The sequence below is a fragment of the Oryzias latipes genome, chromosome 2 (assembly GCF_053564925.1).
Source record: "Oryzias latipes strain Hd-rR chromosome 2, Olatipes_Hd-rR_3.1".
Classification (NCBI taxonomy): domain Eukaryota; kingdom Metazoa; phylum Chordata; class Actinopteri; order Beloniformes; family Adrianichthyidae; genus Oryzias; species Oryzias latipes.
Genome location: NC_136238.1, coordinates 19,149,945 through 19,275,808, shown reverse-complemented (window position 1 = coordinate 19,275,808; position 125,864 = coordinate 19,149,945). Strand labels below are relative to the sequence as shown.

The 125,864-nt window shown below is 42.0% G+C and overlaps 2 protein-coding genes, 2 long non-coding RNA genes, 1 other non-coding gene and 1 pseudogene across 28 annotated transcripts; 3 read left to right on the top strand and 3 right to left on the bottom strand.

Moving 5' to 3' along the window:
* The first annotated feature begins 18,637 nt into the window (after nucleotides 1–18,637).
* Nucleotides 18,638–45,124, top strand: LOC101164461 (NLR family CARD domain-containing protein 3-like; annotated as a pseudogene). Its single transcript, XR_013649133.1, has 11 exons — nucleotides 18,638–18,724; nucleotides 31,695–31,805; nucleotides 31,879–32,007; nucleotides 34,055–34,171; nucleotides 37,049–37,127; nucleotides 37,244–37,472; nucleotides 38,160–39,949; nucleotides 40,047–40,220; nucleotides 41,481–41,633; nucleotides 41,764–41,810; nucleotides 41,933–45,124. The product of XR_013649133.1 is annotated as an NLR family CARD domain-containing protein 3-like (transcript).
* Nucleotides 45,125–48,765: 3,641 nt separating this feature from the next.
* LOC105355501 (uncharacterized) lies at nucleotides 48,766–51,797 on the bottom strand. Of its 3 annotated transcripts, XR_013649551.1 has the most exons (10): nucleotides 51,668–51,797; nucleotides 51,488–51,595; nucleotides 51,351–51,380; nucleotides 50,925–51,005; nucleotides 50,109–50,177; nucleotides 49,937–50,035; nucleotides 49,660–49,769; nucleotides 49,443–49,560; nucleotides 49,301–49,371; nucleotides 48,766–48,983 (listed from the first exon to the last, which is right to left on the bottom strand). It is a non-coding gene; the product is annotated as an uncharacterized LOC105355501 (long non-coding RNA). The 3 variants fall into 3 exon arrangements; XR_002874940.2 differs by lacking the exons at nucleotides 50,925–51,005; nucleotides 51,351–51,380; nucleotides 51,488–51,595; nucleotides 51,668–51,797 and adding an exon at nucleotides 50,331–50,463; XR_002874941.2 differs by lacking the exons at nucleotides 50,925–51,005; nucleotides 51,351–51,380; nucleotides 51,488–51,595; nucleotides 51,668–51,797 and adding an exon at nucleotides 50,278–50,410.
* A 1,066-nt stretch (nucleotides 51,798–52,863) lies between these two features.
* LOC144985737 (uncharacterized) lies at nucleotides 52,864–53,840 on the bottom strand. Of its 2 annotated transcripts, XR_013649578.1 has the most exons (4): nucleotides 53,644–53,840; nucleotides 53,472–53,555; nucleotides 53,215–53,277; nucleotides 52,864–52,989 (listed from the first exon to the last, which is right to left on the bottom strand). It is a non-coding gene; the product is annotated as an uncharacterized LOC144985737 (long non-coding RNA). The 2 variants fall into 2 exon arrangements; XR_013649572.1 differs by lacking the exon at nucleotides 52,864–52,989 and having other exon boundaries at nucleotides 53,137–53,277.
* A 1,514-nt stretch (nucleotides 53,841–55,354) lies between these two features.
* Nucleotides 55,355–61,237, top strand: clcn4 (chloride channel, voltage-sensitive 4). Its single transcript, XM_004066453.5, has 12 exons — nucleotides 55,355–55,563; nucleotides 55,822–55,979; nucleotides 56,053–56,152; nucleotides 56,243–56,430; nucleotides 56,520–56,642; nucleotides 57,015–57,221; nucleotides 57,283–57,363; nucleotides 57,436–57,981; nucleotides 58,051–58,237; nucleotides 58,308–58,706; nucleotides 59,811–60,027; nucleotides 60,110–61,237. The coding sequence occupies exons 1-12, from the start codon at nucleotides 55,548–55,550 to the stop codon at nucleotides 60,198–60,200; spliced, it is 2,313 nt and encodes a 770-aa protein (XP_004066501.1). The 5' UTR covers nucleotides 55,355–55,547; the 3' UTR covers nucleotides 60,201–61,237.
* Nucleotides 61,238–61,855: 618 nt separating this feature from the next.
* clasp1a (cytoplasmic linker associated protein 1a) lies at nucleotides 61,856–107,064 on the top strand. 20 transcript variants are annotated; one of them, XM_023964256.2, is made up of 42 exons: nucleotides 61,856–62,103; nucleotides 62,451–62,827; nucleotides 65,670–65,748; nucleotides 67,279–67,382; nucleotides 67,459–67,550; nucleotides 67,640–67,715; nucleotides 67,826–67,923; nucleotides 68,012–68,082; nucleotides 80,035–80,169; nucleotides 80,268–80,332; nucleotides 80,409–80,501; nucleotides 80,583–80,728; nucleotides 81,630–81,765; nucleotides 82,034–82,104; nucleotides 82,332–82,391; nucleotides 82,865–82,942; nucleotides 83,980–84,147; nucleotides 84,807–84,847; nucleotides 85,025–85,222; nucleotides 85,355–85,381; nucleotides 85,801–85,896; nucleotides 86,344–86,535; nucleotides 89,454–89,558; nucleotides 89,790–89,846; nucleotides 90,308–90,405; nucleotides 90,491–90,514; nucleotides 90,664–90,911; nucleotides 91,006–91,069; nucleotides 91,716–91,879; nucleotides 92,016–92,238; nucleotides 92,316–92,411; nucleotides 94,252–94,398; nucleotides 94,487–94,593; nucleotides 99,453–99,572; nucleotides 101,390–101,519; nucleotides 101,605–101,830; nucleotides 101,912–101,965; nucleotides 102,035–102,237; nucleotides 102,323–102,451; nucleotides 102,526–102,732; nucleotides 103,551–103,667; nucleotides 103,748–107,064. In XM_023964256.2, the coding sequence occupies exons 2-42, from the start codon at nucleotides 62,621–62,623 to the stop codon at nucleotides 103,829–103,831; spliced, it is 4,836 nt and encodes a 1,611-aa protein (XP_023820024.1). In that variant the 5' UTR covers nucleotides 61,856–62,103; nucleotides 62,451–62,620; the 3' UTR covers nucleotides 103,832–107,064. The 20 variants fall into 20 exon arrangements, with proteins under 20 accessions (XP_023820024.1, XP_078790020.1, XP_078790021.1 ...); XM_078933893.1 differs by having other exon boundaries at nucleotides 62,027–62,165; XM_078933894.1 differs by lacking the exon at nucleotides 85,355–85,381.
* Nucleotides 65,198–65,326, bottom strand: LOC111946592 (U4atac minor spliceosomal RNA). Its single transcript, XR_002872325.1, has one exon. It is a non-coding gene; the product is annotated as a U4atac minor spliceosomal RNA (small nuclear RNA).
* Nucleotides 107,065–125,864: the final 18,800 nt, after the last annotated feature.

The window sequence follows — 125,864 nt, the reverse complement described above, 5'->3', positions numbered from 1 at the left end:
TCGAAAGATGATCTGAGGGGGATTTTAAAGTCCTTCCATCAACAACAGCAATTGCAGTCATTCACTCACATGAGTTCAGAGCAGTGGCGCCTCCAGAAATTTTTCATGGGGGTGGCCGGTAGGGGGCCACATTAAATCTTGGGGTGGCACACAAAAACCATGAGCCAAATTTTTTTAATTCATTCTACTAAACGTAGTAAAACAACCTTTAGAAAACCAACAGAAAGTTAAATGCCTACTGATTTTTTTCTAGAACATTAACTTATAGTTGATACTACTGTAAATTCTAGTAGATATCATTAGGCCAGTGTTTTTCAACCATTTTTGAGCCACGGCACACTTTAACTTTGACAGAAATCCCGCGGCAAACCAGCAAAAAAAAATGTAAAAAATTTTAGAAAGAAAGGAAAAACTCATAGTCTGTATTGACCTACAGTCCCTCTGCAATCTCACATGCATTTTTGTGATAATTGTGGCAGAAAAAGCTGATGTAATAAAAGTTAAGTGAAAAGATTCAAAAACTGTTTGATGTGTGTTCGTTGTTGTTACAAGACGTTAAGAGGAGAGACTCATTGTGCACTGAGACGCTGTCACTTTAACCCAATGCATCATGGGAGATGTAAACAGCCGCCAAACGCAAAAAGACTCGCGTCTCTGAGCTTCATTGTTTTGTTCACTTTTCACGGTCTGATACCGGATTCTGTGGAAAGCTACACCGCTAAAGACGAGCTTTAGCTGGTACTTTTGTTGGAACTGAGCGGCTTTATGAGCAGAATCAGAACAAGGAAGTGAAGACTTTAACCACTTCTGATTGGTCAGACTGATGACATGTGATTAAGCCTCCTAGAATGATTGGTGGAGACAGTAAAAGGGGCGGGACCTTTCAGAAAACAGTTAAAACTGCAGCTAAATCGGGGTACCGCCATTCTTATCAAAATGTTTTTAATAGAATCAAATAAACACAAAGAAAAAAAGTATTTACGATCTTTCATATTCCTAATTTCAAAGTGTTTTATCAGGGCCTGTTTGGATGAACACAGAGCTGATATCCTGGAGATGAAAATGTTTTAGACCAGTTAATGACGGTAATTTCCCACGGCACACTGGTTGAAAAACACTGCATTAATTCTAACTTCACCAGTTGGTCCAGGAACAGGTGGAGGACTTTTTGCTGAGTTCTGCCTTGTTTCTCTGAGCAATGATGCTGACTGTCCCTCATCAGATGCCGTCTCATCTTTGTCTTCCTCATTCTCTTCTGTCATTCATGCTGCTCTGTCTCATCTTCCTCCTCCTCTTCCTCCTCCTCTGTTGCTGCCCTACCATCTCTTTCGCTCCTTCGGCTGTACTTTTCTTCTTAAAATAAGAATATATGTTGAATTTCTCTTCATTCTCTGAAAATTGACTTACACAAGCATCAACTATGACTATCAACTATAACTATTAGGAAACAGGACAAAAACCCATCAAAATGTTGTGGTAACACAACAACCAGTGCTTAAATAGTGCCATAAAAATGAGAGGCGCGTGTGACAGGGACATTCTCTTTTTTACATATCAATAAAAAGTAATGGCACGTCCACCACCGCTGATGATGTCGGCGTATTTGCACCAAGTATTTGCACAAAATACAGATCAGGTGACCTAAAGTACAGTAAAGAGATTGTTAAAAGACACCACTGAAAATATTTAACAGGCATGAAAAGAAATGTAGTGTTTTGGGACGTGTGATTGTGTGCGCGTGTGAGTGCGTGCGCGCGCATGTGTGTGTGCGTGTGTGCAGAAACTGGTGCTCGCGCGATGCAGGAAGAGAGGGGAGAGCGCGTGTCAGTGTGTGGAGCGCATACACACGCGGTCAGTCGCCGTTTTGGACTTAAGGAAACAGTAATACAGAAAGTTCACCTTTAGTAACTGATACTGGTTCTTTTGTCTAACCGGCCCGGAGGCTCTGGGGGTTCGAACGCGGAAGGGAACCCCACGTCTTATACATATTCTGCGTCCAGCGGCTCGTCTTTAGATGTCTGCGCACTCAAAGGCAGCAGGGAGGGGAGGAGGTGTCGGCCTGTTTAGGTGATCAGAGCGACTTGCCCGCTTGCTGGCTGTGCATTTGGGATGAAACGCACAACTGATGATACCACAGTGTATAGTGGCCAGTGGGGTGGGGTGGCCACTGGGGTGGCCAGGTGTCGGAGAGGGGTGGCCGTGGCCACCCCTGGCCACCCCCTGGTGGCGCCACTGGTTCAGAGTGAAATAGAGGAGACGGCTGCCATGTTGAATGCTGTAAATGTTGTCTGAAGATAACGTAATCAGCAGTATGAGCCTTTTTCTGTAGATCTAAAAGTGTCTCAAAATTGAGTTCCTTTACAGATGTTGCTATGATTTTATAAAAAGGGCTATTTTATCTCAGATTAGTATAAACAGAAAGTGAACATCATATTTGATTTGCGTAAACTATATAAAAACTAGGGTGAGGTATTATGGAGAATTGATGATGTAGAGCTGTATATATTAGTTTTTCCACTTTTTTCCAGTAAATTATGTGAATACTGTCTTTTATACTTGCTTGTTCAATATGTTTTTATGTTTGTTCATAAAGCTAAGTGTGCATGCATTTGTGGCAAAGCTATTTAATTCAGGGTCTTATCCATTTGACTTTTTGCCATGTGAACTTCTCCTGGAACTAAATTGTGTACACCATTCATGAGAAAGGTTGTAATCTATGGGTTTGCGAATTTTTGAATATTGAAATCTTTTCAATTTGGTCTCAATCCATCAATGAAAAGTCACATAGTTATACCAAATGTCTCAAAAGGATATCAAAATCAATCTTAATTTAGTTTCTGGATGTTATACAGTTAAGGAAATGTTAGAACTTTGTCTGATCGCTGAAATCAAAGGATGACTAGAAGCAACAGCACTTTTTAAATTTGATGGATGAATGTTGTATTTTGATTGGATATTCAAGAATAGTCACATTTTTTCTGCTTTGCCTCCCCCTGGAGTAATGTAGCGGAAAGTATTACAAAATTAATCAACAAAACATTCAGTGCAACACTGATGTTACACGTTAGAGGCCTGGTTTGTGTGCATAAATACTTGTATATATTTGACAGTACATGCAAAAATGTGTTGCACTACATTTATTAAGCAGCTTGTGTCTTTTTTCTTTATGTTAAATATCAGACAATCTTCAAAAGGTTGCAGGGTGTTTAATTTGCTCTAGAAGTGCTTTGATTTTGGTGCTCCTTTCAGCTTTTACAAAACTGCGTTAAATGTTTATTTTAAATCCTGCTTCTGATTCACAACGATTTGTAGCTTTAAGCTTAAATTATTACATATACGTCCTCCATCATGAGGAAATGCTACAAGAACATGGTACAAACACCCAAAAAACAACTTGTGGAGAGGGTCTTTAACAATGAGTTATATCGCTGGAGGTGGCACGCCCGCTTGGGAAGCCTGGCCGACGCTGGCGCCATCTTGGTGAGGTCGATGCCGCCCACATGACAATGCTTTCTATAGCCTTTTGTGGCATCTAAGTAGCTTTTATATAATTTATATATTTTCATATTTCTATATATTTATACATATAAATAAATATATAATGTATATATATATATATATATATATATATATATATATATATATATATATATATATATATATATATATATATATATATATATATATATATATATATATATATATCATTTGTTGCTGTTAAATAAGAGAAACAGTCAGCCTTATAAGCTCAAACTTTAATAAAAAATGCATTGTTGCAGGTCTTCTTATAAATAAATAAAAAAATTGCAAAGATTTCCAAGTTTTAGACCTCTTTGACATGTAATTTAAATCATTTAGAAAAGCCCAACAATAAGTCAATAATAATAATAATTAATAACAACATATAAATAAGTCAACAATAATAATGATGAATCAATAATAAATCAATAATAAGTCTTCTTCCTCTTTTGGCTTCTCCCATCAGGGGTCGCCACAGCGAACAAGTCGCATGGTAAACTTGGCAATGTTTTACACCGGATGCCCTTCCTGACGCAACCTTCTCAAAGCGGGCTTGGAACCGGCACAGAGGTAGAGAAGGGAACAGGGAGCAGCCCGTAGTCGAACCCTGGTTTCACGGACGGAAGGCGCCGCAAACCAGCACGAGCTAAACTGGCTCCCCAAATCAATAATAAGTCAATAATAATAATTAATAACAATATATAAATAAGTCAACAATAATAATGATGAATCAACAATAAATAACAATAATAAATCAATAATAAGTCAATGATAATACTAATTAATAACAATATATAAATAAGTAAATAATAATAATAATTAATTAATAGTAAGTCAATAATAATATTAAATGATAACATTAAATCAATAATAGGTGAATAATAGTAAATGATAATATTAAATCAATAATCATTTAACAATAAGTCCAAAAGTCAACAACAGATTTTCCCGTTTAAAAAAAACAAAAAACAGAGAAAAACAATAGATTTACTGATTCATATGAGTGATAAATTTGTGTAACACAGATGTTATGGTGTCGGGTTTCAAGAGAACAGTCTGGCCTTATCAAAATGTGTTTCCACAAAATGTTTTGAACATATCCAGACTGTATTGCTAGTTGGTAACCACAGTGATCCATCTGGGTTAGCTCTTTTTATTGCTAAGGCCCACTTTTTCCTTAATAATAATAATAATAATAATAATTTTTTTTTGTTAGGCGCCTTTCAAGGAACCCAAGGTCGCCGTACATAAAAGTGAAAATAAAAATAAAATAAAAGCAATCAAATGCACAATAAAATATACATATAAATAGGCCAGAAATAGGAAATTATCAGAGGGAATAGGCGAGTTGGAAAAGATGAGTTTTCAGTTTTTTGGCGAATTGTGAGATAGACCCGATGTTTCTGAGGTCCGGAGGCAGAGAGTTCCAGAGCCGGGGGGCAGAGCAGCTGAATGCTCTGCCCCCCATAGTGACAAGGCGAGCAGTGGGTACATCCAGATGAAGGGAGGAGGAGGATCTGAGGGTACGGGTGGGAATGGCCACATGAACAAGATCTGATAAATATGATGGAGCAAGGTTGTGGATGGATTTAAAAGTCAGAAGAAGTATTTTGTATGTAATCCGGTGTGTGATTGGTAGCCAGTGGAGCTGCTGCAGAACAGGCGTGATGTGTTGGGAGGAAGGTGTTTGAGAGACAATTCTGGCAGCCGAGTTCTGAACATACTGTAGTTCTCGTAGAGTTTTTTGTGGTAAACCAAAAAGAAGGGAGTTGCAATAATCCAGACGGGAAGTGACAAGACTGTGCACCAGAACGGCTGTGGAATGCGGACTGAGGGAAGGGCGAAGACGACGGATGCTGCGAAGGTGGAAATAGGCAGACCGGGTGATGCTATTGATGTGAGAAGTGAAGGAGAGGGTGCTGTCCAGGATGACACCCAGACTCTTGACCTGAGGGGAGGGGGAAATGGAGGAGGTTTCAAAGGGAATTGAGAAGTTCTGGATGCTGTTAATAACGGATTTGGTGCCGATCAGGAGAAGTTCAGTTTTATCGTTGTTTAGTTTTAAGAAATTAGTAGTGAATCCATTGGAAACCTGCAAGAAAAGTTCAGTCACTGGGTCAGAAATGTATAAATCTATATAACCTTGTCATCGTATACTGTATATAGGTTTAACTAAATAAAGTTTACATTTATGTCGCCACAAATTATACATACATCATGCAGCATGTTAATAATAGCCCTGCAGCATCATGCATGTCAACATGTGTATGATTAATGAAGCCCCTGCAGCATTAAAAGAAAAAATTATAGTTCTTACCTGTCAAATGTTTTGCCTTCCTCCTTCGTGGACTCTGATTTTGGCAGTTGAAATCTGTACAATGACCTGGCATTTTGCAAAAAATGTGTTCACATGCATGCACTGCAACAGTGACTTGACCCCACCAAGATGGTGGTGCTCTCCTCCCATGAGGAATCACGTGATGTCTCCTCTATGGAGTCCTATACTGTTCATAATTAAATAAATAAATATTTAATTAAATAAATAAATATGACCTCATGCAAATACACAAGAAACCAATAAATCTCTCATAAATATATAAAAAGATCATGAAATTGTGAAAGACCTGCACACCGATTTTAAATTAGCCATTATATTATTTGCTTTAAAAACTTGTTCATTATTTTAAAACTGCATTTTAAATATTCATTTTATTCATGTGGAATTTTATTATAACTCTACGCCTTTTTTCAGAACCTTGGATTTCAAAATCAATATTTTCCAAAGTAGTTTGTTTTTATGTCATGTTGCTGTTTTTCACAATGGCTGATTTATTTCATGAAGAGCTTCATGAAGAGCTTTTTCAGGAGAATGGGTCTGTCTGTCAATCAAACTAGACAAGGCGGAGACACTTTTGTGATTGGCTACTCCTTTACTCAGACATGAGCAGCAGCACCCTAACTACATCAATCGAAGATGCTTCACCAAACGTGACGGCGCAATGCACACTCCTCAACACTAGGGGGAGTATGCACCTCAACACATTCACAGTGTTACACGAAATTGGGCAGTTTTTGTTCTAAATTTGCGGATAAAAGTGGCTTTGGGCGAGTGTGCATAATTCAGCTGGTTTTGTGGTCGGTTCGGCAATTTTCATCTTCTCATTAACATCTAATAGTGTTCTAAATTAGGCTGGGTGGTTGTTGGAGTTCCTCAAAGCTTCTATGAACTGGAGTTCCATGAACGCAACATGCCCCGTGTGGGAGGAGCTAGCAGCTAATGTTTTTAGCCTGATAGCCACATGGAGCGGTTGCCTGTGCTTATCTCAGTAAAAATGCATGGATGCACAATGTACATGGAGTGTTAAGAGATCAGGTTTATTTATTTTGAATAGTTCCACATGATAACAATGTTTCCATGTTTGAGTTCATGAGATCATCCTAGAGAGTCTCTGCTTCAGCTCCTGCAGTCAAACTACGTCTTAAATTACGTGTAAATCAGAGCGCCCAGGCAGCGCGAGAGTGAGTGTAAGGGTCTGTTGCCCAGTCCCCTGGAAAAGTAATAATAAAAAAATGTTTCCTCCAAAGTACAGAGCCTGATTCTTGGGAGTAAACCCTGGCTGCAGAATTGCTAAATCAATCCCGGATCTCCGCTGCGTTTTCCGACCACGGTCAGAAACGTCATCGCAGGAAAGGTTCAACAAATTCCCGGGAGAAAAAATAAAAGCAGAAGACTTGGTTATAATCATTATCTCAATGAAAATAGAAAAATATCATAAGGTTCAGGAGGCACGAGCAGGCTTGTTCCGCTTTGCGCAGCTGCCCGGTCCGACTGTCGGTCCGACTGTCGGTCCGACTGTCGGACTGTCGGTCCGACTGTCGGTCCGCCAGCTCACCTCCTGCCAGCCGACATAAGGCACGATCTGAGCTCTGAGTGAATGGCGTAAGAATGAGGAGTGTTTCAACGCGGGACTTCGAGAGGTGGACAACCGGAGCTCCTCTGTGCTTTGGTCCACACAAACCCTCAACCTACAAAAACAGAGTCGTCCATGTTTGCATCTGCTGCAGCAGACAGATTGTTTGTCTCTATTTGATTCTCTAATGTCAGCAAAGCCGTGCAGATATCACTGAAACATGTCATCTCTCTGACTGGCACACCGCTGAGCGGGTATCGAGGAATAAGAGTCGATTTCCATGGATGAGCCAATGAGCGTTTAGATCCCGCCCACTTTCACTGATTGACAGATAGACCTATTCTCCTGAAAAAGCTCTTCATGAAATAAATAAGCCATGTGAAAAACAGCAACATGAAATAAAAACAAAGCTACTTTGGAAAATATTGATTTTGAAATCCAAGGTTCTTAAAAAAGACGTAAAATTATTATAATATTCCACATGAATAAAATGAATATTTTAAAATGCTGTTTTAAAATAATGAACAGGTTTTTAAAGCAAAATGAAATATATTGAATAATATAATGGCTAATTTAAAATCAGTGTGCTGGTTTTTCACAATTTCATGATCTTTTTATACATTTATAAGAGATTTATTGATTGATTGTGTATTTGCATGAGGTCATATTTATTTATTTAATTAAATATTTATTTATTTAATTATGAACAGTATAGGACTCCATACTCCTCTAGCGATATAACTCATTGGTTTTTAATTATGAATCCCAGGGAGGCATTTGAAGCAACTCGAAAATCCTAAATGCATTCTTTAAGCGCATATTTCTAAAAAAAAAAAAAAAAGCAATTATTATTATTATTATTATTATTATTATTATTATTATTATTATTATTATTATTATTTTCCCTATTACTATTTTATTTTTTGAAGAATGTGTCTGGGATTTCCGAGTTGCTCCGAATGCCTCTCTGAGATTTCCCCTCCGCCATTTACTTTCGATTTCAACTTCACGGTTTGCCGACCGTAAAAGCTCCGTAAAGGTAATTACAGCTCCCTTGCTTGTGTTTTTTTTTTTTTTGTTTGTTTTTAAGGTAGAATGATACCAAACGAAATTGGCCTGAAGTGAACATTTTACCGTTTTTAATTAACGAAGGAGTCGCTGTTTGTCTTTGGAATTCCGGACTCAGACAATTACAGCAGGCACGTATTATGCGCACATAATTCCTAAAATAGTTTTTAAAATGTATATTGAAACCGGTGTGACAGTTTAGCCAGAGTTGGCTCAAAAATTACACGAACTTATCCATTTTCTGAACCGGTTTTGGTTGTTGGAGCCTATCCAGCTGAGTGAAGGTCAAGGGGGATTGCGCGTCCGCAGGCCCACAAAACCACACCTAAGGGGTCATTTAGAGTCAACATGTCATCTAGAAAGCATACTGGCTGGATAACTGAAGTGGTTAAGTGCAGGACTGGAACATGTAAAATGGGGTTAGATTCCCATGGGCTGCAGTAATCGTCATCCAGCGTGGGCCATATCTGGGTCCCCCTGTGCCCGTCCCCAGCCTGGATAAAATACAGGGTTGTGTCAAAAACGGCATCTGGCGTAACAATCTCTTCCATACCACCTGTGCGAAGCAGTAAAAAGACAACTAACCTTGGAAGCATGTGTTTTGACTGTGGGAGGAAGCCGGAGAAAACCCCCACATGCAAACATTCAAACTCCCAGGTCCTAGTTGGGATTTTGAACCAGGACTTGACACTAATTGTATTTCTTTCTTGTCACCCCCAATCTCGACTTATTTTGGAAACTAAGCATATGAATGCTCATGTATTTGCTGATTCTTGAACAAACCAAGTCATGGTAAAACAAAGTGGGGGAAAAAAGACAAAAATGGCGGAGGCAAGGCACGAAACAAGTTAATATAACAATAATTTTGCAACACTTTGATACATTTTTGTCATTCCCTTGTGCATGTTTAAAATATGTTATAGTGACCTAGAATAATCCAAAAAGTATTTCTTAAAGATGGTAAACAATGGACATGTTTTTCCATTTCTGTATGAATGAAGTATTTGCAAAAAAAAGACAAGGTTGATCACTTCAGAAACTTATGAGTCCAAATTGTCCATAAAGTAGACAACATCAGTTAGGAATAGAAGGAACATTAAAACTTGAACTGATTCCCAATTGAGAATATCAGACCAGAAGACTTTTTTGTGCAATAAAAGAAGTTTCTATTTCACTTGAGCAAAAAGTACAAGCATTAAGGCCATATCACAGCCACTACTTCTATTTTGCACATTGTCGTTTTTTGGTCGGCTGAGAGTCATGAAGTTTATGTTTATTTAACGTAGTTGATATGAAATTTGGGAGATGCATACCCTAATTTGTGGTTTTCTACGACTCTTTCCACGTATGTCCAACGGACTTTTATCACGTTATTGTAATAATTGACGCACAAATGACTAATGATTTGCATATAAACAGCGAAATATTGTTGCACGATTCATGTATTTCCACGTATATTCCTTTTTTTATTTATTTATATTTTTTGACAGGGAATATCAACTTTTACATCATTGTTACATTGTTTCGAAGTTACACATTATTTAACATCATGTATATTTTCAGTCAGTAAATCAGAATGCGTGTTTTTGATCATTTTGTACTCTTCCCCTCTTTTTTATATGAACAAAAGAAAACAGAACAGCTGTCAATCACACTCCTACGGAAGCTCTGAGCTGCCACTGCGAAAAATATTTTTTGGAACAGCTTCTCGTAATAACGAGAAAGTATCTCGTTATAACGTGATACGTTTCTCGTAATAACGAGAAACTTATCTCGTTATTACGAGAAACCTATCACGTTATAACGACATACTTTCTCGTAATAACGACATAGTTGTTTACAGTAAAACGTCATCTTCTCGCGGGACATTTCATTCTCGTCTTGATGACCTGTGGGAAAAGATGGAGAATCAGCGGGAGCCTCTTTATTCCTTTTTAAGGGATAGAAATGTGTCAGAGGACAGAATTTCCACCATGAGGAATGACAAAGTAAGTTATACTTATGAAAAACATAGTTTACGTGAGTTTCATATCGATTTAATTTATTTTTTTGTTACTGAATGAGCCTGCCGTGTACTGCGTAGACCTGAGACCAAGACCTCGTTAACTTAAGTATTGTAGTAGCTGCAAGGAAGCTCCTTAGGCGGGCGGTTGTCAAACAGCTCTTTATTAATGTTTCTGTATCTCAGAACGGTTACAGCACGAACCAACAGGCACAGCGAGCTTCTTCTAACTCCAGCGACAACGTTCACCGAACGCACACGCACACACACCCACAGGTAGACCCCGCCCCCTCTCTCCCACCAGTCATCAGCCCACCGCTGATTGACACACACTGTGGTCTAGCATCTTGCAGAAAGAGGGGGGCGCCGGCCACCTGCAGCTCTGTCCAAACTCTGGGTCGTCACAGTATGTAATGTTTTAGAGTTGCAGGGTATAACTCTCTTCAGTATGAACGTGCTGTGTTAACGTCTTTTATTAACATAACTGGTAGCAATCGCTTTTAACAGAAGGCTTCGTGCTTCGTTCATATCCCATAATGCATTATTCTTATTGTCAATACATCTTTACCGTAACGGAGATGCATTCGAGTGCAGTAGGATAAACGTGTATCAAAATATTACAAAGTACACCTCGATTAATGCTGTTATCCTAAGCTAATCATAGCGTATACTTTTATCCTGCAGAAATGACGAGTTGAGCATGATTATTTACAATTTATTAGGTGTCAACATCAAGCAGTTAATGTAGAACTTTATGTGATAGCATTCATGAGCAAGTGAGTGAAAACTATTTTATTATTGGCTTCATCATGACATAAGAAGCCATGCCAACTAGTTATGTTTGATATTATGTGTAAAAACCACAACTGGAGCAAAAGCGCGTCCTGGTGGTGTGATGTAAAGCCCTGCGCGGGACTATTTTCTTCATCCCGCTCCCGCCCGCGTCCGCTGAATTTCTGACCAATCCCGCCCGCTCCCGCAACGTATGCGTTACACTCCCGCCCACACCCGCAATATTTATGTCCACTCCCGCCCGCACCCGCAAAACTCATAGAATTTAGTCCCGCACAGTAATAGAGATGCATTGATTTTGTATCGTCTCCCGTCCCGCAGGAAAAAAAACACGTATTTGTATTGATATTATTAAAGAGATTCATGTCCCTCCTCCAGCCTCATCTTTTCATGCATTCCTCTTTTGTGTAATTTGCAACTTAAATATTAAATATATTTTCACAAATCCCGTTCAGTTAAAAGTGTGCGTGTGTGCGCGCGCAGACAGACGGCCTGAAGCGCGCTCTTAGTAAGAGCCGGGGCGGGGCGCACCCCCAACAACAGGTTAGATGACAGAGGCCATTGGGCGTCTCTACCTGGTGCCTTCACGGAGCTTCAGTACATTAGACTCTAACAGCTGCTCAGCCTAACGTAGTCCGCTAATATATATTCATGAGATATTCATGGCAGCACTGATCCCGCGGTTTTTTTTTCTGCCGCCCGCAGCACAATTCAAACCGCCCAATCCCGCGAGATTTGGGTTGGGTCCCGCGGGACCCGGCGGGACCCAATCCCAATGCAGCCCTCTAGTGTGATGCACGTAGTGTAGCTCCAGATAGTCACAAACTGTCTTGATGCTTCTTGATGAATATGTTGCGTATACAATCCTACTGTTTTTTAAGGTACAGTAAACCACTGTTTAGTCCAGTTTAAAACAATTACTTTTACCATGATGGTAAGGAGTATTTTGAGGAGCTGATGAACGTGGAAAATGACAGGGAAAGAAGGGAGGAAGATGTGGTTGTTGTGGAGCAGGAAGTAGCAGAGATTGGAAAGGATGAGGTTAGGAAGGCTCTGAAAAGGATGAAGAGCGGAAAGGCCGTTGGTCCTGATGACGTTCCTGTGGAGGTATGGAAGTGCTTAGGAGAGGCAGCAGTGGAATTTCTAACAAGGTTGTTCAATAGGATTCTAGAGAGTGAGAAGATGCCTGAGGAATGGAGGAGAAGCGTTCTGGTTCCGATCTTTAAGAACAAGTGTGACACGCAGAACTGCAGCAACTATAGAGGAATAAAGTTGATGAGCCACACAATGAAGCTGTGGGAAAGAGTAGTGGAAGCCAGGCTTAGGAAGAAGGTGGAGATCTGTGAGCAGCAGTATGGTTTCATGCCCCGTAAGAGCACCACTGATGCCATTTTTGCTTTGAGAATGTTGATGGAAAAGTACAGAGATGGTCAGAAGGAGCTGCATTGTGTGTTCGTAGATTTAGAGAAGGCGTATGACAGGGTGCCGAGGGAGGAGCTGTGGTACTGTATGAGGTCGTCTGGAGTGGCAGAGAAGTATGTCAGAGTAGTTCAGGACATGTATGAGAGAAGTATGACGGTGGTGAGATGTGCTGTAGGTCAGACAGAGGAGTTCAAGGTGGAGGTGGGACTACACCAAGGATCAGCTTTGAGTCCTTTTTTGTTTGCTATGCTGATGGACAGGCTGACAGATGAGGTAAGACAGGAATCTCCCTGGACAATGATGTTTGCGGATGACATTGTAATTTGCAGTGAGAGTAGAGAGCAGGTGGAGGAACAGCTAGAGAGGTGGAGTTTTGCTCTGGAAAGAAGAGGCATGAAGGTCAGTCGTAGTAAGACAGAATACATGTGTCTGAACGAGAGGGATCAAGGTAGAAGCGTTAGGTTACAGGGGGCTGAGGTAAAGAAGGTGCAGGAGTTTAAGTACTTGGGGTCAACAGTTCAGTGTGATGGGGAGTGTGGAAAAGAGGTGAAGAGGCGAGTGCAGGCAGGTTGGAGGAAAGTGTCAGGAGTGTTGTGTGACAGAAGAGTGCCAGCAAGACTCAAAGGAAAGGTGTACAAGACAGTGGTGAGACCAGCTCTGCTCTATGGGTTAGAGACGGTAGCAGTGAGACAGAGACAAGAGGCTGAGATGGAGGTAGCGGAGATGAAGATGTTGAGGTTCTCCTTAGGAGTGACCAGGTTAGACAGGATAAGGAACGAGTACATCAGAGGGACGGCTCATGTTGCCTGTGTTAGCGACAAAGTCAGAGAAGCCAGACTGAGATGGTTTGGACATGTTCAGAGGAGGGATAGTGGATATATTGGTAGAAGGATGTTGGAGATGGAGCTGCCTGGCAGGAGGGCAAGAGGACGGCCAAAGAGGAGATACATGGATGTCTTAACAGATCGCTGGAGGTGGCACGCCCGCTTGGGAAGCCTGGCCGACGCTGGCGCCATCTTGGTGAGGTCGATGCCGCCCACATGACAATGCTTTCTATAGCCTTTTGTGGCATCTAAGTAGCTTTTATATAATTTATATATTTTCATATTTCTATATATTTATACATATAAATAAATATATAATGTATATATATATATATATATATATATATATATATATATATATATATATATATATATATATATATATATATATATATATATATATATATATATATATATATATATATCATTTGTTGCTGTTAAATAAGAGAAACAGTCAGCCTTATAAGCTCAAACTTTAATAAAAAATGCATTGTTGCAGGTCTTCTTATAAATAAATAAAAAAATTGCAAAGATTTCCAAGTTTTAGACCTCTTTGACATGTAATTTAAATCATTTAGAAAAGCCCAACAATAAGTCAATAATAATAATAATTAATAACAACATATAAATAAGTCAACAATAATAATGATGAATCAATAATAAATCAATAATAAGTCTTCTTCCTCTTTTGGCTTCTCCCATCAGGGGTCGCCACAGCGAACAAGTCGCATGGTAAACTTGGCAATGTTTTACACCGGATGCCCTTCCTGACGCAACCTTCTCAAAGCGGGCTTGGAACCGGCACAGAGGTAGAGAAGGGAACAGGGAGCAGCCCGTAGTCGAACCCTGGTTTCACGGACGGAAGGCGCCGCAAACCAGCACGAGCTAAACTGGCTCCCCAAATCAATAATAAGTCAATAATAATAATTAATAACAATATATAAATAAGTCAACAATAATAATGATGAATCAACAATAAATAACAATAATAAATCAATAATAAGTCAATGATAATACTAATTAATAACAATATATAAATAAGTAAATAATAATAATAATTAATTAATAGTAAGTCAATAATAATATTAAATGATAACATTAAATCAATAATAGGTGAATAATAGTAAATGATAATATTAAATCAATAATCATTTAACAATAAGTCCAAAAGTCAACAACAGATTTTCCCGTTTAAAAAAAACAAAAAACAGAGAAAAACAATAGATTTACTGATTCATATGAGTGATAAATTTGTGTAACACAGATGTTATGGTGTCGGGTTTCAAGAGAACAGTCTGGCCTTATCAAAATGTGTTTCCACAAAATGTTTTGAACATATCCAGACTGTATTGCTAGTTGGTAACCACAGTGATCCATCTGGGTTAGCTCTTTTTATTGCTAAGGCCCACTTTTTCCTTAATAATAATAATAATAATAATAATTTTTTTTTGTTAGGCGCCTTTCAAGGAACCCAAGGTCGCCGTACATAAAAGTGAAAATAAAAATAAAATAAAAGCAATCAAATGCACAATAAAATATACATATAAATAGGCCAGAAATAGGAAATTATCAGAGGGAATAGGCGAGTTGGAAAAGATGAGTTTTCAGTTTTTTGGCGAATTGTGAGATAGACCCGATGTTTCTGAGGTCCGGAGGCAGAGAGTTCCAGAGCCGGGGGGCAGAGCAGCTGAATGCTCTGCCCCCCATAGTGACAAGGCGAGCAGTGGGTACATCCAGATGAAGGGAGGAGGAGGATCTGAGGGTACGGGTGGGAATGGCCACATGAACAAGATCTGATAAATATGATGGAGCAAGGTTGTGGATGGATTTAAAAGTCAGAAGAAGTATTTTGTATGTAATCCGGTGTGTGATTGGTAGCCAGTGGAGCTGCTGCAGAACAGGCGTGATGTGTTGGGAGGAAGGTGTTTGAGAGACAATTCTGGCAGCCGAGTTCTGAACATACTGTAGTTCTCGTAGAGTTTTTTGTGGTAAACCAAAAAGAAGGGAGTTGCAATAATCCAGACGGGAAGTGACAAGACTGTGCACCAGAACGGCTGTGGAATGCGGACTGAGGGAAGGGCGAAGACGACGGATGCTGCGAAGGTGGAAATAGGCAGACCGGGTGATGCTATTGATGTGAGAAGTGAAGGAGAGGGTGCTGTCCAGGATGACACCCAGACTCTTGACCTGAGGGGAGGGGGAAATGGAGGAGGTTTCAAAGGGAATTGAGAAGTTCTGGATGCTGTTAATAACGGATTTGGTGCCGATCAGGAGAAGTTCAGTTTTATCGTTGTTTAGTTTTAAGAAATTAGTAGTGAATCCATTGGAAACCTGCAAGAAAAGTTCAGTCACTGGGTCAGAAATGTATAAATCTATATAACCTTGTCATCGTATACTGTATATAGGTTTAACTAAATAAAGTTTACATTTATGTCGCCACAAATTATACATACATCATGCAGCATGTTAATAATAGCCCTGCAGCATCATGCATGTCAACATGTGTATGATTAATGAAGCCCCTGCAGCATTAAAAGAAAAAATTATAGTTCTTACCTGTCAAATGTTTTGCCTTCCTCCTTCGTGGACTCTGATTTTGGCAGTTGAAATCTGTACAATGACCTGGCATTTTGCAAAAAATGTGTTCACATGCATGCACTGCAACAGTGACTTGACCCCACCAAGATGGTGGTGCTCTCCTCCCATGAGGAATCACGTGATGTCTCCTCTATGGAGTCCTATACTGTTCATAATTAAATAAATAAATATTTAATTAAATAAATAAATATGACCTCATGCAAATACACAAGAAACCAATAAATCTCTCATAAATATATAAAAAGATCATGAAATTGTGAAAGACCTGCACACCGATTTTAAATTAGCCATTATATTATTTGCTTTAAAAACTTGTTCATTATTTTAAAACTGCATTTTAAATATTCATTTTATTCATGTGGAATTTTATTATAACTCTACGCCTTTTTTCAGAACCTTGGATTTCAAAATCAATATTTTCCAAAGTAGTTTGTTTTTATGTCATGTTGCTGTTTTTCACAATGGCTGATTTATTTCATGAAGAGCTTCATGAAGAGCTTTTTCAGGAGAATGGGTCTGTCTGTCAATCAAACTAGACAAGGCGGAGACACTTTTGTGATTGGCTACTCCTTTACTCAGACATGAGCAGCAGCACCCTAACTACATCAATCGAAGATGCTTCACCAAACGTGACGGCGCAATGCACACTCCTCAACACTAGGGGGAGTATGCACCTCAACACATTCACAGTGTTACACGAAATTGGGCAGTTTTTGTTCTAAATTTGCGGATAAAAGTGGCTTTGGGCGAGTGTGCATAATTCAGCTGGTTTTGTGGTCGGTTCGGCAATTTTCATCTTCTCATTAACATCTAATAGTGTTCTAAATTAGGCTGGGTGGTTGTTGGAGTTCCTCAAAGCTTCTATGAACTGGAGTTCCATGAACGCAACATGCCCCGTGTGGGAGGAGCTAGCAGCTAATGTTTTTAGCCTGATAGCCACATGGAGCGGTTGCCTGTGCTTATCTCAGTAAAAATGCATGGATGCACAATGTACATGGAGTGTTAAGAGATCAGGTTTATTTATTTTGAATAGTTCCACATGATAACAATGTTTCCATGTTTGAGTTCATGAGATCATCCTAGAGAGTCTCTGCTTCAGCTCCTGCAGTCAAACTACGTCTTAAATTACGTGTAAATCAGAGCGCCCAGGCAGCGCGAGAGTGAGTGTAAGGGTCTGTTGCCCAGTCCCCTGGAAAAGTAATAATAAAAAAATGTTTCCTCCAAAGTACAGAGCCTGATTCTTGGGAGTAAACCCTGGCTGCAGAATTGCTAAATCAATCCCGGATCTCCGCTGCGTTTTCCGACCACGGTCAGAAACGTCATCGCAGGAAAGGTTCAACAAATTCCCGGGAGAAAAAATAAAAGCAGAAGACTTGGTTATAATCATTATCTCAATGAAAATAGAAAAATATCATAAGGTTCAGGAGGCACGAGCAGGCTTGTTCCGCTTTGCGCAGCTGCCCGGTCCGACTGTCGGTCCGACTGTCGGTCCGACTGTCGGACTGTCGGTCCGACTGTCGGTCCGCCAGCTCACCTCCTGCCAGCCGACATAAGGCACGATCTGAGCTCTGAGTGAATGGCGTAAGAATGAGGAGTGTTTCAACGCGGGACTTCGAGAGGTGGACAACCGGAGCTCCTCTGTGCTTTGGTCCACACAAACCCTCAACCTACAAAAACAGAGTCGTCCATGTTTGCATCTGCTGCAGCAGACAGATTGTTTGTCTCTATTTGATTCTCTAATGTCAGCAAAGCCGTGCAGATATCACTGAAACATGTCATCTCTCTGACTGGCACACCGCTGAGCGGGTATCGAGGAATAAGAGTCGATTTCCATGGATGAGCCAATGAGCGTTTAGATCCCGCCCACTTTCACTGATTGACAGATAGACCTATTCTCCTGAAAAAGCTCTTCATGAAATAAATAAGCCATGTGAAAAACAGCAACATGAAATAAAAACAAAGCTACTTTGGAAAATATTGATTTTGAAATCCAAGGTTCTTAAAAAAGACGTAAAATTATTATAATATTCCACATGAATAAAATGAATATTTTAAAATGCTGTTTTAAAATAATGAACAGGTTTTTAAAGCAAAATGAAATATATTGAATAATATAATGGCTAATTTAAAATCAGTGTGCTGGTTTTTCACAATTTCATGATCTTTTTATACATTTATAAGAGATTTATTGATTGATTGTGTATTTGCATGAGGTCATATTTATTTATTTAATTAAATATTTATTTATTTAATTATGAACAGTATAGGACTCCATACTCCTCTAGCGATATAACTCATTGGTTTTTAATTATGAATCCCAGGGAGGCATTTGAAGCAACTCGAAAATCCTAAATGCATTCTTTAAGCGCATATTTCTAAAAAAAAAAAAAAAAGCAATTATTATTATTATTATTATTATTATTATTATTATTATTATTATTATTATTATTTTCCCTATTACTATTTTATTTTTTGAAGAATGTGTCTGGGATTTCCGAGTTGCTCCGAATGCCTCTCTGAGATTTCCCCTCCGCCATTTACTTTCGATTTCAACTTCACGGTTTGCCGACCGTAAAAGCTCCGTAAAGGTAATTACAGCTCCCTTGCTTGTGTTTTTTTTTTTTTTGTTTGTTTTTAAGGTAGAATGATACCAAACGAAATTGGCCTGAAGTGAACATTTTACCGTTTTTAATTAACGAAGGAGTCGCTGTTTGTCTTTGGAATTCCGGACTCAGACAATTACAGCAGGCACGTATTATGCGCACATAATTCCTAAAATAGTTTTTAAAATGTATATTGAAACCGGTGTGACAGTTTAGCCAGAGTTGGCTCAAAAATTACACGAACTTATCCATTTTCTGAACCGGTTTTGGTTGTTGGAGCCTATCCAGCTGAGTGAAGGTCAAGGGGGATTGCGCGTCCGCAGGCCCACAAAACCACACCTAAGGGGTCATTTAGAGTCAACATGTCATCTAGAAAGCATACTGGCTGGATAACTGAAGTGGTTAAGTGCAGGACTGGAACATGTAAAATGGGGTTAGATTCCCATGGGCTGCAGTAATCGTCATCCAGCGTGGGCCATATCTGGGTCCCCCTGTGCCCGTCCCCAGCCTGGATAAAATACAGGGTTGTGTCAAAAACGGCATCTGGCGTAACAATCTCTTCCATACCACCTGTGCGAAGCAGTAAAAAGACAACTAACCTTGGAAGCATGTGTTTTGACTGTGGGAGGAAGCCGGAGAAAACCCCCACATGCAAACATTCAAACTCCCAGGTCCTAGTTGGGATTTTGAACCAGGACTTGACACTAATTGTATTTCTTTCTTGTCACCCCCAATCTCGACTTATTTTGGAAACTAAGCTAATGAATGCTCATGTATTTGCTGATTCTTGAACAAACCAAGTCATGGTAAAACAAAGTGGGGGAAAAAAGACAAAAATGGCGGAGGCAAGGCACGAAACAAGTTAATATAACAATAATTTTGCAACACTTTGATACATTTTTGTCATTCCCTTGTGCATGTTTAAAATATGTTATAGTGACCTAGAATAATCCAAAAAGTATTTCTTAAAGATGGTAAACAATGGACATGTTTTTCCATTTCTGTATGAATGAAGTATTTGCAAAAAAAAGACAAGGTTGATCACTTCAGAAACTTATGAGTCCAAATTGTCCATAAAGTAGACAACATCAGTTAGGAATAGAAGGAACATTAAAACTTGAACTGATTCCCAATTGAGAATATCAGACCAGAAGACTTTTTTGTGCAATAAAAGAAGTTTCTATTTCACTTGAGCAAAAAGTACAAGCATTAAGGCCATATCACAGCCACTACTTCTATTTTGCACATTGTCGTTTTTTGGTCGGCTGAGAGTCATGAAGTTTATGTTTATTTAACGTAGTTGATATGAAATTTGGGAGATGCATACCCTAATTTGTGGTTTTCTACGACTCTTTCCACGTATGTCCAACGGACTTTTATCACGTTATTGTAATAATTGACGCACAAATGACTAATGATTTGCATATAAACAGCGAAATATTGTTGCACGATTCATGTATTTCCACGTATATTCCTTTTTTTATTTATTTATATTTTTTGACAGGGAATATCAACTTTTACATCATTGTTACATTGTTTCGAAGTTACACATTATTTAACATCATGTATATTTTCAGTCAGTAAATCAGAATGCGTGTTTTTGATCATTTTGTACTCTTCCCCTCTTTTTTATATGAACAAAAGAAAACAGAACAGCTGTCAATCACACTCCTACGGAAGCTCTGAGCTGCCACTGCGAAAAATATTTTTTGGAACAGCTTCTCGTAATAACGAGAAAGTATCTCGTTATAACGTGATACGTTTCTCGTAATAACGAGAAACTTATCTCGTTATTACGAGAAACCTATCACGTTATAACGACATACTTTCTCGTAATAACGACATAGTTGTTTACAGTAAAACGTCATCTTCTCGCGGGACATTTCATTCTCGTCTTGATGACCTGTGGGAAAAGATGGAGAATCAGCGGGAGCCTCTTTATTCCTTTTTAAGGGATAGAAATGTGTCAGAGGACAGAATTTCCACCATGAGGAATGACAAAGTAAGTTATACTTATGAAAAACATAGTTTACGTGAGTTTCATATCGATTTAATTTATTTTTTTGTTACTGAATGAGCCTGCCGTGTACTGCGTAGACCTGAGACCAAGACCTCGTTAACTTAAGTATTGTAGTAGCTGCAAGGAAGCTCCTTAGGCGGGCGGTTGTCAAACAGCTCTTTATTAATGTTTCTGTATCTCAGAACGGTTACAGCACGAACCAACAGGCACAGCGAGCTTCTTCTAACTCCAGCGACAACGTTCACCGAACGCACACGCACACACACCCACAGGTAGACCCCGCCCCCTCTCTCCCACCAGTCATCAGCCCACCGCTGATTGACACACACTGTGGTCTAGCATCTTGCAGAAAGAGGGGGGCGCCGGCCACCTGCAGCTCTGTCCAAACTCTGGGTCGTCACAGTATGTAATGTTTTAGAGTTGCAGGGTATAACTCTCTTCAGTATGAACGTGCTGTGTTAACGTCTTTTATTAACATAACTGGTAGCAATCGCTTTTAACAGAAGGCTTCGTGCTTCGTTCATATCCCATAATGCATTATTCTTATTGTCAATACATCTTTACCGTAACGGAGATGCATTCGAGTGCAGTAGGATAAACGTGTATCAAAATATTACAAAGTACACCTCGATTAATGCTGTTATCCTAAGCTAATCATAGCGTATACTTTTATCCTGCAGAAATGACGAGTTGAGCATGATTATTTACAATTTATTAGGTGTCAACATCAAGCAGTTAATGTAGAACTTTATGTGATAGCATTCATGAGCAAGTGAGTGAAAACTATTTTATTATTGGCTTCATCATGACATAAGAAGCCATGCCAACTAGTTATGTTTGATATTATGTGTAAAAACCACAACTGGAGCAAAAGCGCGTCCTGGTGGTGTGATGTAAAGCCCTGCGCGGGACTATTTTCTTCATCCCGCTCCCGCCCGCGTCCGCTGAATTTCTGACCAATCCCGCCCGCTCCCGCAACGTATGCGTTACACTCCCGCCCACACCCGCAATATTTATGTCCACTCCCGCCCGCACCCGCAAAACTCATAGAATTTAGTCCCGCACAGTAATAGAGATGCATTGATTTTGTATCGTCTCCCGTCCCGCAGGAAAAAAAACACGTATTTGTATTGATATTATTAAAGAGATTCATGTCCCTCCTCCAGCCTCATCTTTTCATGCATTCCTCTTTTGTGTAATTTGCAACTTAAATATTAAATATATTTTCACAAATCCCGTTCAGTTAAAAGTGTGCGTGTGTGCGCGCGCAGACAGACGGCCTGAAGCGCGCTCTTAGTAAGAGCCGGGGCGGGGCGCACCCCCAACAACAGGTTAGATGACAGAGGCCATTGGGCGTCTCTACCTGGTGCCTTCACGGAGCTTCAGTACATTAGACTCTAACAGCTGCTCAGCCTAACGTAGTCCGCTAATATATATTCATGAGATATTCATGGCAGCACTGATCCCGCGGTTTTTTTTTCTGCCGCCCGCAGCACAATTCAAACCGCCCAATCCCGCGAGATTTGGGTTGGGTCCCGCGGGACCCGGCGGGACCCAATCCCAATGCAGCCCTCTAGTGTGATGCACGTAGTGTAGCTCCAGATAGTCACAAACTGTCTTGATGCTTCTTGATGAATATGTTGCGTATACAATCCTACTGTTTTTTAAGGTACAGTAAACCACTGTTTAGTCCAGTTTAAAACAATTACTTTTACCATGATGGTAAGGAGTATTTTGAGGAGCTGATGAACGTGGAAAATGACAGGGAAAGAAGGGAGGAAGATGTGGTTGTTGTGGAGCAGGAAGTAGCAGAGATTGGAAAGGATGAGGTTAGGAAGGCTCTGAAAAGGATGAAGAGCGGAAAGGCCGTTGGTCCTGATGACGTTCCTGTGGAGGTATGGAAGTGCTTAGGAGAGGCAGCAGTGGAATTTCTAACAAGGTTGTTCAATAGGATTCTAGAGAGTGAGAAGATGCCTGAGGAATGGAGGAGAAGCGTTCTGGTTCCGATCTTTAAGAACAAGTGTGACACGCAGAACTGCAGCAACTATAGAGGAATAAAGTTGATGAGCCACACAATGAAGCTGTGGGAAAGAGTAGTGGAAGCCAGGCTTAGGAAGAAGGTGGAGATCTGTGAGCAGCAGTATGGTTTCATGCCCCGTAAGAGCACCACTGATGCCATTTTTGCTTTGAGAATGTTGATGGAAAAGTACAGAGATGGTCAGAAGGAGCTGCATTGTGTGTTCGTAGATTTAGAGAAGGCGTATGACAGGGTGCCGAGGGAGGAGCTGTGGTACTGTATGAGGTCGTCTGGAGTGGCAGAGAAGTATGTCAGAGTAGTTCAGGACATGTATGAGAGAAGTATGACGGTGGTGAGATGTGCTGTAGGTCAGACAGAGGAGTTCAAGGTGGAGGTGGGACTACACCAAGGATCAGCTTTGAGTCCTTTTTTGTTTGCTATGCTGATGGACAGGCTGACAGATGAGGTAAGACAGGAATCTCCCTGGACAATGATGTTTGCGGATGACATTGTAATTTGCAGTGAGAGTAGAGAGCAGGTGGAGGAACAGCTAGAGAGGTGGAGTTTTGCTCTGGAAAGAAGAGGCATGAAGGTCAGTCGTAGTAAGACAGAATACATGTGTCTGAACGAGAGGGATCAAGGTAGAAGCGTTAGGTTACAGGGGGCTGAGGTAAAGAAGGTGCAGGAGTTTAAGTACTTGGGGTCAACAGTTCAGTGTGATGGGGAGTGTGGAAAAGAGGTGAAGAGGCGAGTGCAGGCAGGTTGGAGGAAAGTGTCAGGAGTGTTGTGTGACAGAAGAGTGCCAGCAAGACTCAAAGGAAAGGTGTACAAGACAGTGGTGAGACCAGCTCTGCTCTATGGGTTAGAGACGGTAGCAGTGAGACAGAGACAAGAGGCTGAGATGGAGGTAGCGGAGATGAAGATGTTGAGGTTCTCCTTAGGAGTGACCAGGTTAGACAGGATAAGGAACGAGTACATCAGAGGGACGGCTCATGTTGCCTGTGTTAGCGACAAAGTCAGAGAAGCCAGACTGAGATGGTTTGGACATGTTCAGAGGAGGGATAGTGGATATATTGGTAGAAGGATGTTGGAGATGGAGCTGCCTGGCAGGAGGGCAAGAGGACGGCCAAAGAGGAGATACATGGATGTCTTAACAGAGGACATGAAGTTGGCTAATGTTAGGGTAGAAGATGTCCATGATAGAGTGAGGTGGAAAAGGATGATTCGCTGTGGCGACCCCTGATGGGAAAAGCCGAAAGAGAAAGAAGACTTTTACCATGAATAACTAATAATAAATTTTTTCTGTAGATTGACATATCAGTTATTGGAAGCATGGATGATGACAGCTTGGCCACCTACGTTCCAATCTACGGTGACAGGATTGCCACACGAAGGTTTTGCTCTGAATATAAAAAGAAAGGTGAGAGAGATGCACAACGCCAGTCATTGCTTCAAAAACTAAAAAGAAAGATGGGATTTGACACACAACCAGAAGGCCCTGACCATGGAGAACATGATACAACTCAAACACATCCAAGGGCATATTTGAAGAACAACAAGCTGGCTGTGAGAAAGACCAGAAAGGTTGAGTTAGGATGGATACACGAAGGAAAGCAGCTACGCAAGAAAAATGGAGGTGGAACAAGGAGAATAGATTTGCCAAAGGAAGCAAAAAAGGCTGACATTTTAAGCATTGCAAAGGAACTATTTTTTCCAAATGGAAGATCTAAAAAGGGACAACTGGAGGATTTTACTTTTGATATTTTAGATTACCAAGAGGATGCAGTATTAGATGAAAACACCACAGTAGGAGAACTTTATTCCCTGCTAAAAATGGGAACGTTAAGATTTTATCTTTGCACAAGAGAACGGAAGGAATCAAGAATCCCAGAAATCAGTATTCCAGATGACCGCATGGACCACGATGAGCCAGAGGATGAAAACAGCTCCTCATATTCATCTAACTTCTCAGAGGTCGTGATAGGTCCTCACACTGGTGAACCTCTGGCATGGCAACTGGAAGACACTCTGCCCATTTCATCAAGTGATGAAGGGGAATCTGTGAGTCTTAATCTTACTTCAGCCACCCTGAACTTAAGTTCTGTGAACCAGTTTGTCTCAAACAACTCTGCACCAACGATAGCTACCTCCACTGAAGAGCCTGAACCTGCTCTTATGCTCCCACCATCTGCTGTGTCTATTTTGTCAAGTTATGAAGGAGACTCGGCAGTTCTTCTTATTCCTTCTTCTGCCCTTGAGCTGGCAAGTCAAAGCAATATCACAACCAGTGATGTGCCATCTACATCCAGTGTTACTGAGCAGCCTGCATCTACCTCTGTGTCCCACATACCTAGTATGACTTCATCAGATAATGAAGCACACAGTAATACTGAGCTGTCCGGATATGACACGATTAATGTTAACATTAAACTTCATAGGACAATGCTTATGGATGAACTGATAACACAGTTCAAAGATCCCAGCTTGCTCACCTGTCCTTTAAAATTTAGTTTTATCGATGAAATAGGAGCAGATGCAGATGGAGTTTCTAGAGATGTCTATTCTGCTTTCTGGACAGAGTTTTTAGACAGTGCTGCTGAAGGGCAAGACATGAGAGTTCCATTACTTTCCCCAAAGTGGCAGGAGGAAGAATGGAAATCTGTTGGACGGATCCTTGTAAAGGGGTTCCTAGACCATGGCTATTTCCCAAGCCGCCTTGCACCAGCTTTCACAGTGGCGCTGGTTTTTGGTGAGCACTTGGTGTCACCTGACTTGCTATTTGAGTCACTCCTCTTTTACATCAGTCCAGAAGAGAGAGATCTTGTGAACAAGGCTTTGCTGGAAGATCTTCTTGGTGAAGAGCATGAGGAACTGCTTGATTTATTAGATCGTGTGGGTGCTAAATTTATCCCAACAAGAGAAAACTTGAAAGCTGTGCTTTTAAATGTTGCACATAAGCTGATCATTCAACAGCCAAAATATGCTCTTGATAAAATGTCAGAAGTTGCAAGAACAACATTTGCACATGTCTTCAAGAGCCAACTAAAAATTCAAGAAATGTATGAAAACATGAAACCTACAGCAAGAAAGGTTCTGAAATTATTAGATGCTAATCCTACTACACAAGCTGAGAGCCAGAGTCTGAGGTACTTACAGCAGTACATCAGAGGACTGGATCAGGCAGGTCTCAGAAGGTTTCTGCGATTTACAACTGGCTCAGATGTGCTTTGTGTTACTAAAATCGAAGTTCTCTTCACACCCTTAGATGGAGTAGCACGGCGGCTAGTAGCACATACATGTGGTCCAGTTCTGGAGCTACCTTGGACATACTTGTCCTTCCCAGAGCTGCGTGTGGAGCTCGACAATATACTGAGCAGCAACAGCTGCTATGTTATGAACATTGCGTAATATTAAAAATAAGGTGCCTGTTGAAATCTTTTTTTTAATGTTGAAATGTTTCACAGAAATAACAGAAATGTGCACAAATAAATCTAAAGTGTTTTGGTAACGTTTTGGTTATTACTATGTAACATATTCCAAAAGAAGTTTTTTTTATTTGAAGTAAGAATAGAGACAATATCAGGAGAATTTACAAATGCGATGTACCACTGTAAAATTCATATTCAACAGTTTTTGTTATTGATGCCAATGGAAAAGAATCACTTATTGAGAAGGAAGACTGGTTAAAAGAATACTGTGAAAGACGAGCATTTGAGGTAACATTAACACTGTTCATAAAAAGATTTCCAAGTTAAGCAGGTTAAGCTTGAAGAATGCATCTACATATCTTTTTTTCTTTTTACAGGGCAGTATTATATGTTATATTCCTTTCTGGTTTGATGTGCATTAAGCACAATGATGTCCTGGTTCACAACAAAAGTATTTATTTTTGTACTCGTTTTTAATGTATGTGAAGTTTCTCATGTTCACTTTAGAGATTTGGTTTTTCAGATTTAAAACATATCTGCTCTACAGTTTTGCACTTTGATGGAGAGAACCTCCTCCCAATAGGACATTTTAGAGCACTTGTTAAATGAACATTTTGTTTACCATGTCAAAGCACATGTAGCAACATTTCTGAATGTTATGAGGAAAAGAACAAAATTGTTGGTTTGATCACCCAAATTGTTTATTTTGTGATGATTAAAACATTACACATTCAACATAATGAGTCCTTGATTTTTCAACTTTTTATCATAGCTGCATTTCCAGATTAGTTGTCAGTTTAAAACTGACCTCAGTCACCAGGTACAGAGAACTTTAAGGATAGTTGTTGTGTTAGACATAATGAAAAGTATATTTTATGTATTTACTGAGGTGGGGTGTGGTTTATAAATTGGACCAAATTTGAATAGGTTGTGTACTGTATTATAGATTTAACATTTTTAATGACATTTTCTAAATTGTTCTCCAACATGTACACTTAAATGTATATTATGTACAATTTACATATCTAAATATCTTACACATTTATGAGAAAACTGAGTAAACCTAGATCCATATCTTACTAACATTCCACTACTCTTATGTCATAGCATTTTTTCAGTCATACACAACAGCAAAAAGTTTCAAGTTCTGTAAACAAAATATATGAAGGTGCATGAAAGGACAATATGACACCAATTATGAGTACGCAGAAGTTGATTGTAAAGAAAGCAGGAAACTGTTGATTTGAACCAGTGTTACACGTCTGACAGGTTTGAACGTATGGAAGCTCTTAAAAATAGATACACTTCAATTGCTTCATTTGGTGTGGTCGGTGCATGAAGACAGTTTTCTGCCATCAGGAGGCAGGATAGTGAGAAGACGGTTTCATCACATGTGTCTGGTCCCCTCTGAAGACAATGTGCTTTGCAAGTTGCCACTGCTTGCTCGGAAACTTGCTTCAAATAATCTTGTCCACCAAAAAGCTGCGGGAGGGTATACATCATGCATGGTCGGCCACTTGGAGCAATCGCATTTCTGCTCTGACGAATGATGTGAGTGTTCCATAAATGAACAACATTTTGAAGCTCTTCCTGAAAGGGAAGCAAAAAAAAACATGTTTATACATTACATATTCCTTATTTAAAAGCATATCCTTATCATATATTATTTTCTCTCTCAAATACATGTACACACCTCAATGATCTTCAAACAGGTGAAAAGAATCAGCTGCTTGTCCAAGAAGTCCCCAGTGAAATCATCTGAATCCTTCAGTTTTTGAAAAACGTTAATCCAGTACTGTGCATGGTGTTTCCTTAAGAAAGCCCACCAGCTCTCTATTCGCTGATTGTGGGTGCTGGATCCTAAAATGAAGCAATTTCTGGCAAAGCTGTCATCATTATCAAGGCGTAAAATTCTTTGAATGTCTTCCATTGTACCGTTCTCTGTCCCCATGTCTGTACGGACTCTGGCTGCAGTACCACCTCTTTTCTCAACTTCTGAAATGAAATATCCAGCAATAATTTTAGGATTACTGTTTGTAGAGTATGCATGAAGCCAGATAACCATTCTGGAAAACCCATCCACAGCCCCATTCAGACAAATTCCATATGGTTTCAGTTTATCATAAGAGTCCACATGCCAAATAAAGTTTGGTCCAGGATTACAATACAGTCGACGACGGAGACGATTACGTTGTCTCAACTCAACACCTCTGGGATCCAGAATTTTGATTAACTGTCTCACTGTGTTCTGGGTGACAACAAATCCCTCCTGTATACATCTAAGATGTTGCAGTTTGTATCCATTAAATTGACCATAAGTCTGCAGTTGTCCAATAAGAAATAATGCAATGTCAAGAACGTCACTTTGGTTTTTTCTTCTGTGAAGTCTCAGTGTTGACAAGATTCTTCGAAGAGTCCGAAGGCTGATTATTATTCTATCAACAGCGCTGAGTGAAAGCAGTATTTCTCTATGGTTTAACCCCATTGAAAAGTACACTTTAATTAGAGAATGCAAATGTCCTCTATCTGCATCCATGAAGGAAGTCAGTCAGTAGGTTTTCTTAATCCTCTCAAAATCTTCAGGTAGTGTTTCTTCGTCCAGCCTCAGAGATGTCGATCTGTAAAAACAACAAAATTATTGGTGCTATGTTTTTTTCTTTTTAAATAACAGTTTAAATAAGTGATTTTACTGAACTTTTCTACACGTTAAGCTTCACACAAAGTTTGCCTTTGTTTTTGAAAGAAATGTCAGAAGTTCAAGTCTTCAAAATTTAAAGTTGCTTGAAAATAGGCACTGTGAATTTTAAGAGTTTAAATATTAATTCAAATAAGTATGCATTCCAAAACGTAAAATAGAACCTTGTTTTCTCTGCATCTTTTGACGGATTATTGATACAGCCATCATCCTGTTCCTCTCCAGCGCGTCAAAAAAGCGCACGTATACGTGCATCACACCACCAGGACGCGCTTTTGCTCCAGTTGTGGTTTTTACACATAATATCAAACATAACTAGTTGGCATGGCTTCTTATGTCATGATGAAGCCAATAATAAAATAGCATTCATGAGCAAGTGAGTGAAAACTATCAACATAAAGTTCTACATTAACTGCTTGATGTTGACACCTAATAAATTACACAAAAGAGGAATGCATGAAAAGATGAGGCTGGAGGAGGGACATGAATCTCTTTAATAATATCAATACAAATACGTGTTTTTTTTCCTGCGGGACGGGAGACGATACAAAATCAATGCATCTCTATTACTGTGCGGGACTAAATTCTATGAGTTTTGCGGGTGCGGGCGGGAGTGGACATAAATATTGCGGGTGTGGGCGGGAGTGTAACGCATACGTTGCGGGAGCGGGCGGGATTGGTCAGAAATTCAGCGGACGCGGGCGGGAGCGGGATGAAGAAAATAGTCCCGCGCAGGGCTTTACATCACACCACCAGGACGCGCTTTTGCTCCAGTTGTGGTTTTTACACATAATATCAAACATAACTAGTTGGCATGGCTTCTTATGTCATGATGAAGCCAATAATAAAATAGTTTTCACTCACTTGCTCATGAATGCTATCACATAAAGTTCTACATTAACTGCTTGATGTTGACACCTAATAAATTGTAAATAATCATGCTCAACTCGTCATTTCTGCAGGATAAAAGTATACGCTATGATTAGCTTAGGATAACAGCATTAATCGAGGTGTACTTTGTAATATTTTGATACACGTTTATCCTACTGCACTCGAATGCATCTCCGTTACGGTAAAGATGTATTGACAATAAGAATAATGCATTATGGGATATGAACGAAGCACGAAGCCTTCTGTTAAAAGCGATTGCTACCAGTTATGTTAATAAAAGACGTTAACACAGCACGTTCATACTGAAGAGAGTTATACCCTGCAACTCTAAAACATTACATACTGTGACGACCCAGAGTTTGGACAGAGCTGCAGGTGGCCGGCGCCCCCCTCTTTCTGCAAGATGCTAGACCACAGTGTGTGTCAATCAGCGGTGGGCTGATGACTGGTGGGAGAGAGGGGGCGGGGTCTACCTGTGGGTGTGTGTGCGTGTGCGTTCGGTGAACGTTGTCGCTGGAGTTAGAAGAAGCTCGCTGTGCCTGTTGGTTCGTGCTGTAACCGTTCTGAGATACAGAAACATTAATAAAGAGCTGTTTGACAACCGCCCGCCTAAGGAGCTTCCTTGCAGCTACTACAATACTTAAGTTAACGAGGTCTTGGTCTCAGGTCTACGCAGTACACGGCAGGCTCATTCAGTAACAAAAAAATAAATTAAATCGATATGAAACTCACGTAAACTATGTTTTTCATAAGTATAACTTACTTTGTCATTCCTCATGGTGGAAATTCTGTCCTCTGACACATTTCTATCCCTTAAAAGGAATAAAGAGGCTCCCGCTGATTCTCCATCTTTTCCCACAGGTCATCAAGACGAGAATGAAATGTCCCGCGAGAAGATGACGTTTTACTGTAAACAACTATGTCGTTATTACGAGAAAGTATGTCGTTATAACGTGATAGGTTTCTCGTAATAACGAGATACGTTTCTCGTTATTACGAGAAACGTATCACGTTATAACGAGATACTTTCTCGTTATTACGAGAAGCTGTTCCAAAAAATATTTTTCGCAGTGGCAGCTCAGAGCTTCCGTACACTCCTACCCAAAAAAAGACGAATCAATAAAATAAACCCACGTTATCTGTTATCTTGTAATAGAGAAGTATTTTATTGTTGAAATTAAAGTAGGTCTGGTCTGTGAAGTCCAATATATTTGACCCATTTTGTCCACCATCTCAAACCTTTATCTGTTTGCATCTTTATTGCAAAAGTCAGTCTATCCATAACATCAATGTCATGTATTGTTTTATACCAATCATCTACTGTTGGAGCATCTGGTTGTAACCACTTTCTTGTCAAGGCCTTCTTTCCTCCCACCAGCAATATTCTCATTAAATATTGGTCTGCTGCAGACCGCATGTGTTGTGTTACTGTTCCCAAGTATAGAGCCAAGGCATTAAAGGGAAAGGTTTCTTGAAATGTCGTCTCCAAAACATTTATGGATTTCTTGCCAAAAGGGTGTGAGTACAGGACAAACCCAGAATATATGGTAGTGGTTGGCTTCGGATGAGCCACATAACCTCCAACAGCTTGTTTCCACGTATATTCACGTATGACCAATTTTCATCCGTGCAACATGTGCAAAATGTTCGTAGTGGCTATGTGACATGGCCTTTATATAGAAACTTGAATCTTATGTGCAAAAAATCCCCTACAAGGTAAACTTTAGATACTATTTTAACGTGTTTCTTTCAGTTTGGTTGCAAGTGGGTATTTGATGTATAAAGAAAAAGATTGTTATTAATCTAGGTATTTCCTACGTCTCTGGAAAGTGTGGTCTGACTACATTGTATTGTGAAGGTTCAAGAACCGAAGTGCTCATAGATGACTCATGTTTCCTCTGCAGGTGAAGCTCAAACATTAGCTGCATGGATCAGGGAGTAAACGGAGAAGATGAAGCCTCCCACTCAGAAAGCCCACTGTGTGAGGTTGATAGGGGTCAGACCAGAGCTCAGAGGTGAGACCTCTAACCTCTAACTCTGCTTTGTGTCAGAACTCACTCGCTTCAACAACCCCTTCAATGTTCGCAGGAAAAGACGTGCACCTGGTCCCGAAACAGAACCTGCATACGGATCTGAACCCAGCTGTGTTTCTTTGAAGAGTGCCATGTCAAAGGATGTGATTATTAATCTGAAATCGGATTGTGTTGCTGCAGAAAGGTGAGCTACTTTTATAAATTGTTTGAGCATCAAATTAAGGCTTACCATGGATTTACACGGGTGCGTCTCCGTTGCGTTGGAGTGCGTCTCATGACCGTCAGTTAGTTTACATGGTCTCCACTGCATCTCAGGTCTGTCCCCCCTGGCACCCAGAGGAGGGGTTTGTCCTGCCACCCCTGTGTCGAGTCTCTGCACATCCAAAACATAAGCAGACTGACTCTCCTTCTTTACTGGGTCCTTGTAAAATGCAGGTTTTGTGTCATGAAATGATGTTATGTTTCTGTACTTCCAAAATTAAACTTGATTGTCGGGAAACTAGTGAGAAGTGATGTGTGTCACGTTAAAAGTTGTTTTAATGAGTCTGCATTCATCAGATCACGAGTGATGTGTCACATCGTTGTGGTCATGCCATTGTTTTAAGATAATTCTGTTAAGAAACTACAAGGTAGCTTTTAGGATGATATCACAGCAACGCCACGTAACGAGACACAGAAAAGCACGTGAGAAGCGTTTTCAGCTTCAACTGTTTTTTTTGCTTGATAACACGACAATCGTTGCTTTATAGTTGTCTGTGGCTCATAGGTTCCTTCATTCCTACTCTGTCCACGTCGGCTTCGGTGGCTGTTTCGGCTCAGGATTGTATTCAGACTGAGGAACCTCAGAGAAAAGCTGAAGCTCAGTCCGATTGGAATTGAACTGATACCACCTCCAAAGATGGGTCTAAGAGCAGTTCTAGGTCCCGAACCACGGATCTGCTTGGGTGCATTCAGACTAAAAATTTGTTCTGGATTATTGAATGGAAACAAACTCCGCTGGACTTAAAACGGACTAAACACCTTAAAATATTATCAGGTTTTATCATGAAAGTACAATGCAAACTTTTATTTTATAACCTGGACCTGTTTCTGGTTCTCCAGCTTTTTGACGTGACATTGACGCGTCTTTAGACTGGAAATAGAAATCCTTCGTAAAGCTTGTGGTGCAGAGATACAGATGTGAGACGCAGACATGACGGAGGCGATACGAACATTTGGAATGATTATTCAGGGCTCTACTTTATTTGTGTCAACGCAACTGCAATGCACCACAGACGGACCAGTGTAAATCAGCCTTCAGTTACATGTTGCCATACCATGGGTGCAGGTTTTTGGGTTGTCCAAAGGGGTCATAGAGAGGATCATCCGCATCTTAAAGGGGCTGCAGATGTGTCTTGCTGCTCCCTTGAGGCTTGTACAGCCACCTGAAGGGGCGTAATTAAAAATGGAATGTACCATTGTCGTGTGCATGATACACTTACCACATGCACGTACCATCGTGCGTGTGGTAAGTGTATCATGAAGTATTTGTAAGGCACTTATGACGTATGGATGATGCTGTCGTACGGCGCCTTAATGCCACACTCTTGCCATCAGTAAGGCGTGTGCACTGGCTCCCTACTGGCTGCGCAAATGCCACATGCATGGGGTGTGCAGGTGTATACGAAACAATAAGACAGCCGTAGGATGCCCACACAATCTACCTTTCGGTTGTCTAATCTCCTCATTGCTGACGGTCAGACTACGCGCATTTCAGCAGGATTTGGGGGGGTTAAAAAAGAAAAATGTGTACAATGCACCTGCATCTCACCTACTTGCCCCCTACTTTACCCTTGGATGTTGTATAAGTGTTTGCTACAACCTCTGACTCGCAGCATGCTTGGGGATAAAAAATGGAGATTTTCGCTCTATGGGCTCTTATTGATATTCCATGACGGCCACCTCCCTTTCCCATACAAGTTTGATGATTTTTTACCCGCAGACAGCCCGTATTCACCCTTAAGGGCAGTTGTGACTAATTATTTGGTTAGTATAACGAGTTTTTCATGTAAGCGGATCTCTGAACAGCTTTCATTAAATCAAATCTTTCATCGAAGGCTAAAATTACTACTAGAGATCACTTTAGAAATGCTTTGAGATTTCTATATATACATTCAAATTTTACTTCCATTTAGAATTATTTAAAAAGTAAGAATGTATTACAAGATACATTAATATTATTTTTCCAACAGAAACTATGGGAAACGCAGAATTCACTCTACATCTGGACCCAGCTGTATTTCCTTCAAGAGTGACAGGTCAAAGGATCCCATTAATGATTTTAAATCAGGTCAAATGGAAGCAGAAGGGTGAGTGCATGTAAATGTTTTACATCTGTCAAGTATAAGTGAGCTTATTTTTTATTCCAAAGTGTGTTTTACATAAGCACAGGTAGGAAATGTCACTCAGGTGTCTGGGGCTTCTGGACGGCAGAGGACATTTAAGCTGGGCTCACACATTAAATGCGATTCAAGCATCGAATTCACCTCTGCTAGGTCCTGCAGCATTTACCGGCTCCATTACTACATTATGGAAGATGTGGATGGTGTTGACAGAGTAGCTTGGGTTTGTTTATTTTGAAGAGTTTTACAGGCAGCTCTTAAGGCAAGTAAGCACATCTCCATGTCTGGGATGGAATCGTTCAGAGACTCTCCCAGTACGGTGAGCTTCACCATCCACTGCAGACATGACGGACACTTTTAGTGGTACTTCCTTCTCTCTGTAGCCCAGTTCGACAACTTGCTGTCCTGCAATAGTCTGCAAGAGGAGAAAATAAAAAAGATGAAAGGACATGACCTTTTTATTCTTGATTCGATACTCTGGATGTATCGATTCATTTATACAATGATTTGATTCGATATTTGTGATTGCCAAGTCGATTGACTTTCTATTTTGGTTTATTTTGAACCATTTGATTCGATCTGATTTACTGACCTAAAATGGATCCAGGACATCTTTAGCCAAAACTGCAACCAGTGTGACTCAGAGATAAATATCTGGGTACTGAACAGTGCAGGTGAAGTTTTCCAGATTCCATGTTTTACATACAGGATAATCAAATATAAATTAAATATGTGTACAAGCAAACAAGTACTGAATGGTAAATCCTTTCACATTTTAATTTCCTGAAGTTCAGCTTACTGTTGTTTTTCCACATCATAATAATCCCAAGGTAAAATCTTTAGAACATTCTACCCCACTGAGTGGTCACATGTCTTGCAAAAGTATTTATTATTTAAGTATTTCCAGACATTGGGCTGAAATGATGGTTGCTGCATCATTTGTGTTGTTTACTGTCATGCACTTGGTCGTTTTTATGTTATAGTAAAATAAACCATCCATGTCTCAATCCAAATGGTATTTTGTCATTTTGATTCGATTTTGAAACAACTTTTTAATGGTATAGGTTGATTCAATTCGATTTTGCAAAAACGGATTAATTGATTAATTGCTTCACCCCTACTCAATACAAATATAAAGACACTAAAGGGTGAGCACAAATGGCATTGTTGAGGTTTCATCCATGTTGGCTTTGGACTCCACTGACTTATCACATCAACACATCGTTACCAACCTGAGTTTCTGATTGGTTGATGCAACGCAAGTATTTGCCAATGACTTTTTAACGCTAGAAAATTTGCTGTGTGCATTAAAATTTTTATGGAGGTGCTTTAAACTCAATTGCGAATTGTGCCATGCTTATTGCTGAAATTGTTGAATTATGGTAAACAAGCTTTTTTAGTTTTAAAGACCCAGTACGATTGTGTTTTTAGTGTTTTGACATGTTGGGGCAGTTTTCTGATGATGGAGACCATATATAAAGAAATTAAGGTTAAAATTGTGTTTCCATTGTTTTATTTGAAATGGAGCTGACAAAAAAATGTGATGGAAAAAGCTTGTAGTTGTGATGTAGAACCTACAGCTGGTGGGACACAAGCTCCGCCCCATCCCGATGCATCCACTTGTAGACGACTAGGTCCATATGTTTTGCTCGTCTGAGCTGCAATCTGGCTCAAAACTGTACGTCTGGATAGCTCCAATGTTGCTTGCCATTTATGTTGCACCAGTAAGGTTAGTTTGGCAGTGTGAGGGGCCGTAAGCTAGCGGGAGAGCACGTAAACAGATGGGGGTTGGGGAGTGGGGGCAGGGTTGCACCTCTGAGTTGTGGGAGGGACAACTACATTTCAAATGAGCTCTTGCCGCTCTGCAAAAAATACGTCTTAGAAAACAACACAGATAATTTGATTTAGACTATGGGTTATGTCCAAATAACCAACCTAAGCCTTAACTACCAAAAAACGATATCGTGCAGCACTATGTAGTGCCCTGAATTTTAAAAGCAATCGGACACCATGATCACTACTTTTTTATTTTTAAACGGCGTATATGACATCAACAATTTCACAAATTAAAATGTAATTAATATGAGTGTTTTGCGATGATTATTTATGAGTCCACTGTCTTCTGAAGATAAAAAAGGTTGGTGTTTATTAAAACATACATTTAAATACAGTTTTTTGGCAGAAATTGTTTTGACGCAATGGATTGTGGTCTATATTCGGTGATCTAATGAGCATCGATGCACACTGTTTTTTCGCATACTTCTGGAAAATATCTAGGGCACTCGATTATTTAATTCGGACAGCACTGCAAATTGGCGAACGCACTAAATGGCAAGTAGTGAAGGAATTAGGACACAACCTATAAACGGCATTATCATAATTAAAAGACAACTGGGAACACTTTTATAATAGATCAAAATATGATTAGAGTGGGACTTTAAGGATATTCAGGTTAGAAAAGAAGCTGAGTTGTTATTGGAATTGGATTTTTGCTTTTCTTTAAAAAGCATGGTACTTTTCAAGCATGTCTTTTTATATATCAGGCCTGGCCAACCCAGGTCCACAAGAGCCACAACCCTGCCTGGTTTCAACTTCTCCTGACCAACTTGCTGATTAGCTGACTGATTCCACATCCTGATTGACTGAACACACCTGATTTAGGTAGTCAGCATCAAGCAGTCCTGGGAGAGATGGAAAACAGGCAGGGTTGAGGCTCTTGAGGGCCAGGCTTGGCCAGCTCTGTCATCCATGGTTGGCAGGTTGGTTATTAGGACAGTAGATAGGTTTCTTGGTTCACACAGCCACAAAAAATGTCAAAATTAGTTTTTTCACATTTCTTCTCAGGATGGACCAGCACTTCATAAAAGGTACCTGTGATCAATCTACCCTTCACCATCAAACCCAGATGGACTCCATATTTCAGGTATGTACATCCACAACTGTTTGTCCTTCTGTTCTGTTCACACTCATCTCCATGCTAGATAGATGCATTATTAGGCTTCTTGACTTGAGGCTCATTCATACAATATTCTGTTGCAGGCTCTGGAGAACAACATTGTCACTTTCGTGAAGAAAGAACTGACGAAGTTTAAGAAACTTCTGAGTAGAGATTCTTTGGAACGCATGCAGAGAGCAAAGGAGGATAAGGATGTATTAGGGGTAGACGATGAAGAGCAAGCCAAGATACTGAGAGAAATGTTTCTAGACATGACAATTCTCTTCCTAAAAGGAATAAATGAACAGGAAATGGCTGACCGTCTGCAAAGCAGTAAGAGTTTTTCTATAAAGACTTCATACAACAAAGAAACTGTAATGTTACCTACACACCATGCATGTGATAGGCGTTCAAGAACCTGTGTTCAGCGCCTTCTTGAGCGCTCTTTTAGCATCTGTTGTTCACACTGGACTGTTGCTACCTGATACTAGCGCATGTACTTACAGTTGGAAGAAGCTTAGTGCAAAATGTCAAAGCGGTAAAAAATCTTGCTCCAGGTTTTTGTTTCTCAGCTCTATTTCAATATATTCCGATATAGTATCATAAAACTCCAGCCGGGCTCAAACTGCAATTATGAATTTCTCCTTCGTGATCAATTTTCAGACAGTGGGCACTTCCGTGAAAAGAACGGTACCCATACGACACTACCAAATCCAAGTCCCTGATTGGTCAAAGTTTAACTTGTTTAACTTTTTAAACGCGTCTACAATCTTGTGTAGCGATGTATGAACGTGAGTTTTAAACGCAAAAGCCCGAAACAGGCATTAACGCGTGTTTACTTAGACTTTTCATTGGAAATGGTCACTTGAATGTGTGTTGCCGAGGGCGATGTGAACCTAGCATTATTCAAATTTGTATCGATGTAGATACTATAGAAACTGTAGATACTGCATTCAAATTTTTAATGATGTTTGCCAAAAAACTAATTCATAATGATTTATTGTTTGCCCTTTTCTAAAGATTTCCCCACCATATGCCAGCTTAAACTAAGAACCAGCCAAAAAAAGAAGTTCCAGTGTTTGTTTGAGGGAATTGCTAAAGCAGGAAACCCAACCCTTCTGAATGAGATCTACACAGAGCTCTTCATCGTAGAAGGGACGACTGGAGAAATCAATAATGAACATGAAGTCAGACAGATTGAAGCAGCATCCAGAAAAGCAGACAGAGCTGAAAAAAACCATCAAACAAGAAGAAATCTTCCGACCGCTTTCTGGGAGACAAGAACCAATCAGAACCGTGATGACTAAGGGAGTGGCTGGCATCGGGAAAACCGTCTTAACACAGAAGTTCACTCTGGACTGGGCTGAAGACAAAGCCAACCAGAACATCCACTTCATATTTCCATTCACTTTCAGAGAGCTGAATGGGGTGAAGGATAGAAAGTTCAGCTTGGTGAAACTTGTTCATCACTTCTTTCCTGAAACCAAAGGAATCTTCAGCTTTGAAGAGTTCCAGGTCATCTTCATCTTTGATGGTCTGGATGAGTGTCGACTTCCTCTGGACTTTAGAAACAGTGAGATAGTTACAGATGTTACACAATCTAGCTCAGTGGGTAATCTGCTGACAAACCTCATCAGGGGGAGACTTCTTCATTCTGCTTACCTCTGGATAACCACACGACCTGCAGCAGCCAATCAGATCCCTGCTGACTGTATTGATATGGTGACAGAGGTCAGGGGATTTGCTGATCCTCAGAAAGAAGTGTACTTCAGGAAGAGATTCAAAGACAGAAAGCAAGCTAGCACCATCATCTCACACATCAAGACATCTCGAAGCGTCCACATCATGTGCCACATCCCAGTCTTCTGCTGGATCACTGCTACAGTTCTGGAGGATCTGCTGAAGAGCAGAGAGGGAGGAGAGCTGCCTAAGACTTTGACTGAGATGTACATCCACTTTTTGGTGGTTCAGGCCAAAGTCAAGAAGGTCAAGTATGATGGAGGAACTGAGACGGATCCTCACTGGAGTCCAGAGAGCAGGAAGATGATGGAGGCTCTGGCGAAACTGGCTTTTGAGCAGCTGCAGAAAGGAAACCTGATCTTCTACGAATCTGACCTGACAGAGTGTGGTATCAATGTGACAGAGGCCTCAGTGTACTCAGGAGTGCTGACTCAGATCTTTATTGAGGAGAAAGGGCTGTACCAGGACAGGGTGTTCTGCTTCATCCATCTGAGCATTCAAGAATTCCTTGCTGCTCTTCATGTCCACATGACCTTCATCAACTCTGGAGTCAACCTCTTGGCAGAGGACCAAACCTTATCTCAGGCATCCTCACCAGACCTCAAATCTGCAGACATAGAGTTCTACCAGACCTGTGTGAACGCGGCTTTAAAGAGTCCAAATGGGCATCTGGACCTTTTTCTGCGCTTCCTCTTGGGTCTTTCCAAACTAACCAATCAGACCCTCCTACAAGGACTACTCGTCCCAACAGGAAACAACATAGAGACAGATGAGGAAACGATCCAGTACATAAAGATGAAGATCAGTGAGAATGCATCTGTGGAGAAAAACATCAACCTGTTCCACTGCCTGAATGAGCTCAATGATAATTCTCTGACAGAGGAGATTCAGCGTTTCCTTAACTCAGGCCGTCTCTCCATAAACACAATGTCCTCTCTTCAGTGGTCTGCTCTAGTTGTCATTTTACTATCAGAAAAAGATCTGGATGTGTTTGACCTGAAGAAATACTCTGGTTCAGAGGAGGTTCTCCTAAAGCTCCTTCCAGTAGTCAAAGCCTCCAACAAAGCTCTGTAAGAAAATTAAAAAATTAAACCTATCTAATAAAGACACTGCTTTTATGGTATCTGACACAAGAATAAAAAGTCTGTCCTTGTTCTTCTTTTACAGATTGAGTAACTGTAAACTTTCAGAGAGAAGCTGTGAAGCTTTGGCCGATATGCTTAGCTCTCAGTCCTGCAGTCTAAGAGAGCTGGACCTGAGTAACAACGATTTGGGCGACTTGGGACTGAAGCATCTTTGTTTTGGACTGGAGAACCCCAACTGTACTTTGGAAACTCTCAGGTCAGTTCTAAAGTGAAACTTGTGCATATTTGAAGGTGTGAGAAAACAATTTTATTTGTTGTTGATAATGTTTTTGGTGCTGAAAGCCAAAGCCTCTACAAATTGCTGTAGAGATTTGTTGCTTAGTGTAAAGTGTATACGCAGTTAATAGTAACCAACTGATTTTGATGTGGAGAAAAGCCACTTTGTGCCGATATGCAATACTTTACTAAAGTAAGGTGTTTATGCAGTTAAACATAAACTAACTGATTTTGACACAGCGAAAGGGGCTTGGTGACTTAACGCAATACTTAACTAAAGTAAAGTTGTTGTGTTGAATGGGGCTGGACCCAGAAGCAGGACAGAAACTGAAAGTGGATTAATAATTGTTTTTATTAAGTCCCAGTAATAGAGGAGGGTTCTGTCTTGAAAGAGTCGGGACTTGGATGAATGACGGAAAGGATGAGCTGCTGGTCTGGTGGAAGCTGTGAAGAGTGTAGAGTAGAGCCTTGGATTGGTGTCCTGTTGGATGAGTGATGGAGATTAAGCTGGTAGTTATTCCTTAAGGGGCAAAACATAGACTGGGTCAGCTAGCAGGTAAAGTCGTGGCACTTGGCATAGAACTTGGCATAAGGCTTGACTTGAGAACTTAGCATGACTCAGTTATTCTACCGCAGGAAGCAGACGGACTGACGTCGGCTAAAGGGTGAGGAATCCAGATAAAGGCTGCAGGCTGATGAGTTGATGGGTAGCAGATGCAAAGATAATTCCCCGGTAGGTGTGGGAGGAGACCAGGATCCTAACAAGTGTTTACGCAATTAACAAAACCAACTGAATTTGACAATGAGAAGAGCAGGTTTTTTGCTGATATGCAATACTTTACGTTAGGTTAAGTGTTTACACAAATAATGTAAACCAACTGATTTTAACACTGAAAAATCTGCTTTGTCACAATATGCAATACTTTACTAACGTAAAGTGTTTATGCAATTAACGTAACCCATTGTATTTTAATTAAGGGAAAAGGCGGTTTGTGCCAATATGTAATACTTTACTTATGTAAAGAGGTTACACAGTCAATATAAACCAACTGATGTTGAGACTGAGAAAAGCCGCTTTGTTCTGACAGCTTTTCCGCTTTTCTCTGCTACAGAGTTGCTACAAGAGTTTCCGTAGGTCAAATATTGAGTTTTTCCTTATTACCAGTGACAGCTTCTGAATTTAAGGGGTCCAACTTAAACTATTGTCCAAGAATTTTATACATTGTTTTTTTGTCTTCAGTCTGTCAGGATGTCTGATCACAGAACAAGGCTGTGGATTTTTGGAGTCAGCTCTAAACTCCAACTCCTCTCATCTACGAGAGTTGGACCTGAGCTACAACCATCCAGGAACAGAAGGGGTGGTACTCCTTACTCCTAAACTGGACACTCTCAGGTATGTTGTTGCTGGTTTTAGCACATTTTCAGAGACATTTTTAGTCAAGAACAATCTGAGAATGAAAGCCATGCAAAGTGACTATATGCTGAGAGAGACCAAGCTGTTCTGATCCATCTTCTTCTTTCAGAGTGGATCCTGCTGGAGAACAATGGCTGACGCCAGGTCTAAAGAAGTGTAAGCGAAGTGTAATCTTAACACAATGACAACAAAGCAGCTTACAGTGACGCATTTTTAAACTGAGTTCTTATCAAAGTGTCAAACAACTGCAGCTGGATCGTGTTTGTTCTCTTCATCAGATTCCTGCCGACTCTCCATTGACACAAACACAGTGAGCAGGAAGATCGAGCTGTCCGACAACAGCAACAGGATGACCCGTGTGGATGTGCTGCAGCCGTATCCCGACCACAACGACAGATTTGATCTGTTTCAGCTGCTCTGTAAAGATGTTCTGAGCGGCCGCTGTTACTGGGAGGTGGAGTGGAGTGGGAGGGTGGACGTTGCAGTGAGTTACCGAGGGATCAAAAGGAAAGGGGACAGCGACGACCGCTGGTTCGGATTCAACGATCAGTCCTGGAGTTTGTTTTGCTCCGATGATGATGGTTACTCCGTTTGGCACCGTAACGAAAAAGTTTCTGTCCCGTCCTCGTCCTCATCTTCTTCCTCTAACAAAGTAGCAGTGTATGTTGACTATCCTGCCGGGATTCTGTCCTTCTTTGAAGTCTCCTCTGACACACTGATCCACCTCCACACCTTTAACAACACTTTCACCGAACCTCTTTATCCAGGGTTCGGGTTTGAATTCAGGCTTGGGTCCTGGCTGTCTATTTGTCCAGTTTAACGTTAAACTCAATCTAATTCTCAATCTGTTTCGATCTGAAACAGGTCCCAAGATTCCTTTTGAGATTATTCCTCCTCTAATCAATTAAAATAAACATCATTAATTTCCAAGTTAGCATAAAAGGAGCCATCATTCCAATACCCAAATAGTGTTTTTCTCTGTTTCCTGTCCAAAATCTGACCTCAGTATTGGTGACGTGCTGCACTACAGCTCACAAATGAACACATTTTGTAGAGAAGAAACACGATATTGAAATCTGTATATTTTCACTTGTGGTGTGATCAGCTGGACATGGAGAACATGGTTATTTATTCTGAGAAGCAGCCAAGACTGAATAAGATCAACACTAAGACCACACTAGGAGCCAAATGTTGAATGAATGAGTTTATCACTATTCTTTCAGCTGTGTTCTTGCTCCACATTAGTCCATTGATCCCAACACAACTAAACAGAAAGAGAGAAGATGAAGGATGACCAGCAAACCTCATTCTGGACCATCTGAAGACCAGTAGTAGTTCAGAACAGTAGATGGCTAAGAGCAGGGGTGTCCACACTTTTTTGGCATGTGAGATACTTTTGAGACAACAATGGGACAATCTCTTAAAGATCTACATATGTATGTATACATATGTATATATAGATATAGATAGATATATAGATGTTGAAATATATACAGTACAGACCAAAAGTTTGGACACACCTTCCTATTCATTTGACTAATTTTACAATTTTACTGAAAGATGGCATCTGAATGCCATACTTTTCTAGCTCGCTCCTCATGTTACTGTAGATAGATAGATAGATAGATAGATAGATAGATAGATAGATAGATAGATAGATATACTTTAATAAACAGTATTATAAACTATTAGTGTAGAACATTGTTTATGTACTGATAATTTCAAAAACTACACACTAAGAGTACACAAATCTTTGTGAGGAGATATTTTAGTATTAACAGATGAGGTTTTTTATTACAAAAACGGAGAGCAGTGACTATCGTATTTCATGCAAAAGAATGAAATACGCATCAAAGCACGGCTGGCGTGGGCAGCGCTCGAGAAGTGCGTGCCAAAGGAAAACAACGCTGCCTTAGTGGGCTTGGATCCATCGGGCAGTCGAGGAGGCACGCGATCGGTACTCGGGTGCAGAGAAAAAAAAATGCACCACATCATTTTTTTTCCGTTATATTTACAATCTGATTTCAAAACAACTTTTATTTTAGAAAACTACTTCTCCCCACGAAATCTGACTCATTTATGACGCAATGTGTGAAAAATCTGTTACTTTCTTAAAACAGCTGTGCCGGCCGCTATGTTGAAATCCCTAAGCTAGTTACGTTAAAAATAAGACAAACTTGCCTGGAAAGTTTCTTTTCGCAGAACTTAAAAGACACAAAAATGCAGCAATTTGAAATCTAAACCAATGATAATAATCCACAACACAATAGTTTCTACATGTCTAACAAACCATAGGTCCTCTGGTACAGCCCTTTTAGTAATTTCTAAAGTTACAAGCAGCTCATACAGTGAGGCTTCTTTACATTATTCCCCAAGCTGACAAAGTTGACAAAAAACAAACGTGAGAAAGTTTCTTTTTGCAGAAACGCACCAATGAGAAAACAGAAGAAGAGCCTTTGATTTCACAATAAAAGACATCTGTATTTAACAGACAAAAACCAAGATTCTTTACTCCAAAACTGTATTTAGTAGTTCTTCTCACGTACCATAATATATTGCATAATATTCAGCAACCAGCTGTCTATTGTTACAAGGATTTTGCTAATAAAGTTGATCAAATGGCGGATTCGCTTTTATCATTATATCTAGAAATATACCAGTTTTAGTCACCATTTTTCTTTTTTTTTCCATCAGAACTTAAAAAGTCAGATGAAGCTGAAGTTGGCGTCTGATTTTTTTCTAGCTTCCACTTTGACAGTTATGAGAAAATCTATATCACATTTTAATGGATCCTACACCGAATCTGAAGGACAATTAAAGTTTAAAGCAGCTACAGATATTTTACAGAGGATGAAAATAAACTTTAACCTAGAAAGTTAAGAGGAACTGGAATCTAAAAAAATAATCAGACATCCACGTCAGCCTTGTACAAACCAAAACAAACAAATATATCGTCTGACATCAAACTGTTCAGTGGCCTAGAAAAGATAAGGGACCACTCATTTAGAGCGCCCAACTGCTATTACTATTAGTATTAGTTTTTAAGCATCTGCTTCAAAAGGAGATCTCACTGCTGCATCAAATCCACAAGGGCATTTTTATTTATATATCTAAATGTTTTATTTATGCGGATTATTATCTATTATTAGATTTATGATTAAGTCTTGTTGAAGTAAAACAAAAACCTGCACTTCGATTCAGCACTCATTTAAAGGTTAAATGGATCTTTGAAGCCTTTGGTTGTTGTATATTGGATGGTGTTGCAATATATTTCCACCTCAACCCAACATCAAAATGGAAAAGGATCAATTTCCTGATGATTAACTACATAAAAACCCAAATTCACAACTTTTGTATGTCCTCAGTTTGTTACCCTGATGTCTGATTAGATTTTTATCTTGCTCTGACTGAATGTTACTGACACAAAGGGGTGATGCAATGGACTTAAATAAAGGGTTTATTTAAATCAAGTGTCGTTTTATTTTTTGTCTCACCTGAAATGAAGCTTAATAAAACTGGATGAGCTCCTAACAAACCGAAGTGATCATCTCTGAGCGTAATTCCTTAATCGATGGTTTCAATTAATTGTTGAAGACCTTTTGAATTATGCTGAAGCTCCCTGCTCCACTTGAACAGAGCTCTCGGCAACGGGGAGGGGAATAGGGGGCGGGGTTGCTCTCCACCATCAGTCCCACCTGCAACTCGGAGGCGAATCCCTAATGAACTCTGCAGAAACTTCTGTCTTAGAAAAAAAACAGGTTTTTAAATTTTGGCTAAATCATAATTAAAAGGCCACTGGGAACGCTTTAACAACTGATCAAAAGATGATCGGAGTAAAACAGTTCCTCATTCTGCACAGGTGTGGTAGCTTAGGGCAACCTATAGGGGGAGACAAATATATATAGGTCAGGGGTCACCAACCTTTTTGAAACTGAGAGCGACTTCATGGGTACTGAGTCAAACAAAGGGCTACCAGTTTGATAGGCTCCCCTGAAATAAAAACAAATTTGCTCAGTTTGCCTTTAGTTAATATTGATAAATGATACTCATATATGTGAAAATATTCATCACTTTAATGATTTCTCACAATAATTATCAACAATGACAAACAAGGCAGGAAACATATCAATATGCAGCCCTTTATTAATTTCAGTAATGGCTTATTTCAGGTGATCCCTTACATCACTACATTTCATAGGAAAATTGTCCCATTTTCACTTTGTTGCACCAAGTTTAACAATAATGTAGCGTTAAAGAAAAATCAACATACCGTACATATTTTTTAAAAGAAGACACCCCCCCCCCCACCCCCCCCCCCCCCCGAATAGTACAAAAGTAAGGAATTGGGAGCAGTTTCCTGCTGTCGGTCTGCTTAAGAGCATTTTCATTGATTAGTTCTAAAAATTGAAGAATGTTTTGACCATCAGGGAGGATGACATAAAAGATCGCTCACTTGCGGTGTTACTAGGGTGTTTGTTTGTAATTGATGTGTCCTCATGCCTTTTGGAGGGCGTCTCAGCAGGTGAATGATTGATGTTAAAGGTGAAACAGGCAGCTGATTTCTGCACATTTAAGTTTTTAAGCCCTTTTACAGAATTACAATTAAGAGATAACCTGATGCTGTTTTGTGCTGGAAAGACTCGCAATCAAGCGTTAAATGTGAGTCCTGATACTGATGGAAACGGTGAACTATGCTTGAAAGCTACAATAATCAGCTTGTGTTATGAAGGTCACAATCCTCCTTTAGACTACTTTTTTAGCTTATCAGGATCTAGTTAAGTGTTATTTTGGTTAATCCTCTGATTAATCTGTAGATAGAAGTTATGTTGCATCTTCTGTAAAAATAATTTCCATGCGCTCTTACATTCATGTATATTACATCACAAATAGGACATTTTCACAAATTTTGGTCAAAATTCAACCTGTGAAACCTGTTATTGAACGACCACATAGAATGAAGCCTTTATTTCCTGTTGAATTAACAATAATGAACTATGAAAACCAAGTTGTAGAAAATTTCTATATCAAATCAAACTGGTCAAATAAGAAAATTTTCACATAAATATCAAGCTTCTGGAAACATTTAATTTCTATGTCCTAAAATCCTTCTTTTGATTGACATTCTGCATCAATGTGCCGTGGCATGGAAGTGTTCAGCTTGTGGCTCTTCATAGATGTAATGGAAGTCCAGGTTGCTTTGATATTTTTTTTAATGTGATCTTCATTGTTGGTTTGTGGGTGTGTGGCTTTAGAATAGACTGGGGTACAGGGTACTATAGGGTGAACCCAATAGTACCCTGGTTAGCAGCCCAGTGACCCTGTTTCCCTGTCTGAGCACAGTAACAACAAAGTCACTGGAAGCAGCTTTTGATTTTCTGCTTTGTATTTTCTGGTAACCATAATTTAAAAATAAAAAAAATATAAATGCTTGACTTAATTTAATCTGTGCATAAGGGTTCTAATTTTTAAATTCACTGGAAATCAACTTTCAAATGATTTTTTGGGGGGGATAAATCTATTCTTTCACATTAAAAACCTTTTCTGTGGCCCCAATTTCCTCTCTTGCAGCAACATGATAAAAATCCTATCCACTTTTAATCTTTTGCACATCAGTAGCCTCAGTTTGCAGAACTTTCTGCTTGACGGATTAGAGCTGTAATGTGTTGCATGATAGAAATGTCCAAAATCACATGTGTGGGACCCAAAATGCAAGAGACCAGAACTTTAAAATTAAGCAAAAGTGAACATTTCTACTGATTTCAGATTTTTTGGAAGTAGCTTAACATTGTGCAGCTTGTGATGATGGTGTCGCCGCTAGAAGCAGGTTGGGAATTACCATACCAAGGGGGGGTGTAAATCAGAAAATTATAATCAGAATATCCCAGGATTGTTTTAGACTTTGGAGACACAGAAGAACACCGTTTTCCCTTCTTAGGAACCAGGCAGTGGAGACATCTTTGCATTTTTAAAGACTGTTTTCTCTAAAGTTCTGAGCTGGTTTGGGCTGAGTTGAGTGTGAGAATTTTCCCTCTCATCACTGCTTTTGCTGTTTCCGAAAGAAGACATGGTGAGATCTGAGGAGTATTGTCGAATTGTAAAAAGGTTGCCCACTTTTTTTAGAGAATTGAATAAATTCTTGGTCTTTTAACACAGATTTATTAAACCTCCGGGATGTACCTGGGTGTGTGGATATTTCCCAAGAAATATTAACAGAAATTGGTGCATGATCACTGATTGGATGAATGCTGGAACTTTTAATATTTCATTAAAAGAGATTTACTGACCAATAGTCTAAACGAGAGTGAAGTGGTGATCTACAGAAAAAAAAAAAAAAAAAAAAGGGTTAACCCTTTAGTGTTTGGGTGACATGAGCGCCAAGCGTCGCAGAGACCCAGATCATTCATATACTGCTTTAGAATTCATGCCGACCACCATGAGTGATGCTGTGCCGAGTTTGTCAAGTTGTCTCATGTTCTCATGTCCCCTCCTATGAGAATCGTGGAGTCAGAGTGAACAGAGAGTGAGGTGAAGAATCTGAAAGGAGGAAGAGTTGTCAACATTCGGGCCATAGCCACTATAGCTATACAAAAGTCATTGCTCTGAACTGATATGATTTCCAAAAAATAAAATAGGCCTTCTGGGTCAGTTACTGTATCCTTATTAGAAATTTTAATGTTTTTAATACAGCAACTCCTTTGTTTGGAGTTGTAACTAGCAGAGTACATGAATGGAAATTTTGAGCAGCACAAGAGAGAATCAGCTGATTTACAGTAAAGCCATTTCTGCTTTTAGATCATTTGGATGATTTAACACTTTCAGCGTCTTTGGCCCAGCACCAGGTCCACGCACATTCCAGCTAACAATGTTAAGACTGACTGGGGGAGAACAAGACTAAATGACGCACAGAAAAGGGCTGTGCGCATGAACGTTTCCTGACTGAGCTGCATGCATCCTATGTGAACCTATGTGAGGTCTTTTCAGTTTATCGACGTGTGTGTGCGGGATCGCCTGTGCATGCCCGTTTGCGCACACACCTGTTCTGTGCATAAATACATATTTACCGGGGATGCGTAACCTTTAGACGATTTACATATGAAGAGGACAACAGGCATTTAAAAACCAGACATGCTTTTACTTTCAAACATCAAAATAACAGTTATTATCTTGTAAATGTGACTACACTGACAGGATGGGTTAAAGGGCGGACGTTTCCATGTCCTGTTCGCACAGACAGCATTTCCAATTCTTGGTCCTTGCGTCTTCGTACTCTGCTGCATCTATCGGCAAGCACTGGACATGGAACCACCTGCTGCATTCACCACATTGTATCTGCAAGTCAGAAACACAAATGCCTAACTTAGGGAATGGATATTGTTCAGACAGCACTGCACTATTGTGACATCAGAAGTGATTGCTGAAGACATGGTGCTGTGTGATGAATTTACTTAAGGTTTACAGCACAGTCACTCCCCACCAGGTTTCATAAATATTTGTTCAATGGCTTCAATACACTGATGACATAATTTGATAAAATGGAGAAAAACTAACGGACATCTCCTGAAGGCCATTAGGTGTTCAGATTTACGTGACCTTTTAATATTTTCACACACCATCCTTCTGAACTGCCTCCAATATTGAAAGCTTACCCAGTCAGTGTGAGAAGGTCCAGTACTTAAAGTTGTGCCGCACATAGCCCAGTCGTTAGTCTTATCAAAAACTGAAAGGCAAAAGGGACGTCAATTATCAGCGGGTGTGCAGTGGGCCAAGATAGAGAGGTTATGCATGCACCTAAAGCCTGAAGTAGTGCAAGAGCCAGTTTTTGTCCTTCCTGTGCCATCTCCATCACCGCTGCTTGGAACACATTATTTGGTGGGTCTGAGAATGTTTCCATTAGCGACCGTGCCATCTGAACAGAACAGTATATAATAGCAGCATAAGGACCCAAGTTTCACTGTGGAATAATACAGGTCAGGAACTTGTCCACAACACATTAGTCTTGCTCTACCATGATGGTAATTACACCACAACTGCTTCCATCCTGCTGAAATGGGTGTGTCATGGGGCCGCCCTTCCATTTTATGTCCACGCAATCAGGTCCTCATGTTAAGATACTCCCTGTAATACATTTAAAAATATAAAGTCTACAATATTTCACAAAAATGTATTGTCAAATAATTTACAAAAGAATTTCATAAGTTTACAGGCATACTGGTCTGACAAGTGGTGAAAGCATACTCATCGAAATCTATGTGGAAAGATTAGTGATGTTGATGCAGGATTACCGGAATTTCTTCACAGCATGATCAGACTCCGCCAGCTCTGTCGTAGATTGCACAGGATCAAGCAAGTAGACTACCTTCTGCTGCATTAATGCACTACAACTGAAATAATGTCATGAAAAAAATAAATGCTTTGTATAATATTTCATTTTTGTGCTAATATAAATTCACTCACCAGAAACTTCCAGTGTGTAATGTTATAGTTGACACGGGATACAATGGCTTTGTAGTTCTCAAAATGTATCTGTTTCAGATTGAAAAGAAAAAAAAAGGGAAATAAGCATTTATTTTACTCCACAATACCAATACATGCATATTGCTTTGGCCAAAAAGTCTGAACATACATGCAGCAGCTTCTTTCATTCACAACATCCCATTGAACTGAAATGCAATTTACTTTTGACAAGTTCTGCCTCCAGAACAATTCTCTTGTCATGCACAATCACTCCAGCCACTCCAGTGGTTCATGAGGCAGATTGTGTCTGATACATTAAGTTGACTGGCAGTAAGATGGAAGAGGCACTGGATCTAAACATGAATAGAGAAAACATGCCATTCAGCATTGGATTATATCAAGTTGATGCTCCCAGCTCACATTTATATACCCCTCAACCATTCTTTATCCTGTATGGCTATCCAATGCTCTACACTGGAACCACCGGTTTCTAAGGGCTCATAAGATCAGTATTGTGATCATCATGTGGCGAGTATCCAATGTCACTTCATGATTTGATTGGTACAAACTTCTCCTGTGAGCCACTGGTGAAGTACAAGGGAACAAAGTTCACTGTGGTTGATAATGAAGTGGTTCCCTCTAATCTTGGAGAGAATGACAGAGACAAACACTTATGTCTTTTGTCTCCTCCACAAGTAGTAAGAAAAGAGATTTTGGTAAACATGTAGATGATCTGACATTAAGTAAATTTTGCAATCACTTTCAGAATCAATGTAAGGCATGCATGGGCATGGGATTTACTGTGCATAATCTCACCTCGGACTCTGCCGTTGCACAGATGGTTGCGTGTCCTCTCCTGTGCGTCTCTTCAGATGTGGGTGCAGCTGTTGGCTGTTCCTGTTGTGGAGTGCATAAGTAGAGCAGTATTGCTTTTAGCAGCCACCATAAGCATTGTTATGTAACTCAATGGAACTGGTCTCACTTTCAGAGGTGTGAACCTCAAAGAACATCTCTACTTCGACATTGAAGCCACTTGCGTGAGACATTGGCTTTTATCATTTGTCGGTATAATGTATCACAATATTAAAACAGGTCTTTAATTGCAACGACTGAACATTGGTTACAAGTATACCACAATAATGACTATTCTATAAAGTTGTAAAGTAAACAATCTTTGTGTTGCAAGTTTTAAAAACAAATTGACAGACAGGATATAATGTGTGGTAAAAGATTGGTACAAACCGGTGCCTTCTTCTGTCTCAATGTACGGATCTAAAGGGGTCACAAACACAAATGCTATTGTTTGACGGAAGAACATTGACAAAAATAACTACAATATGTATTTTGGCCGTTCCAGTCCCAAGACAGTTACACAGCACCTCAGGTTCTGGCTTCTTGAATGGCAAAGTTGTTGGTAATTGTGAGATGTAGACACCTTTGCGCCCCTCTCTGCCTTTCTACTACTCTTCAACCTCCACTCTATGGGACTTAAGTTGCAATGAGTCAATATTGGGTTTTTGTACAGCCATGTAATGTGCTAATTCTGAGTCAAATCTTACTTTTTTCTGGATAGTTCTGTGTCTGCATATTCCAGGAGCAGGGTATCATGCATCTTTTGGAAACTGTTACAAAGTCGGGTCACAGTGTTCCGTTGGAATCTAATTTGCTTCAGGTCCCACTGGCTTTTCTCCATGATTCCTTGGGTTCCGTTTGCTACTGTGAAGTTCTACAATATATGGCTCTTGTTGGAATTACAAATTTTCTATGCAGCCAGTCAAAGCATTCCATGTTGATTCAAAGAAATGCTTCCAATTTGATTAAGATATTACCCGTTTCCAGGAACGGCTGACCTCTTTATAACGCTTACTGAGGTGTGTATGCTGGTCCGGTACCATGGCGCCCTAAATCTCCTAAAGATAATAAAAGCATGACATAGGATACGACAGGGGACAAATTATAATATATATAAAAATTATAAATAACATCAAATAGATACAAACCTAACAGAAATATGACCGATGCGGTTGTGTGGTCACATGTAATGCATGTGGCTACTGGCAGTGGGGATGAACCCTTGGATGGGTTTCTCACATCCAATGATGCCACTTGTTGCATCCAAGTAAACGATGTCCTCTTTGCATCTTCTGTAAAACACAGAGCCTTTTCTTGGACCACAACAAATTTCCTTTGGGGTGCAGCATCACTTTCTGCAGGACCTCAGCATCAGTTCCTTGCTGGTTGTCAATAATTGTTTGGAGACTTGTGACCTCATCAGAATGTGGTCTTTTTCCTTCTGCCTCTTGAGTCCATGCTGTATTTTTCAACACTTACTCACTGCATCATCCCTGCACCCCGATTGTACTACAGTTGTGGCAAAATGAGCATAGATTCCAAGTCCACGCTCCGGGGGTGCTTTGTCTGCAGACGTTTGCAGTATTCATTCGTGAATCAGTATGGACTGGCCTGCTTTTTGTCTCCAGGGTGTTGTGGGACACATGTGAACACCACTGCTGCTGCTGCTGCTTTCAAGCTGCTCTCAGTGACTGTCACAGCAGCCTTAACAGGGCAAGCCTCAAAATGACAATATGAGAACCAGGGAAAATGAGGTGCCTTTGTCTTTGAAAGTAGGGTTTTAACATAGTGGTGCAGTACGAAAGTGCAGTATGGATTTACCGATCTGAGACCTTTGGCTATAACATTGGTCCACTGTAGTCCACGGAAGCACCTGCCTGTCTGCATGCTTCTCAAATATTGCCAGTCACTTTTACTGATGTAAAAGAAACAAGGTTGTGGCGGCAAGGGGTATTGGAAGGTGTCCAGGTCACTAGTGCCGGGTGCAGAGAAGACAGAAATCCGAGGAGTTCCCATTCTGATCCAGACTCTAACAGGTGTCAGTTACCAAAATATTATTTTTTTTTTAAACTTATTAGTGGTAAACATATGACAGCATTAAATTGGAAGTTTGAAGTAGCAACAACTACAGTGCCAACATGCGCATCAAAATTTTTTGTTGTTTAAATGGTCAACAATTTCTAGCATAACTTTACAGATTGACATTTTTATGAAAGTGTCAAGTACTTGGAAACATTCAATTGTATGACATTACCTAATCAATACAGGGTGAGGATTTAGATTCAGAATTAAGGCCCTCACCCGGGTTCGGTCCCATCTGTGGAAGAATCACATCACTAGCTTTAAATTATTAGGTTAATCAGTGTTTCATATTGATGACATTGATATCCGATTTAGTGCTGTAAAGGTAAAGTTTGAATGGCCACGCATGCATTGGTAAGTCTACACTAGGTAGACATACCAATGGATAATAGCAAACCACAGTCATTTTCCCACACATTACTATTTTACCATGATGCGTGTGCCATCCCCTGAGGGCCTCTTCTCCGTTTCATTCTTGCTCCCCTCCAAGTCTTTTGTGACCATTGAAGGTTCCTGTAAACAAGTTGAAACATATTGATGCTGAATACAGGTTAATGTCCAACTATTATGAATATCAGACATTTTGATGTTCTACAATTACCTTTGCATAATTGATAGCAATTATATCCATTTTCTTCCTGTTCATACAGGTGTTGGGCACTTGCAACTCCTTGCAAACATTGTCCCAGAGCCCCAGCTTCAGTGCCAATACTGAAGTCAGTGACAGTGGCGCCAGGTTCTGTGAATTTAGAAATGGCTCCTGCAATTTCTTCCACGCTTTTAGACGTTTGCTGTGCCTTTTATGCAAAACAAAAAAAAAAAAAAAAAGTGTCAGTGTTACGTGCTTTGTTCACATAGCAAGCCACAACGTGATCTACATTGTGCACAATGTGACCAATAAAAGAAATAGCCAACTATGTTCTACTGCTCCAAAGGGTGAAATATTGATGTTATACAAACCCTTCCAAATGTGGAAAACGCACAAAACCTGCAAGCACAAAAAAAAAAAAAAAAAAAAAAAAAAAAAAAGGTACACTGGCAATTGGTGTGTCAATACCGACAAGCACATACATAAGGTTTTGACTGTAACTAGAGCCTCAAACCACACAAATAATCTTTGTAGGTCAAAGTCTCTTTGTAGAAAGACAAACACATCAGAACTTCTAATTCTTTTAAGCTGTACAGCAAATTGCACAACCTCTTTCTACATATATTTGGAACATAGATTTTAATACGGCAGATTCAGATTTCACAATGTCTATCAAGTTAATTATATTTGGCATAACTCAAATGTAAATAGTGATGGAGGCAAATAAGTGAAACCTCATAAAAATAACACTTACCCTTTTCTTCTCAAAATAAATTCAATAAAAAATCTAAGGTCCTGCAAACCAACAATCCAGGAATTTTGATATGCTCACACTAGTCTAGGCAATACCAAAGTGGGCAGTGGAGCTGAAAAACTGAGGTTATTTATGTATGAGGTCCTAATTGTCTGTCAAGCCACACCTTGTTGAATGACCAAGAGTTTTTGAATGAAGCTTGACGAGTAGTGATAAGTGGTTTGTTTCCAACTTACATTTCTCAAAGCAATTCAGACAAATATATTCGAGAGATAAATGGTAGAGAAAATATAAAGATAGAATATGTAAAGAAAATTAGAAAGGAAAGTGATCCTAAACTCCAAACGTGTGATATTAGTGAAAATAATTACCAAGAGAACTATAACTTTAATTTCTCCAATTTTCTCCAGTCATTTTTCTTCAAACTTGCCGTGATGTTAGTGAACATCATTACCAACAATAATCCAGTGAAAGTTTTGCTTCATCTTTGAAAATAGTGGCATTTTGGATGGTTCAAACTATAAAGGCAGGATGCTTAGGTGACCTATAACTTTAATTTCTCTAATTTTCTCCAGTCATGTTCCTTCAAACTTGCTGTGATGTTAGTGAACATCATTACCAACAATAATCCAGTGAAAGTTTTGTGTCATCTTAAAATGAAGCAACTTTAGAAAGATTTGACATGACAAGACCAGATGTGCCCTTTTACTAATTTACGTGGAGTATCTTCATTTCTGTTTGATTCAATTCCATGACATGCTCAACAACAAAGATCCATTAGATCTTAAAATAAACATCAAGAATTTACCGTTTTTGGTTAAATTCCAGGCTGAACTTGCAGAACATCGGTTTCTTTAAAGTATTATATGTTGTGTCTTCCTGAACGCTTCTCTTAGCTCTCACAAATCCGCACTTGGTGCTCCGTTTTTTCGTCATCCAAGTAAAAGGTTTTAACAATAGACGATCTCTGCTAGTTGAACGCAACAAACGAGAAGTTACGGTGGTATCGCGAGACCATCAGGCTGAGCTGCATTTTGTCAGCTGCATTGGGTCAGTTTCTTTCTAAATGTCTAAATCCTGTGTCCGATATTAACTGCTGTACATGAAGTCATAGTTTAACAGGAACTTCTACAATCTCCGGTGCTGAGGAAGGACCCAAAACATGGAGGCTGGTGAAGGTAAAAAAAAAAAAAGTGTTTATCAGTGTTCACATGCTAACGTTAGCTTCGGGAGCTAACGTAAATAAAGATGCTAGATGATCTCTCTGTTCTTAGATTGTAATTTATTTAGACATTTTTAGATCAGGGACAGGGTTTTTGTCTCACAATAATCACGCTGCGTGTCATCATCATAATCATTTTAAGGATTTTTGTTTCATTCTCAAATATTAAATTGGGAATTTTCCACCTGAGTGCAATGCCATTGTCGTCCGCCAGGCGGCAGCGCCACTACCACTCCCGCAGAGGAGATCAACGGAGCTTCAACCTTAATGGACTTCTTGGATGAACCTTTCCCTGACGTCAGCACGTACGAGGACTTCCACACCATTGACTGGTTGCGGGAGAAGTCCAGAGACACGGACCGGCACCGGAAGGTCCGGCATCTGCTGGTTAGGGTTTGTGATCTTGGTGTGTTCTGGCTCCTCATCACCATATTTTCTCCTCCAGATCACCAGTAAGAGCAAGGAGTCCCTCTGGGAGTTGATAAAGGGCCTGCTGGATGCCTGGTCAGGATGGGTGGTGATGCTGCTCATCGGTCTTCTCTCAGGTCAGTTCGATTAAGGTCAGATTGAATCGGTATCATCTGTGAGGTTTTACGCATGTACCAAAGATGGCGGCGTATTCCTGATCTCCGTAGGAACGCTGGCCGGCGTTATTGACCTGGCAGTGGACTGGATGACAGACCTGAAGGAGGGCGTCTGCCTCTCTGCTTTCTGGTACAGCCACGAGCAGTGCTGCTGGACCTCCAACGAGACCACCTTCGACGACCGCGACAAGTGTCCGCAGTGGCAGAAGTGGGCGGAGCTCATGACAGGCCATTCTGAGGTCAGAGCTTGTCATCCGGAAAAGAAGAGACTTGTAGGGTACTGAGGGTCAACATCTGATCGGTTAAGCTATTTTCTGTGGCGTTTCAGGGAGCCGGAGCGTACCTGTTGAACTACTTCCTGTACATCCTGTGGGCTCTGCTGTTCTCCTTCCTGGCTGTGTCGCTGGTTCGGGTTTTTGCCCCGTACGCCTGCGGTTCGGGGATCCCAGAGGTACGCACGGTTACTGTATCTGCGAACTGGACCGAGCTTGACGTCACCCGTAGAAAAGGGCTCACTTCCAGCTCCAAACAAATTCAGTCACCATTTTTTTTCGGTGATACGGATGCCGCCATGTAATCGTCAGTAAGTAGTGATTAGTCCGCATCCATGTAGGACATGGTTTCCATGGCAACCATTTTTGCTGATCATGTTTGAACTTGTTAGAAGGCCACAGCCCACCACTGACGGTCTGGGGCCTTCTATTTGGAACACGAGGGGGGAGGGGCCACTCATTCCAGTTCTCTTAACAGTTAATGTTTGGAACCAGGGTATAAATCAAAGGATGTGTGTGGACGAACAATTAGGTCTTTTTCTTTCTTTAAGATTAAAACGATTCTGAGTGGCTTCATTATTCGGGGCTACCTTGGAAAGTGGACCCTGCTGATCAAAACCGTCACCCTGGTTCTGGCGGTATCGTCGGGTCTCAGCCTGGGGAAGGAGGGCCCTCTGGTCCACGTGGCCTGTTGCTGTGGAAACCTCTTCTGCAGCCTCTTCTCCAAGTACAGCAAGAACGAGGGCAAACGCAGAGAGGTATGCCGATGGCGCCGCTCGTCCTGGCTGAACTCCACTTGACCCCGTCTCTCTCCTGCAGGTGTTGTCGGCGGCGGCCGCCGCTGGAGTTTCGGTGGCTTTTGGAGCGCCCATCGGAGGAGTTCTGTTCAGCTTGGAGGAGGTATCTTAGAAGTTGTGATTTATTGCAATTTTTGCCACTTGAGCGATTTTTAATCAAACTCCTCTCCTGCAGGTTAGCTATTATTTCCCTCTCAAGACGCTGTGGCGTTCCTTCTTTGCCGCTCTGGTCGCCGCCTTCACTCTGCGCTCCATCAACCCGTTCGGAAACAGCCGGCTGGTTCTGTTCTACGTGGAATACCACACTCCCTGGTACATGGCGGAGTTGGTGCCCTTCATCCTTCTGGGCGTCTTTGGCGGCCTCTGGGGAACCCTCTTCATCCGCGCCAACATTGCTTGGTGCCGCCGGCGAAAGACCACCCAGCTGGGGAAGTATCCCGTGCTGGAGGTGATCGCCGTGACGGGGATCACCGCCGTGTTGGCGTATCCCAACCCGTACACACGCCGCAGCACCAGCGAGCTGATCTCGGAGCTCTTCAACGACTGCGGGGCGCTGGAATCCTCGCAGCTCTGCGATTACATCAACAACCCCAACATGAGCCGGCCGGTGGACGACATCCCCGACCGGCCCGCCGGACCCGGCGTCTACAACGCCCTGTGGCAGCTCGCCCTCGCCCTCATCTTCAAGATCGTCATCACCATCTTCACCTTCGGCATGAAGGTCGGTGAGAGGAACCGGGTCTGGGTTGTGGTGATCGCTGGAGTCTAACGTTCTTCTGTCTGCTTTCAGATCCCGTCGGGTCTCTTCATCCCCAGCATGGCCGTTGGAGCCATCGCTGGGCGGATCGTGGGGATTGCCGTGGAGCAGATGGCGTACCACCACCACGACTGGATCATCTTCAAGAACTGGTGCCGCCCCGGCGCCGACTGCGTCACGCCAGGACTGTACGCCATGGTGGGAGCCGCCGCCTGCCTGGGTGAGCCAGAATCGAAACAAGGATTCTTCAGAGCAGGTCTTGTTGCTAAGCAGCTTTCTCGTCTCGCAAGGCGGCGTGACCAGGATGACCGTCTCGCTCGTCGTCATCATGTTCGAGCTCACCGGCGGCCTGGAGTACATCGTCCCTCTCATGGCCGCCGCCGTCACCAGTAAATGGGTCGCCGACGCCTTCGGAAAAGAGGGCATCTACGAGTCGCACATCCAACTCAACGGGTATCCTTACCTGGACGTGCGGGACGAGTTTACCCACCGCACCCTGGCCACAGATGTGATGCGGCCTCGCCGCAGCGACCCGCCTCTGGCCGTCCTAGCGCAGGACAGCACCACAGTGGAAGACGTGGAGACACTCATCAAAGACACGGACTACAACGGCTTCCCGGTGGTTGTGTCCAGAGAGTCGGAGAGACTCATAGGCTTTGTCCAGCGTCGGGACCTGATCCTCGCCATCAGTAAGTCTGCTAGACCGTACCATTATTGTTTGTCGCTGTTTTTCCTTCTTACTATGTTACTTTGCCCCGCCACATACTCAAAACTCACCAGGTGAAAACACATTTTGGGCATCGTGAGTGACTCCTCCCCCGCCAAAAAACAACAACCATGACATCACAGCGGGAGAAACCATCAAAAATGAATGGGGCCAAAACCTCTTATGGGGCGCAAAAGAAAGAAACCAAAACACACGGGTCAGGCAAATCCAAAGGAAGTTCTGAAATTATTATGGGATGGCCACAGGACTTCCGGCTTTTATGGCAAAGCGTTAAATTTGGCGATGTTTTCCCACAATATGTGACAAAAAATGTTTTGCAACCAGAACCCAAGTTTGGTTAAACTTTGACCTTGAGGAGAGGACGCCATCTTGAATTTATAGAATAAATTTCCTTTGGAAACCCTCTAGTAATTAAATCTCCCCCTAAAGATTTCGATCTATCGCCTTTTAGCATCATTGCGAAGCTACTTTCAAAAATATGTTGGAATTAGAAGTTCTACATTTTGAATGGCGTTCGTGTGGCGAGCTTGCTAAAATGGCATTCCCCCGTTGATCGCGCATTTTTAATCGGAATATTATGAAAACTTTGTATATGAATTGCTGGCTCAAGCTGAATAAAATAATAGAACATACAAAATGGCCCTGCGACAGACTGGCGACCTGTCCAGGGTGTCCCCTGCCTTCGCCCGAAAGTGGCTGGGATAGGCTCCGGCAGCCCCGTGACCCCATAAGGGAATAAACGGTAGAAGATGTATGAATGAACATACAAAATGAGGAATGTGGGTCTGGTTAACTATAAAAAGTCTGTTGCCAAGGAAATCCAAAAAATTACTTTAGCAGATTCTTCAGCAAATCGCAGAAACTTATTTTTCAAGCCCAGGTGACCAAAAAATAAAATGGTTGCTATGGAGATAAAACAAACAGAAAGCCGCCATTTTGCATTGCAATAATTGTTTTTAACATAAATTTGTCACCCGACTAAGGTGGTAGGGGTAGAAGGTTGAAATATTTTTCTTTTTTTCAAATCTGGGCCTGATTAAATGTTTGCATCCCCTTCATTTGCCAGAAAACGCACGCCAAAAGCAGGACGGCGTGGTGAGCAGCTCGGTGGTCTACTTCACGGAGGACGCGCCGCAGCTGCCGGCCAGCAACCCGCAGCCGCTGAAGCTGCGCCGCATCCTCAACCTCAGCCCCTTCACCGTCACCGACCACACCCCCATGGAGACGGTGGTGGACATCTTCCGCAAGCTGGGCCTCCGCCAGTGCCTGGTCACGAGAAGCGGGTGAGCACGGAGCTCGGTGTCAAAGATGGCCGACCGGCTGGCGTTGGTGCTGTTGCTAGAGGTGTTGTTTGTGTGTTTGCAGGCGGCTGCTGGGCATCATCACCAAGAAGGACGTCCTGCGACACATGGCTCAGATGATGAACCAGGATCCCGAGTCCATCATGTTCAACTAACCAGCTGTGTACAAACGCCACTGAAGCATCCCGCCCCCCTCCCCGTCCTCTGACAGGCAAGCCCCGCCCCTCACCTCCATGCGGACCGCAACAATAAAAGATCCCTATTCATTACAGCTGCGTTCATTTAAAAAATCAAAAGAAGGCAGCAAAAGCGGCGAGGTCTATGAGGTTGTACTGACGTTTGGGGTCCAGCTGGGGTCTGCAGGATTTAGCGTATAGCTTTGATGGGCAAGCGGGGGGGGGCTGTGCCAGAAGGTCATGACTTCATTAAAAAAATGGTTTTGTGTTTGTGACAGCCTCCACTCTGTTTATCAGAAAACAAACAGCTACAAGCTTACACCTTTCACAATAAAAGTTTGACGAAGGGCATATCACAGAAAAAATAAAAAGTCATGTTGAGAAATGTGTGGCATTTCAAAATAAGAGTGAAGACCAATGAAACTCTATAAAGTTAACGTTTTAATAAGCTTTTAGTTAAATGGTTTATTTAATTTTTTGGGGCTTTTATTTGCCTTTTATTGAAGCTTCCAATGTGACAGACTGAGCTTGTTTTATTTATTTCATTTCTTTTTGGAGTTTCTGTTGCACTTTGGGGTTGTTGCTGCAATGCTGCCATGTTTTTGTGAAGGCGATCCTTTTCCTCCGAGTTGAAACTGTTTGTGCTGCTCGTGTTTATTCTGAAGGAGACTTCAATGGACCGACTTTGACTCGACGCGCTCCTCCTTCCTGCTCCTGTTTCTGTACCGTAGGTTCTATTCTGTGTGGTTCGGTTTTGTTGTGAAGCTCAAACAAGACAGGAAACTGTTTTGTTGTCAATTGCCAACAGAATGTACTGAGAAGTTTTATTGTATTATGTAAATACTGCAAATGACCTGTGAAAAAATGTTTTATTTAATTCAGTTTAAAGCACTACCACTGGACTAGTTTTTGTTGTTGTTTTTTTTAACAGAAACATGGTTCACCCTGACCTCCTTTGCACTTTTCTTTTAGGTTTTGCAAACAAAAAGATGATCAAATAAATTCTTAAAGATTAATTTCTGTGTCTTTATTAAATGTTTTAATGAAGGTTGGAAATGCTTAACCTAGAGTAACAGTTATATGAAGTTTAAAAATAAATTTAGAATACTGTTTCTCTTTGAGGATTATGTAAGCACTTTGTTAAAGCTGAATAGCTATTTCCAAGAACAAATTATAATTATTTTTTTTAATTATATGCATTTTATTTATGTGTATTATCAATGCTGCATAGAATATACATAAAAAATATACAAAAAAAGATTTTAGTTGTATTTGTAGTAATAAAAATCCAAAAATCCTGTATTTTCTTTAGAAAATACAGGAAATTAAATTTAGGACCATATAGCAGAATTATATACAGTGAAGTATTTCACAATAAAGCAATTGCATTCAAAAGATCGGTCACTGTCATATGTGTAAATAATATACTTATCGAGTTTATATTGATTTTATAGAGACACTAAAATTACACTTGTTCAAAGTGAACTCAACCGTTTAGTTGGAAACCTTTTATCAATAAAGTTTCCGGTTTTGGAGCAAATCAAGCCATTGTCGCCTCCTGTAGTTATTCATTTCCGCCACCAGGTGCCGCTAATCGGCTGCCTTTATTCTTCAAACTGTACGGCGTCCGATGTGGGACAAAATTTGCATTAGGAAAATTTCCTACTTTTCATATGAATTGAATGAACTGGTTTTCAGTACTTTAGCACATTATTAGTGGAGAAATGTTTTATCACTAAGCCCTCACTGGGTGCTCGTCCAGGAAGGCAGACAGTGACACCGGAGCCGTAAAGTGAAGTCACAGCGGTGTGCGGACACCAGCCAGCATCGCCACGGCACTTGTGACTTTTTTTTTCTCCTAAGGAACGGGTCTGTCCATCCGGTGAGTGGATGTGTAACCGGTCACCGCGTTAATAAATGATTAGTTAACCCCAGTAGGAGCAGGTGAGTTAGCCTTGAAAGCCTGCAAATGAGCCCTATGTTTTTAGCTAGCTAACGGAGTTAGCAGCAGCAGCTGTCGTGGGTTTTTCAGACAGAGGCTGGCTAGCCTGGATGCTAACAGCAGCAGCAGCTAGCAGCTGTTGACATTCACCTGAATATTTGATTTTAGCTTCTTAAAGAAAAAGAAAACGTTTCATTCAGGGCTGTAGGTCTACAGGAAGAATCTGTGTGTCATCTCGTCCCGCCGCTCTGAGGTTTGCTAAGTCTGGTTCTTTTGTGTGGACACAGGAGGCAGACCTACAGGATGATGAAGAGCCGCCTAGTTTCGCCGCAGGATTTCTCACCTTCACCCGCCGCCTCCTAAACCTTCAAATCAGGCATTAGAAACAGAAACAGACTTGTCTTAGGAGGGGCTGACGTCACAGGAGAGGGAGCAGGCGAACTGATAACCAGGAGCCATGGAGGAGCAGGGGCCGGTGAGCATGGATCACCTTCTGGAGCAGGTGATGCACAAGGACCTGGGCAGGAGACTGCAGGTGGGCCAGGAGGTCACGGAGCTGCTGATGAGCGAGGAGAGGTGCCCGGACCTGGAGCAGGACCAGGCGGCGCTGGACCGGCTGGTGGATTCTGTGGCCAGCTCCTGGGTGAACTCCAGCAACTTCAAGGTGAGGAGATCCTTGGGAGTTCACAGCGGAAATCGGGCCTGCGAACGCAGAAGATTCGCTCCTGTTCTGCGTTTGCTGAAACATCTGGTTGCTGGTTGAGGTCGACTGAGGTCAACCAGGCTATCAGTGGATTTCAGAGCTTCTCTGTGGCTGACAGGCGGGTTTGCCCCCCTTTTAGTGACTGACTGATGTTGGATGCAACAGCATGAATCTAGTGCCCAAATATCACAAGAAAAAGCTAAAAAGACAAAAAACAAAATAAATAAGAGAAACTGAAGGCAATCTTACTGTTTATTTGGCTCAGCCGTTTTTTTATATCATTTATAGCAATCAGTCTGCAGCCGTCTGTTTCTGACCGATCAAAACCTTAGTAGGAACCGGATATTCCTGCTACATTCCTGCTTTTTGTTTTGCTTTCATTACATTGTTACTTTTGTAATACATATAAATTAAATACATTTTGGCATGAATAAAAACAGAAATATAAAATAAAAAAAGCATTTACTTAAAATGTGAAACTTTTTTTTTTTACTTTTGACAGCTCATGCAACTTCCTTTCAAAATAAAAGACATCCTGGATCATGGCAGCGCAGCTAACTAATGATATGTTCTCTTCTTACACCATAAATTTATAAACTTAATTAACTTAAGTGAAATGATCGGTCATTTAGTAACCCTTCTATACATTTACTTTCACTGTCACCTTTAATTCTGACAGTAAATGACAAAAACAGGAACTTTTATTTGCATAAAAGTGTCTTTTCTATTCATTTTCCACTCCAAAGTCTCCGTTTGCCACAGAAAGCAACATTTAAATTAGTTGAGTGAAAATAATTTGTGTACATATTGTATAATTTGTAACACACAGCATTGTATATTAGAAGTCTGATTCTGCAGCTTCCATTTGAACTGTGGTTTTGATTTGCTCCAATCTCATTGGCTGAGACGCAAAGATCAAAGAAAGGGCAGCGCAGACGAGAAATTTAGACAAAAAACGGACAAAAACCTTTATTAAGACATTTCTAAACAACAGATTTTGGTTTTCCCAGCATTCGTTTTGGTCAGCATGTGTTGCTGCTGATAAATATAACTGTGGATTGTGATCATGTGACTATTTGTGGTTAGGATTCAATTATTTATTGTATGTTCCACGGATTTTCCTTTTTGAATGATTCGGGGTTACCTCCGTGTTTGGCTGGCCGAGCAGCCGTGTTGGTCTGTCCAGCGTGTCGATGACCTGATGACGCTGACAGGAAGTGACCTCACCTGTGTGCCCTGCAGCGGCGGCTCTCGCTCACTCTGAAAACCGCTTAAGGAGCTGTGAGGGGAGTCTGGACGGCCCACATGTGAGCCGAGCCGGAGGAGTCGGGCCGACGGCTCCAGCTGTGCTCCCAGCTGTTGCAGAGGGTTGACTGGCTTTACTGTGTCCAGCTTGCTGAAGCTGAATGACCTCATGTGTCCTGCACAGCCAGCAAAACTGACTTGGGTTGGGTTCAGGAGGGCTCTCTGGTGAGGGATCTGAAGTGTCAGCGGTGATGGGAGCAGCTGCAGACCTCCATCAATGGCCTCCTCCAGTTCAAATCACTGATCTGCTCATGGATGAACAGAGCAGTGGCGCTTTCAGAGGCGGAGCCCTCCAGAACGGAGCGTTTTCCTGCCGCCACATCTGTCCATAATGAGGGCAAGCATTAAATTTACCAGCACCATTAGCCCAGTTTCCTTCCCCCCTGTGACAGATCCACTCACCGCAGAATGCGTTGCAGCATGTGTGTCAATGCAGCGGCTGCTAAACGGCTGATTCATTCGCCCCTCAGGACAGGAGCGGCCGTCCGTCCGTCCGTCTGAGCCGTTTAAGGATGTCATGTCAGCAGATCCTCTCTATTCTTTTCTCTGTTGTGTTGAAGCTACTTCTGCTGCTATTAACACACTTTTCTAAAGCTCTGCCCATTTCATGTTAAACCTGTTGTTGTTGCGATAGACACATTTGATTTGCAGCTCATCTGTTCGTTTTCATGAGCGGATGAGGTTAGTGCTCGGACTGTTTGGAGTTTTTTGCTTTTGTTGTAACAGAAGTCTTCACATTTGGAGACAGTAGGCTTCCATATCTCAACACCGCATGGCTCCATAATGGATCCTAGAATCGCATTTGTTGTAGTGAATTAGATGTAATTTCACAGTGATATCACTAGAGGGCGGTGGTATACAGCTTCTATTACATTTCAGTAACACGCTATAGTTCCAACAAATGGCAGTAGAGATGTACTACTGTCGGTGCTTTAAAGCAAGTCATATAAATGGCCACCAGAGGGAGCCGGATACTAGTGTTTTTTTATTAGTCATAGAAATGTGTTTGGTCCTCAATGTTTGAGGGTTTCCAAAAATTGCACCGTAACCTAAACATAAAGTTTAGGAGATGCGAATGTGTTGGTAATGGTGTCAGCAGGGAACTCTCGCTAGACGCTCATTGAGTTTCCCGTTTCACCCCAAGACTAGGATGGTTGACCGCTTCCGGGTTTGAAGGCTTCTAGTGAAATGTGAGCGTAGTGCTTAGTCATGGTTCAGGTTCATGTCAAGTTTTAAAATTACAAAGTCAAGAAATACAGTCTTTCCAGTTTATTAAAATATGTAAAGACGATCTCCTATACGCATTTAGCGCCTTTGCAGCAAGGGTTTCTGGTTTTGACTCGTTACCCATAATGCTTTGCAGCGGGGATTCAGATTCTCCGCTGCTGCGGGTTTATGGCGTCTCATCTGCTGTTTCTGCGTGTGCACACGCACGTGCCTCCGTGTGTTTTAGTTGTGAGTTCTTCAGCAGCCTCACAGATGGATTTGCGTTCGTCAGGTGGTTCTGCTGGGGATGGACATCCTTTCTGCTCTGGTCGGCAGACTGCAGGAGAGGTTCAGAACTCAGGTGGGAACAGGTGAGTTGTCCTCAAAAAATATTACTCCTTTTTTTTTTCTTTTACCTATTTTGTTTCTTTATCAAATATAATATTGATAGTATTATATAATAGAAAATAAACTAATTTCTTTAAAAATCATCAGATTAGTTTTATAGACTTTAACTTTTCACTGCAGCTTTTTCTTTAAACACAAAATCTGTTTCCTTGAAATATTAGATTTAGATTTTAGACAAATAGAAATAAAGTATTTTAATGTTACACAGAATATTTTATTAATTGAATTGAAAATTTACCCCAACTTTTATGTCAATTATTAATTGGATCATGAAAACCAGTTAGAAATACAACCAAATAGCCTCAAAGAACACAACCAAAACCGCAAAATGCAACTAAGGAACACACTTCCCCTAAATTTGAGCTGCTTTGTCAAAATCATTTAACTCACAATTTTTCATAATGTTCCATTTCCCGAACTAGAGGAGCTGGATTGACGTCTCAACTGGCAAATCACAGTAGATATCATAAATAATGAAGGTGCTGACTCCTCAGTTGGGCTTGCAAGCTGGTCAAGATGCACAAAAACCATCAACAAGTGCCTCAGCTGAGGCTAGCAGCAAAGAAGATGGGAAGCACTAAACAGCACTAAACCTGTGTAACAAAAGCCGCTGCCTTTTCAAGGCAATAACAGTTCTTTCATACAGTCATGGATCTGTTGTCATTGGCAACGAGTCTCAGCTGTAGGAGGCGGGCCAAGGGGCACTTATGTACACACTCCTGCACCAGGCCTGTAACAATCTAAATTTAGTTGGTTTAGGATTTTTACCTCTGATTTTCCACGCCTAGTGAATTTGAAGTCTTCGTTACAACCCCCCTAAGGGCTAGATATGCGCCGTCTGTGGGCAAGAAAAACCAGGCAAACCTGTGTGGAGCACGTAGGTCACCCGTGCAAGATATCAAGGTCAGGGGGTGCGTGGTGAACCCGTAGAGCGAAAATGTTCACACGCGTTTTTTTTATATGAGCATGCTTGGAGCAACAGGGTGTTGTAAACCCTTACACAACCCGTAAGGAGGGTAAGTTGGAGTGGAGTAGGCGGGGCCCAGGCACGTCATACGGATTTTTTTGACAAACCCCCAAATCCTGTGGGCTACTCAAGGAGCTTGTTAGTGTTGTTCACATGATGAGTGCGGCCTGCCTGCGTGCATTAAACATCAAAAGTGCGTGCAACATCCATTATGAATTCTTCGCGATACACTTATCACAGTACCGCACGACATTGGTACGTTTCCTTTTCCTGGCGTCCCATGAGGTGGTCCTTAAAGGCCGTGTCACACAGTTACTATGTACATCTTTCGCATTTTCTGCATATGAAATTTCGGTCTCTCGTGACACATGCGCGATATACGTAATTCGTTAGTGTTTGTTGCGTTCGTCAATGTCCGTCTAGGGTTTCATAACGAGTTTCCATGTGAATTTGCTTTTGAGCTGTTCAAAATTTTTGGTCGGTTGACCAAAGTTTATGCGTATTTTTTGCGTGCGCTTCACCTCAGCTCTGCCAAGCCTCATAGACCGACTGGGAGACTCCAAGGATCAGGTTCGAGAGCAAGACCAGGCTCTGCTGCTGAAGATCATGGACCAAGCGGCCAACCCGCAGGTACACAACATAACGGCAAAAAGCCCACAGCGACAGCAGGATAGCAGCTGAGGATTGTGCGTTTGTTTGTCTGCAGTACGTGTGGGAGAGGATGATAGGAGGTTTCAAGCACAAGAACAACCGAACCAGAGAAGGACTCTGCCTGTGCCTCATCTCTACTTTGAATGTGTACGTCTTTCTAAAACGACTCTCGGATACACACGTCCTTACATTTCTCACCGCAGACCAATGTTTTCTTCTGCTTTCCGTGGTCCCAGGTTTGGATCTCAGAGTCTGACTCTCAGTAAAATCGTCCCTCACATCTGTAACCTATTAGGAGACCCTACCAGTCAGGTAACACACACCTCTACCTCTGCTACAGCTTTGACTCTACCCAGCTGTGTCTTTTTGAATGTATGTAAACAAACGCCTGTGTAAAATTCTCACCGTGTGCTAACACGAAGGTGCGCGACGGAGCCATGAACTGCCTGGTGGAGATATACCGCCACGTCGGGGAGCGAGTGAGGATGGACCTGGGAAAAAAGGGCCTCCCACAGTCAAGGTGCGTTTTTTTAGACACAAAATGAAACTTAAAGCTGTTGTGAGTCTCTGTGGGTTTAAACGTGTGCTTTCGTTCCTCCTCTGTCCAGGCTGAACATGATCTTCAGTAAATTCGATGAAGTGCAGTGCTCGGGAAACATGGTTCTGTCACCTATGTCAGGTAAGAGCATGTTGTGTTGTCGCCAAGGGTCCATCAACACAGCCTTTTAAAGAAACGTCACGCCGTTTAACGCTATAGGGCTACAGGACCATGTGCTGTCCATGTAAGAACGAGCCATACAGGCTTTCTTGAACAGGCTTTTATCAAATGGTGATTTCACTTGACCATCGCTACCTGACACTAAGGCGTGTACTCACAGTTGGAAGAGTTTGGGTGTGAAATTGTGTGAAAGTGTGGTCTGGTAGATCTTGTTCCAGGCGTTTTTTCTCATAGCTCTATTCCGATATATAAAGAACTTGTTGTCATAGAATTTCATCCAGACACAAACTACAATTATCAATGTCTCCACCTTGATCAATTTTCAAACGCTTGGTACTTCTGTGTTCTGAAAAGGACGCTACCCAGCCATCACTACCAAATCCCAGTTCCTGACTGATCACAGTTGAACTGGTTTAACTTTTGACTCATGTTCAACAACTGCGCGTTTTGGACGTGGTGCCCAAAAATGGACTTGAAAACTATGCGTAGCTATGCACGAACGCAAGTGTTTTGAACGCGGAAGCCAGAAATATACATAGACTTTTTATTGGAAGTGGTCGCTTGAACGCTTGTTTCCGAGCCCGATGTGAGCTCCAATGTTTACGTTCTTTGGACTACTGTAACTCTTCCACCGTTTATGCAATTAACGTAATCCCAGTGGATTCTGAAGTGTAGAAAAGCAGCTTTGAGCGAATATACAACAGTTTGAGGCAGTGAAGTGTTTCAGCTGATTCCGTCACAGAGAAAAGTGGTTTTGCGGCGTTATACAATACGTAAAAGATAAACGCAGACAAAGTGTGATTTATCAGAGATCAAGACACGACGTGGAAGCCTGAACCATCGGACATGAAGTGTCTTAGTTTCTGATAATGCACACTTGGAAGGCCGTTATCCAACTTATACCATGGTCACTTCCAAAAGTTCAACTCTTATCGCTTGTTCTTGTCCATATGATGAAGCTAAAGTGGTCGTGATGATCATATACATATATGCTTTCCTTTGCCACTGCAGTCAAGATTGGTGCCGGTTTAGCCGGTTAAGCGTCCCGTGACAACCCGCTGCACCACCTAACAAATAGTCTGCTTTTTGTGAATATTTATGTCTTTTGTAAGTGACCATGGTATAAGCGGTTTCAGGCTTCCATGGCGTGCGTTAATTTCTAATAATGCAAACTTCGTCGGCCATTATCCCTTACTTAATCCACACCCAGAAGCCAATCAGAATGGAGTTTACCATGGTATACTTTCAGTTGATAATGTGTGGAAGTATTTGGTGAAAAGCTGCGTTTCTGTGCTCTGGAATGAACTGATTCACATTGATCCCGTGAACAGTGGAAGTGTTATGGTATGTAAAAGTGTGTGTGTGTTTTCTGGTGTTGCCGGTGACATCTCCAGTGTTAAAGAGTTATCAGCATAGACGCTTTAGGGAAATGATTTAAAAACAAATATTCACCATGGCAACTACATAGCCTTTTTAAATCAATATAAAAATGAGTAGACTTTATTTGAATCTATTTTTGCTTTTTTTTAGTCATTATTGTTTATTTTGGTAAAAGATTATTCAAAAATATTTAGCTAATAACCCAGTTGTTGTGTCCTGTCAAAGAAGAATTCAAACATACAGTGGGGTTAGGCCGCGAAAACCCAGAAGCATTTCAGTAGCGATCTGCCTGATCTGAAGTTTTGTGTGAATGGAGAACAATTCCCAAATGTTTTAGAAGAGCCAGTTAAAAGTCCGGAGAGCTGGTGTGATGCCAATCTTTAGGATAAAGAGCAGTTTGCTAACCTAGACTGCAGGTTGCTGTTGTACGAATGGCCTTTTTCAATGTTTCCTCTGACCGTTAACTGTCTGTGATGATCCCATACCAATGCTGGAGAAATTGGAGAGAACTATTAGTGTTTATATTTAAGAAATTATCCTAAATCAGGGATTCTGTTGGGACTGGCGAAGCTTCTGAAGTTCCTACAGGAAGGAAGAAGAGGCCAAAGGAGGCTGTGCTGCAGGTCAGGCAGAGCTTCGACATGGAGATGTTGTTGGACTGGTGCAGCCGTGACTTTGGTTTAAAGTCTTTGGTGCAAAGCGTCTTAAAGATTCACTCTGATTGTATTTGGATCTATTGTAAAATCATTCCCAGTGGTCTATAATTCCTGCTTATGCCGATTTTAGCCCAAAAGGAAAAAGAAAAACCTGTGTTTGTTTTTTAGGACATAGTTTGTTTTGAGCAAAAGGAGTTCATTAGAAATTCACCTCTGAGTTGTGCTGTTGGTGCAGAGCAACCCCACCCCCACTTCCCCTCGCTGTTGCTGAGAGTATTTTCTACGTCACAAACACGATCTTTTTCAAAAACAATTTCTTCATCTGCCTCTGATTCACAACATCTTAAATCCTTTCTAGCGTGTGCTGCTCTTTTTCTGCCCAACAGTGTTGAGTTTGTGTCATTTCTTCGTTCTCTGTTTGGCTTTCAGGTTTTTCTGAACAGAAATGAGAAAACCGGTGCGTCTTTTTGCTGTGATTGGGTTGAAAAGAAGGCCAACTGACTGGATTTGTTTGTTTCACCTGATTATTTAAACTCAACTTTATTTATTGAGCACCTTTTCTGCCGCACAACATCCCAAAGGGGCTTTAGATAAAAGAAATCGTCCATGAAATCCGTTAAAAATCCAAAACAAAGTGATCTGGGCACAACAGCAACAGACGAGCTAGTCAAACTTAATCAAAAGAGAAACTAGAAAGACGAGTTTTGAGATTTTTCTTAAAAACCTCCACAGTGGATGAGGCCCTCACGTCCTCAGGACGGCTGTGGGTTTTTGTCCTGATCCAGGGGACATCCAGTAGGCCTGTAAATGAGGAGACCGGAGGGCTCTGAGAGGCTCCTAAACTAGAAGTAGTTCTGATAAAGAAGGCTGGACCTGTGAAGACTTTTACGCACTAATAAAAGAATCCTGAGGAGGATATTTTTTGGATGAATTGTGGAATGTTTAGTGGACAACAACAAGGATTTTGCTCTTACATTTCAGTTTTCTGGGTTAGTTCCTGGTTCCAGTGGTGGAAGTTCAGGCTCCAAAAATCAAACATTTCCTGCCTTTACAGGAAGTGGCCTCTCTGTGCGTTTACGCCAGCTGAGGCTGGCAGTCATGTGGTGTAACTGTTGCTGGGCGAACTCCGAGGCACAACGAGTCGAGCTGACATGGATTTAAAATGGAAAAAAATGAGAGAGAAAAGATGAGAGCCAAATGAGGACAGAGTCCTGATTTCAGCACCCTCCGGGCTCTTATTTTGGAGGAGCAGTGTCAGCTGTCGTCCTCCCAGTCACAAGACCAGCTGGAGGGAGGAGAGGGGGGGGGGCAGGCTTGATGAGGGTTCGGCAGAGTTCTCGCCGCTGCAGAGCTGCAGAGACGGAGCGTCCTCGAAGGTAAACCTTTGACTGGAATGTTTGTGCGTGGGGTTTGATTAACGACTTGCTCAGATCGGGTTCCTCTGATGCATGAAGTCTGCTGCCTGTAGCTTGGAAAAAGTCTGGCTTAGTTTTCTAACTCTAAAAGTTTTTGTCCTTCAAGGAGAGTTAACGGTTTGAGGGTAACAAATGCAGAAGAGAAACTGAAGATGTGTTGTTGCACTGAGGGGTTGAGTTTGTTGTTCTGCTTGTGTCACTGTGTGACCTGTGATCATGTTTGAGGCTGCTGGGTAATCGCCTGAACGCGACCCTAAGTGAATGTGACTGAGCAGAAGCACAAAGCCTCCAGTCTGTAGAAAACGTTGTGTTTGGGTCGACATCGCGCACTGAGAATGTCCTCCGGGAGGCGCCGAAGGACGAGGTCCAGCACTGCTGTCGGCAGCCTCCTGAATAATGGAAGTCCTGCAGAGACGGCAGCCGGCAGATCCGATGCCCCACAAATCCTGTCACGTCAGGGGCCGACGCAAACAGGAAAGCGCCTTCAAACAGGAAGCTTGGGATCCCACCCAGAACCAAGAATAACGGATCTTCCAACCAGACAGACCAAAAAAAAACCCAAAAACAAGCACTTCTGTTGGACAGTTGGATTCTGAGGAGGCCACTCTCCTCTAATGTTGATGCTAGGAGAGACGCCAAGGTCCAGAGGCCCCGTCTGACCCAGCCGGTACTTTGAACATCATAGCAAACATGGTTTTATGTCTGCAAAAGCTCTGAAAGGAAGGAATAATGGCTAGATCAGGAATAAAGAAGGAATAATGAAGGAATAATGGCTAGATCAGGAATAAATAAGGAATAATGGGCAGATCAGGAATAAATAAGGAATAATGGGCAGATCAGGGGTCAGGGGTCTCACTTCACCTTTACCATTAAATATAAATGATTTTTTGTTTTTGTTTTAGCATGAATAAAACATAAACATAAAGAGGCATAGTTTTTCTCTCCCCTAAAAATAAAATACTTTATAACTTCTGACAGTTTCACATGACTTACTTTCAAAATAAAAGACTCCCTATGTCACACAGGATCATCTCAATGCAGAAGTTGTAGCAAGGTCGTGTGATGTCGGCAGCAATTATGAAAAAAATAAAAATTTTGGCTGCCTCTCTGCCAGAAATTTGTAAATCAATGGAACTATTTAACCGTATATTTTGAACCATCTGGTGTGCTTTTAATAATAATTCTGGTTGTGCTTATTGACCTCCAATTGATTTTTCGTGGTAGACTGTACACAAAAATGTGTCCAAATGGTTTTGTTTGACTTCGTTACACTACAGAGCCACACCGCTTGATGGATTTAAGCATGACTGTGGTCAGGACCCTTGCAGAGTTCTACGGACTGTCATTCAACTGTTAAACAAATAAAGTTTGAGTTAGTTTCCGTTTTTTCTGCTTTACTTTACATTTACTTTTTAAAAATTTTAAACATTTTTCTTTTTCTTTAGCCAGAATATCTAGATCAGTGGTTCTCAATTCAGCTGACATTCTTTTTACAAACTCCCCGTCACTTAAGGGCTTACTATGCCGGACCATTTCCAAAACCACAACGTAGCTAGCTTCTGTCACAGCTTCACTGGATTTAGCCCTTTTTGGAAACAGTATCTGCTGTGCAGCATAGCCTCATTGTAATTGTTGGAGCTTATTGTTGCGCTCTTTGCCGGTAAATTTGTTAAAGTAACATAGTGACGATTTATATTGAATTTTTTGAACATTGCAATTACCTGCTTAGTGCTTACTAATCAGGCACATGACTTTATCCGGTCCATGAGGTACGACGAAGTAAGCATTTGTTCACTTAGCTTGAAAGCGCCTGTTCTTCTCGCTAACACGCCAACGTTTTTCCTCAAAGGAACCTGCTCTGGCTCTCTTTTACTGAGGGCCACAAAAAATCTTTCCGCGGGCCGCCATTGGCCCCCGGGTCGCACTTTGAAAACCCCTGGTCTGAATGGAAGGGTAAAAGAGGCATGTGTGACCCTGGAGCCTCAGACCACCGAGTTAGATGTGCCTCCCTTTGGTTTTCTCATTAGGAACTTTAGATAAATCATTGATCATTGTTCTATCACTAAGGCCGCATTTACACTGCATGGTTCAAGTGACCCTATTCCGATTTTTTTCCTCGTGTGGCACAGATCGGATATGACCGATGAACGTGCAAGCAGGACAAAAGCGCATGGGTTCCGTTTTTCTCAGATCGGAGACGGGCCTCATTCATAAGTGGAAATAAGTCGGATAGGAATCGGATACGTGCATTTGCGTGTGCCATGTAAGCAGACAAATCGGATATTCCCCAGTAAATGCGAGTCGTACGTCAGTGACGTCAACTCAGGAGAGCACCAACTGAGATCACATGACTTATTAAGGTGCTTTTGTGCGCTGATTTTGCTGTTCGAGGACAGCTGGAGCCCCATCAGCGTGTTACCTTTCTGCCTCAGGCTTCAGACCGTAGTCGGAAACTGCTGTAATTTCCTGTCGGGTCCCAGTCGGGACGCAAACAGTAACTAATCAAGCAGGACACCTTTGCTATGGAACAGGCTAGAAGCCGTTTATTTCTTTGCTTGGATCAAACTGTTAGTCCAGCACAACCTCTGCAAACACTTCCTCATTCAAAACTCAGTGAGAGCACATAAGCCGGCCGAGCAGCCCTCCTCTTCACTCTCCCGCGCACCCCCTCAGGAACGCCTCCTTCCGTCGCTGCGTTGCCTCCATGACAACCGCAGTCACACAAAAGAAACACAACAAAAAGGGGAGGGTTTCACCGTGCTAAACGTTTGCCGTTTGGACCAACACGCATCTTCTAAATGTGCTTTTATCACTGTTATGATTATTATTAAGGGCCTGCTCGATCATAATTTTTTTAAATCTGTGCGGTCAGTGCTCAGGTCCGGGGAAGGCGGAAGTGCTGCTACGTAGTCCTCAGAACGTCCACGTTTGACAGTTTCAGCATTGTTTAGTGTAAATGCAAAAATCGGATACGGGTCACTTTTAAAAGATGATGTAAGCGGGTCGTCAAAAAAATCGGATGTAGTCAGAAAATCGGATTTGGGCATCAAGACCTGCAGTGGAAATGCGGCCAAACAGATACCATCTGAAGTATTCGCCTTGAACAAGATTGGAGCCAGAATGGATCTAGATTTGATTAGAAGTTTATCTAATTTCCTGGTTTAGATCATTCAGCCATAGCTGAATAATTATCATTTGACCATTTAAGACCTGAGATGTGATCTTGAAACTCGAACAGTGATGGAAACGACCAAAACAATCCGATTTTTAGATTTTTGACAAGACTCTATGATCTAAACCCAAAGCTCTGTCTGCTTTCTAAACCAGATCAAAATACAGATTTAAAATCAAGATGAGAACCTTCCTGCACGCCTCAGTCAAGAAAAGATCTAAATCAGTCTGAACAATTAACATCAACAAAGAGATCAAGTTAGAAGTTGTGAATGACACATTGGGGGTTCAAACATCGCTCTTTTACCTGCATGAGCCTCAAGAAAGAGCTGAAACCAAAATGACTCCCATTTGGACTTAAACTCACTGGAACACAAGCGAGTAGATCTTGACATTGAGGATCAAGACCAAAGCCCAGGAACGTTGTGGATTCTAAACTCCAGCAACACAAACTGGGTGATATTTTCTTCAGCTGCAGCTTTGAATTGACCTCGAGGGAAATGTTTGGATTCTACCACGAGACCATGAGGAACTGGGACCACCAATCGACAGGAAGACGAAGAGGAACTTGGACTGGATCCTCCTCTCTGCTTCTGGGTTCTCTTCTGGAGACTGATGGAAGTCTGAGATCGCCACTCCTGTGGCTATAAGGGGAGAAAGCAGAAGGCAAGAGGAGTGTCTGTTATTTTGAAGTCTCAGGTATTAACGTGGATCTGCAGAAAAACTAGGGGAAATGGTAACATTTATGAAGCTGTTCTTTAAAATAATTTTAAATTAAAACGTCTCTTGTTCCCGTGACACATTTCCCCTCAGATACCAATTTTTCTTGTCTGAGAACGGTCGGCCGTTTCTGCAGACTTTCAGAGACTTTGTGGCTCAACATGAGGTGTTAGACGCTGCGGTTCTTATCCGTGGGTCTGTGAAAAAGGTCAAATATTCACTTGTCATGTTTGATTTCAACCGGAGGATAATCCTGACAGGAACTTAGGCTTTTCAGTTTAGGCTTCACTGGTTCTGCTTTGATCCTCCGTCAGTAGCTGTTTCCATGGACGTCCAGACTTGTAAGAACTGATGGTTTGAGGAGGTGAAGATTGAAAAATTTTTTTTTTTTTTTGTGCTGAGCGTTTGTAATTTCCTGAATGATCTGCGGAAAATACCGATTTTGGTTCAGATCCTTCAGCGAAAAGGAACTGGTGTTTTTAATAAAGAGATTTTCCCCCCCAAAGATCTTCACATGCTTTAGTATTATACATAAAAAGAACTAGATATATTTTTACCTTTTTTCACTAAAAGTTTGGGTTTCAAATCACAATAGTTCTTAAAATTAACCAAAAATATATTAGAGTATTTCTCTGTCCATTGAAATTGTCAAAACTATATTTTGTTATCAGTTGTATAAAAACATGTAAATCAGTAATAAGATAAATCCTTTACATGAATATAATTGGTATTGTACTTTATTTATTAGTAATAATGATTTTATTATTGACTATTGTTTGTTTATTTATTTTATAATTAAACATTTTTGCATTTTTTTTCGATGGAAAAACAAAATTATGTGTTTTATTTATCTGTAGGACTTTTTTAAATAACAACATCTCTCATATTTCTTTTCAGACTAAATGTTTTAAGTTTAGCAATAAACAAACATTATCATATTTCAATAAAAAGAATCCTTGTCATTATAAAAATAATAGTAGTAAAAATTTACAAAAAAACTAAGGAGCATATTTTAGTGAGTGAAAGTCCTCCAGGGCGGATGGAGCAGCAGCTTCTTCCCCTCCTCCTCTTCCTCTCCTGAGTCATCATTGTAGCGCTCCGCTGTCGCTTAGGCTCCTCCCCCTTGGCTCTGCCTCCATGCAACGGTTTGTCCCCTAGTCCCTCACCTCTCCCCCTCATTGGGTGGCGGCCGCTCCTCCTCCCCCCCCCCCCCCTTCCCTCTCTCCTTCATCGCTCCTCTCCATCCAGAGGACGAGGCTGGTTGAAGCACATGCTGCCTCCTCACAGAGGGATGGGCCGGTCTAGGAGTCTTCCTCAGGAGGAAGGCGCGAGGTTATCGGAGGAGCCCCAGACCCGCTGACCGACCGTCCGTCTGCCGGCATGCTGAGAAAACTGGTCTGCAGGCGGATCTGCCCCTGTAAGCGGCTGCTCCTCTTCCTCTCCGTTCCAGCTGCATGGGTGCAGGATGTGATGCGAGCAGACAGGAAGGAGCGGCGGAGGACGGGAGTGTGCGTTTGTTTGTGCGCGACCGCGTGCGTGTTTGTGCGTCCGGCGTTGTCAGCTCAGTTTCCTGCGCTCGTTGTTGTCCAGAGTTTAGGATGTGGAGCAGCCTGATCGCCTCTGTCTGTTGTGTGTTTTTGTGTGTGTGTGTGTGTGTGTGTGTTAGCAAGCATAGGCTGGACTTGATGAGTTCATCTGATTGCATTGATTATCTGTATTCTTCCTCTGCTGTTAGTTTAAAAATGCATTTGGAGGCGAAACGTTCAGTAACATTGATGTTTATTTTCCTTATAAAAATACAGTTATGTCTGTTTCTGAATCACTAAACTGCTATTTCCTCCTGCATGACTTTTCGTTTTATTACATTTTTTTTAGATTATTTCAAAGATGTTATTGATTCTTGTTTTTTTGTTTTCCAAAGTTTTTTATTATAATGTTTTTTTGCAACTAAATGCGCTTTACAACATAAAATAGGGATGGAAAGAGAGAGTTTATAGGATAATGTGCAGGAATCTGTATTTCTAAATAACTCATCTGTGCTTTTAGATGTTAGCCTGTGTGAAGATGATCTTATTAGCTTTTATTTAGTTGGTTCTTAAAACGGCTTCTCCTTTAAGTTTAAAAAAAAAAGTTTAAATTATAAAATAGAAGTGAAAACAAAAGAAAAATAATAGTATGAAGTATGTGAATCCTGAGCTCACTGGTTTGGGTTTTGTTTCTTCCTTTGACTGTATAGAGAACTGGACTGAGTGGGTGTGATGTCATCCATGCCTGATTTGGCTGCAACCAAATGAAGTCCATTCAGTCGCTGTTTTTTTGGGATACAGACGTCGCTATGTTGGAGCCAGAAAACATCAGTGAGCAGTGATTGGTCTGAGTCGGTCTGACTTTCTAAGACAACTGCTCTGGCCAATCAGAAATGAGCTTGTTGAAAGCGTGCTCAGGACAACCCCTGTTTCGAATCTTCGACTTTCATTGAGGCGTTTGATTGGTCAGTTTATATAACTTGAATAATTTTCACCACAGTAAAAAAATGGAATTATCCAGAACATGTTAAGGCACTGCGGCAGACTGACGACCTGTCCAGGGTGTACCCTCCGTGCCTTCGCCCACAAGTGGCCGGGATAGGCTCCAGCAGCCCTGTGACCCCAAAAACCGGTTTAGAAAATGAATGAAAAATGTTATCCTGACCAATAGAATGACTGAGTAATAGCTGTTATGTCTCTATAGAAGTCTATGGGATTTTGGCTTCTCAACAGGTACTTCCTGTTTGCAACGCAGGGGGGGGGGGTCACTCAGTCCAGTTCTCATATACAGTCAATGGTTTGTTCATGTCTTACTCACAAAAACAGGCAAGCCTTATTTATCTTGCAACTTTTTCACAGGAAACAAACATTCTCCAGACATTTGAGTGGATGACAGATCCAAAACTCGGTGCACAAGAGGAAAATAAAGCAGTGAAACCAAAGATCAAGGGTAGAACACCCTCGTCTTCCTCCAAGCTATGGAGGGTAAAGAATATCAGCAGATCAGGGTTTCTCTGGAAAATGTTCTGAGGAGCTTCAGCTAACTCCAGCAGACAGAGGAAAGGAGGAGACGGCCTGTAGTTTCTATTATTTCATACAAGTTTTCTTTAATCAGACTTGCAAAGTTCTGTCTTCAGGTTTGAAGTGAAGATCGACTTTAACCTCAGATGCTTGACAAATATGGGAAATGTATTGAGTGAAACACACTTGGCTTCTGCTGCTCATTTCATAGGACTTTTGTGTTTACATCTAGGTTTTCTTTTTTTTTTTTACAGTAAAGCCTGCAATCTAATGGATCTTAATTGATACTGTGTGTGTGTGAACTTTAAATAATGAAAAAGGATTGATTGCTGAAGGACTCCATGGGTTGTTCTCTATGCAGAGGTGTTACACTGGAGCACAGCTCCTCTCTTTGGAGTCGCACACCAATCGTTGGGTTTGATTCCGCTTAGAATTGACTAAATATGTTTCAAATATTTGTACCACGCTGGATTTCTCTTAGTCTGCTGAGGCAGTCACAGATGGGAGGGACTCCAGATTGATCTGCCGCCGCTATTTGATTATGATTTTTTTTTTTTTTTTCAGTAAACTACAGTTTGAATGGAAATGAATTGTTCTGCTGCAAACCAAGAAGACATGTCAGTATTTTTGAAATCTAAATCAGAATTTTTATTGTATTTTTTTGGGGATCATTTGAGATTTATCACAGAAAGTCGTATTATTATTTTATTTATTTATCTAGCTTCTGTTTAAAGGGATTTTCTCCCTGCAGATCAATGACTGGACTCACCACCATGCTGTGATGAGTTGTCCACACATTAGTGGTCTGACAAAAGTCATTAAAGCAACATGGGAAGCTTCTATGAAGCAATAAATCAAAGTTTATCTTTATTTTGAAAATCCGACCACAGTGAAAACGCTGTAGTTTGTGTTCATCCCCCTTTTCAGACCATCATCACTTTTTTTTTTTTTTAACAAAATTAAATGTAAAATTGTGAAAAATGACATGAAATGATGCCTTTTCTGTTTTAATCTACTATAAATGTTGCTTCTTTTGTATGTTTTTAACCATCATTTTGTTCAATTGGGATTAAATTAAAGTCCAATTTATTAGAATTAATAAGGGATTTATTAAAAAAGCATTGCTGGACATTTTACTGAAAATGAATCTTTAAGGTAAAATGTCTTTCTTTTTTTAATAAATAAATAAAATCAATTTCTAAGAGGTTCCACAAACAAACACATAACCTACATTTTTTACACTTGTTGCTTTCATTTCAACATAGAAATTCCAGGTTTTTGTAGATCTTTGCCTCTGAAAGTGTTTGTCAGTAACAGTGACGTGTCGGTTCGTCACAGGAGGACGTCTGCGGCCTCTGTGGGTAAACACAGGCCCAGTTGTTTGTTTGTCATCCCAGAATCGTCCTCGTCAGCTTGTTGCGCCGCTGTCAGCTGAAGCTAAAGTTCACCGCCGCCTGCTGCCTTTCTCTGCGGGTGCGTTGTTGGTCACGTGACCCGAGGTTCCCGCTTCTCTCCCTGCCGCAGATAAGAACTTCGAGGACGATGACTCGGTGGACGGCGGCCGCTCGTCATCCTCGTCCAAGGCCACCTCACTGTCGGGGAGGAAGGTGGTGAGCATGGGCTCGTTCCGCCGGCCCGCCTCCGCCAACAAGTCTGCAGGTCAGACGTGCGACGTTCTTCCTCCTCCTCCTCCTCCTCCTCACACTGGAATGATTTCTGTGGCTTCATGACGCTTTTCCTTTTGTTCTACACTGCAGCGACTGCTGGGGCTGTGGATGAGGAGGACTTCATCCAGGCTTTTGAAGATGTTCCTTCAATACAGGTAGGAGTCTTTTTCTTCTGTTTATTTTTTTCCAGACATGGTGACGACACCGTTTAAAGCTGCTCTCCTCCATCAGATCTACTCCAACAGGGAGGTGGAGGAGGCCCTGACTAAGATCCGAGACGTGCTTTCCGATGACAAGCGGGACTGGGAGCTCAGAGTGGCAGCTGTACGTCATCCTCACCTTTCCTTCACCCCTCCTTTTCTTTTTTTTTTTTTTAAACCTCCTGCCACCTTCTCTTACAAACAGCTCAAAAAGTTGCGTTCGCTGCTCCTGGCTGGCGCCGCCGAGTTTGACGGCTTTTTGCAGCAGTTACGCCTGATGGAGGCGGCATTCAAGTTGTCGGCCAAGGACCTACGGTCTCAGGTGGTGAGGGAGGCCTGCATCACTCTGGGGTGAGTCAGTGAGGGGCAGAAAAACGAGGCCCATGTGTCGGTTTTACCAAAACTGTCTGAACTTTACAGAAAACTGGAGCTTTGTAAACCAGACGTTCAGACAAAAAAAACACTTGAATTTGTAAAAAAAAAAAAAAAAAGTTTATTAAATAAAAAACATGTTATTTTAAATTTCAGTTAAATTATTTAAAAAAAAAGTCATCTTTTGTTTTTGTTACAGGAAGTTAATTTGGCAAAAATTAATGGATAATTTTTACAAATTTCCAAATAAAATAAAACATTTCTTCCACATTTTTTTCTCTTACTGACCTAAAGATGAGTTTAAATGAAGTAGATTTTGTTGTCGCACACAATATTCATTTTACGGCACTAAAATGATGAAACTGCCCTTTTTAAAGCTTCAGTTTCTCTTGATGAAAAGTAAATAAGATAAAAATAACTAAAGAACTAAAGTGTTTATTGCACACATGTTATTTGTTTTCATCTAACAGTAGAATTAAGGTTCTCCTATGCTGACAATCGAGTGATCCTTTTTCCCACACAAGCTTGTGTTTGTGAATGCATCACAGCCTTATCTTAGAACTGTCTGAGTTTACATTTAATCTTTATAAAAACGGATCTATTTTACTATTGAACCGTTCATAGTTATTTACCAGCATTTTCTTTACCAATTCACAGAAGATTTGGCTTTTTATCCTATTAATTTTGATTTTTTTTTCTCCCAAACGATTTATCAGGCCAAAAATATAGATTTTTCTTTTTAGTTATATGTTGTATTCAATATTATTCTTATCTGCCTGTTTTTCAGACAAAGAAGGAGAAGAAGAGCTGATTTTTATTTCTGCTGTGGCCCTTTTGTTCTCCTTCTATTCTTCCTAACGGCTCAATTTCTGTCCTTCAGTTACTTTTCTTTAGTTCTCGGCGGACGCTTCGACCACGCAGCCGAGGCCGTCATGCCCACCCTCCTTAACCTGGTTCCCAACAGTGCCAAAGTCATGGCCACGTCAGGCGTGGCCGCAATCCGCCTCATCCTCAGAGTAAGCTCGATCGCGCTCTGTTGCTGTCTCAAGAGTCACTGAGCTGTGATAAGAGGATTTAAAGTTAAAAATAAGCTTCATGTTTGGAAAAAAAAAGGGGGTTTAAAGATGAAGACACGGAGATGCTTTTATTTTGAAAGAACAAAGAGTCTCTCATTGCAGAAGATGTTAAATATTTGTTGACGTGTTATCTAAAGGAGCTCAGCTCTTAGCCGAGTCGCTGATGACATAAAGTTCAGTTTGTGATGACGATGTTGTTTCTTTCCAGCACACGCACTTTCCCCGACTCATCCCCATCATCACCAGCAACTGTACTTCCAAAGCTGTGGCTGTCAGGAGGTGAGAGCATCACTCTGAGTCACTGACTTCAAATCAGTTCCATTTATTTTATTTTAATTTATTGGTTTTTCCTCCCTTATTTTGCTTACCCTATTACCTGCAATAAAATAAATAAACAGGATTGTCGCTGTTTGCATTTGTTTTATATTTTGCATTATTAGTTGGAGTCAAACTGCTTTTTTAAAACAGATTTTAAAGTAGATTTCTGTGTTTCGTGTTGCTTTCAGGCGCTGCTTCGAGTTCGTGGACCTGCTGCTGCACGAGTGGCAGGCGAGCAGCTTGGAGAGGTGAGGCTCTGTGGTCTGACGACGTTCTGGTTCTTCAGACAGGAGCAGCAGAGTCCCACGACGGCGCACGGATCTCTGATGATCTCTTCCTGCCACTGTGGGAGGAAACGTGACTCCGGGTCAAGTTCGTCCCCCCGGCGTTTCCATGGCGACAGCAGCCGGTCCAAAGGGCTCTTTGTGTTTCTGCATCGCTGATCCCTGCAGCCGCCGGGGAGAAACCTGAGCTCAACCCCCCCCCTGCCCTAGAGTCAGGGGAGCTGTCTGTCATTGATCAGTCGCTCAGAGTGTTGATCACCAAATCACAGCTGAAAGAAGACAAAAAACACGCATTTCTACTTCATTTCATAAAACTGAGGAAACCTCATCTGAGCGCGCTCTAAATGTTGAACCGGACCTTTTTCTGGTCCATTGTTGCTCCGAAGTTGTGTTTCTCCATCCGTCTTTCTCTCGGTCATCGACTCCTCTTCCCGCAGACACGTAGCCGTTCTCATGGAAACCATCAAGAAAGGGATTCATGATGCCGATGCAGAGGCCCGCTCTGTGGCCAGGAAGTAAGTCGCACCCAAACCCCCCTGGGTTTGGTTGAAACTGATCCCTACACAGCATCTCCACAGGAAGAGTGTTCTTGCTTTTCAGGATTCTAATTTATCCTTTATAAAATGTCAACATTTACAATAATCGTTTCATTGAACCAGTTCTGCTATTTATTTAAAAAAAAGAAAAGTTTTCGCAAAATACTATTAAATAAAAAAGAAAATGATTTAATTTTTAAACATTGTATTTCATGTAGATCAGTAATCAATTATGCTTTTTTCATTTGATCTAAAATCTAGTTCTGAAAGAACTTTTATTTTGGAAATCTACTGGAATTCAACTTATTTTTGACGCGTGTTAAGCTGATTGGTCTCTAGTCTAAAAATCCCCATCTAGCAACGTTTTTCTTTTAACTTAAAGAAAAAACAACAGAAAGCTCTTTTTCACAGGAAAGAGCCAGTGAGGAAGCAGAAGAAGAGACTTTGATTTCAAAATAAAAGACATCTGCATTTAACAGACAAAAGCCAGAAGTCTTTATTCCAAATCTGGATTTATTATGACAGTTCTTCTCAAAATATAATGCATAATATTCAGGTCGACTGGTCGTCCAAATGTTCTGCTAATAAAGTCAATCAAACGGTGGATTCACGTTTATGATTATATTTGGTAAATACCAGTTTTAGTCACCTTTTGTCTTTTTTTCCTTTATCCGTCGCACCTAAAAGTCAGACGAGGCTGAAGAAGGCATCTGAATTTTTTTTAGCTTCTACTTTAAAATTTACAGGTCATAAGAAAATCTATATCACATTTTAATGGTTTAATTACCCTCAAAGCTTAAGGGAAACTTTAGGCTTAAAGAAATTAAAAAATCGGACGCCAACTTCAGCCTCGTACAAACCGATCTGTGAAAATCACAAAGCCGGTCCGCTGCCTGAAAAAGGTGGGGGACCACCCATGGAGAATGTCAGCTAAAACAAGAGAGTCCATCCAAAAGTCGTCAGATGGGACCGTTTTAGTCCTGACAGCTGATTTGACTTCTTCTTTGTGGTTTCAGGTGTTACTGGGGTTTCCACGCCCACTTCAGCAGGGAGGCGGAGCAGCTGTTCCAGGCTCTGGAGTCGTCCTATCAGAAAGCTCTGCAGGCTCATCTGAGGAGCGGAGACAGTCTGATGTCTCTGCCCGCGTCTGACCGCTCCTCCTCCTCGTCTCAGGAGAGCCTCAAGTGAGACTCTTTGTGTCTAAACTAATCACCGTTGGCCTGGGTGGTTTTCTCTGAGTAGGATAGACAGTCATCTCCATCATAAATTGACAGACCCCCTCCGATCGCATTTTCATCTAAAGCGTTCCCACTGGTCTTTTATGTATGTTTATTCAGTTTATACACAAAATCATAAAACGTGTTTCACTTTCTAGGACGTAGTTTCTGCAGGGCGAAATTTGTTGTGGGTGGGACCATTGGCATGTAGAGGCCCCGCCCCCCGCCCTTCCTCTCCCCACTACTGAGAGCTTGGAGCAGGGCGTTTGTGGCCAGCCTGGCGTCTTTTCCTCGTCACTAGAACAATCTTTTTCTGCCGCCATCTTTTTCATCTGCTCCTCGTCAACAATGATTTCAATGGAGAAAATGAGCTTAATTTTCTTTAGATATATCCACCAGCATAAGAAAAATGCTACAGGAACCTGCCAACCTCCTGTTTTCTCTCCTGTAGGACAAGGGCTTTATAAATACAGTTGGATTTGATTTGATTAGTCTCCATTAACAGCTGAGTCGGGGTCTTTGTCTGCATGTGGGGAATCTAGATCAGTGATTTCTATCAACCAAACCACACAAACCGAAGCCGCTGAAGAAATAAAAACAAAACCATTTTTATTTTCTCCCCACAGTCGCCCCCTGTCTGTGAAGAACAGCGTTGGAAGCAGCAGATGTGAGCAGACTACCAATTTAACGTTACATACCGTAAACAGAAATTCATGAACGAGAGGAGTTGCCGTGGCAACGGGAAAGTAGAATACTTTCTGCCGGAAGCATCTGCAAACTGAAGAAGAAATTCCTCTGCGTGCCATGTAGTCAGAGAACTCCTGCGTTTCCTCCCGTCCCACAGCCAAAGCGGTCCCCTCCACCAGGAAGCCCGCCACGGCCTCGTCTCCAGGCTCGCTCCACCGCTCTCGCAGCGACGTCGACGTCAACGCCGCAGCCTCCGCCAACGCTCGCACCAGGATGAGCGCCGTCTCCTCGGCGGTGCCGTCCTCCCCCTTCAGCTCAGCCTCGGCGCTTCCTCCTGGATCGTACGCCTCTTTAGGTAAGACCGCCGGCGTTCACTGACAGAAAACACACAGCAACTGCGGCTTCCACAGACCACCCCCTCCCAAAAAAAAAAAAAACTATTCCCGTTGCTGATTGTGACCCCTGTTGTGTCTCCGCTGACGCCTAGACGCTTCGCGGTCTGTCCACGCAGACGGTAAGACAGCTGCTTCCACCCTGACTGTAGTGATGGTCCGTTTCTGTCCCCGCCCCGCATGGTTCACCGTTTCCTGTTGGCCTCCACAGCCGAGGAGCTGCCTGCGCCTCTGCGGGCAGCTGCTTTCAAACCCTCGAACAAACGAAGGGATCTAGATTTGTTTGTCCGTCATCACTCACATGATTCACACTCTTGAGCTCGTCTTGTGAAGCTGTCTTTGACGTTTTGGACTCTTCTGCATGTCTTTAGATCTGTCGGTCTCTGAATGTCGTGGAGTCTCAGGAAACTCTCAACCTGTGATTCATGATTGGAATGTTGTGATTTCATCCTTTTGTTTTTGGATTGTCGATGGCTCTCAGTTTAGGACCGGGGTCGGGCCTCACAGCAGTAACACTTTTCATCCTCCCGTTCTGCAAAAGGTCGGGTTCGAACGAGGAGGACGAGCTCCGGAAACAGCCCCTCCCTGACGGACAGCCGCGGGCGCAGCCGAGGGAAGGTCGTCTCTCAGTCTCAGCGTGAGTGATCCCAAAAATGACCTTTGTTTCATATAAGGAAGAAGTGATGCACGAGTTTGATTGATTTTCATTTGATTTATTTCTATTTCAAGCATTAATTGTTGGAAATACAATAAAAAAATAGCACAAATTTATCAAACTCATTACAGAAACTATGAAATGCATAGATAAAAAAAAAAACAGACAGACATTAACTTCAAACTAGGGCTTTCCTGCTGTGAGATGAGTGCTAACCACTACACCACCGTGCAACCCAACAGAAATTCCATTAACACAAAATCTTCGTTAAGTCTTTTTTTGTAAGCATGTTTTCTGCAATTAACAGGATCGGACACCAAAAAAGATTACACGATTCAATTATTTTGTATGATGTCATCTTCAAATGTGAGGCATGGCGGTGTGAGTTAACTAATGTGGGCTTACGGTCTATGTTTCACTGGGCTTCAGCTGGCAGCCGGTCTGGTTCTCCAGGGAGACTCCTCACCTCCACCTACGGCAGAATCCCCAGACCCACCATGGGCGCCCCCTCCCCTCAAACCCCCACCAGCATCAGCAGCAGCTACAGTGAGAAAAACCGTCCCAGAGGCCACCGAAGTCAGGGATGCAGCCGGGATAACAGCCCCACCAGATCGGGCGCCGGTGAGTGTTGAGCGGAGAATAGACAGTTGAAAATGTACAAGAGAGCACATTTTTGGGAATCCTAAAAGACCGTGAATTGTCAGGGAAACTCCACATAAGACGCGTAAAAGTCAAAAACTGCCAAAATTCTCTGAATAATAAATAAAGCGAAGCAGCTAGTGCTCCCCTACCTCACCTATTGTGCTGAAGTATGGAAGGGAGAATGCCAGAGAAGTCCGAAATTAACGAAATTAACTGTTCATTTCTGATAATGGACACCTCAAAGGAAATGATCTCGCTCAAACCATGGTCCCTTACAAAATAATGTGTATTCAATCAATTTTTCGGACCTTTTTCCTGTTATTTTTTTAGATTTAAATTATTTGATACATGGTGCGAAGCGTTGACATGGTAACAGCCTCGACTGCAGCGGCAAAGGAAAGCGATATGCAGTATATGCTGATCGTCACGATGGGTTCAATGAAGCATCAGATCAGACAGAAAGTTCACCGTGTACCGCTTGTTTTTGTCCAGATGATGAAGCAAAAGTTTGTTTTAAAGAAACTTCTCTCTCTTTCTCTTTTGCTGCATCTTCAAAATGACCAAAATTAACCAAACAGGTTAAAGTAAACTATAAAATCACTCCTTTTTTTTACTGTCTTGCTGTTGGGATAAACCGTGAAATAGCGATTCAGCGATATATCGCTTATGTCGATTTAAAATGCTGTCAGGACGATATTTCTTTAATTATTCCTGAGCGTCCGACTCGTGTTTTCCACCTAAACTCTCCACTGCTAGTTGGCAGCAGAGCACACTGAGGCTCTTTGAGCAGCTCTACACCACACAAAACAACAAGATTTGCGAGATCAGCTGGTATTAAATGCTAAATGTTCAGTGAACCTCGCAGTTTTTGTTGTCATAAGACACTACTTCGTTTTTGCTTGGTATGGATACCGAACCCAAACTCAGTACCATGCAAAAACGCGGATTGTGGGGGTTTGTAGTGGGCTCCAGATGAGAACAAGTGACAATTAAAATGTATCGCGATACATATCGTATCGTGAGACACATATTGTATGGCCAGACTCTTGGTAATACACAAACCAAATGCAAACCTGTTTTTCTTTTAATTTGTTTAAAATATGTTAATGATTGGAACACCAACTGGTGTTCACACTAGTGTGCCGTGGGAGATGGTCAGGTGTGCCGTGGGAAATTGCCCTCATTAACTGATCTAAAAACATTTCCCATCTCCAGGATATCAGCTCTTTGTTCATCCAAACAGGCCCTGATAAAACACTGAGAAATTAGGAATATGAAAGATCGTAAAATACTTTTTTCTTTGTGTTTATTTGATTCTATTAAAGACACTTTGATAAGAATCACGGTACTGTGATTTAGCTGAACCTAAAGCCGTTTTCCTGAAAAGTCCCGCCCCTTTATCTGTCTCCACTAATCATTCTTGGAGTCTTAATCACATGTCATTAGTCTGACCAATCAGAAGTGGTTGAAGTCTTCACTTCCTTGTTTCGATTTAGCTCATAAGTCTCTCAGTTCCAACAAAAATACCAGCTAAAGCTCGTCTTTAGCGGTGTAGCTTCCCACAGAATCCGGTATCAGACGTGGAACAAGTGAACAAAACAATGAAGCTCAGAGACGCGAGTCTGTCAGCGTTTGGCGAATTATTGCACTACATCTCCCATGATGCAATGGGTTAAAGTGACAGCTTCTCGGCGCACGAGTCTCTCCTCTTAACGTCTTGACACAACAACAAACACACATCAAACCGCTTTTGAATCTCCTAACTTAACTTTTATTACATCTTTTAGAAAAAGCAGCTGCTGCTTCCAGCTTTTTCTGCCACAATTATCACAAACATGCATGTGAGATTGCAGAGGGGCTGTAGATCAATACAGACTATGAGTTTCTCCTTTTTTTTTTTTTTTTTGAATGCTGGATGCAGGATTTTTGTCAAGGTTAAAGTGTGCCGTGGCTCAATAAAGGTTGAAAAACACTGATCTAGAACATTTAAGCTATGTCACCAGGATTTCTTTTTTAGGCGTGCATTAAATATCACTGTGGATGATCACTTTTTAATCCACACCCAGCAGCCAATCAGAATCAAATAAACATTTTTTTTTACATTCTAAATGATTAAAATAAATTAAATATCAAACAGCATAATTTCTTTTCACATCCTTCTATAATCTCCAAGTCTTCCAGTCTATAGCTCTGATGTGAACCACCAGGAAAGGTTTTTGTGTGTCTGCATTTGGGGTGAACAAATGGAATCATTTTGGAAATGAATTTAAAAAGCTATTTCAAAACACTACAAAAATAGAATTTTATCCTTGCTTTTTTTATGGTGAAAGTGTTGTCTTGTTGTAATTATAAGCATGGTATTCTAAGAGTATAAAAGATTAAGGTTTAAATAAGATTTTGCATTTTTCTTGTATTTTCTTTTGTTTGAATGTTGGAAAAATGTGTAAAATAATAAACGGAGGAGCTTAGCTGTTACCAGGTAAACAATATCTTTTTATAAAAACAAAGAAAAATGATTTGTAGGTCAAAAATAAAGTTAAGATTTGAGAAATTTGAAGAAAGGCAGTTTATTTTTTTAGATGAGTTGATTGTTTTTTCCTAAAACCAGGAAAACGGTTCCTTCAGGAGCGCATCCCGCAGACCTGTATCTAAATGCTGTCATTGTTACTGAGGGAGGTCATGTTTTCATGTGCATGCTGCTCACACTAAACCTGAGTCTTCCTCCTCCTCCTCATCGTCACTTTGAGCTCCAGTGAAACGACACTTTAACTTCTCTGCTCATTAACGTCTCTGCAGAGCTGCAGGTCTGTCTGTCTGTCTGTCTGTCTGTGTGCTGCCGGCTAAACTCTCCCCCTGCACTGCTGTCTGTCTGTCTGTCCCTCCGCTGGGCCGTCCAGCCCGGAGTCGCATCCCTCGCCCCAGCATGAGTCAGGGCTGCAGCCGCGAAACCAGTCGCGAGAGCAGCCGCGACACCAGCCCCGCCAGGGGTTTCTCCCCCCTGGGTGAGTACAGCTGATCCACCCCCCTCCTCTAAGGAAAGATGAGGTTTTCGGTTGGTTTGATGGTGGTGGAATGCTGGTGGTGGTGGTGGAGGGGGGTCAGATTGTTCTTCTGCATGCGACTGGTTTGTCTGTCTAACCCCCTCAGGAGGTTTTTGCAGCAACACTTCTATAGTTCTGATGTCAACTCTTGCGTCCCCCTCCCTCCCTCCCTTCCCCCCCGCCTTCCCGCAGTGAGCCGCCGCCACTCCCGCTCCACCAGCGCGCTGTCGTCCGCAGAGTGCTGCTCAGGTGAAAGCAGGAATCCACCTGCAGCTCTGGGTTGGGTTTTATACGTTCACGCCCTCATTTGCCCGCCTCCCGCTCCCCTTGAGAGGGTGGTGCACCTTTGCACCAGCAGGGGGCGACATCCCTCATCATCGTGCACTGCAAAGAACTATGTTATTTTATCATAAACACCTTTGAAGCTTTTTTTTTGCTCATTTATTGAGGTTTTCTTTTGTTAGGCCTTTTCTGTGGGTTTGCAGCTTTCACCCTTTGATTTACGGTTCTGCTTTGAACTGGACCTCTTTGTTCTGCTCTGCTGTTTGGGTTGGGTTCTGGTCACTAAAACAGCTCGACAAACCAGACTCAAATGGCTCAATTAAAGCTTCACCTCATGCGCTTCTTTTGGGGGGGGGGGGGGGGGGGGGGGCTTTCTTTGTTCTGACTCGACAGTTGTTTTTTTTACAGTTAGTTCTGTTCCCCCTCAGACCGGCTGTCCCATCAGGCTCGGATCTCCGCTTCCGTCAACGCAATGAGGATCCTCAACACAGGCACAGAGGTGGAGGCCGCCGTCGCAGATGCTCTGGTAGGTAACAGGGAGGAAGCGGTAGACGAGAAGGTTACTGTGCTTCAGCTCAGCAGTAATTTCCATGTCTGAACTTCACTTGCAGCTCCTAGGAGACTCCAGGAGTAAGGTACAGACACGTGTCGCTGCATGCAGACCGCGGTGTAATGTCAGAATCTGCAGTGTTTGTTCTGTGACATTAAAGGAAAAGGGAAAAGCATGCTCCATCGTCCTCCTGTTTCTCCACCCTCTGATACCTCCCGTTCTCACCTATCGCAGAGGCGCCCGGCGCGGCGACGCTTCGAGTCCCCCGGCATGTACTCGGACGACGACGCCAACAGCGACGCCTCCAGCGCCTGCTCGGAGCGCTCGTACAGCTCGCGCAACGGCGGGGTGACGCCGCACTACATGCGGCAGATGGAGGACGTGGCCGAGGTGCTGAACCACTGCGCCAGCGCCAACTGGTCCGAGAGGAAGGAGGGTCTGCTGGGGCTGCAGAACTTACTCAAAAGCCAGAGGATGCTCAGGTGGGGCTGGTCTTTTTGCCCATTTCTTTTCTTCTTTTTTTTTTTCCGTGAGCCATGCTGCGATCTTCTCTGAGACGCTTGCGTCTGTCTGCAGCCGCGTGGAACTGAAGCGGCTCTGTGAGATCTTCACCAGGATGTTTGCAGACCCTCACAGCAAGGTGAGGCCAACCGAGCTTCTGCATGACGCGGCCGACTCTTCTGACTTATGAACCAGCCCGATCTGCCACTCCTTAAAGACCCACAAATCATGCTTCTGGTGCTGAAACATGTTCTTGTGGCATTTCTCTGTGTGAAGTGTTTCTTTATGCAAACTGTTGTGAATCAGGAGCATGCAAAAAAAAAAAACAATGCTGTTTGAAAAAGATGGTATTTGTGATGTAGAACGTATGTTGGATGTAGCACAAGTTCCCTGCTCTGCTCCATTCTGATGCCTTATAGACCAGTAATGTTAGTTTGAGGCTGTGAGGGGGCTATAAGCTAGCAGGGGAGCGCGTAAACTGAGAGCTTTCATATACGGGGACGGGAATTGGGGTGGGGTTGCTCTACGGCAACATAACGACTGCCGCTCTGCAGAAACTATGTCCTAGAAAATAACTCAGACATCATCATAATTGAAAGACCCCTGGGAACGGCGGGGAATCGGCGCTAATTCTCATCTGAACTAACAGAGTGTTTCTTGTTGCATGCCTCCCGTTGCTGTGGACTCTAACAAACCTCAGAGAGTAAGTGTCTCCCTCACCTGCTCATGACCGGAGTGTCTGCCGCTCGTCTCACCGCTTCCCTTTGCGGCTCTCCGCGCTGCAGGTCTTCAGCATGTTCCTGGAGACCCTGGTGGACTTCGTCGTTCTGCACCGGGACGACCTGCAGGACTGGCTTTTTGTCCTGCTCACCCAGCTGTTGAAGAAGATGGGAGCCGACCTCCTGGGCTCTGTCCAGGCTAAAGTCCAGAAGGCGCTGGACGTCACCAGGTCAGCCAAAACCCTCAAAATGTGCAGGGATTAGTATTTAATGTTGTGGAGAGGGCTTCCCTTCTAAATGGGAGCTTAGGTTCCGCCCTGCTGTCAGAACTTTTCCCGGGACCTGTGGTTTTGCGTCTCCCTGCAGAGAGTCCTTCCCGTATGAGCAGCAGTTCAACATCCTGATGCGCTTCATCGTCGATCAGACTCAGACGCCCAACCTGAAGGTGAAGGTGGCCATCCTGCGCTACATCGAGGCCCTGGCCCGCCAGATGGACCCCGCCGACTTTGTCAACTCCAGCGAGACCCGCCTCGCCGTCTCCCGCATCATCACCTGGACCACCGAGCCCAAGAGCTCCGACGTGCGCAAGGTAGGGCCGCAGCCTCCCGTCGCCTTCTAGTCTTGATTCCATACCCCCGTTAAACTCTTCCTCCGCCTAAAACCCAGACCCTGCAAAGCTGGGCTGGTGAGGAGCCGTCAGGCCGAGCCGGCACTGTGGCCTCTCTGCCAGGGGAGGGCAACCTGGAGGAGAGGTGCAAGCAGGTACTCCCGTCCCGACAGCATGAGCCGCAAGAATGAACCGGAGTAGAGCGCAGCGAGAGCAGCTGAGCGTTCGTCTGTCCGCCTGCAGACTGATGTGTGGAAACTAACGGATCTCTAACATCCGCCTGATTCGGTGTTTCTGCTCCTGCTGATTAATCAGTTCAGTTTTCAGCTCTGGTTCTAATGCAGACTCTTCTCTTACAGCCTCTCCAGCATGATTCTGACAAAATCTGTGAAAAAGCAGCAAGCTGCATGTCCCCCCCCCCCCCCCCCCCCAAATCCTCATTGATCACTTTAACCTTTTAAATGTTCATTTTCTTTAGAATATATGTGTCTTTTCATCAAATTCTGAGTTTTGCTCTTTAGATTTAGCGAGATTGTAGTTCAGAAAAAGGCTTTTACAAAAAAACAAAAACAATCTGCTTTCTTTTAGATTTTCCAAAATGCATCAAAAAAAAGTTTCAATCTTTCTAGAACAAACTCTGTACCTAGAAAGGAAATAGAAAGTACGGTTTATATGTCATATAATTCTCTGGAGAAGCATTATATGAACAGGTTATGCATCCGCACTAATGCGAGGGGAAGGTTTGTACTTTCAAAGGTTTGACTATCATTAGTAACCCTCTCTTTTCTTTTTTAATCAGTGAACATTCAATGAAGTTAATTAAGGTAAACGAAAATATCTCTTTTCTTACTAATTTAAAGTAGCTACTTGCAGCGATCTGCAACCAAACCTGAACACATCAAGGTAGTAGACCGCTCGGTTAGCCTGTGGAGCAAAAATAATCATGCACATGTTTTTTTATGAGATGCTCTGGGCGACAGGTTGTAGCAGATGTGTCTTACAGATTTTTCATGTTTAAATCCGTGAGTGCAGGCTCCTTGCATGCAGCCTTACTGCCAGAAATAAGGTAATTATACAATCAGAGTGTTGTTTTTGCGGTTGCCTAAGGGCTGTAGCATACTAACCACATGCACACTCTGTGCGTGTTTCCATTAAGGAGCCAGTACCCGCACCATCTAATGACTGGAGTGTGACATAAGGGCTCCATATGACAGCACCGCCTGTATGTGCTAAGTGCGTGCTACATACGTTAGCCTTACGAATGTTTCCCAACACTCTTCCAACAATGGTACGTTCCATTTTCATGACGTCAATTGAAGTGGCCGTACGAGCTTCAAGGGAATTGCTCATCTCTGTGACGCTCCCCAAACCCACAGTGTTCACACAGGTCAACTCCTGTACTGGTGCATTTGACTAAAGCTTAACTGGAAAACTGGACTAGAGAAGTTCACAACCTCTTCTTTGTCACTTGCTATCCGTAGACTGGAAAACTCCTGCTTTACCTTGACGAGCCCGAGCTCGTGACAAATCAGTGAGAGTGACAAATCTTCCATCCCAAAGTCGTGATCACAGTATTTATATCTGAGTTTCCCAAATTCCAAAGTATCACAACTCTTATTGAGCTTCTCCGCAGTCTTATCCTACTACTCTGCTAACGGGTTTCCGTTGTTCGTCTTCATGGAATTCATTCACCTTTGAGTCAGAGCCCCCAGGACTGATTCAAACCCATATCATTTGTAAATTCGAGCTACTCTACTCGATTTTAGTCAATTTCGGAACAGTTTGTTTCTTTAATCAGAGTAACAAACTACATACTTAAGTTTTGTTGCATTTTGGAAAATACTGACTTTTCCTCTGATTTTGTGACATTAATCAATCGTCAGAATCATTTTATGAACTTTTCAGAGAGTCAGGCGACGTTCCTCACACTGAAGGTTCTTCATTTCCCGGCAGGAGGAGCTCCCTTTAATCCTGTGTGTGTGTGTTTGTGTGCAGGCGGCGCAGGTGGTGCTGATCGCGCTCTTCGAGCTCAACACTCCTGAGTTCACCATGCTACTCGGCGCTTTGCCCAAGACCTTTCAGGACGGCACCACCAAGCTGCTGCACAACCACCTGAGGAGCGCCAGCACTGCCGTCGCCATGGTAATCCCCACCCTCCTCAGTCAGACAAACGTTGCCGGATAGATGTGTTGGTTTCACACCGCCTTCTCGCTTGCCGTCTCCATTTTAGGCAGCTCCCAGTAACTCGGCCACGCGCACGCCTCCTCGCGCGCCGGGAAGCCGTGGCAGCCCGCTCACCTCGCCCACAAACTGCTCCCACGGGAGTCTCTCCTCCAGGTACACCCACCCCTCTGTCTGGCTTCATGGAAACTTTTGCATAGGTCCTGCATTGAGGATGTCTTATTGTTAATTATTTCCATTTTCTAAACCTTCTTCAAAAAACATGTTCGATATAAAACATCCAGGAACGAATCTTCGCCAGCTCAGGCATCATTTCGTAGTTACAGCAACAGACTTACCATTATTACTATACTACTACTTGATTTGATTTGATCTAATATGATTTTATTTCATTTAATATGGCCTGATTTAGTTAGTTTTGATTTGATCTGATGTCATCTTATTAGATTTTTTTTTGAATATTTGAATTTAAATGGCTTGATTTTTTTTTTTTTTTTTTTTAGTTTTTATTTTATTTGATTCTGGTCTTGTTTGATTTGATTTGATTGTGTATGGTCTGCCTTTTTTTGATTTGATATTTTGGTTTCTTTTAAGCATTAATTGTAGACAGAACAACAAGTACTCACATTTATAGAGATTTTTGCAGTGAAGCTTACGATACACACTTAGGTCACATTAGATTCTTTATATATAATCAGCTTAAGTCAAGTACAGTTGGATTTATTGGTTGAAAGGGAGTGTGTGGTGCATATTTGTTAGTATCTGGTTCTTAATGGATCAAGTGCATATTTATGTTAATAAACATGCACTAAGCTCACTCCCTACAATGAAAAAACAAGCTATATTTATCGTTTTAATAAAGTGACTGAAAAGTCTTTTCAACTGTTTTTACAATCTATTTTCATTCAAAGTTACATTTGTACGTCAGTTGTAGATTCAGTTCATAAACTACATGATTTTTCAGAAGCTCAGATCCACAAGAGCTGAATCAGAAATCAATCTCAAACACTGACTTTGAGTTAATTCCTTAATCTGAAATGGATCAGAACCTGTTCTGGGCCTCTGTGTCACTGAGCGTCTAGTGCAACACAAAAGCTTGGATGCTGCCTTTCATATGTGCCAATGAAGATGAAAAATGTTTGTCACGTTATGAGGAATACCTCTTCCATTTATCGCCTCAATGAACGCACTAACAGGTGGCAAACTAAACACACGTGAACAAACGCACTGCATGACACGTCTGCCTTCATGCTGGGTGAAAATAAACTGGTAAACCTGCATGAGGCATGCAGGTTGCCGGCAAAATATCAATCTCGCAGACCAGTCGGTGAGCCCGTTGAGTGAAATGCTTTTTTTTTCTGGCATGCTGTGGGCGGCAGGTCATCGCGATCACCTACACAACATGCGAGGTTAAGAAACATCACCCGCACGTCATATGAGCGAGCAACTGTCATTATCCTTACAAATGCCAAACTTCCCACTAGGGTTGTGCCGATGCCATCGTCCATCGTGATGGGTGACTGACATCCCGATGGAGAGACACCATCGGGATGCCACGCCCCCGCCACGCTGCGAGTGGACACCATAAGCCGCGGTTACATGTGAAAACTATCTTGACCGGATCAATGGTCGGATTAGAATCCAACCGTGTACATGGTTCCAGAAAAATGTTTTCAGAATATAACAAACGTTCACTAAGGTCACACTTTCGGTCGGAATAAATCATTCGCACATGCGCAGTAGGGTTTGAAAAACCGGAAGCGGATATCAGTTCCGCCAAGCGGCTATTTTTTTCTCAAACTTTATTGAATGTAACAATTCAATACAAAACAATGTTGCCGAGCGGCTTTATACATTGACATTTCAGCTTGGTAATATACAAGACGATCTTCTAAACGTGCTTTTAATAATGTTACGGTTATTATGAAGCCCCTGTTCGCCTGTTTTAATTTTAATCCGTGTGGTCAGTGCTTTTTCTGTTGAAGAATGGAGCCGGAAAGAAGCCAGAATTAGCAGTATGCTAACACGGGCTAACAACATTAGCTTTGGGTGGTGCTGCAATCTGCATCCTGGCTACACATAAACATGTGGGAATAACATCAGCCTTTATTTAGTCGGGACACGACTCGAAACACTAATCCACGTGATTGTTTGAACGATTTCTAAGGACTGAGCGGCCTTTCTGCTTTGAAGCTTACACCGCCCCAAAGCGCTGTGTGTGTGCTGACGGTCCGAGCTCTGCTCAGACACACACTTTTAGACCCGGTTCTGAGTTCGGTAGCCCGTTCCCCTAGAGCTGCGGAACGGATCGCAGTTCTAAATCTCCCACATACTACCGCTCATGTAACAAAGCACCCCCCTTCCCCTCAAACACAAAGCTGTAAATCCGCGCTCCGCCGGTCCACTTGACTAGTTAAGTGCGGGAGCAAACCATTTCTTTTCTAGTTTGTTTGTTACCTTTTTTGTTAAAGTCACTTCCCTCAGTTTCTACTGGATAATCGCGGACGAGTCATTAGTTGGGAAATAAAATAAATAAAGTAATAAAGTAAAACAACGAATAGCAAGTACCGTAATTTCCGGACTACAAGCCGCTACTTTTTTCCTGCGCTCACAGCCCTGCGGCTTATTCTGTGACGCGGCTAATTTATGGATTTGATTGGCGGCCGCCATGTACGTACATTCGGGCTCGGTGAATGGTTTTGTATGCCCATCCACCACCAAGCACAAGTCATTTTTTTTAACACACCTCTGAGCAGCCAAACAGCATGGAGGTCACTTCAGGTCTTAGACACTTCAGTCATGGTTCAACAAAAAGAAACACGCATGCCCGGCCGCATCCCAGAATCCTTTGGTGCCATTAGACCCAACGTGCACGTGATCGCCGCTACAATATGATAAAGCTTTCAAGTTAAAAGCAATCGTTAAAAGCAGCGTGAAAAAATCCCCCATCAGTAAATGGAAATGCCGGTCAGGTGCGTGACGGAGAGAACAGCGCATGCTCAGAAGTGTATTTACCTCTGAGTCATAGTGACTCGGATGGCTGCACGTAAATATGTGTGAATAACATCAGCCTTTATTTTGTCGGGACACGACTGGAAACACAAATCCATTTGGTCGTTTTTACGGTTTCTGACTGAGCGGAATTTTGCAATGAAAAGCTCACAGCCGCCGTGTGAGCTTTTCGGATAGGAAGGGGAGACAAGGAGCCCGCTTGGCGAGCGCGGAGCGCAGAGGCGTCCGGGGAGCAACAAGTGTTTGTTGTGAAAGGAAGCTTCTGACGAACGCGCCGCGCTGAGGCGCGTGTATCGCGCTGAGGCGCGTATCGCGCTGAGGCGCGCGCTATTTTACTGATGTTTTTTAACCAGCCCCGTTAGTACCATAATGCTGCCGCGACACAAGTGGAAGGAGAGCTGTTCCTTTTCACCCCTCCATGCACTGCTGCTCCTTGCTCATTCTTAAACACGAACAACAGTGTGGCGAGCCGGGCGTTGGCCCCGCCTTTAGCCCCTAAGACTCATGGGAAATGGGGGATCGCGGATGTAAATTTCCTCATCATAACTGAGGGATGTAATGTTGATTATATGGTTACTGTTAGTAATTTTATGTATGATATCTAGTTTGTCAATAAGTTAAAAAAAATAAAAAAAAATAAAATAAAAAAACCCATAACTGAGGAACTTGTGAACAGAATAGAGGTCCATGCTGTTTCAGATGTGGGTGTAATTAGATACATGAGCTTGAGACAAGGCCAGTACCTGCCCACAGTGTGGTAATGAGCCATGCACACTCTGGTGGTCAGGACGCGCTTTGTCGAGGCAGCGGCTTGTATACTGATGCGGCTTGTGTATGTACAAAAATATTTAAGCACGCTAAAATAGGTGGGTGCGGCTTGTAATCGGGTGCGCTTTATAACCTGGAATTTACGGTATATAAAACTGAAATATTGAAAATAGCCCCCCCCCGATGATGTCATCGTCCATCCCGATGGTTAACAGCAAAAATCGTCAACGGCCAATTTAAGGGACATCGCCCAACCCTACTTCCCACACACAACAATGGTACATTCCATTTTCTCGACGTCCCGTGAGGTGGCTGTATGAGCCTCAAGGGGAACCGCAAGACACACCTGCGCTCCATTTAAGATGCAGCCGACTCCCCACGGGTCCGGACAACTCAAAAACCGACATCACCCGTACGGGTCAACCTCCATACGGGTGCATGGGTTCGTACCAAGACTTAAACTCTCGAGTATAACCTAAAACAATGGTTCCTCTCTTCCAATAGTGGCCAGTCTCCAGTGACACCGGGTCTAACAGCTACTTGCTACTTTGGGCTCCGCTCTGTAATAGTGGCCACAGTCGTTCAGATGCCGGGTATCTGTGGCGTTTGTGTTATGAGCCGGTGCAACGATGGTCAAGAAACGCTCGTTCCATTTAGCGTTTAAACTTTGTGCGGTTGGCGGACGCCAGAGGACACTCTGGGGAGGAATCTGCATCACGTCTAGGTGGATCCTAAACGTTTCAGAGGATGGCGCAAGCAGATAGGAGATACTGAGAAGACGGCTGGCGAAACAAGCACACCGATTTCCTGCTGGAGGGGCAAAGAAAGCAAGCGGCAAATTAGAAGAACTGGTTTAAACGTGGATTATTGAGCAAAACCTAAAAGGTGCGCGTCTTCAGGAAAATGATCCTCATGGAAGATAATGGGATTTTCGATTCGGGGAAAAATTAAAACAATATTCTCATCGTTTTATTTAATCTGAAAAAGTTTATTTGGTGTTTTTCGCTGCATTTCTTGACCAAATTTCAGCTGACACTGACGTGCACGTTTGTGCACTCTCTTTGGTCTTCTGATGCAGAGTCCTGTTTACAGTCAGTTTACTCTCATCAGAGGATTTCGGGTTAATTTTGACCCGCCCCCTCCCCACTTAAAGACAGATTTCAGTCTGATGTATGCCTCCCATGTCTGGACTTCCTCTTCCTCCCTTCTCTTCTTCCTTTTCTTCCTCGCTGCAGTCGCATGTGGGCCTGGAGTGCAGACGGGCTCTCTACCTTTCCTCCCCCCTCCTCCTCTTTGCCCCCTCCCCCCGCTGCTGTCTCTTCCCTTAGGGTCGTGCGGCGAGCCTGCTCCCCCAGGTAACCCCCCTGCCCCCTCCCCCTAACATCCGGTGTCTTTCACTGTTTCCATCTGCTCACGCCCCCGCTTCCATGGGCTCCTGTCAGCTGCTCCGTGAGCTCATCCACACGCACGGGCCAAGCACAGAGAGCTGGACTTTGCTTCCTGGTCCCGGACAAACCCCCAAGAAGAGTTTGATCCTGAAGACGTAAATTTGGGGGGAAGAAAACGTCTAGCAGGCTCTGTGTTTGGTTCAACTCTGTGTTGCTTCATGTGTTGGAGTCAGATTTACTCAAACAACTTACAAAGCAAAAAGATGCAGTGACAAGAATGCTGCAAGAACCAGCAGATGATTCCCAAAACTTCCAGTTTCTTCATTTATATTTTGGTATTTTAGTAGTTTAAAGCAAATGTATATAAAAAAATGTATCAGCTATAATAATATAAAGCTGTTGTCTTTGCAGTGAAATCCTACAGTTTGTTTCTAATAAAAGTAGGAATCTTGTTATTGGGACCGTCTGACTTCCATCAGACCTCCAGAATATCCTGTTATGTCTATAATTCCTGTTCCCAGAGGGGAGGAATGCGGTAAAATATATTTAGTGTGGATATCACGCCTTCACTGAAGACACAGGAAGTGCCCATGCCTCCAGATCAGGGGTTCTCAATGTTTTTGTAGCAGAGGGCCACATTAGGAACTCAACATTAGACTGGGGGCCAATTTTGGTGAAGAAAATGGATAAAGAGAAAAAGTTGGTTTTAATAACTTTAATGACCAAGTGTCATTTGTACAGTTAACCAGGCCCTCCAGATGTTTTCCCAGTTGAGGTCTGAGGTTGCTGCCCACATCTTCTACTCGTCTAGTAATTGCGTCATTTGACAGACTTTCTTTTGCTCTGGACTAACAATGTCAGCTACTTTAAGCATACATTCTTTTTACAAACTCCCCGTCACTTAATGGCTTACTATACCGGACCATTTCCAAAACCACTACGTAGCTAGCTTCTGTCACAGCTTCACTGGATTTAGCCTCTAGAAATAGCCTTGTCTCCTCGCCCTCACAATGTTTTTCCTCAAAGGAACCTGCTCTGGCTCCCTTTTATTGAGGGCCACAAAAGTCTTCCAGCGGGCCGCCATTGGCCCCCGGCCCCACTTTGAGAACCCCTGCTCTAGCTAATTAGGGTTTCACACACTGAGGCAAAGGTAGGCCTTTATTACTAAACCATAATATCCTTAATTTTGATTGGTCAGTTTATAAGGTGAGTAACTTGCGATAAAAAATAATATTGAATAGCAAGATCATTTCAAGGTCAAAGAACAAGAATGACTGAGTAATAGCTATTATTGTCTCAGTAGAAGTCTTTCTTGGAGCCAGCAGGTACTTCCTGTTTGGAACACAAGAGGGAGGAGTCATTCAGTTCAGTTGTCTTATACAGTCAATGAACTCTATCTAGCTTTAAGCTGGTTGAGGACAGATTGGTAGCGGCAACTGCGGCAGCATAGCTAGCTGTAACCTAGTGAGGTGAGAACTGATTTGCCGACGGCAGTGATGGGACGATGTAAATAGGGGCTGGACCGTGAAGGCGTGACATCCCATTGTAAATGTGTTTTGCCGAGTGAATCGACCGAAAGGGAACGGCTCATTTTCTACCAAGACAAACTCTTCAAACTCCCCTGGCTAAATCCAGTGAAGCTGTGGTAAAGACCCTGTCACTCTGGCCCTGAAAGTGCCGATAACCCATCTTCATCTGTCCCTGTGCATCTACCCGTCCGTCACGATGCCATCGTCAGAGTTTTTCGGCTGCCTTAACTCCGTTCTCCCCTTTTGCTCCCGCAGCACAATGGAGTACGACAGTGAGAACCTGAACTCCGAGGAGATCTACAGCTCCCTGCGCGGCGTCACAGAGGCCATCCAGAACTTCAGCTTCCGCAGCCAGGAGGACCTGATGGAGCCGCTGCGCCGCGAGGTGGTGGTGGAGCTTTTCACAGCGCCTCAGTCTGCTTCACCCACCTCTTCTCAAATAACCTCTTTTGCCGTGGCTGACCCTTCAGGCCGGAGGCGCGGTGCCGTTTGACTCAGACCCTCGCTCCTGTGGAGAAGCAGTGGAAGGGGGGCGGACTGCTTTGGACAACAAAACGTCCCTGCTCAACACCCCCTCAGCTCGATCCTTTACGGGGCCTCGCTTCAGGGACTACAACCCCGGCAACTACACGGACGGCCCCGGCTCGCTGGACAAAGCCGCTCTGTACGAGGACGGCGGGGAGCCCCGGCGGGACGGTGGGGGTTCCTTCACTCGTAGGTTCCGCTCACTGTTAAGGTTTCTGCAAGGCTTTGACCTTTCTGCGTCCGTCTGTACAGCACGCCGACAGGAATGTGTGGAGAACAAGATCCTGAACCCCAAAAGCTTCCCTGGTAATGGTCACAGTCTGGGACGTCCGTTAGACCCCAGATCCGCGGTAACGTCTGTCTTTCCTCCTGCAGCCTGTCCCACAGAGCAGTTGGAACTGGTTGGACAGCTGTTGAAGGAGCTGTCCCAGGGTCAGGGGGGGGAGAAGGGCCCCGAAGAGAGACGGGGGACGCTGCTGGAGCTGCTGAAGGTGGCACGGGAGGACGCCCTGATGGTGTGGGACGAGCACTTCAAGACCATGCTGCTGCTGCTCCTAGAGACGCTGGGAGACAAAGATGTGAGGACTCCGCCTCCGTCTGAGGTCTGAACTCTTTGAAGTAGGTCGTTCTAACCTGCCCCCCCCCCCACCACCACCATTACAGCACACAATCCGGGCGCTGGCTCTACGAGTCCTGAAGGAGATCCTGAGGAACCAGCCGGCTCGCTTCAAAAACTACGCGGAGCTGACCATCATGAAGGCGCTGGAGGCTCACAAAGACTCGCACAAGGAGGTGATGAGCACCTCTCCGGGCTCCCATGCACATCTGGATTCTCGTCTCCATAGCTCACCCCGTTCGTCCTGCAGGTGGTACGGGCGGCCGAGGAGGCAGCTTCCACGCTGGCGGGCTCCATCCACCCAGAGCAGTGCATCAAGGTCCTCTGCCCCATCGTGCAGACGGCAGACTATCCCATCAACCTGGCTGCCATCAAGATGCAGACCAGAGCCATCGAGCGCATCAGCAAGGAGCCCCTGCACCAGCTGCTGCCGGACATCATCCCCGGCCTGCTGCAGGTGACCCGGTCCTCAAGCTGCGTTCACCCCGCCCTCGCCATAGCCCGTCCAAGTGATCACTTCCAATGCAAAGTCTATGGTTGTGTCCGAAATCCCACCATAACCCCTAACTACCAAAAAACTAGATAGTGCAGCACTATGTAGTGCCCTGAATCTTAAAAGCAATGCTCACTTCTTTTTTTTCTTCTTTTTTTTTACCAGCTAATATGACGTCATCGATTTCACAAAGTACAAATCAAATTAATATGAGTGTTTTTGCGACGATTATTTATGAGTCCACTGTCTTCTGAAGATAAAAACGTTGATGGTTTACTAAAAAAAAAAAATGTATTTAAATACAATTTTTGTTGTTTCCGACGCCATGCATTGTGGTCTATATTCGAGCATGAGCATGGATGCACTCTGGTTTTTCACAGAGACTTCTGGGAAATTTCTAGTGCACTCGATTTTGGAATGGTACATCCGTACAGCACTACAAAATGGCTAACGCAATGTAGTGCACTCTGTAGGGGTTAGGGCTGGAATTCAGAAACAACGTATTTAAACGCTAAACTCTTGCGTTCACTTAGATTTTTTTGGACTTTTTTTTAGGCTTTTCGTACAAAATGTTGTTAAACCAGGTTGAACCTCGACCAATCAGGGGCCGGATTGGGTATTGACGTATGACCAAATCTTGTTAAATAAAACTAAAGCCTGAGATTTACTTTATTTCCCATCAAGCCTCTTCCAACAGTACAGACAGTAGAAAAAGGAGCCCCTCCCTGCTTGTCCAGTGTGAACACCATGAGCTAAACGCACCTCTCCGTCTGCTGTCGCAGGGTTACGACAACACAGAGAGCAGCGTGAGGAAGGCCAGCGTCTTCTGCCTGGTGGCCATCTACTCCGTGATCGGAGAGGAGCTCAAGCCATACCTGGCTCAGCTGACCGGCAGCAAGGTCCCCCGCCCCGCTCTCGCTGCCACCTTTCCATGGTTGGAGTCCCCCTCCCCACTAACAGCTGTTCTCTCCTTCTGCAGATGAAGCTCCTCAACCTTTACATCAAGAGGGCGCAGACCTCCACCAGCAACAGCAGCAGCTCCTCCGACATCTCCTCCTACTGACCTCCAGCTTCCGGCCCGCAGACGCCTCGTCCCCGACCCAGATAAGGACAGAGTTTCTGTAGACCACCGTACTATACAGCACCCCATGCTTCAGCGGCTCCGCCTTCCTCACCTTCATCAAGCTGATTTTTAGAGTCATCGGCCTTAAAACTTCTGTCGGTGTGCGACGGAATCGAAAGTAGAATTAGAGGCCGCGTGCCTGACGATCCTCTCAACCTCTCCTCTTTCCAACGTGAGGACTTCTGCAGACTTAAGATGAAGAGGAGAAGAACCGCGCTTATCAGTATTTTCCTTTTTAGAACCGTTTCCAATTCTCTTTCCAGTACAAATGTCTGCTTTGACCTTACAGTGGAACGGCTGCCGCCACCCCGATCGATTGTCGAGGAACTCCCGATTTGAGGAGGATTCTGGGAGGAAGCAGCTCCCACAGGAGAAGATGAGATCAAACAAAACCAGAACGAAAAGCTTCACGTTCAGTTTCCAGCAGATCATTTGGCTGGCCAATGATTCCAAGCACTACAAATGTATTTTAAGAACAAATATGTATGTATTTTAGTTTAGGCCCAAGAAGCAGCAGAATGTTATTTTGGTAAGAAAACCTGTTCTCACGTGTGAAGAAAAGATTTCAGCATGTGTGACACTCATTCAGTTTCAGTCCAAAATGGAGCAGCAAAACATTTTTCATTCCAAAAGGCATCATTCCAGGCCAAAAAGGATGATCCATTTTTTAATATGACGGGGGGGGGGGGGAAACATGAAGACATGAATCCATTCCACATATGAACACTTAACTTAAAATGTCTTTTTTTTTTTTTTTTTTTTTTTTTTTAAGAGTTTAACCCCAAAACACTTCCTTTTTTTTCATCTGAGTTCTACATCCTAATATTCCTTTTCCGGTTTTTGTAAATAGTCCGAATATATTTAAAACTTTTGGAGGCTATTTTAAAACTTCTATTGAAGTTTAAATCGGAGTTTGAGCGAACCAATCAAATCGAAGAGGAAGGTTAGAGGGGGGCGTGTCTTTCTTAGCATCTTTTTGTTGTTGTTGAGGTTTTGGGAGCCAAACCTGCTTTTAATTTATTTCTAATGCTTTGTCAACTCCTTTAGGAAAAGAATGAAGGACTACGTTTATTTTTCTTTTTTGGGGTTCAGTTTGAGGAATCGAACCTCATAATCGGGATCCGTGTTTCTGAAAACAGTCGAACCGGCCGGTGTCACACAGCTGAAGGTCTTCGTCTATGCACGTTTTAGAGCTGGACTTTAACTGGTCGTAAGCTGGGGGGGGATCCTCATAACCACTTGAAGGACAGCAGAGGAGATCGGACCCACAGGTGGTCCGCTGTCGAGTCCAGCCTGCTGTGACGCTTCATCCCGTTTTCCTGAACGTCAATCAGCTGCAACAATCAGTTCGTTTTTCATCCACTGATGTCAATTTGTTTCAAAAGAAATCTCTGAATTGTTCATGAATGTACGCCACTTTGAGACTTTGACCTCCAAAATGTGAAGTAGTTCAAAAAAAACAACAACATTTCTCCGTAATGAACCACGACGACACGCGACTCCACCCATCCACCGGTTTCCTTCCAGGGTTTAGCAATAAACGGATTTTCCGCAAGAAACACTGAAACTTTTCCCTCGCTGTAGAAATGACGCTTCTTGTTTGTTTGTTTTTTAAGGCACACCTGTTCTGTTTTACGGAGATGTTACTGCTGCTTACTAGAATACTAACAGATGCACCCAAGAACTCCCGTCTTTGTACTGTATGAGAACAAATGGAGTCGGGATTGAAGAAACGTTGAAGGAGAAAAGGAAAAGAAAAAAACGAGAGAATGAACCAATGAAAAACAGCAGAATCTTAGATAACGTGTTAGATATCACAAATCAAGTTGAGTAGGCTTTATAATGCAGCAGTATCTACTCACAACAAGACATGTACGGTAAGCAAAAAAGTACAACATTTTGGAACTGATGGTGTAGGGACTGAAAAATGTTTGAAAAGAATGAAATAAAATAAGAGGATCTTTGCTAAAAAGTTGACAAAAGAAAATTAGATAGTATTACAAATCAAGTTTCTTTAAATTGTGGTGATAAAACATAACCCGTGACTGTGTAGGCTTCATAATGCAGCAGGAGATGCTGGCATCTACGCATGTCAAGAAAAGTACGGAAAGCAAAATAGTACAAAATTTTGACAAAAAATCCTAAACTTGTCAAAGTCGTACTTTTTTTCCTTTTTAAGCTTGGTCTTTTTCATTGGTTCCTCATGTGATTCCCTCTTTTCCTTTTGCCTTTTCCTGTTTCTTTGATGTCTTCTCTCCTGGTCACATGAACACAAAACGAACGATTAATGACTGAACTCAGAACTGTTAAAGTTGCTTGAACTTTCCTGGTGCTAAACTAAACTTTGCCTGTCTAGCACACAAAAAAAGTCCAAACCAACTGGAGGAAAATAAAGACAAAGATGAAGGACATATTTAGGAAAAATCCTCGTTTTTTTTAACGTTTTTTGTTTTTTGTTTTATTATTTCCTTAGAGACCAACGAACCAAAACTTTGACCAGAAACATGAAGATCATTCAACAAAAAGCAGCCGGCTGCTTGGTTAGAATTCTATTGAACATCTTCGTCTCAGTTTGAAGGTTTCATGTTTTTATGAAAAACTAATGAGCTCATTGTATTTAAGGGCACTGAAGGATGCCGTTTCGAACACTTCCGGGCCTTACCTGAACGCATCGTGGGGTCACGTGCACTGTAGCAGAACCTGTGGGGTTTTTTTTCTTTCTTTTATGGGCTGAATGTCTGGAACCAGAGAGGGCCTCAGAACCACAAACTTCCCTTTACCTGCTGTGGGGTGGGAATCGAACCCACAGCACAGAAACTGTCTGCATGTTTGCATCACAGAAATCCTGTTTTGAGCTGCGTTACTGTCAAGAAAAACAAAACAAAAAAATATGTGTTTGTGGTTTCCTGACTGTGCCTAAATAGTTCATGGAAATCTAAAATATTTCTGTCCACCACTAACCTGAACTAACTAACCTGCAACGCTTCTTAAGGTGGACTGAACAGGCAGAGATGTCGTCCACTGAGGCCTCACTGTGCATGGCTCCTGTTCTAGAGGGTTAGTTTCATTTCATGCCTCACTATATTTATACCTGTATGACTGTACATATTTACATGTTTGGGTATTTCACCTTATTAGACTTTGCAGAACTTGAAATAAACTATCAGACTTCTTTTCTGTTGTCTTTTTTTTATTTTTAATATTTTAGTTAATATTTGGATAAAAAGTAGAGCTTATTTGAGCACAAAAAAATCTTTCATTATATATGCATAAGGTGTGTGCACGTGTTAGACAGGAACGAGAACTAATAAAATAAAACTTAAATGCTTAGAAGTCATTTTTAATTGTTTATACCATGGTCCGGTTGAATACTCGATTCTGATTGGCTGCTGGGTATGCGTTAAAACCTGATAACCGCACGGTGAAAAAAGAAGTTCCGGTCGGCTAGCTTAAATGATTTGTATCACTGCGCCGGCTTCTGTAAAACAACCTTTTGCTTCATCATCTGGGCAAAAACAAGCGGTAAGCGATTAACTTTCCCTCTGAATTGATGCTTTATTCAACCCATCGGGACGATCAGCATATATATATCGCCGAATCTTGACTGCAGCGGTGGTGCTGCGCGACGCGGACTATATGTTACGTGCGCCGCATCACGTAACATATAGTACGCTGTTTATGAGAAAAGTGATCCAAATCGAAAAAAAAACAAGAATTAAGGACTAAAACCTGGTTAATATGTATTGCTTTTGTAAGTGACCATGGTATAAGCGGGTTAATGGCCTTCGAAGTGTGCAGTTACTACTTTTTAACGCACTTCGCGGAAGCGAAGCTTCGCGTCGGACGGTTCTGGCTTCCACGGCGTGCGTTAAAAAGTAGTAACCGCACACTTCGTCGGCCATTAACCCTTACATAATTTAAGACATACAGCTGTTTTTTTGTTTACAATCTAAATTTATTCATTTTTTATTAAAAAGATTGAAAAAGTACGTTTTTTGCACCACTACAAATTTTTAATAGTGGTGCAGTGGTTAGCGCTCTTGCCTCACAGCAAGAACACCCCTGGTTCAAGTCCTGGCTGGGGGACCTGAAACAGAACAACCAATGGGGGAGCCTTCTGTGTGGAGTTTGTATGTTCTTCTATTGGTAATGTTTCTACAGAGAAATGGTGCAAACAACCACTAAAGTGTGGCTTCATTTATGTCAGAGACATCTTGTTGTGTAAAACAGCCAGCATTACAACACATTTGTGTCGTAGAAGAAAAACAACAGCATTTTCAGATGCATTTGAAGATATTACTGATCACAGAAGTAGACATAAGTAAATATATTTCAAATGTTCATATTTGGATGTTGATGGTGGAGGCTTAACTTGCGGTAATGTATACATGTAACTTGATTATTGTTACTAAGTCAATAAGTATTTATATCGTTCATGAGGTTTTTAATTTGTTGTGTTTTTGGACTCTTGTAGCCTTCTAGTTTGTAAAAAAAAAGATTGAAATATTTGCAAAAATATCATCAATTTTAGTACTAAAAATATTTTGGCAAATCTTTTTATCAAAATTTTAGTACAAAATTGATAAAGAAACACTTTTTCAAAAAATGTTTAATAAAACCGAAATATTTTTTTTTTTTTAAAGTTTAATGACTTTTAGGTAAATATTAAATAACTGCTAGTTCTTTGAATAGTTAACTAAGCTGAAAAAATGCATGAATACAGAACATTTTCTGTTCTTTTCAGTAAAATAGGCTTAAAAATAAATCTAAGAGATGAGCAGTTAGTTTATTTAAACACCTATAATGGCAGTTTTTGCTTGTTTTATTTTTTAATTAAAATAATCAACTGAATGTCAAAGGACAGTTCAAATTCATGTCAAAAGACATGAATTAAGATAAAGACTGACAGGGAGAAGTTACTTTGATTGGTCGAGCTTATTATTGCAGTGAAAATAATAATTTAAGGGAAAAGGCTGGTTATTTGAATTTTCTTTCGTGACGTCAGAGAACTTCAGGATGGACGGATCATTTTAGTTTATTCTTTCTTTAATTTTGTGCCAAGATAATTTTATTTTGAAATATATATTTTTTGTTTTAGTTCTTCTAATCTTTGCCACAAAAAGATATGATCAACTTTTTCTCAAACATCCAATCTTTCCAAGTCAAAGTTGTGTGAATGAAACTAAACGAAAAAGAATGTGCTGTTGTACGGATCTTTTTTCACAGAAAATTTTTTTTATTTTACTAAAGTATTATTTCTGTCCTGGTTGGTGTTAATTAATACAGGAAACTTTTTCCCAAACACATTTAAGAATTATTCCTTGTCGTTTATTTCCTTTAAGAAAATGTGCCAAAAAAAAAACGGATTGTACTTTTTAGCTACCATGTTTGACCAGGAGGGGGAGCTGTCCTCCTTCAATTGGAGCCATTCCTGCTCCAAACGTTTGTCCTTCACACTTCCGTTTTTGAGTTTTGACTTTCAAACACTGATGCAGGTGTGCTTCTGTTGGTGGGTGAACTTTGACCTTTGACCTCCTACCTGCTGGACCGTGAGGGTGTCAGGTGAAGTATGTCACCAATAAACATAAATCAAAACTAGTTAAATAAGAGAATTCCCCGAAATCCCATATGTAACAAACAAAACTTAATGTTTTTAGCGGAATGAAATTTAATATTTGTAAAATATAAAAAAAATTATTTAAGAATTGGTTTGAAGCGTCCAGAAATAAAAATGGAAAGATGATACAATGAAGCAACTTGAGTTCTCCAAACAAACCTGTAATTGTTTCTTAACAACGTTTTTTAAAAATTGTTTGGATAGTTTGTTTCAACATGACGTCATTTGGGCTTAAATTTAAATCCTGTTTATGTTGTGATGTCATTTGTGGCTAAGTTACAATAAAAGGATTTTGAGGGGAAAAAGGATGTAGAAAAAGAAAGAAGGATATATATTTACAGCATTCCGACTAATGCATGAATAATCAGGCTGTTTTTTAATTGTATTCGTCTTGTTTAACACCAAAGTTCAATCTGTGAAGCTCATCTCTGTGCTTCAAAGGAGACGCTTGTCTCTGCAGGAACTTTGGGCAGAAAATATTCCTGTTTTCATTGTTTCGGATGTGACTCATCATGTTTGAACCACAGCTTCGAAATTTCACTATTCTGCTGTAAATCAGCAAAAAAAAGAGATTAACAATCTCTAGATTCTTTACAAATGACAGGAGATGAGCAGAACCCTTGAAAAAGTGGACAGAAGAAGCAGCTTGTAGCGTTCAGACGACATGAAGAGCATCCATGTCAAGCTAAGCTGCTGAGTTCTAGTCTGTCTGTGTTTGGCTTAAAGAGACGCAATAAAGTTCAAAAAAAGTTTCTTTCTTGGTGTAAAATGAAATCTGCAGCAGAACATGCTGTATTATTTCATAGATATATATTATATATTTAAGGTAAACATGACAAAAACCAGAACATTAAAAAAAAAAAATCAAAAATGTAAGTTTTTTTCAGACTTTATTGGGAAAAGATCCTTCTCGTATTTTTCCTGTGAATCTCATTTTATTTTGAAAAGGTTCTTTCTTTTCCTCACACAGTTTGATCAACCCCCCCCCCCCCCCCCCCCCCCCCGCCCCAAACCCACACGCTTAAGCACACAACCTGGCTGTGCCTGGATGCAGGTTGGATGGAGGGGTGTGTGTGTGTGTGTGTGTGTCTTGCGGATGAGTGTGCGTGCTTCATTGTGAGCTGACTGCTCCATAAATCATCAGTGTTTTCTATAAATCACAGCAGATGGTGGGTTTGGGGGGAGGGCAGGGTCTCCCAGGAGCCACTGCGGCCGCTGCATGCTGGCGAAGGCAGGGCTGGGTTGTGTCGGGGCCATGGCCGAGGCTGCGTGGGGGGAGGAGGGGGAGGGGGGGGGGGGTCCAGTTTAAATTTGTGAGAGGGAAGCTGCTTAATATGGACGTGGCTTCATCATTCTGGTCCCTCCTTTTGCTCCTCCATGCCTGTCACAACTTCTGCTCCTACACGGCCTTCAACACCTCCACCCAGACTCGCTCCTGGACTCCTCCTCTTCACTCCTCTGATCGTTAAAATGAACCAGCTTCATCTGATAAAAGATAATCGCCCTGTACAACAAAACGGAGGCATCAGATATTGTCTAATATTCATCTGCTAAACCTGTTTATGTCCCTTTCGGGGTCACAGGGCTGCTGGAGCCTATCCTGGCCGCTCGTGGGTGAAGGCAGGGGACATCCTGGACAGGACAACAGTGTGTCACAGGGTTACACAATCACACACCCATGCACACTCACATTCACACTTAGGGACAATTTAGAGCGACCAATTAACCTATGAAGCATGTTTTTGGACGGTGAGGAGTCTCCAGAGGAAACCCACACATGCATGAGGAGAACATGCAAACTGCACACAGATTTAGTCCAAAGAACGACTTTTCTTCACACGATAACGTACATCGTCCCTAAACTGTGTACATCCATTTATTCAAATAGATTCTCTTTCACCAGAATTTGGCTTAAACCTTGATTTTTGGGTCACTGTTTACTTTCAGTTCCAATTAGGAACAGTGCATAACAAAACGACAACAAAAAACAGAAAAGTCACAAAAATCCTTTTTTTTTATTTACTAATAAGCAAATTTCCATTTTGGTATGTAATAGAGATGCAACAATTGACGTTTCAGTTCAATGGTGAAGCATGAGGTTCAGTTTTCAACCAAGAATTCTGACATCCCATGTTCAAAACCTTTTGAAAATAAAATCCTCACTTTGTAAAAATCTCATAAATATGAATAAAAACTACATCAATATTTAAATATCCGTCAGACTCTAAATAATCAGAACTTCATACGGACTGCAGGTCTCTGCTTTGTTTTGAATCCTCCGGAACTTTACTTCCCAGTTTGAGCGAAAACTAAACTTTATTTTGAATTATTTCTTTTTATTTTTTAATTTCATTCATTTCTTTCAGTCTTTTCATTCAGAACATCTACATCACAAAAAACAAAACTTTGTTTTCAAGTTTGCACTAAAACAAAACTTTATTATCTAGTTTCTTTTGTAAAACAAAACTTTATTAGATTTATTTATATTATTTGTATTTATTTATTCATGTATTTATTTATTTATATTTTTTATATTTATATGTTTTTTTAATTTTTTGTTTTAGTCCTGAAACATTTTTTAAAAATTCTTTCTAAAATTCTTTTTACAACTGCATTCAGAATTTTTTTTTGACAATCAACAAAACTTTATTGTCCAGTTTGCGCTAAAACAAAACTTTATTGTCCAGTTTGCGCTAAAACAAAACTTTATTGTCCAGTTTGCGCAAAAACAAAACTTTATTGTCCAGTTTGCGCTAAAACGAAACTTTATTGTCCAGTTTGCGCTAAAACAAAACTTTATTGTCCAGTTTGCGCTAAAAGAAACTTTATTTTTTGAGTTTGTACTGAAGCAAAACTTTTTTCAATGATTTATTTTTAGATTTAATTCACTTCTTTGTAACTTCTTTCAAAACAATTACATGGCAAACAACAACACTTTATTTTCAAATTCATTTAAAAAAATTATAGAATTTTTTTTCTTCTAAGTGTTTTGATAGTAAAATTGAAAACTCAAACTGTGTAGCTAATCTACCACAAAGCAAACTTCAATGTTTTTAGCCCCAAACAGTTTAGACACTTGATTACATTTGATCCTAAAAGAGCAACTTGAGCTTAAAAAAAGTCCCTCTATCTTCAAACATATTTGTTGTTCTTTTTTGCTTCTAGTGAAACTCTTCCAGGATTTAAATTCACAGGGGAACATTTTGAGCATAAACTTAAACAAAGTAAGAACTTTAGTGGAACACTTTCAGCACAATTTCCACTACAGCACGTCTGATGAGAAGTTTTTAGAATAAAACAAGGGCATTTTATTCCAGCTTATGATTTTGAAGCAGATCAAACATCAGGACATGTTTGAATCCGTCCTGCGTCACATGACAGGGGGGCGCTGGGGGTCAAGGGCATCAGGAGTCCTTGAAGGTGGACTGTGGAGCCGCTGCCACCCTCCGTCCCTTTCATCCGCCATTAATGCAAATTATGCTGTGATAATTTAATAACGCGGCCAGCCTGATGTGTCCTTTTTATTCCAATCATCATCAGGCGGAGGGTGGGGTGGGTGGGTGGGTGGTGGGGGGGACGCTGCGCTCCATCATGGCAGAATAAACACCATCCATCATCCTCAATGATTAGCTGCTGACAGGTGGAGTTGCGCTCTGCATAATGCGGCGCTGCAGCAGGACAGGAACTCCTCTGCCGGCTCTGGCTTCACTCTGGGGGGTGTTGGGTCATGCTGACCCCCTCCTCCCCCCCCGGGTTCCTGTAAGGTGAACTGAACGGCCAGTCCTTCCAGCGAGGAGGGCAGGTGCAAGGATCAGGGCCTCCAACCTGCAGAGGAAGAGGATGCTGTGCGTCTGTGATGTGAGGAGGAGCTTCCTCGTCCTCCTGCTGCTGCGGGAGGCAGACCTCGTTTGGTGAACCTCAGTGAGGACGTTGCATCAGGTAGTGAATGTTTGATGCTGGGAGCTCAGTGTGTTCTTGGCCCTGCAGCAGCAAGAACGATGCATCTCTGAAATCTTCAGAGAAATCACATATTTATGGTCGTTTCTGCTGGAAATCTTCCGCAGAGGCAGTAATACGAAAAAAAAAGGGTTTATGAGCCGTGGTGGCAAACATCTAAATCAGGAGTTAACCCATCTGCTGTCACACCTGCTGATCATCCTCCTCAGAGAAGGAAGGGGCCGATGAGGAGGTGAGGGTTTAATGAGGCCCTCCACCCTCAAAGCCTCCAGGGGGGAGCAGACCTGCAGGCCCAGCCAGCGAGGAGGTGGCAGCGCTGACCTCCCTCAGCTGCTTCCTGTAGCACCTTCCCGCCACCCCTCAACTGCAGGACTGAGGTGAAGAGCTACGCAGGAAACAGAAAAAACAAACTTTATTGCGTTTATGGGAAGTTTTATTTGACAACACGGCCAAAACTTTGACATAGTAAAAAAAAGACTTTGGTTTCAAGAAAAAAAAAAGTTGTATCATCTGTTTTGTAAGATAAATAATTGTATGAATTAAGTTTTTCAAAAGAAAAGTAATCTTAGTTTAAGAAAATGTGTCTGAGTGACCAGAATTTTTTCCTTAAAATAATAATTCATTCATCCATTTTTCTTACCTCATCGGCAGTTTAAAACAAACGTTTTTTGACTTTTTTGGTGCTGTTTTTGCAGTAGAGAAAAGGAGGGAAACCGAAAAATATTAATGAAAAAACATCACTAGGATCAAATCAATAAACTAAATACAATAATATGACTCCGATAAAGAATTACACTAAAGAATGTAGGGAAAAAAAATGAACATAAAAGAAAAAAAAACAATAAAACTAAACTGATTTAGATAAACTAAATACTAAACTAAATACTAAACTCATCGATGGAGGGGGAATCGAGGTGATTGACTCCTATAAGTACTTGGGTATGCACCTTGACCACAAACTGGACTGGTCGGAGCAGGCTCATGCTCTGTATAAGAAAGGGCAGAGTAGGCTATTCTTCCTGAGAAAGCTGAGGTCCTTTGATGTGTGTATTTACATGTTGCTCCTCTTTTATCAGTCAGTTGTGGCGAGTGCTGTCTTCTATAGGGTTGTATGCTGGGGTGGCAGTATGACCACAAGGGATTGCACTCGATTGGACAAACTGATTGACAGATAAGCATCTGTGATCCGGAGGAGGGTGGACTCTCTGGGATCTGTGCTGCAGAAAAGGATGAGGGCCTTGACTCAGAGCATCCTGGACAATCCTAGACATCCCTTGCACAACACGATGTCTGGTCAGAGGAGCTCACGGAGTAATAGGCTCCTTTCACTGCGCTGCAGGACAGAGCGCTTTAAGAACTCATTTGTCCCTACAGCTATCAGGCTGTTTAATGAACCTGCCTGATATGAACTGATATTATTTCGTGAACTGTCTTTTTACTGTTGTTTGTTGTGTGTGGTTGTGTGTTTTGCTACCGGACACCTGAATTTCTCCTTTGGGAGATTGATAAAGTTTCTATCTATCTATCTATCTATCTATCTATCTATCTATCTATCTATCTATCTATCTATCTATCTATCTATCTATCTATCTATCTATCTATCTATCTATCTATCTATCTATCTATCTATCTATCTATCTATCTATCTATCTATCTATCTATCTATCTATCTATCTATCTATCTATCTATCTATCTATCTATCTATCTATCTATCTATCTATCTATCTATCTATCTATCTATCTATCTATCTATCTATCTATCTATCTATCTATCTATCTATCTATCTATCTATCTATCTATCTATCTATCTATCTATCTATCTATCTATCTATCTATCTATCTATCTATCTATCTATCTATCTATCTATCTATCTATCTATCTATCTATCTATCTATCTATCTATCTATCTATCTATCTATCTGATTGATTGATTTCAAGGATTTAACAGTAGTCAATTCAGTTCCTAAAACGTTGACATGTTAACTGGTCGATCCTCTGCCTTGTCATAAACATAAAGAACAAAAACTGTAGATTAAATTGAAAAGCAAGAAGAAGCTGCAATCTGTGCCAAAAGAGTACATATAGTCATTGGCTGGAAAATTTTACAGGACAGAACTTTTTTGTTGGGGGCTACGTGGGATTATTTTTTCCATTTCCGCTGGATTTGAATAGATTTTTAGTCTTTTCAGGGGTATTTTTCCTTAAAGCCCCACTCCGATCATCTTTAGATTTTTGTTTATGATATAAGATATAAGATATTCTTTATTGATCCCACATTGGGGAAATTTAATTGTCACAGCAGTTCCAAAAAGCAGAGAAAAGTGACAGCAATGTCCAAAAGTGAGGGGTGTTCCAAATTGTGCAAGTATACAAATACAAAAATGTGCAAAAATAGAAAAAGTAAAAAGTAAGTAAGAACTTATGTACACTATTACGACATAACATATGTTATGCCTAATAATAAAATTAAATAAATAAAGTAAAAACCCAGAATATTCAGATGGGCTGCCTGATGAGCTGCCTGCTCCCCAACAGACCACGGCGTAGTGGATAATAGAGGCCACCTGGTTGTAGTGAGTTTTTTGGAAATAAAAGGATGGAGGCTGCGTGGGGTGGAGTCAGATGAGTTAGAAGCTGGGGTTTGGTTTTCGTGAGTTGTTGAATAAAAGACGGATGTCAAGCTGGCACGGTGGTGTGTAGGGGTGAGCGCTCTGGCCTCACAGCTGGGACCTTTCTGTGTGGAGTTTGTGGATGTGTGGGTTTTCTCCAGCTTCCTCCTACAGTCCGAAAACATCCTTCATAGGTTACTGACTCTAAATTGTCCCTTGGTGTGTGTGTGTCTGTGTCCAGGGTGGGACCAATGCCTTCACCCAACAGTAGCTGGGATAGGCTCCAGCAGCCCTGTGACTCTGAAAGGGATGGATGGAGTTTATGTTGAGATAGGTTGCTTCTTGGGCCCTGCCAGCCGCTTAGCTTTACTGGTTTGGTTTATCAGTTTGGTATTGGTGCCTGTACTAGACTGATGTTAGTGGAGAAAGGACATTTGGGTGGTTTAGTAAGTTTTTATTCATCACAAGTGTCCAGAAGAAAAAAACAAACACCTTATTTACCCACTGGCTCCAATTTGCTTCACAGATTTTTAACACGGTGTAACTGGATTATAAATAATTAATTATCAGCACATTTTTTATTCTTTCAATACAGCAAGTAGTCATTTACAAAAAGTAATAACAACAGGTGAGTTATTCTTGCTTTAAATTTTCAAAAATTAGCTAAGCTTTGTCCCGCCAAAAGTGTTTTTGAGATTTCACGGAGGCAGCCATTTTGAAATAAGCAAGAAATGCCCTTCTACTGCCCCTAGTGGAACAATGATGAACTACAGGGCAGAAAAACGTTTTAAGGAACGTTTGGATCATGCTTGTATGAATTAAGTTTGATATGATACAGATGGTTATAAGGGTTAAGAGGTCACACTACAGTTGCAAGAACTTTCTGCTGTCACATTTAATGCATCAAAGGCAATGTAGCACATCTGCAATCCGAAGAAATCCTTTTTAAATTTGACTTTTTTTTTTCCTTAAGTCGGAGTTTGTCCAAACAACGCATGAGCGCGTGAACGTGTGCTTGTATGCAAATGAAGCTGGGGCTTGCCTGCAATCCTAATGAGCGTGGCTGCTTTGTAAACGCCCCGTGTTGTTTTTCCTGCGTGATGAGTTGTTAATCGGAGTCCCTCCAACAGATGGCATGTTGCTGGAAAACAGATGCTATTTTGAACGCCGCTCCGCATGAATATTAATGACATTTTTAGTTCATGACACGGAGGCCTCGCTCGCGCTCCAACAAGCTCTGAAACTGCAGCAAAAGTGCGACAAAGTGCACGACTCCGTCTTCATCTTTCAACTTTGATAGGTTACACACAAAAAAAACGTCTGAGGCACTTTGAAAGCTGAGAAATAAAATAAAAATCTCAACAGTAGGATGTAAGTAAACTTTTTACAGTTTTACAATAATTTGTTTAATTTTATTTTTGTTATCAGTTTGGTTCTCAGTTTATTGAACAAACTGTTTCTTTAACATAAAAATTGTCTTTTTTTTCCCAAACCAGTCATTTTTAATTTGTAATTTGTATGATAGATGTAAACTTTAAGCAAAAAAGACTTCACACTCGCCACACTCAGACAGGCACAGAGAACAACCCCCCCACCACCACCACCAAAAATAAATATTCATTCATTCATCTTCTAAACCCGTTTTGTCCTTTTTGGGGTCACGGGGCTGCTGGAACCTATCCTGCCTACCTGTGGGGTGATAAATAAATAAATAACTAAAATAAAATAAATGCATTACAAAAGTGAATTGGGCCAAAATCTCTCATGGGGTTCAAAATGGTTCAAAACCCGCCAGTGAAACTAAGGCTCAATGCGAATTAATTCCCTACCCTACTGCTTCCCCCGACTCCTACATTTAGCCTTCCAAGCAGAGCGAAATGAAAAAATAGTGTCTTCAAATTCGGACATTACTACCACTTGATGATGTCATCGACAGTTGCCGGTCATCTTGGTTCAAGTGTAGCTGCCATCGCTCAGAAAATACATAACTACGTCAGTTTTATAACTTTAAAAAGTCATGCAAAAATAAAAACGGATTATTTACAATCAAATGGAAATGTCTGTGCTTCAGAGCACACCCACATGGAGAAGTGCGTTTCTCCTCCACGCCATACACATGCATGACACGGATCATCCTGAGGGATACCGAGCCCTAAGTCACCATGGCCCCTAAAAAAACACTTTGGGACACCACTACAGCTTCATGGTCACAGGGAATTTGTGGCTCAGCGTGAAATTCTACAATATTAACAATGGGGATAAACTAAAAACTTTTGTGTAAGCGATTTTCTTGAAAGTTCCAACACATAATGGCAGCAGGTTAAGTCGGGAAGAGGCTGAAAAAAATTACGATTTTCTACAAAAAAAATTCCCTTTGTGACAAGTTTCAGTTGACGGCCTCCTAACTCCTCAAGCATCATTGAGAAGCTAATTGGGGATAAAATGTTTGAATTTGAAGTAAAAGTGGTGGCTCCTGGTTGCTCGCATATTTTCTTACGGAAAAGGGTGTACATTTCATACATGAATTGTTGGCTCACGTTGAATGAAACAATATAACACGCCATATGGCTCTATTAGGAATGTGGGTATGGTTAACAAAACCCTTCATTGCCAAGGAAATCCAAAAATGTATTTTTGCAGATTCTTCTAAACATTACATAGATCTGTTGGTCGACCCCAGACTACCTAAGAATAAAATGGTTGCTATGGAGACGAAACTAAAAGAAAAGGAAACATTTAAAAAAAAAAAAAAATTCTCCCATAAATTCGTCACATGCAGCACTGACCAGGGTGGCAGAGGCAAATGGGGAGAGTGAAGGACGTGTAGCAGGAAGGGGCCGCAACGGCGTGTAGCGCCTGTGGACCACAACGCAGCTGTAATTTATTTTAAATATATTTTTGAGACTTTTCCCTTCAGGACGTCAGTGTCAGGTCAATAAATGTCTGTTGGTGGTGTTGGGTTTTATTTCTAAGGATGCAAAATCAAAAGCTGCCAGATTTTGTTTCCCAACTAGATGCTTTAAAGTAGCAAATTGTGACAATAAAAGAAAACTTCAAACTGTGACGTTTAGAAATTTGCTTGCTTTAAACCAAATATTCCATCTTCTGGCTAAGACTTAAGTTGCCGCATTGAGTCGTGAACACAAAAAAAGCACATGACTGACTTCTTTGAGTGATTTCCTTTATGTTTTTACCTCACTGGTTTAGAAAATCAGAATCTAAATTGATTATGTTCAGCATTGTGTTGCATTTTTTCCAAAACTATTTTTCACCTTTCTCATCTGGGATTGTGGCAGCTCCCGTTTTAGGTCCTTTAAAACAGAAATAAACCCAGAATATTAAAAATCTGTAGAATCTCCTTCTCACACAGTCGTCTGCATCGATTAAGAGCCCCCCAGGAACCTTCTGTTTTAAAATTAAAATCTGGGCTGTGCCTTGTTAAATCACCAAACCGCTGTTTGTCCTTTCAGACCCCGCTGGTTAATATTAAGCAGGGGCTTCGCTCCTGCCAGGAAGGTGGCCGTATTGAAATGAGCTGTCGGACCTTTAATAATGCAGGGGACCCTCATGGTTGCAGGGGGAATCGGTATGTGCGGAGCCCGGAGGTGATCCAGATCAACCCCACAGATTTCCAAACTTCTTTAAGCGTCTACCGGAGCAGAAGTTGGAGGTTTTTTCAGAGCAAAGGGCCTTCATTCTGACCCGTTTGGTCCAGAGCCAGAAAACTGGGGCCCTTAACCTGACGGTAACCTGTGACCTTTAACCCGCCTGTTTTTGCAGCTCGCCAGGAAGTCATCGCCAGCCTGACGGCTCATCATCTGCCCGCGGACTCAAATGTGGACGGACAGAGCCCTCAGCTGCCAGTCCGACCGCAGGCCTTTTGGAAATTGATTCATAAATTAACGCAGCTTCTGCCGGCTGAACTCTGCCGGGAATTCCACCGGCTTTAATAGAAATGAATGAGGCGGCGGCGGCGAGCGTGATCCATCATCGGGCCTGACACTGCGAGCAGCGGGAGGATCCCGCCTTGTTACGCTGTCACATGTGTGATAATCAGACATTAATATAGAGCTGTGCTACTGCCACGGTGAAGGAAGGGGGGGTGGAGGTCAGCGCAGAGGAAGAGTCTCCTTCATGTCAAACCGTCCTGGTCGTCATAGCGATGAAGACTCTGCTGGAGTTCCTGTCAAACACCTGACTGTTGTTGAAGGGAGGCCGCTTCCTGTGAACATTAATATGGATAAACTGGTGTCGGGGCTTTAAAATAATCTAAGAATAACATCTGGCACAAATGTTTTGCTGTTGACTAAAAAAAAAAAGAAATACATTTTTTGTCCAAATTTATTTCAAAAGGGTGACATTTTCCCAAACATCAGTGTTTTGGAAACAGAATTTGTCTCCATTTGAAGCCTCCTGTGGCTTTCATTGTCAATTCCATTAAAAAAAACAACAATTGAGGTTTATTTTACAGCAACAAACACGTCGACTTTCACTTGAAAACAGAAGTTTTTCCAGTTAACTTCACAAAAATCAATCAGAATTGAGCAGCAGCATTAAACTTTTAGTCACAACTGCACTTATGGGGGGGGTTCTGGCTGTCTGTGGGTGAGGAACGGGCAAAATTGTTCAAGGCAGGGGCTGTAGATCACTTTGTGAGCTCGTAAAGGGAAAATGTTCATGCACATTTTATTTATGGGCATGCTGCAGGTGAGACGTAGTAGTGGACACTTATGCAGCACATAAAGGGTAAGTAAGTAGGTCAGGTGCAGGCATGTTGTACGTATTTGTAACCTTTGTGCTATCCTAGGCACTTAAACATTGGGAGTTGGGTCATCTAGACCCACTAGACGGTGCGTTAAACCTTTTTTCTTCAATAGTTTGTTAACCTCACCGGTGTCCATGGATTACATGAAATCTTTCCACCTTTATCCACCTTTGTCATGGTAGGGAGAACACGTCAATGTAAAGGGAGGGCCATCTATGATAGCATAAGGGTCACCAAATTTCCATCCCTGTAGTCATGTTAATGACCATTTTTATGCTCTACATACAAACCATGCAGCCATGGACGTGCGTTGGAAGTTCAAACTTTGACCAATCAAGGATTCCGATTTGGTAGTGTTGTATGGATGGGGTCCCCTTTTAATTCATGGAGGTCCCAACTGTTTGAAAATTAAATCATGGAGGAGAAATTAATAATTGTGGTTTGTGCTCGGCTGGAGTTATATGACACCAAGTCTTTCATATATTGGTACAAAGAAAAAGCCTGAAGTAAAATTCACAAGATTTGCACCGCTTCGACACTTCACACTTAGCCTCTTCCAAATTGGTTGCAAACATGTGCTAAACAGTAAAAAAAAAAAAAGAAAAAAAAAAGAAGAAGCCCCTCCCTGCTTGTCCAGTGTAAACACCATGGGCTAAATGCGGTACTTTCAGAAATAAGGTAATTCTTAGAACAAAACAATGTTTGTGACATTTTCCAATATGGCTTTAAAAAGAACAACTCAACTGAAACGGTTCTTTTAATAGTTTCCAATGATGTGCTCATGGTGGCAGATTCTGGTCACTGTTCTCAGTCTTTTATACCTGAAATCTTCATAATAACTGTAGTTTAAAAAATATCCTGCCTAGAAAAAATCTTGTCTAGAGGTGTTCCCCAAGGTTCTGCTATGGGACCCATTTTATTCATTCTCTATATATGATGCCCCTTGGGAGACTCTTTAGGAAATTTTCCCACATTTCTCATCATCTATATGCTGATGACGTTCAGCTTTTTTGCTTTATTGACCAGCATCAAACTGTGGTTAAAAGACAACCATTTACCTCTAAGCCCTAATAAGGAAGAGACATTAATTTTGCCACTGATGATAAAATACCCACCATCAAAAGGTGTCTCGGTTCTCCGAGCTCCTTTGTCCGGTTCGGTCTCACCATCTTGGTGTCTGGTTTGACCAATCTATCCAGAACCTCATGAGAGGCTCCTTGTTAAAAACTGTTTTTATCACCTGAAGAACGTGGCTAAACTGAAGATAGAGATAGAGAGATATTCTTTATTGATCCCATGTTGGGGAAATTCAGTTGCTACAGCAGTTCAGTGCAAAATAGGGGAAAATAGAAGAAACAATAGCAATGTGCAAAAAGAATGAAAGGGTGTTTAAAAATGTGCAAAAATTCAAAAGAAATGACATTTAACAACAAGAAGAATCTACACCTATATACACTTAATATAACATATGTAATACATAAAATAAAATAAAAGACAGAATATTCAGATGGGCAATGGATGCATGATAACCGGTTAGTACATGCATATTTAAACTGTGGCAGGCCTCTTCTGTGTTCATGTTCAAATCTAGACTTAAAACATTTCTGTTTAGCCGTGTATATGACTGAAAGGTCCTGTCTGCACTTTTCTTTCCTTTCCTTCCTTTATTTTTAAATCAATTTTCAAATTTTTTCTTTTCTTTTAAAGTCAATTTTACGTTGATTATTTCTATGATGTATTGTGATTTTGATGCATTTTTCTGTTTTGTGAAGCACCTTGAATTACTTTGTGTACGAATTGTGCTATACAGATAAACTTGCCTTGCCGTGGCATTGTACAATCTAACAGCTGTTGGAATGAATGACCCGTGGATCCGTTCCTTCCTGCATGGGGGGTGTAGAAGTCTGCAACTGAAGAAGCTGCTCAGTGCCTCCACTGTCTGATTTAGTGGGTGAGAGGTGTTGACCATAATGGATGTTAGCTTGGTCAACATCCTCCTTTCACCCACTTCCTCCACAGAGTCCAGTGGACAGCCCAGGACTGAACTGGCCCTCCTGACCAGCTTGTTGAGTTTCTTTCTGTCCCGGTCTGTGCTGCCTGCTCCCCAACAGACCACGGCGTAGTGGATAACAGAGGCTACCACAGAGTCATAAAAAATCCTTAAGAGAGGCCTGCACACTCCAAAGGACCTCAGTCTCCTCAGAAAGTGGAGGCGACTTTGGCCCTTTTCATACAGGGCATCGATGTTGTCCAGTCCAGTTTCTTGTTGAGGTGAACACCCAAGTATTTAACCCTTTTGCTATCTTAGAAGACTCTACCCTTGCACTGACGTGTTCTCCCTACCCTGACAAAGGTGGATAAAAGTGGAGAGGATTTCAATCCATGGACACCAGTGAGGTTCACAAATCACTGAAGAAAAAAGGTTCAGAGCACTGTCTAGTGGGTCTAGATGACCCAACTGCCAATGTTAAAGTGCCTAGGATAGCACAAGGGTTACAACTGTCCACTACCTCAATGTCCAAGCCCTGGATGCTCACCGGTGTGTATTGTGGTGTTCTCCTCCGGAAATCAATCACCATCTCCTTTGTTTTACTGGTGTTCAAGCACAGGTGATACGCTCACACCAGTCCACAAAGTCCTTGATGACTGACCTGTACTCCAGCTCGTTCCCCCCCGACACACAGCCAACAATGGCGGAGTCATCAGAGAACTTCTGGAGGTGACAACTACTGGTGTCGTATGTAAAGTCAGATGTATAAAAAGTGAAGAGGTACAGTGAGAGCACCGTCCCCTGAGGAGCCCCGGTGCTGGAAAACACCACCTCCGATACACAGTTGTGTAGCCTCACATACTGTTGGTGAGGTAGTCGGTCGTCCATGTAGCCAGTCGTCCGTCCTCTCCAGCTCTTTCCAGCTTCTCTCTCAACAGAGCTGGCCGGATGGTGTTGAAGGCGCCGGAGGAGTCAAAGTACATGACCCTCACAGTGGTTCCGGCGTCCTCCAGGTGAGTCAGCGCCCAGTGCAGCAGGTAGAAGACAGCGTCATCCACCCAGATGTTTGGCATGAAGGCAAACTGCAGCGTGTCCATCGCAGTGTTGACCACTGAGCGAAAATGGCTGAGGATGAGCCTCTCCATGGTCTTCATCAAGTGGGAGATCAGGGCTACTGGTCTGTAGTGGTTTGGCTCCTTAGCGTGCGCCATCTTAGGAACCGGAACCACACAGGAGGTCTTCCACAGGACTGGGACCGTCTCCAGACTCAGGCTCAGGTTGAAGATGTAAGTGACAGAAAATCTTGTCAAGTGAAGACAATATTATCCAAGTCTGATCTTGAGCTGATCATCCATGCTTTTGTATATTTTTGTTTAAACTACTGCAATTCTATTTTTACTTGTTTTAACAAAAAGTCTCTTAACCCTTGTGCTATCCTAGGCACTTTGACATTGGGAGTTGGGTCATCTAGACCCACTAGACAGTGCACTGAACCTTTTTTCTTCAATGATTTGTGATCTTCACTGGTGTCCATGGATTACATGAAATCCTCTTCACCTTTATCCACCTTTGTCATGGTAGGGAGAACACGTCAATGTAAGGACGGGGTCATAGGATAGCACAAGGGTTAAATCAAAGCGATATGTCTTACTGCTGCTGTGTCCGCATCATTCCTGACTTGTTTTACAAGCCTCAACCAGAGCCAATCAGTCAGATTAGAGCTGATCCATCAGTGCGGTCTCCTGAGTGTGACCACTGCTAGCTGATCCCCAAAAACGCTGTGAGACACTTCTCTAATGGCGCACACTGTAGTGTAGGTGTATCTGACACACTTGCAGTTATAAAGAACAATACCCTTGAGGACAAATACAGCCAGGAGTCAGTTGCCTGGACACTTACACCAGCATTAAGTTTGCATGAATGAGCAGTGGATGAGCATACTCTTCTCAATGACTCTTTTAATTCAGGCCTGCTACTTCCTGCCTATTCTTTATCTGTTTTTTAAAAAGCTTTAGAAAGCTGACATTGGGCCTTGTTCCGGAGCTTACAGGATTTAGCAGAAGTCTCTGAGGTGGAGGGATGCTGTTTGGCTCCACTTAACCGAAGTCTGGATTTTTTTCTGGATTCAGTTTTTCAGAACTTTAACCCTTGTGCTATCTTAGATGACCCCACCCTTACATTGAGGTGTTATTCCTACTATGACAAAGGTGGATAAAAGTGGATAGATTTTATGTAATCCATGAATACCAGTGAAGTTCTCAAATCATCGAAGAAAAAAGGTTCAGCACACTGTCTAGTGGGTCTGGATGACCCAACTCCCAATGTTAAAGTGCCTAGGATAGCACAAGGGTTACACAACTGCATTTGTCTCCAGGCTTCCTTTCTATTGTTCTATCAAGGCTTCATTGATCAGCGTTTTTGGCACTTTTGTTCTAACCTGTATTCTCCTCCTCTGAAACACAGGAGGATTATATTTCAGACCACAGGAATAGAGAACTCAGACATGTTTGATGAGGATGTTCATGTCTGACGCCCCTTCTTGTGCTTGCTGAAACTCCTCGAAGTTATCAGTTGAGTTGTCTGGAGATGGATTTTGGAAAAGAATATGAACTGTAAAAGTACATTTTTCACCAGACACGTGACGGGTGTTCAAGAACGTGCCAAACGCGCGATTTTGAACATGTATTTAGCCCATGGTGTTCACACTGGACAAGCAGAGAGGGGCTCTTTCTTCTTTCTTTTTCTATCGTTTACTAGTGCACGTCCGCCACCTACGGTTGGAAGAGGCTTTGTGTAAAATGTCAAAAAGGGGCAAATTCAATTTTCAATTTAATTCAGTTTTATTTATTTAGCCCAATACTACAACACAGATGTCTCAACGGGCTTCAATAATTGTACAAAACATTTGCTTAGCATGTTACTTAGTATTGGTTGAACTGTAAATTTAAACTCTTGTTCCAGGCCTTTTCTTTCACAGCTCTGTTCTGATATATGAAAGATTGTCCTTTAAATTCCAGCTAGACTAAAGCTAC

Excerpts from the sequence above, each read along its gene's own strand:
- clcn4 (XM_004066453.5), top strand. Across the intron at positions 57,222-57,282 it reads ACGAGGGCAAACGCAGAGAG|GTGTTGTCGGCGGCGGCCGC; the intron begins GTATGCCGATGG and ends TCTCTCCTGCAG. Across the intron at positions 57,364-57,435 it reads TTCTGTTCAGCTTGGAGGAG|GTTAGCTATTATTTCCCTCT; the intron begins GTATCTTAGAAG and ends CCTCTCCTGCAG.
- clasp1a (XM_023964256.2), top strand. The coding sequence starts at position 62,621 with ATGGAGGAGCAGGGGCCGGTGAGCATGGATCACCTTCTGGAGCAGGTG. Across the intron at positions 84,848-85,024 it reads CAGCGTTGGAAGCAGCAGAT|CCAAAGCGGTCCCCTCCACC; the intron begins GTGAGCAGACTA and ends CCCGTCCCACAG. Across the intron at positions 90,515-90,663 it reads TAGGAGACTCCAGGAGTAAG|AGGCGCCCGGCGCGGCGACG; the intron begins GTACAGACACGT and ends CACCTATCGCAG.